Raw genomic sequence first — 144,179 nt, forward strand, 5'->3', positions numbered from 1 at the left:
CAGTTAAAAACAAACAAACACAAACAAAAACAAAAACTCATAGAGGTGGAGAACAGCATGGTGGTCACCAGAGGGGAGGGGCATGAGGCAGTGAAGGGTAAAGGGGCTCAAATGCATGGTGACAGAAGGAGAGTGACTGGGTGGTGGGCACATGATGCACTATACCAATCATGTATCATAGACATGTACACTTGAAACCTGTATGATCTTAACCAAGTTACCCCAATACATTTAATTAAAAAATAAAAAAATGTTTTGAAAATACAAGTTCTTAACAACGTCATTAATATTCTATTATAAATTTCTGATACTCAAGCCACAGAATTACGGGTTCATAGAACTGAACTGAATTGATCCCTTAGTAAGCTTTTTTGATTATATTGTTTTCATAAGAACATCTTAGAAACACATGACTTGACATTTGTCCCCACCTGCTCCCTCTGCCTTTCCCAGAACACTAGCACTCAGGAGTGACAGATCAGCTTATGATTTCACATTTATATGTGTCATCTAAGTGTTAGTGGATGATGGTTTGAATGATCTACTATATAGATAAGCCTTCAATATTTGAGAGTTAACATTACATTAATATGAATAGCAATTATCGTAAAACATTTTGATCTTGTGATACTTATGTAATCAAAGGAAACAGGTTGTAGTAACCCGAGTGTGAGGTTAAAGATTAGAAAATGAAGCTTAAATGACAGCACAAATTAAAATCCTAGTTCATTGACGATCATAGCTAGTATTAAAAAGTTTAAAGAGAATCCATTTCAACCTTCATGTTACACAGTCGAGAAAACTGAAGCCCAGAGATGTGGTTAAAGGAAACCTCATGATCAGTGCTCATGTCCCAGAATATCTCTGGTTCTCACTTGTGTGTGACATTTCCTGTCCAAAAGATGGTGAGCAGCTGACCATCAGACTGAGCACTGCACACAGCTGCATTAAAGGGCCTGTCTCTCTTCTTGCTGCGTGGGGAACTGTTCCTCAGATTCCCCACTCTTTTCCCAGGTAGAAATCCGACAGTGTGGGAATCCTGCCAGGTTCTGAGGATGTGTTTTCCAGATGTGTCTGTAAAATTCTAGTTACCACAGGGGCCTCAGGACCTGCAGGGGCCCTCACCACAGAGCTCTGCACAATGGCCAGCAGTCTCAAGAATGCCCAACTCATAGCCTCAGGGATGGATGTGTCTTGGGACATGCTTAGGGGCTAGGTAAACAGGTCCTACTGAACAAATCCACTCTGCACTCCCACCTGACTAAGACTGGATCACGTGCCTGGGACCTCAGGCGTTTCAGTGATGTTCAGTATCAGCCACATCAGGACCAGATCTCAGCCAACCTGATGGGCACCGTGAACACCCTACCAAAAAACTATTAGAAACAAACAAATACAGTAAAGTGGCAGGATACAAAATCAATATAAAAAAGTCCACTGCTATCTGTATGCCAACAGTAGGACTTCAGAAAATGAATTGAAAAAACAATTCTTTTTACAATTGTAACAACAACAACAAAAATATCTAGGAATAAACTTAACAAAGGTTGTGAAGGACTTGTATACTGAAAACTATAAGGCATTATTAAATTGAAAAAGATACAATGAAATGTAAAAATAGTCCATGTTCATAGATTGGAAGAATCAATGTAGTTAAAATGTCCAATTACCCAAAGTAATGTACAAATTTAATGCAATCCCCATCAAAATCCCAAAGTAATTTTTTTTTTCCTGAAGCTGGAAACGGGGAGAGACAGTCAGACAGACTCCCACATGCGCCCGACCGGGATCCACCCGGCATGCCCACCAGGGGGCAACGCTTTGCCCACCAGGGGCGATGCTCTGCCCACCAGGGGCAATCCTCTGCCCCTCCGGGGCATCACTCTGTTGCGACCAGAGCCACTCTAGCACCTGGGGCAGAGGCCAAGGAACCATCCCTAGCGCCCGGGCCATCTTTGCTCCAATGGAGCCTCGGCTGAGGGAGGGAAAGAGAGAGACAGAGAGGAAGGAGAGGGGGAGGGGTGGAGAAGCAGATGGGTGCTTCACCACTGAGCCAACCAGCCAGGACCTCAAAGTAATTTTTAAAATAAATATAACAAAAAAATATCACCAGATTTGTATGGAATCACAGAAGAACCCAAATAGCCAAAGCAACCCTGAGGGAAAAAAAATGAAGCCAGAGGTACCATACTACCTGACTTTAAATTATACTACAGAGCTATGATAATAAAAATTTCATGGTATTGACAGAAAAACAGACATACAGACCAATGGAACAGTATTGAGAGCCCAGAAACGAAACCATATATATATATATGGACAAATCATCTTTGACAATGGAGAAAAGAAAGCTTTTTCTATAAATGGAGCTGGGAAAATTGGAAAGTCATATGCAAAAGAATGAAACTTGATTATAGATTATCCCATGGACAAAAATTAATTCAAAATGGATAAAAGACCTAAACATAGGTACTAAACTTACGGATCTTGGCTGTAGGAAACATTTTATAAATTTGACCCCATAGGCAAGGGATATAAAGGCAAAAATAAATGAATGAGACTATATCAAACTAAAAAGGTTCTGAACAGCAAAAGAAACTGACAACAAAACCAAAAGGCAGCCAACCAAATGAGATGATATTTACAAACAGCTCCAATAAGGGGTTAATATCCAAAATATATAAAGAACACAAAACTCAACAATAAGCAAGCAAATAATCCAATTAAAAATGAGGAGAGGACCTGAACAGACAACAGATTTGTATGTCTCCCAAGAAGACATGCAAATGGCCAACATATACATAAAAAGATGCTCATCTTCACTAACTATTAGGGAAATGCAAATCAAAATTACAATGATGTACCACCTCACACCTGTTAAATCGGCTATTATGAAAAAGACAGTGAATAAATGTTGGAGAACCTGTGGAGGAAAAGGAGCCCTCATTCACTGATGGTGGGAATGTTAACTGGTACAATCATTATGGAAAATAGAATGGTGGTTCCTCAAAAAATTAAGGCTAGAACTACCATATGACCCAGCAATCCCTTTACTAGGAATCTACCTAAAAAACTTGAAAACACTGGCACACAAAGACACATGCACCCCCATGTTCACCACAGCATTATTCACAGTGGCCAAGACATGGAAACAACCAAAGTATCCCTCAGTAGAGGATAGGATAAAAAAGATGTGGTACATTTATACAATGGTATACTACTCAGTCATAAGAAATGATGACATATTGCCATTTATGCCAACCTGGATGGACCTTGAGAACATTATATGAAGTGAAATAAGTAAATCAGAAAAAGCTAAGAACTATATGATCTTACACATAGGTAGGATATAAAACTGAGACTCATGGCCATAGATAAAAGGGAGGTGGTTACCAGGGGGAGAAGGTTGGGGGAGTGGGGGCTGGAGGGGAGAGGAATAAAGAGGGACAAATATATGGTGAAGGAAAATGGTTTGACTCTGGGTGATGGGCACACAACACAACAGTTGTTACAGATCGGTTCACCTGAAACCTGTGTACTCTTACTGACCAATGTCACTCCATTAAATTTAATTTAAAAAAAAAAAGAACTTTCCTTCGTCTATTGCTACACTTTTTCTCTGTTTCAGCCCCTGAGACCCAGTCTTTGTTAGGCTAAATCTCATCATGCTTTTTGGTGTGTACTGGACTTCCTACACATTGTTCTCCACACTCCAATTTCTGGGGCTTCCGGCCCTGGAGTCCTTATGTAGGACAGAGGCAGAGGGAGCTGGTGGGCACTTAGCATTCCATCCAAGACAGCCGGGGGCCGATTGGCACACTGCAGGCATTTAGGATATCTGGTGCCCCTGGAGTCTGTCTGTAAGTCCCATGTCACTGAGCCTGCCTTCCAAGATCCTGTTGAAAAAGGGAACCCGCTTTCACCCTGCTGCCCACCTTGCATTACGCCTCTGGCCTTCTCCCACGCTGTGCAGTTACTGTTCTTTCTCTTATACCTGGAACGTTGGCTTCTCCAGGACTGGAGTTTATTCTCCCTCCTCCTCCAGTGTGCCTAGAGGAGGGCCCATGTGGAGCAGACTGTGGCGTGGTGGACTCGTTCCCTCATCTTTCCCTCCATTTATCCATCCCACATGTGTTTGTTGAGAACAGTGCTAGACAACAGCTGCAGGCCGTGGGAGAGAAAGGTGCCCCACTTGGTCAGGGGAGAAATGGATGTCTGAGAGCTTCCGAGATGGACAACCCCCCACTGTGTGGTGGGGGAGGACACCACACATTCTGTCTGTTATTCTAAGTGCTTGGGAAGCCCAGGGGTCTTGGAGGCCTGGTAGTGAGAAAAATTGCATTTTATTTTTCAAGTTCACCTTGGACTGTTGTGGAGAGGAGGCCTAGGAAGATGAGCTGGATGGAGGGAAGCTTATGTCAGAACCAGCGCCTTTGGGGAAGACACAGTGGGGCTGGTACCCGGAGTTGCTCTAGCTCAGCCTCTGCCTTCTCACCAGGCCCTGTCTACTTGCTGTGTTCCCGGGGCCTGGACCATGCCTGACCACTGTGGCAACATGGGGGGGGGGGAGGACAGGATGAGCTCTGGCCTTTTCCAGTGGAGCATTGGGGTGAGACTTGGGTGGTAGCCACACTGGTGCAGGGGACAGGACAGTAATAAACTTGGTCTCACCTGGGGCAGTGCATAAGGGTGACTTTTCTACCCTCTCACGATGTTCCACTCAGCCAACTTCTGCCTGCTACATAAGACATACAACTTTAGAAAAAAGTTGTAATTTGTAACATTTGAGATTTAATGTAAATAGGCATGCATGAAGTCTAAAAATAATTCTAAGTAAGTCATAACAGTTTTAGTTTGCAATCAATTTTTATAGTAGACTATATTAAACCATGCTCTATGAAAGCATAACCAGGAGCCAGTATATCAAGTCATATATGTAGATAGTATATATGTTTTACAAACTGAGGAACTTTTATTTTATTATATTTAATTGTGCCATTTCTTTTTGTTTTTATTTTTTATTCAAAGTACCAAGACACGAACATGCAGGGCATGATGTAGGAGCTGAGCAGCTACATAGAGCAGCAGCTGGACACGGGCGGCAACAACAACCTGCTCCTGTACAAGCTCAGCTGCATCATCCAAGTGGGTAAGGCCCTCACGGTCCCCCAGGATGGACACCGGAGCCTGGAGTCCTTGTCTCACTGCCGGAAAGGCCCAGACGGTGTCCTTGCCCAGTCACATGAGCATCATTCATGTACTGCTATTCTTGGGTTAAATGTAAGGTGAAAATATTTTATTGTGAAACTACCAGAATGCCAAAAAATGTATCTGCCTGATGCTTAAATGGAATATACTATGTCTTCTAATTAAAACCTGGTTTTCTTTATATAGTCATATTGAACTAAATCACATTGATACAATAAATTATTAATTTGTAAGGAAGAAGCATTTTAAATTGATTTGGCCTCTTTGTATATGATTATCACCATTTTACTGGCAAGAAGGCTTTGGCAAAGACAGGCCAGACCTCTTACGAAGGCCACACAGATCAGAAGGGGGTAAGACGCCTTCAGTTGGGGCAATTCTTCCAAGATTTAGTCTATTGACTGCCCTTGTCATTGCTGTCAGATGGCCCTGAATCCATTTCAGAAAAGCCAAACTATGTTGTCCTCAGTGATGACACACACAGGTACATAATTCTTCTTGGTTGGTGCTTATATTGGTCATTCAATATTATGAATATCAATTCCAGTGCTTTTAATACCTTAACAATTAAATACAATTACCAAACTTTAAAAATATTTTTAATACTGATTTTAATGTTTGACAAATATGTTATTAAACAGTACACTGAGGAGTATATTATGTGAGGATGTCACATCTTAAAATTTGCAATAGCTGATGAATGTGAATGAAAATACTCTAATTATGTAACTGAGCGAATCGGTAAGCCACTCTGTTCTGCGTGCTGCCACTCTGTTCTGTGTGCTGTGTGGCTCAAGTGACGTTTGTTCACAGACCACTGAGAAGGCTCCCACGGAGCTCACCCTGGAGAGACTGCCCTGTGCTGCTCTATTCACCGCGTTTCTTCCTCTGTTACCTGACAGCCACCAAAGCCAATGGATCCGCACTGTATTTCCTTGGTGAGTGCAACAACGTAATTATCAACAATAATTTTTTGTGCTCTACTTAGGAAAATATCATAAGCTTGTAATAAAAGATACTATGTTAACAACTTGATAACATTATAATTAATTACTTGAAACTCATCTTGTACTTGGTTTCTATATGAGGTTATTACCAGCCCATAATCTTACCAAAATGGAAACATTTAGGCATAAAATCTTGTAATTTATCAGTTGTTTTGGTTTTGGTTTGTGGTGTGCTATTTTGCAAATAGCATTTTTAGATTTACAGTTTTGCATAGAAGTTGTTTCATCATGGTGGACAGTCTGTGTCCCTTCTGTACATAATCTGCAGTAAAATAAAATGAGAACAAAAGTTAAGCACTTTCAAAATGTGATTGTTTTTTAGGTTTGTTGAAGATGATTCAAAGTTGTGGGATAGAGTTACTAAGGAGTCTAGCTCCCTGAGTGGCGATAGTCATGGTTCAGATGCTTTTGTGGTGGGGGCCCCTCAGGGATGCCTGTTCCCATCTGCTATGGGACAGACCTGACCCTGTGCTGCTGGTTACCTGACATAGAGCACAGCTCACTGCCACCTGCAGCCTGTGGAGACACATTTCCAGCTGTCTTAGGATGCAGTGCAGGCAGTTACTCAGCCTGGGTGCAGTGACTATCTTGAATAGGGTCCTGCACCTGCCTAGGCACATTGCACTGGCACAGCCCCTCAGGAGAGAGAATGCTTGTTTCAGAGAAACTCTGTTTCAGAGCTTGCAAAGAGAAGTAAAGCTTCCCAGGGAATAGCTTTTCAAAGGAGTTTGATTTTGAAGTTAGATTATGTGAGTGCAGTCTACTACTTTGTAACTTGGATGACTCTTAAACTTTAAAAGTTAATTTAACTTCCACTGCTGAAATATTATGTCATGAATATTCTTCATCCTGCAAACCATTTCAAACACCTGCTGTGTAGCAAAAATTGCTAAATTACTGAGCATACAATGATAAATAATGAGTCATTTCTGCCATCAAAGAATGTGCAAGCAGTAGGGGGGAGTCGAGGAATCCACACTAAGTCAGAGCTCCTGGTGTGAAGAGCAGTCGGAGAGGGGCCTGAGGTGGGGGTGTGGGGTGGGAGGGCTGAGGGAGGGGCCATGGTGCCCAGGAACCTACTTTGGATGGGTGCTGGGGAATCACATTAAAAGCAGCCTGTGCCCTGGCCGGTTTGCTCAGTGGTAGAGCGTCTGCCTGGCGTGCAGAAGTCCCGGGTTCGATTCCCAGCCAGGACACACAGGAGAAGCGCCCATCTGCTTCTCCACCCCTCCCCCTCTCCTTCCTCTCTGTCTCTCTCTTCCCCTCCCGCAGCCGAGGCTCCATTGGAGCAAAGATGGCCCGGGCACTGGGGATGGCTCTTTGGCCTCTGCCCCAGACGCTAGAGTGGCTCTGGTCGCAACAGAGCGACGCCCTGAAGGGGCAGAGCGTCGCCCCCTGGTGGGCGTGCCGGGTGGATCCCAGTTGGGTGCATGCGGGAGTCTGTCTGACTGATCTCCCTTTTTGAGCAGAGCCTGGAAGCCCACCCACTCAGTAGAAAAGCAGGGAAAATAAAGGACTTCTAGAAAGAAGCAGCAATCTGTGAGAAATGGTGAGCCCAGAAAGGAAGCAGTGGTCTGTGTCCTGACCCAAGCAGTGTCTGACCTGGCTGTCCAGGGTCCTCTGGAGATGATTGTTGGACAAAACTCTTTTTCTGTGGTAAAGATTTTGTTAATTCGACTTATGTTTTTAGTTTTTCTCTTTTCGTAGCTGGTCACATACTCCAGCTAATTGATATGTAACAAACTTCATAAAGTCATCATTGCAGTTTTCTTGTGTTATCTGTTTGTAAAAGCTTGTAGGCTCTAACAATATTTAAAAGAATTTAAAACATAAAGTAAGTCCATTTCATCTGTTGGTTTTGGAAGTCAGTTGGAGCCAGTGGTTTACAATAATTGTGTGACTTTTTCAGTTGTGCAGTAAACTTTAGTAGATTTACTCTCAAGAATTCTGCAGAGTTATTTTTCTAATTCAGGTTCTGGGTGGGAGTGTGGGCTGGTTGCTCATGCCATTTGCATGGATCTGCATTCACTTACCAGCTAGTGCCATCTGTTGTCTGTAGGAAAAATAATAGTACACCTCAATCCTTTTTTCATCTTAAAAAATATTTCTAAGATTTAACTGGTTATGAGGTAAAGCCTTTACATAAAAATGAAGCTTCATGAGTAAAGTGATCTTTGAACTGTGTGTGGAAAGGAAGATGAGAACCGGTGTTGACCAAGTGAGACATAAGTAACTGCTGTTCACGGGACCCATGTTCCCACTTCACTATAAAATTAGGTTTTTAAAATAAACTGTGAGTCTGTTCCGCTTTCCACCACATCATTCTTTTTTAATTTGCTCTTTACTAATTTCAGTGCTGTTTTATTTCCTTGTTGAGCCAGCTGACTGGCTGTGATGATGATTACCAATCTTCTCTCTATAAGATTACTTAACTTTAAAAATATGTAAGAAAGTTTGTTGTTATTATAAAATATTGGCTCATGCATTTAGTTTCTCTGAAAAATTGGAAAGCTAACTGTCACCCTGCTGCTGTTGGAGGTGTCGGACTGAGGTCTGTCACCACAGAGCTGCTTCCAGTGAGAGTGAGGGACTCAGCGTCACTTGTCAGGCTGCACGCCCGAGAGCAGAAACTTCCACATTGGAGAGGGCAGCGCTGGTAAGGATTGAAGCTTTGAAAGACTTCCTTGCATTCAGTTGTAGTTTTTTATCTCTAGTCTCTGAAAAGTGTTTGTGCTAGTAGAAGTTTCTTTTTTTTTAAGGATGCATACTTTATTTCTTTTTTTTCTGATTTTTTATTAATTTTAATTTATTGTGTTAACATGGCTTCAAGTGTCCCATTCAGTATAACTTTCACCCCCTCCACCCTTTTGTCCCCCATAACCCCCCCTTTACTCTTCTTTACCCCTCCCTCAAGCTCCCTCTCCCCTTCCCCCTGAGATTTTCTGTCTTGTTACATATATCTCTGTATTATGTATATACAGTTTCACGAATCCCTTTACCTTCTCTGATCCCATCCCTTCATCCCTCTTCCCTCTGACTGCTGTCTTTCTGGCCGCTGTGACCCTGCCTCTGTCTCTATTTTGTTCCTCAGTTCACTTTGTTCATTAGATTCCACGTATAAGTGAGGTCATATGATTCTTTTCTTTCTCTGCCTGGCTTATTTCACTTAGCATAATAATCTCCAGGTCCATCATGTAGTCACAAAAGGTAAGATTTCCTTCTTTTTCACAACTACGTAGTATTCCATTGTGTATATGTACCACTGCTTTTTCATCTGCTTGTCCACTGATGGACATTTGGCCTGTTTCCTGATCTTCACTATTGTGAACAATGCTGCCATAAACATGGGGGTGCATTTCTTTTTTTGAATCGGTGATTTGGTGTTCTTAGGATATATTCCTAAAAGTGGGATGGCTGGGTCAAAAGGCAGTTCGATTTTTAATTTTTTGAGGAATCTCCATACTGTTTTTCACAGTGGCTGCACCAGTCTGCATTCCCACCAGCAGTGCAGGAGGGTTCCCTTTTCTCCACACCCTCGCCAGTACTTATTATGTGTTGTTTTGTTAATGAGCGCCATTCTGACTGGTGTGAGGTGGTATCTCATTGTGCATTTCTGTAATGATTAGTGATGTTGACATTGATATTTGACAAAGGAGGTAAGAGCATACAATGGAGTCTAGACAGTGAGATAGTTTCTAACTCACTGTGTTTCATTTTTTAACTGCCTATTGGCCATCTGTATGTCCTCTTTGAAGAAGTGTCTATTCAGGTCCTTTGCCCATTTTTTTAATTGGGTTGTTTACCTTCCTGGTGTTGAGTTTCAGAAGTTCTTTATAAATTTTGGTTATTAACCCCTTATCAGATGTATTGGCGAATATATTCTCCCATTGTGTGGATTGTCTTTGTATTTTGTTAATGGTGTCTTTTGCTGTGCAAAAGCTTTTTAGTTTGATATAGTCCCATTTGTTCATCCTGTCCTTTATTTCACTTGCCTGTGGAGAAAAACATTTTTATGAGAGATGTTGGAGAGCTTATTGCTTATGTTTCATTCCAAGATGTTTATGGTTTCATAACTTAAATTTAAGTCTTTTATTCATTTTGAGTTTATTTTTGTGAATGGCATAAGTTGGTGGTCTAGTTTTATTTTTTTCTGTGTATCTGTCCAATTTTTCCAACACCATTTATTAAAGAGACCGTCTATACTCCATTGTATGCTTTTGCCTCCTTTGTCAAATATCAATTGACCATAAAGGTGTGGGTTTATTTCTGGGTTCTCTGTTCCATTGATCTATATGCCTGTTCTTATGCCAGTACCAAGCTGTTTTGAGTACAATAGCCTTGTAGTATAACTTGATATCAGGAAGTGTGATACCTCCTACTTTGTTCTTCCTTTTTGAGATTGCTGAAGCTATTCTTGTTCTTTTTGGTTCCATATAAATTTTTGGAATATTTTTTATGTACCTTTGAAGTATGCATTGGTATTTTAATAGGAATTGCCTTGAACTTATAGAATGCTCTGGGTAATATATACATTTTAATGATGTTTATTCTTCCTATCCATGAACACAGTATATGCTTCCACTTGTTTGTATCTTCCTTGATTTCTTTTTATAATGTCTTACAATTTTCCAAGTATAAGTCTTTTACCTCCTTGGTACTTTATTCTTTTTGTTGCAATAGTTAAGGGGATTGTGTCCTTAACTTCTCTTTCAGTTTATTGTTCTTTGTGCTAGCAGAAGTTTTTATAGCTGTCTGTATACTACATTAGAGCAGCGACCAGTTTTATAGACTCAGTACAACACTGGATTTCATGGGCAAATTAGATATTGTAAATGTTTGCCAAGAAGTCTTAACACACTTTAAAATATTGTGTGTTTTTTTTTATGAAGAGCAGTTTTCAACCATTCTTTATGAAAATAGTTAGTATATTTTTATCTTATTAATCTGAACACCTCAGTGAAATCCTATGTCAAAAATCACAATTGAGTTTGAGAAATAAGGCTCTTATTTTCTTTGAAAGCCTCTTTAGAACGTAATTTGCATCCATCGTTTGTTAACGCATTAGTGCAGTCCCCTCGCCAACCAAAAACACAGGATGTGTCTACTAAAATAAATCATGAACCAAAACAAGACTTGCCTTGCCAGAGGAAATACGTACTCTGAAGTTACAAGAATTAAAGCAGTGTGGCTGACAAGCCACCCAAGGGGACCGAACAGTGCTCAGAGGCAGGCGCAGGTGTTCTGGGGACTCAGTATGTGATGGCAGTGGAAGTTAGAGCAGCGGGAGAAAGAAGGCTTTTCAGGACATAGCTGTCTGTTTGGTTAGTACCAGGGAACAAAGGTAGCTTTAACAACTTTTCCCTCATCCTATAACACACACAAAAGTCAGAGGTTTGTTACTGACTTTTTCTGTTTGCAGGAATAGCTGCCTGTCATCCCATCAACCAGAGAGTGTAGTGAACACGAGTTAGAAACCTCACAGCTCAGACCAGTGGCTGACCTTCAGTCAGCAGTAGATGCTAAGGGGGGAGCTTTTACATAGGTGGATTTTATGAGTGAAAAAAAAAAGCCTGACCTGTGGTGGTGCAGGGGATAAAGCCTCGACCTGAAACACTGAGGTCGCAGGTTTGAATCTCTGGGCTTACCCAGTCAAGGCACATGTGGGAGTTGATGCTTCTTGCTCCTTCCCCACTTCTCTCTCTTTCCCTCTTTCTGTCTGTCTCTCTCTCCTTTCAAGTGAATAGATAAAGTCTTTAAAAAAAGAAAAAAACTCCAAAACTTAAAACCTTCCAATAGTATAGGAAACTGTTAGTGCAGATGACAGTATGTGAGGCTGTGGAATACAGAGACAGGTGCCTGTCTGACAGTGGTCCCCATTTTATGCTCCTGCCTGGGCTCTGGCCTGCTTGTGCCAGTGTGATATGGTCTAATGTTTTGTCAGCTCCTGCCCTCAGCTCTCATTTCATTTCTGTTTGGTAAATACTATAAAAAAAATTGCGAGCTAATGACTAAAACAAGTATAAAGTTCCCACTGTAAAGAGTTATTTAAGTTTTTGATAATTATTTATCCATAAAGAGAGGTTTTTCAGATTCAGTCAAGTAATTGAAAGGCTTGTAAACCATTTATTTCCAGCAAGTATAATAAAATAGTTTTCTATATACGCTAGTCCAGTGTTTGCTTATCTGTTTTTTTAATATAGAAACACTGTAGTGAGGCAATAAGTGTTTTATGATATTAAACCAATGATCTAATAGAGCAATATATAAGCTATATTATCATTATTGCATTATGGTGCGAAGTATATAACTTGAAGATGCTAAATCCAGCTGTAATGGGCATAGAGCAGAGTCATCCAGAAAAGGTGTGTGTCATATGCCTCAAACAACAAGGTCAGCAACTGTACTAACAGCAAGAGAGGAGCCGCGCTGGGGCGTGCTCTGGGGTTTCCTCCCCCCTCCCCCCCTGCCTAGGGACTCTCAGAGCTGCCTCACACTTAGTTCAGCCAGAGTTCGCTTCCTGCACGTCCTCTCCGGTGCAGAGAGGACCAGTGCTTGCGTGCCCAGCAGCATCCTTGCAGTGAACTGCTCGGAGTTTGGGAAGATCCTCACTTCTGTCTTGTCTTCAAGTTAAATACACCACATCCTTTACATCTGTCCTGGAATTATCACTCTTCCTGTTCTTGATTCATTTTTCTACTCTTCCCTCGGTCTTACTGCGCCCAGAGTTGTGTTGGGACAGTGAGTTCCTATGTCTAACAGAGGTCTCACCTCAGCCACTCCGTGTGGGAACTGGTGCAGAGTACATAGAATCACAGCAGCTTAGAAAAGGGTTCTAATTTCTGGTCTCTTTCAAACTAAATAAGGTGACATTGTCATTTATCACATATTTAGTTAAATGTTTAAAATCTTTTTAAAGTACATGACTTGTATTTGAACATTTTAAAAAATAAACATTTAGGCCTGACCTGTGGTGGCGCAGTGGATAAAGCATTGACCTGGAAATGCTGAGGTCGCTGGTTCGAAACCCTGGGCTTCCCTGGTCAAGGCACATATGGGAGTTGATGCTTCCAGCTCCTCCCCCCCTGTCTCTCTCTTCTCTCTTTCTCTGTCTCTCTCTCTCTCTCTCCTCTCTAAAATGAATAAATAAAATTAAAAAAAAAACCAGACATTGTAGAATATAAATATAAAAAAAAAATAAATTAAAAAAAAATAAACATTTAGAATATATTTTTACAGGCATGTACTTACCAACAAATACTACTTAATGACCATCTTGACATAGAGGCAATGTGGATAAACATATTTGGAGCGTAGCTGCTACCCTTAAAAGGGTGACTTATTTAAAGTGGCAGGGGTGGGATGTGGGCAACACCATTTTCCTGACCCCTGTTCCCAGTCGACTGACGGAGCTCTGGGTTATAAGGCACACTTTCTTGTGTTGAGTAAGACTTCATTTGAAAGAAAGGGTCTTTGATATTACAGAGCTTGAAAACTACTCAAGTGATAGGTTCATAAATACCCCCAACTCACTGTCTTCACTTAGAACTAGCTTACTAATGATGAGAGTTAATAGGGACATGTTTAGCTTAAGGGGATTGCCTAATGCTTAATTTCCTCTGAAGGTCTTCAGCCTTTAAGGTAAAGTAGTCCAGTGTGAGTTAAAAGTGCTGCTGGGAGAATTCACCTGAACCCTGGTCAGTTTCAAATTGAGTGGATAATTGTAATACAGTTTACATCAGAATGTTGCCCCCATCTCTAGATTATTTGTTTAGAGAAGCTGTTCTGATTTAATAGGTAGTTATTTAAAAATAGGATTTGATTTAGTCAAAATAACTGATCATATTTTTTAAATGTTTACTCTACCTCACCCCCAGGCATTTTGCAGGCGGTCCAGGTTAAGGGAGGGAATGACTGGGTTGCAAGATAAGAAAATGTTTTCAGAAAGAAAGATTCTGGATGAAAATTAAAAGTATAACCAAACCCCTTTAACTATAGCAACTGTCCTGTCTTCAGAGCTGTGGGCCAAGTCTGTGGGGAGCTTGGGCCTGATTCTTGTGTGTGGTTCTGGTGTGCCACTGTCTTCAGCCTAAGGACCACTTACATTTTTTAATTTAACTTTAGTATTTTGTACGGATCAGATAGGAGGCTATTTTCAGAACCCTCCTGTGCACAGACGTTCATTGATGTTCTGTGTCTTGTGAGCCCGGGGAATGTGTGAGTTTCTCCTCACTCAGTCTCCTCATCACAAAGCACCTGCCCCTCTCGTCCTGGGCTCTCCCCCAGCATCCAGACCTCGGGGGCCTGCCAGGCAATCCCCAGAAATCTCTGCTGTGCAGCACGCAAGGCAGCCCTCGACATGTGTCCCCTTCTTCTTGCCAGAGCCTGTGCATGTTCACCGCCCCCCCCCCCCCGGGTCAAGGAAGGGAAGCCACGACTGGTCCCCATGGGGCCCATTGCCCAGGGCACCACCACCTCGGCCTACGTGGCCAAGTCCAGGAAGACTCTGCTGGTGGAGGACATCCTTGAGGTACGTGGCTTTCCACTTGCTGTGCTATGTGTACCCTGAAGTGTTTCGTTAGAAAGACCACTTATTCTGATGTTGTAACATAGCCATTTTATTAAAGCAAGATACAGTTTGAGAAATGAATTTGTATGTAAACAAGCTCCTTTGTACTCAGAATACCATACTTTCTATACCCACCGAGAGCTAGATTGAATAGTTTTTAGTAGAACGTATGCCCGTATAGTTAAGCATAAAAATATATGTTCATCTTCCTGCAAACTAACTCCTATATTTCATAAATTCTAACAGGATGCAGATGAGTAAGTAGCCAGCCATTGTCATGTGACAGATACCCTGAATGTCAGTGTTACACGGCAGCCCCCCGCTGTGCCCAAGTATATGAGCCCTGCCCATCTGTGGTCTGGGCTGTGTTTGGCCAGGCGGCTTACACTAGTCTGATGTGCACAGGCCACCAGGTCGGAGCTGGCACAGTAGCAGGTGATAAATAATTATACTAGCCATCATAATTACTTTTATTATTGCATGAAATTAACATATATGAATTGATGAAACCTCGCCTTACAAAGGTAGCAGTCTGAGCAGGACCTGCCCACAGGTTCTGTGTCGCTCAAGATAAACATTTTCTTTTGTTTGTTTGTTTGTTTGTATTTTCACTTCAGTGAACAGGAGTGGATGTTTCAAACCACATCAGCTTAACAATGTTTGATACTTACACCAATGATTAAAAACTATTTTGGGGTGTTTGTTTTACAGTTTTTTAGAGAGAGAACTCATTACACTAGAAATAGACGCATTTTTTACTCTCCCTCTCCTTTCCTCCAGCCACATGGGACCCTGATCCAGGCTGCCCACCTATGTGCTGTGCTTGTCCTCATCCTCCCCACCTGCAACCACCACATGTAGGGGCCCTGGAAGGTGGCCCTGTCAGCAAGACCGTCCTGAGCAGCTCCTGTCCAGTGTCCTCTTTCCTCTCTGCTCCCCCTTTTCTCAAGAGCCGCCACCAGCCCACCCACGGCCTCCTCCCTTTCTCTCTCCCCTGTCTCTGTTCCCGCCCTCAGTGGTGATGCATGTCATGCCCAGAGTCACCTGGCACCTGGCAGGGACCCAGCTAATGTTTGCTCAGTGAACGGATAACAGAAAAGGAGAATAGTTAGCAGTTTGAGAAGTTGTCTGCAAAGTTTTAGAAATGGCTCATCATTTTAGAGTGGTCATTAGAGGCCTTTATTAAACTAAAAATAATTTATGTTAAAATCACTGGACTTGAAATTTTTTAATCCATTTATTTTCCTTGTATCCAAAATTAAGAGGAACAAGGAAGCATTCCAGTCCATTGTAAGGAAGGGGGAATGTAAAAGAGAAATCTTGTCCACATTTAATGCTTTTGTTTGGCAAAATATTCAAAAGTGCAGTGACCTCAGAAAGTTTTTTGTGCACGATTATGTGCAAGTCCTTGGTGGAATGTCTGCACATGGCTCATGAAAATGTGTCACCCTCTTTTTTTAGGTGGCAACAGCCAATCTGGCCTGGACTTCATTAGCAATCCATCAGGTGTAGGTGAGTGTGCCCCCCCCAGACAGGCCTGAGTGAGGCTCTGAATGTCCTTGTGCCTCACGTTGAAAAGCCAGACCCACACCTGCCACACTGCCTGGTGTGCCAGGCAGTGCATGGGAAGCGCTTTGCACATCGAAGCATGCAAGAAAAAATGGATTGTCACTGAGACTCTTATCACATTATAAACTAAGTGATTGTATTATACCTTTTAAAATAAAATAAGGTCAATAAGATTGTGAAAGTTTTAGTTTTAAATAAGCAAAACCCTGTTATAATCCATCACCATTATCTGTGTGGCAGGTGTGCCAGGGCCTTGCCAAGCAGATGGAATTGACCGACTTTCTCCTCGACGTGTCAAAGTAAGTGGTCACTTCAGGGCCGGGTAGCTGCTGTTGGAGAATGGTGTGCATTCAGGACGGGCCCTGATGGGTACAGAGGCCACTACTGCACTTGGTGACAACACCAGGCAAGCAGTCAGTGAGGACGGTGACGACATTTGTGCCCTGGAGTCCCATTATCCTCCATGTTCATGCTGCCGGTGAAGGTGTGAAGATGTTTGGGTGGTGACCGGAATTTGAAATTTGCTGTATTTTTTTCTAAATAATCTCACCGGAACCTGTAGACACCAGACACTTCTGTTTCTGTGGAATAAAAAGAAAACCAGCAGGGCGAGAGGAAGTGGTCTAGGTGATTTTTTCCTAAAAAGTCCTCCCTGGCATTTTCCACACAACTGTCAGTCAATTAAAACTGGTTGTTGATATTGTTATTTTTAACTTGTCTATGTTTAGTAGCTCAGATACAGTGTCTAGAGAAAACGTTCCATTGCCCTGAGGCTTGACCCAGAGTGCCTCCCTGGGCTGGCCCTGGACCAGCGGTCCCAGGTCTTTGGAGCAATTCTAGGTTCAGCTGGTTTCCCTTGGATGGGGAAGACTTCTGCTTTCTGACCCAGGTCCTTACCCTGGTCAGGGCTGACTCCCTGCGAGAAGCATGGCCACTCTCCACCTCCAGCTGCCGTAGCGCTCGGAGCCTCCATGACCAGCCAGTCTGAGCTCACTGCTCGTGTCACACTTACTTTCTTAAATACAGAATTAGAGAAACACGGAATCTAAATGAGATCTCTTTTCATCCCCTAATCCAACTATTTTTTTTGAGGTAAAATAAAACAGTAGCCTTGGGACACATGATGTTTTTCAGAACACATAGAAGGGAAGCGTTCACATTCTCTTGTTCATGTATTTGGTGATCTTGTAAGTTTTTCAAAGTTCAATTGAATTCCTTATGTGACACTTTCAGTTCATTCTGCAGTGGGAAATATCTGTACCTCTTTTTTTAGCTAATGAGAGAGAGAGAGAGAGAGAGATTGAGAGGGACAGACAGGAAAGGAGAGAGATGAGAAGCATCAATTCATAGTTGTGTCACTTTAGTTTTTCATTGATTGCTTCTCATGTGTGCCTTGACCGGGGGGCTCCAGCTGAGCCAGTGACCCCTTGCTCAAGCCAGCGACCTCGGGGTTTCAGACCTGGGACCTCAGCATTCCAGGTGGACACTTTGTCCACTGCACCACCACCTGTCTGGTGGTGCAAAACAAGAAATCTGTTTACTTGACTATCTTCCTTGCCCTGCATTCCTCAGTGTACAGGGCATGAATGTGTTCTAAGTCTTATCATAGACTTCAACTTATTTAAAATTATTGAACTTTCTTAATCCATTTATTTTTTTTTTGTAATTAAAAGCTGAATAATTTGGTTTTAAATGCTGAAAGGCACTGTTTATTACTATTTTATATTAATCATGAGTCCATGGCTAAATTTACACAGTCCTATAGCTCATGCCTATCGATTGGTCTACTTACCAGGTTTACATTCTTTTATATTTACCAGCTACCTCCTAAATATGTACTCACTGCTCATGATAATGAATACTTAGTTTACTGTGTGAGGTCATTAGGTCCTGATCAACATTTGTGCTCTGATATTTCTTCTCAAATCAATTACGGTGCTTTCTTAGCACCATTAGACTGCGCTTAAACTTTTAGTTTTTTGTGGCAATTTACATTTGAACCATATTAACGAGATTTTAAAAATTTTGAAATGTATGTTTTTATACTATATTAAATGTGGTGGACCCAGTTTTCATAGTTCATAGTTTTAGTTAAATGCTACAAACTTTCTTTCTGTGTCAGTATGCATCAATAAAATAGTTACTTCCAAAATTAGAGTCCTCATATTGAAATAAGTAATAAAGTTTCATTCATCTCTAAAATAATATTGATTGAGCTCTGGCTGGTTGGCTCAGTGATAGAGCATCAGCCCAGCATGTGGAAGTCCTGGGTTTGATTCCCGGCCAGGATACATAGGATAGGCACCCATCTGCTTCTCCACCCTTCCCCCTCTACTTTCTTTCTATCTCTTTCTTCCCTTCCCACAGCCACGACTCCATTGGAGCAAAGTTGGCCCGGGCACTGAGGACGGCTCCATGGCCTCCGCCTCAGGTGCTAGAATGGCTCTGGCCACAATGGAGCAATGCCCCAGATGGGCAGAGCATCGCCCCCTGGTGGGCATGCCGGGTGGATCCCAGTCAGGTACATGTGGGAGTCTGTCTGCCTCCTGGCTTCTAACTTCAGAAAAACACAAAATAACAATAATAATAATAATAATATTAATGATTGTTTTGCAAGATGACAAAAACCAGACCTACATACTTGTTTTTTATTTAAATATAGACAAAACTGGGAAATGTATTTAAAGTTTGATATGCTCTGTTCTCAATAGCATTACTTACAGGTTTTATGTCCTTTTTTCCAGTACAGATTTTGATAATATAGTCACAATAGATTCTCTACTTGAACACATAATGGTAGGTGGCCTTTTGTTTTGAAAATGCTTTTAGTTAAATTTAGATCTATGTCTAGTACATGCTGGGACCCTTATTAGACGTACAACCTGCTTTAAATGGATGAAAAGTGAACTGGAGGTGTTACCTTGGTTTGTTGTCACTCATGATAATTTTGGAGGGCTTTCAATGACGTTTTGAAAAATATCTCAGAGATTTTCATTACTTGGTGGCGAGCTTTGGAAACAGTTTCTTTTGATAGTCTTCAGAATACTTCTGCATATAGAGTGTATTGGGAATTCCCATCCAGTCTTCCTGATGGTGCGGCTCCTCTACTTGGTTTCAGTCTTCACAACTACCGAGTCCTGGGAGGCTCATAAGAACTGGGAGCCAGAAGCCACACAGAGCGAGACTCACCCACCTTTCCCTGTGTGGCTGCTCCGGGGCCTTGGTGGGACTTCACTGGAGAACTGGCTTCCAGCAGTCAAAGTGACGTCCCCTCTGCTCTACGAGCCATCAGGCTCGACTGGTGCTGTTGACACCTTGTTGTTTATGTATTATGTAATTGAACTGAATTTTAATGTATCTGTTGTATATTTTGATAAGTCGTTTTTCTCCTTCCCATTTCCCTGGCCTTTCTCTAAGTCCAGTAACCCTGTCCAATCAGGAGTCACCTTGTCTCCACATTTCAGGGTGTTCTCGGACCTGTTTCTCTTTGGTTTCATGGCAAGAGAATACGGTGGGGTGTGATATGGGCAGTGTGTCATGGGATGTAAAAGTTACCAGGGGTCATGAGAGGAACAATGGAGCTTCTGATTTTTAAATGTTTCTTTATGTAATTAGTATATACTGTTGGGGTTGTTTGGACAATAAAAAGAATACTTCATTAGACAGTAAAAAATAACTTTGTTGGTTATGACTAAATTTAAAGAATTTATACAAAAGTGAAAAGTACTAAGATGAATATAAAAATATAAAGATATAGACTGACAAAGCTTGTGTTAGGAGTACAAGAAACACTTATTGACTAAACCTTATATTATGAATGTTTTTAAAAACATTTTTATTGAGATGTAATTCACACATCATACTACTCATCTCTTTGAAGTGTTCAATTCAGTGGTTTTTAGCAAATTCACAGGTATGGGTAACCATCACCAGTCAATTTTTGAATATGACTCTTACCTCAAAAAGAAGCTCCATTTTCTCTTTTACCTCCATGTGCCCCATCCTCACCCAGCTCCCGGTCCTAACCACTAGTCTTCCTTTCCCTCTTCTAGACAGCACCCGTGAAAGGGGCTGTGTGACAGGAGGCTCCTTTCAATTAGCATGACATGCTCTGAGTTTACCCGTGTTGTTGCACGTGCCAGTGCCTCTTTCCATTTCCGCAGCCGAGCCATGGTCTCTTGTATGACACACACAACACCAGTGGACATTTGGGTTGTGTCCACATTTGACCAGTGTGCATGGTGCTGCTTTGAACATTTGTGTACTGTATTTTTGAACCTGTTTTCAATCTAAACCCAGGAGTGGAATTGCTGAGACATGTGGTAATTCTGTGTTTAAATTTTGGGGGAGCAGCTGAAGTGTTTTCCACCCCCAACCCTGCACAGGGGTTCCAGTTTTCCACATCCTCACCAGTGCTGGGTGTTATCTGACCACTGGATGCTGCCTTCAAAGTGGGTGTGAGACACTCTCTCTGTGTTGTTCTAATGGGCGTTTTCCTGGTGACAATGACATTACACATCTTTCCCTGTGCTTATTAGCCATGTCCTTCTCGCAGTCCCCACACTGCTGTGTCTACAGTGGTACCTTGAGATATGCAGACCCACATATGAATTTTTTAAGATATGAGCTGCAACTTGGTTCATATTTTTGTTTGAGATTCAAGTGAAATTTTGAGATACAAGTTGTGATTCAGGAAGCTGCCACTAGTTGGCGTGTTGGCGCACAGGTTCAGTATTAGCAGCACAACATCAGCATCTCGGTTCTTTCTCATGTGTTACCCGCAGAATCAATTTGAATCTCGTGTGCTGTACTCGTTCTTGCATAATTTTTGCATTTTTTACTAACATTTTTTGTGTTCTATCATGAGGCCGAAGAAAGTGAATGTAAAGGACAGTGGTGAGAAGAATAAGAGAATGATTTCAATAGAAGTAAAGCAAGAAATAATAGAAAAACATGAGCGTGGTGTACAAGTGATTGAACTGGCAAGGCTGTATGACTACAATACAGCTACAATTTGTACCATTCTTAAACAAAAGGATGCCATCAAAAGTGCAAATCCAGTGAAAGGAACTACAATTCTGTCCCAATTAAGGACAAATATCCATGAAGAAATGGAGAAGCTTCTGCTGGTGTGGGCGAAAGAGAAAGAGCTGGCAGGGAGATACAGTGATAGAAACTGTAATATGTGAAAAGGCACGTATTATTTATGGCGACTTGAAGAAGAAAGAATCATCAACCTCAAAAGAGGCAGCAGAAGACACATTTAAGGCAAGTCACAACTGGTTTGAAATTTTCAAGAAGAGATAGGCATCCACTTGGTGAAGCTGCGGGTGCTGACATTATGGCAGCTGAGGAGTACATCTCACATTTTGCTGTGCTTATCACAATGGAAGGCTATATCCCCCAACAAGTGTTCAACTGTGATGAAACAGGATTGTTTTGGAAAAAAATGCCCCAGAGGACTTTCATCACTGCAGAGGAGAAGAAGCTGCCAGGCCATAAACCCATGAAGGACCATCTGACCCTTGCATTGTGTGCAAATGCTAGTGGTGACTGCAAAGTAAAGTCACTGCTAGTGTATCATTCTGAAAGTCCTCGAGCCTTTAAGACTCACAAGATTCTTAAAGAAAAACTGCAAGTTATATGGCATGCCAATGCTAGGGCATGGGTTACGCGGCAGTTTTTTATTGAATGAGTAAATCTCGTCTTCGGTCCTGCAGTGAAGAAATATCTTCAAGAAAATAAACTCCCGATGAAAGCATTACTAATCCTTGAAAATGCTCCAGCCCACCCACCTGGTCTTGAAGATGACATTCTCGATGAGTTCAAATTCGTGAAAGTCCTCTACCTCCCACCCAACATGACTTTAATCTTGCAACCTATGGATCAGCAGGTCATTTCCAACTTTGAAAAGCTTTACACAAAGCACTTGTTCCACCGCTGCTTTGAGGTGACTGAGAATACAATTCTAACCCTTCGAGAGTTTTGGAAAGATCATTACAACATCATGATAGGTTTACGTATTAATGACTTGGCATGGCAAGAGCTTACAAGAAGAACCTTGAACTTGGCATGGAAAAAGTTATGGCCTGATGTTGTTGCAGACAGGGACTTTGAAGGATTCAAACCATAGACTGAAACCGAGGTAGAAGCGTTGGAGCAGATTGTGTTCCTTGGAAAGTCAATAGGTCTGGAGGTAAATGAGGGTGATGTAAATGAGCTTGTCGAGGAACAATATTTTGTATTTCTGTTGTGTCAGTTGTTATTTCTCCACTCTCGTTTCTAAGTTTATTTATTTGAGTACTCTCTCTTTTTTTCTTGGTGAGTCTTGTTAAAGGTTCATCGATCTTGTTTACCTTTTCAAAGAACTAGATCCTGGTTTCATTGATCCTCTGTATTGTTTCTTTAGTCTCTATGTCATTTATTTGTGCTCTGATCTTTATTATTTCCTTTCCTCTACTAGCTCTGGGCTTTACTTGCTGTTCTTTTTCTAGTTCTTTTAGATGCAGGGTTAAGTTGTTTATTTGAGCTTTTTCTAGCTTCTTGAGGTATGTAAAGCTATAAACTTCCCTCTCAGGACTGCTTTTGCTGTGTCCCATAAATTTTGAGTTGATATATGCTCATTATCATTTGTTTCTAGGAATTTTTTAATTTTTTCTTTGATCTCAATGTTAAACCATTTGTTATTTTATAAAATGCTATTTAGTTTCCAAGTGTTTGAGTGTTTTTCAATTTTTCTATTGTGGTTGATTTCTAGTTTAATGCCATTGTGATCAGAGAAAGTGCTCGATATGATTTCAATCTTCTTAAATTTGTTGAGACCGCTTTTGTGCCCTAACATGTGGTCTATTCTAGAGAATATACCATGAGCGCTTGAAAAGAATGTATATTCTGCTGTTTTAGGGTGAAAGGTTCTGAAGATATCTATTAAATTGAGTTGATCTAATGTGTCCTTTAAGTCTGCTATTTCTTTGTTAATTTTCTTTCTTGAGGATCTATCTAATGATGTTAATGGGGTATTGAAATCCCCTACTATTATAGTATTGCTGTTGATCTTGCCCTTTAAGTCCATCAAAGTCTGCTTTATATATTTAGGTGCTCCTATATTAGGTGCATAGATATTTATAATGGTTATATCTTCCTTTTGGATTGCTCCTTTTATCATTATGTAGTGACCTTCTTTATCTCTAACTATGGTCTTTGTTTTAAAGTCCATTTTGTCTGATATAAGTATTGCTACCCCAGCTTTTTTTTCATTTCCATTTGCGTGAAGTATTTTTTTCCATCCTTTTATCTTCCGTCTGTGTGCATCTTTTGATTTAAGATGTGTCTCTTGTAGACAGCATATATATGGGTCCTGTTTTCTTATCTATGCAGCTACCCTATGTCTCTTGATCGGATCATTTAATCCATTAACATTTAAGGTTATTACTGATATGTAATTGTTTATTGCCATTTTTTTCTTTAAAACTGTATTCCTCTTTTGCTATATTCTTTTTTTCCTTTGATCTGTTTACAACAGGTCCCTTAGCGTTTCTTGCAGCCTTGGTTTGGTTGCAGTAAATTCCTTAATTTTTTTTTTTTTTTTTTTGTCTATAAAGCTTTTTATTTCTCCTTCAATTTTAAATGATAGCTTTGCTTGTCGGGAGCCAATCAACAACTGCTGGCTGACAAGGTCACAGCAGGAGAAGACCCACAACTGCTGGCTGACAAGGTCACAGAAGAAGGAGATCAAAAACTGCTGATTGACAAAGTCACAGCAGAGAAGACCAACGGCTGCTGGTTGACAAAGTCACCGCAGTGAAGACCAATGGCTGCGGGTTGACAAAGTCACCGCAGAGGAAAGGCACAATGATACTTCCCCCTTTGACCTTTTGAATTAATCTGGCCTTATATCCCCCCTTTCCTGGGTGTGTGCTATTATTTATGGCACAGGGATAATAGTACCGTGCTTTCCCTGTAGATTCGTAGTAATTTCTTTGGAAATGAGACAGAAGGTGTAAGTTCCACAGAAAAGCCTGTAAGCCTCTTGAACTGGGCTCATAAACATAAGAGGCTGGTCATGATATCCCTCATAAAGGGTTAAGTTTGTAGGAGAATTTCTTCTTATTAATCATGTTAGAAAGAATAAAGTTAGAACTTAACTAGTGTATGAATATAGTAAATGAATAAAGTGTAACTAGACATTAGAATCTTAGGTAAGGTGTAGTGGAGTGGCCCGTTGCATGGCCTTGGATGGGAGCGCAGCTGGCAAGTAAAGAATGTTTTGTTAAAAGGCTTGTTTTGTGACTTAAGGCAGTTGCTAGGCTTTTCTCCATAAAACATTCTCATGAGATTTTTGTATTTTCCAAGAATAAGGAGAGGAATGTAGTGGGATCCATAGCAGCAATAGCAATTAATGCCTTCTGATATTATGTTGCTACTAAGCTATCTTGCAGGTGCACTCTATATATCTTTAAGCAAATGTTACTCTTGATGTTATGCCAATTTCTCAGTAAAACAAGCTTTTTGTAGTCTTGTGAAGAAAATTAGGACACTGCATGAACTCAAGGCCATTTGCCTGAGCAAGCCGTGGTCCTTTGCTAGTCCTTGATGATTTCATCTGCTAATCTCTCTCTGCGTCCTTGACTCACAACAACAGTAAAGTAGAGTTATTAATTAGTACTAATCTTTTAGAAGTTTGTACCAATATTGTTATTGCTATTCAAGTTATTGTATAACTGTACTTTGAATGACTTACCACCTGATTTGTAGCTTATAGATATGAATTAACTGTTATCTGGAAATATGTAACCATAGTAAAACAAAAACAATGATGTATTCAAAATACCATGTGATTGTAACTTAGTGTGTGTGCATAAAAAGAAAGCTAGACTAGCATTTGGCAGAGATGCCTAGCAGTAAATGCTAACTAGAGAATAAAGAGAAAGAAAAGAATTTGGCTCTCTCACTCAATTTCGCCGACACCGTCTCTTCCTGTGGGACCCCTGGATTCCACCCGGGGCTGGACCCCGGCACTTGCTGTATAAAGTAGTCTTGGTTGTAGGTTCTTGTTCTGCATTACTTTGAATATTTCTTGCCATTCCCTTCTGGCCTCAAGTGTTTCTGTTGAGAAGTCAGAAGTCATCCTTATGGGGGCTTCTTTGTAGGTGATAGTCTTTTTTTCTCTAGCAGCTTTTAATATTTTCTCTTTATCATTTAGCTTTGGTATTTTAATTATGATGTGTCTTGGTGTTGGTTTCTTTGGGTTTCTCCTTAATGGAGTTCTCTGTGCTTCCTGAACATGTGAAATGTTTTCCTGCCTTAATTGGGGGAAGTTTTTCGCTATGATATGTTTGAACAAAGTCTCTATCCCTTGTTCTTTCTCTTCTTCTTCAGGAACCCCTATAATGCGGATGTTATTTCTCTTCATGTTGTCACAGAGCTCTCTTAGAGTTTCCTCAAACTTTTTGAGACTCTTTTTTCTGCTCTGCTTCCATGCCTTTATTTATCGTGTCCTCTAACTCGCTGATTCGATTCTCTGCTTCATCCATTCTGCTTTTAATTCCTTCCATTGTATTCTTTATTTCAGATATTGTATTTGTCATTTCTGATTGATTCTTTTTTATTATTTCAATGTCCTTTTTTATATTTGTTATCTCTTTATTTAGGTTTTGGTAATGGCTATGTATGGTTGTTCTAATGTCTTTGAGCATCCTAACAATCATTTTAAACTGTGCATCTGGTAATTTGGTTATATCTGATTCACTTAGGTCCTTTTCTGGGGATTTCTCTTGGTTTATTTGTGTTGTATTTCTCTGCCTCCGCATTTTCTCTTCACGGGAGTGGCTGTGATCATGCACTTGGGTGCTCAAGCGTTGGTGGCCTTGGCCTTTTCCCCGCCCCCACATGTGATGTTATGCTTGGTCCTGAGGGCACTGGCAAGCACCTTTGCTCAGCTGTGGTTCTCTGCCTGTTTCTGGGCTTTCACCCTGCCCTTGCAGGAAGAACCCGCTGGAAGAATGGCTGCTAGCCTTGTCTCTACCACCAGGCAGGACTGCGTGCCCAAGCTCAGCTCAGTAGCAGAACTCCGCCTCTTCTGGGATTTTGGCTCCACCCCCACAAGCCTGGGTTGCACGGCCAGGGCAAGGCTGTGCTCCTGTGCCCTTGCTCAGGGGCTGGTCTCCACCCTTTCCGGGGTTCTTGCCCTTCTCCCGCAGGCTGGATTACAGACTGCTGGCAGCTGAGCTTGACCGCTTTTGCATGCCCCCTTCACTCCAGCCAGGCAAGATTGAGCTCACACCTGAGCCCAGTGGTGGCCAGCTGGCTTTCGCCCCTGCCAGCAGAACCCGCTTTTGTCTCCCGCTGCCTCCGGCGAATCCTCAGCTGAGTGGGTGGGGGCGTTGCAGCTCAGACCCTAAGACTCACTACTGTGGACCGAAAAGCTCCCTCCTATGTGACTCTGCTCTGAGTGTCGCGGCGGAGCTTGTTTGGCTGCTCTCTTGCTTCCCTTTGCTGATATTGCTGTTTCTGGGAGAAATATTCACTTCAACTTTGGGGAGTGACTCGTCCCAGGGGTCTCCCTCCTTCTATGCAACTCTGCTCTGAGTGTCGTGGGGGAGCTTGTTTGGCTGCTCTCCTGCTTCCCTTTGCTGGTATTGCTGTTTCTGGGAGAAATATTCACTTCAGCTTTGGGGAGTGACTCGTCCCAGGGGTTAGGGTGGCTATCTCCCAAAATGTTTCTCCCTGTGCCTCCTAGATTACACTCTCTTCCTTTTACTCTGGTCCTCTCCTCTCTCCCCGTCCCCAGGAGCCCCAGGTGAGTGGTTGTGAGAGAGATGTTCTGTGCGGTCCATTTAAGAAGGATCCTGGGACTGAGAAATCAGACTCTTTCTCACAAACAGTATCCTGACTTGTTTCCAGCTAAATACTGTCCTTACACCTCTTCTGGGCTCTGGGGCTGCAGGCTGGGGCTTTTTTCCTGGGACTCAGGACCCTTCCCCCTCTGCTAAACTCACTTCCTGCCACGCGAGTCTCTCCCTGCTGCCATTTGCTCCAGGGAGCTGGGCAGCCCTCTCCGTGTTTCCGCTTTTCCTACTAGTCTCGGTGTGGCTTCTTCAGTGTTCCTTGGTTGAAGAGTCCTCTTAGTTTAGTCCAAAGTTGGTTTTTCCAGATGATAGTTCTTAAAATTCTGTGTGTGTTTCTTAATTAAAGCATGTCTTTTTTCATAATTTAGGATGGTTTGGGGATGTTTCACAGGGCTGGAATGGATTAAATCTATTTCAGTTATTTTAAATGGGAGAAATTTGTTTGATGTACGAGTTGATTGACTTATGAGCTTGGTTACAGAATGAATTAAACTCATATCTCAAGGTACCACTGTACAAGTATTCTTTTTTTTTTTTTTTGCTAATCCCTTCACATTTTTAATCCAGCCCCCACCCCACCCCCTCTGACAGCTGTCAGTCTGTTCTCCATATCTATGGGTCTGTTTCTGTTTCATTCATTAGATTCCGTGTAAGTGAAATCATAGGGCGCTTGTTTTTCTCTGACTTGCCTTGTCTTATTTCATTAGTATAATGCTCTCACAATAGTTTCTTAGAGGATTCTTCAGGGTTTTCTATATGCAGAATCATGTCATCTGTAATTAATGATAGTTCTACCTTCTCCTTTTTGACCTAGATACCTTTCAGTTTTTACTTTCTTGAGTAACTGTCCTGCCTGGACCCTCCAGTGCGATGTTGAATTGAGGTGGAGAGTGTGAATGTCTTTGTCATGCTACTGATGTTAGGGGAGAAGCATTCAGCCTTTTAGTATTGAGCATGATGTTTGCTTTGGTTTCTTTAGATGGCCTTTATCCAATTGAGGAAATTCCCTTCTATTCTTATTAGCTCCTAGGAGGTTTTTTGTTTGTTTGTTTTTTGTTTTTTTGGTGTATTTTAATCATAATTGGATTTCAGATTTTATCGACTTCCACTTTCTCTACATTTATTAAGATTAACATGTAGTTTCTCAATTTTATTCTGTTGATATGGTATAGGTATACTATATAAAGTGACTTTCTGATGTTAAACTAACCTTGCATTCCTGTATTGAATCCCACTTTGCCCCTGGTATATGATTTATATTGGAATTCCCTTAAATTTAATAAAAACTCAAGTACAGATGGTATCTTCAGGATATGGAATCTTCTCATATAAAAACATTCTCTTTCTTCCAGTTTTTAAAAATCTCTCTCAATCGAATGTGTTGACTCTGACCCCCATATTTGTGAAGCTGCTCTATTATTCAGGTGATAGTCTTGTATTTTTAAGAATATTATGCTCATTTATAATTCAGATATCAATAGCAGTGGTTCTACGTTTCCAGTGTCTTTTCTCTTCCTTCCTTATTTAAATGTCTTTTATTAGGACCTTTGGGACACTGTTGAATGGGAGCAGTGAGGATGGATGTGTTTTTCCTAATTAATGCTTCTCTGTTTCTTTGCCATGTACATTTGTCTTAGGTCCCTAGTAGATACTGTTTACAACCTAAAGATATTTTCTTCTATTTCGGATTTGCTGTGAGTTTGCATCAGGTTGGCTGTTGAATATTAACAACATTTTAAAGTTGATTTTACAGAGAGAGGGTCAGGGAGAGAGAAAAACAATATGTTGTTTTACTTGTTGATGGATTTAGTGGTTGACTCTTATATGTGGTTTGATGGGAATTATCTGGTCAGGGGCCAATTTCTGTAAGTCCTTATTATGAATGTAATTTTTTTTCTTCCCTCTGATTAGTTAGAATAAGGAACAGTATTAATCCAGTACCTAATATTGTATCATGCTTGCATTCCTGGAATGAACCATATTTAGTTGTAACAAAACCTTTACTTCCAGATTGGTGGTCATCACGTGTTTCTCACTTGCATCTGCATTTGTAATTGCTACAGTCATAAGGTAGCTCAGTGGTTTTCTCTTTTTTGGTCTGTGTGTAGTATTGATTAGGGTCATGCTACGCTATAAGATGAATTGAGAAACGTTCTGCTATTGTCTATGGACTAAGATGGTTTGAGTAGTAAGTGAGTTATTTGTTGTAAGTCACCTGGTAAACCATATGGGTCTTATTGGGGAAAGATTTGTGATTCTCTTTTCAATTTCTTCTATGATGCTGGTCCCTTCGGATTTTTATTCATCCATTTTTGCTCTGTCATATTTGGGTATCTGTTATATTCTTGTGCTAATAGCTATGGGAGTTCTCATGTGGTGAGCAAGAAACCTCACAGTCTCTACCCTCACAAAGCTTATAGTCTGGTAGGGGACAGACATTAGTGAATTGTCATCATATTGAGGACTGAAGGGACAGGGCACAGGGGTGTGAAAGCTCCTGGTGCAGGGTGACTTGGCCAAGGAAGTGTACAGGGCCACCTGAGGTGTGACTGCGGACATGCAGGGGCCACGGAGAGATGCAGCTGCTTTCAGGGGAAGGGGCAGAATGCCTCTGAGAGAAATGCCCCCAGAGGGCCACCCAATGTGGGCCCACACAGGGTGGTGACTGACACCATGCGGGCCTGTGGGGAGTGGTAACTTACACCATGTGGGCCTGCGGAGAGTGGTGACTTGTACAATAGCGGGTGCAGCATCAGTTAGAGAAGACAGGAGAACTGCAGGAGGGCAGTGCAGGCAAGTGTGTAGCCGAGGGTGCAGCAGGCCTGACTGCGGTACCTGCCAGCCCTGCTTTCTGTCACTGAACCTGGACTCTGGCTTTCTGTGAGCGTATGTTTTTCTTTGCCACCAGGAAACACGTGTCTCACCGTCTCAGGCTTAGTGATGCCGTGATTGTCTGAGAATTTCTTCTTTTCTCTGAGAATTGAATGTCTGTCATCTACATGGTTGAGGTGGCCGGAGCTCTTGGTATAAGCAAATACAGCATTTTCAGCATTAACTGTGGCCACAACCCACTGGGGACAGTGGGGCCTTTTAGGCATTAAGGAAATATGTGTTGAATTTCTGCTTATACCTCTGTGTATGTGTAGTGTGTTTGTGTGTGTATTATATTTGCCTCCAACCTGAAACTGGCTTTATATATATAAAGAAAGAATATAGAAAAGCTAAATCATAAAAAGAAGGAAAAATCTGATTGCATTTGGTAAGCCTAAAGTAAACCTTATGTTCTAAATGTGAGATGTTTGCCATGCAACAAGCTAAAACTTTTCTTTCCACTTATTTTGACAACTAAAATTATTTTGCAAACTACTTTAACCTATGATCAAAATAATTTATATAATTCCTTAATTTTGTTCAAAAATACAAATAAAAGTACTGACTCTTCTTTCCTTCCATGTGTCTGCAGGTCAGGACTGAGAAAATCCAGTATTAGGGTTACAATTGTCACATAACATTGAACAAAGGGATAAAATAACTTTAGAAATAGTTAAATCAGGAGAGTCCTGTGACAGTAGAATATCAAGACAAACGCTGCTGTTAATGTTAATATTTGAATGATAATTTCTTATTGTAAATGTAACCTTGGGCAATTTGAAAGGTAGTCTGTAGGAAAATGAATTCTCATAAAGAACACACCAACTTGATAAAGACTCTTACTAGGTCCCATAACTGTGGCTTGCACAACTGAAAATAAAGCTAAAGGACAGAGCCATCCTGATAGTAACAATAAGACATTTGGAGGTTCTTCAGGTTCCATCATCTAAAATTCCATAAGATTAGTGTCCACCATGATGAAGTAACCCATTGAGCTAAAGCCAACCTATGTAATTTTATTAAACAATGTCACCCCAATAAATTTAATTTTAAAAATCAAATAAAAGTCCATAAAATGCTATGTCCTTTTATCAAGATTGATTTTGCTTTACTTAAGAATTCATTTAAAGTTAAGAATAATTTAAAAATTTTTACCAAAGTAACAATTTATTATTCTGATTTAAAGGAAAGAGTCATTAGTAAAGTTTTATATAAAAAGCTGGGCATGGTTATTGATATTGAGACAGGCCAAAAACAAAATATGGAAAAATAAACAGATGGAAGGAAATAATTAGGATCTGTCCTAGGAACACAACTACTAAATATATGGTACCTAAATGGGAAAAAAGTTTTTGAAATGACAGTTCTATGTAACTTTTGAAAATATATTGGCCTGACCTGTGGTGGCACAGTGGATAAAGCATCGACCTGGAAATGCTGAGGTCGCTGGTTCGAAACCCTGGGCTTGCCTGGTCAAGGCACATATGGGATTTGATGCTTCCAGCTCCTCCCCTTCTCTCTCTCTCTCTCTCTCTCTCTCTCTCTCCCTTTCCTCTAAAATGAATAAATAAATAAAATTTTTTTTTTAATTTATAAAAAAGAAAAAGAAAGAAAATATATTTTGGACCATGACTTAAGACTGTTTTTAAAAGTATCTACTTAAGGTTTCAACCCACCCACAGATATATCTTATTTACTAACATGTTGTTTTACCTAAATTCCTCTTAAGTTACTCTAGAAAATTCTGTTATCAAGAACCTGGCTCAGAACACCATGGTTCTCAATTGCTGTTATATAATGTATCATAATTATGTTTTAAAAAGAAAAAACTAACTGGTATCTTATAAAAATAAACCAATAAAATGAATGCTGAACATTTTATGGTGGATTATGTAAGGTTATTGGTGAATACTATCCTTGAAAAATATTAATTTATAATGCAAGCATATTGCTATAATACTATAGGCATTATGACTATGACCAAGCTATTAAAATTTAAATATAAAATTATCAAAGGCCATTTAGGACTTAGCAGTCCTTTCTTGGATTGGTGGCCAAAATAACAAACAAATGAACAACAACAAAAAAGAAAGATAAAAAGACCCCACAACTCATTTTTAAATTTTTTTCTTTTGATTTTCTTATTCTGGTAACTTGTTTTAGTTTGTTTAATGCAGTTTTTGGAGGCCAATCATTCTGCAAAGTGTAAATGAAAAGCCTGAATTAAATTCGAAGTAGCAAGTTTGTTCCGAAAGACTTAATTTAAACAAAAGCTGGAAAATGTAATAAGTGACTTTATTACTTCATAGTTTATATTTCTTTTAAAAAGAGACATATAAATAAGAGCCAGATTATAAAAAGCTAAACTATTTTGGGTGGCCAAGAAAAGAATTAAAATTTCTGTGCTAAGAGAAACAGAAGGAGGTAAGACAGACATAGTAAGATGATCCTTTCTAACCCAAGAAAAATGTTTGGTGACAATAAGATATATTTATCTATTTACTAAAAAATATAAATATTTTGAGTAAAAAGAAATATAAATAAGATTTTTATAAGTCTACATTTTAAATTAAAATAGTGTAGTTTTTACATTAAAACTAATGAAACTTACCCTTTAATAAAAATACTCTTAATTTGACCCAAAGATACTTAGTAGCAAAAGAATAATATAATTTGTTCTTAAGCAGTATTTTTATATTCAATGATGAATTTACAGATCTAGAAGGGATCTTAAAAAGTCAACCAGAGTGACATCAAAGAAATGGCACAGTGAGGAGTGCTCCCAATACTTCTCCCTGAAACTTCAACAAATTCAACAACTAGAGGCAGAAAAACAATCCCAGGAGCATCTGAAATACACATACATCAAACACAGCGACACAACAGCAAATTTCTCCCTAGGAGTGCCACAGGGGCAGAACCTAGGGTACAATGCCACCAGCCAAAAAGAGAGAGAAGAAAGAAAAAGGAAGAAGATAACTTCTCAAAACCAGGAAAAAGCCATAGTCTTTATAACTTTTTCCATTTTTTTCTTTTATTTTTTATTTTTTCTTTTCCCTTCCACTTTGGTCATTTTATCCTTTCTGTTTTATTATTTTCTTTTCATTTTGAACATTATTACCCATAGGTATTACATTTTCCCTTCTTTTTGTTTCTTCTATGAGTGTTAATTCCAAAAAACTTAACTCAATTTCTTTCTTTTGGTTTCTTCTTTTCTCTTTCACTTTTTCTCTCAATTGAATCTCACCCACAAACAAATTATTTTATTCTGGATGCAAATTTTTTCTTTGTGGCATTTTGTGTGCTTTTTACTTCACTTTTTAATCTCTTTAGCATTTCCCCCAACTCCGGCTCTCCATTCTATAGTTTTTGTGCCACTTAATACAATAGAATTTTTATTTTTCACTGTATTTTTTTCTTTTTTCTCTTTTTCTTTTCTCTTACACTATTTCTATTATTTGACCATCATTTACAAACAAATTATTTTATTCTTGATCCAAATTTTTTTCCTTGTGGCATTTTTTGGGTTCTTGCCTCATTTTTTTGCCTTTTTGTAACTTCTCCCAACACAGGCCCTCCATTCTATGTAATTTTGTTCCACTTAGCACAATAGAATTTTCAGTTTTTCACTGCATTTTCTCAAAAAAAAATTTTATCAACTCTTATTAGTGTTAACAATACCACTCTCAAATGCCATTAAAGAAAAAAAAAAAGAATATCATGGATACAAAAGACAGTGATGTAGCTCATATAGATGACTAAAAATCTATATAAAAAATTTCAATAGCTTAAAAACCTTGGAGTTAAATGACAAAGAATTTAAAATTAAAGTCCTAAAGGTACTCAGGGATATATGAGAAAGCACAGAAAGGCAATTTAGGGAGCTCAAAAAACAATTCAATGAACAGAAATACTTCACCAAGGAAATTGAAACTATGAAAAGGAATCAAACAGAGATAAAAAAAACCCCACCTCAATTCATGAACTGAAAAACAAGGTTACAAGCTTAGCCAATAGAATAGGCCAGACAGAGGAAAGAATTAGTAACATAGAAGACAGGCAACTAGAGATACTACAGAGAGAAGAGGAGAGAGACTCATGAATTTTCAAAAAATGAGATAGCCCTAGAGAAATTGTCTGACTTCATCAGAAAGAGCAATATAAAAATAATGGGTACATCAGAAGGAGAAGAGAGAGAAAATGGAATGGAGAGCATATTCAAACAAATAATAAACAAGAACTTCCTAAGCCTGTGGAAAGAACTAATGCCTCAAATTCAAGAAGCAAACAAAACACCCAGTTATCTCTACCCTAACACCTACCCCAGGGTACATCATAATGAAATTGGCACAAACTAATGACAAAGAAAAAATTTGCAGGGCAGCCAGGGAAAAGAAGAATACAACATATAGGAGCAGGCCCATTAGATAATCAACAGATTTCTCAGCAGAAACTCTATAACTAGAAGAGAGTGGACCTCAATATTTAAAGTTCTAAAAGAGAAAAACTTTGAGCCAAGAATACTAAACCTATCAAAGCTATCCTTCAAATACAAAGGAGAAATAAAAACATTTACAGATACAGAAAAGATGAGGGAATTTATCACCAGAAAACCCCCACTTCAGGAAATACTAAAGGGGGGTTTATGACCAGACACAAAGAACAAAAAAAAAACAACAAAACTACAAGTAAAAGCTCCACCAAGATCACAATAAAAACAAGATTAATCTGTGACAAAGAAACAAAAAAGGGAGAGGACAAAGATTAACAGTAGCAAAGGAGGATGGAGTACAGAAGCACTCATGAGATAATGTACTACAATGAACATGATATGTATGCTTTTCATTACTTAATGGTAACCACCCTTGAAAAAATCAACACAGAAGTACATGGCTTGAAAAAAGAAATAACAGAGAAAAGAAGTATGGATTACAACCAAACAAAAACAAATGATAGAAAAATAGAAGAACCAAACAAGATGAAAAACTATCAGAAAGCAATATATAAAGTGGCAATAGGAAACCCTCAAAATATCAATAATTACACTAAACATAAATGGATTGAACTCACCAATAAAAAGACACAGAGTAGCAGAATGGATTAAAAAAGAAAATCCAACTGTATGCTGCCTACAAGAAACACATCTAAGCTACAATGATAAAAACAAATTCAAAGTGAAAGATTGGAAAACAATACTCCAAGCAAATAACATCCAAAAAAAAAGCAGGTGTAGCAATACTCATATCTAACAATGCTGACAAGACAGTAAAGGTAATCAGAGACAAAAATGGTCATTTCATAATAATAAATGGGACATTGAATCAAGAAGACATAACACTTTTTAATATATATGCACCAAACCAAGGAGCACCAAAATATATAAGACAGCTACTGACTGACCTAAAAACACAATCATACTTGGAAACCTCAATACACCACTGATGGCTCTAGATTGTTTATCCAAACAGAAAAGTACTAAAGGAATATTGGCCTTAAATAAAACACTAGAAGAATCTGAAATGATAGAAATCTACAGGACATTTCATCCCAAAGTGCCAGAGTATACATTTTTGTCTAGTGTACATGAAACATTCTCAAAAATTGACCATATGTTGGGCCACAAAAATAATATCAACAAATTCAGAAAGACTGAAATTATACCAACCATATTTTCTGATCATAAAGCCTTGAAACTAGAATTCAACTGCAAAAAAGAGGTAAACAAACCCACAAAAATGTGGATACTAAAAAATATACTTTTTAAAAATGAGTGGGTCAAAGAAGGAATAAGTGCAGAAATCAAAAGATACAGGCAAATGAAAATAACAATACAACATATCAGAATCTCTTGGATGCAGAAAAAGCAGTAATAAGAGGGAAGTTCATATCACTACAGGCCTATATAAACAAACAAAAGAGAGCCCAAGTAAACCACTTAACTTCAGACCTTAAAAAACTAGAAAAAGAACAAAGACAACCCAAAACCAGCAGAAGAAAGGAAATAATAAAAATCAGAGCAGAAATAAATGAAATAGAGAATAGAAAAACTATAGAAAAAAATTATAAAACAAGGAGCTGGTTCTTTGAAAAGATTAACAAAATTGACAAACCCTTGGCAAGACTCACCAAGGAAAAAAGAGAAAAGACTCATAAACAAAATCCAAAATGAAAGATGAGAAATCACCACAGATATTATAGATATACAAAGAGTTATTATAGAATACTATGAAAAACTATATGCCACTAAATTTAACAACCTAGAAGAAATGGATAAATTCCTAGAACAATACAATCTTACTAGACTGAGTCATGAAGAAGCAGAAAGCCTAAATAGACCCATAAGCAGGGAGGAAATAGAAACAACTATTAAAAACCTCCCCAAAAATATGGCCCTGGCCATTTGGCTCAGTGGTAGAGCATTGGCCTGGTGTGCGGAAGTCTCAGGTTCGATTCCCAGCCAGGGCACACAGGAGAAGGGCCCATCTGCTTCTCCACCCCTCCCCCCTCTTTCCTCTCTGTCTCTCTCTTCCCCTCCCACAGCCAAGGCTCCATTGGAGCAAAAGATGGCCTGGGTGCTGAGGATGGTTCCATGGCCTCTGCCTCAGGTGCTAGACTGGCTCTGATCGCAACAGAGCGATGCCCCCTGGTGGGCATGCCGGGTGGTTCCCAGTCGGGCACATGCAGGAGTCTGTCTGACTGCCTCCCCGTTTCCAGCTTCAGGAAAAACAAACAAACAAAAATAACCTCCCCAAAAATAAAAGTCCAGGGCCAGAAGGCTATACTAGTGAATTCTATCAAACATTTAAAGAAGACTTGGTTCCTATTCTACTCAAAGTCTTCCAAAAAATTGAAAAAGCAATACTGCCAAACACATTTTAATTATTTATTTATTTATTTATTTATTTATTTTCTGAAGCTAGAAATGGGGAGAGACAGTCAGACAGACTCCCGCATGCACCCGACCAGGATCCACCTGGCATGCCCACCAGGGGGCGACACTCTGCCCACCTGGGGGCGATGCTCTGCCCCTCCGGGGCATCGCTCTGTTGCGACCAGAGCCACTCTAGCGCCTGGGGCAGAGGCCAAGGAGCCATCCCCAGCGCCTGGGCCATCTTTGCTCCAATGGAGCCTCGGCTGCGGGAGGGGAAGAGAGAGACAGAGAGGAAGGAGAGGGGGAGGGGTGGAGAAGCAGATGGGCGCTTCTCCTGTGTGCCCTGGCCGGGAATCGAACCCGGGACTTCTGCATGCCAGGTTGATGCTCTACCACTGAGCCAACCAGCCAGGGCCCCAAACACATTTTATGAGGCCAACATAACCCTCATACCAAATCCTGGCAAGGATGGCACAAAAAAAGAAAACTAGAGACCAATCTTTAATGAATACAGATGTTAAAATACTAAACAAAATACTAGCAAATCAAATACAACACATTAAAAAAATAATTCATCATGATCAAGTGGGATTCATCCCAGAATCTCAAGGATGGTTCAACATACATAAAACGGTTAACCTAATACACCATATCAACAAAACAAAGAACAAAAACTGTATCTTATTAACAGATTAAGAAAAACAATTCGATAAAATACAACATCATTTTATGTTTAAAACACTTAACAAAATGGGTATAGAAGAAAAATATCTCAACATAATAAAGGCGATCTATGATAAACCATCAGCTAACATCATATTAAATGACATAAAACTGAGGACTTTTCCCCTAAAATCAGGAACAAGACAAGGTTGTCCACTCTCTCCACTTTTATTCAACATAGTGTTAAAAGTTCTAGCCAGAGCAATCAAACAAGAGAAAATAAATAAAAGGCATTCATATTATGAAAGAAGAAATAAAGGTTTCACTTTTTGCTGATGATCAAAAACCTCAAAGATTCCACAGAAAGACTACTAGAAACAATAAACTAATAAAGTAAGGTCACAGGATACAAAATTAATATACAAAAGTCCATTGTCTTTCTATATGCCAACAATGAAACATCAGAAAATGAGCTAAAAAAAAAAAATCCCCTCCATGGTTGCAACAACAACAAAAAAACTAGGAATAAACATAACAAAGAATGTAAAGGACGTATAATGAAAACTACAAAGCATTAAGGGAAATCTAAAAAGATATAATGAAATGGAAAAATATTTCTTGTTCTTGGATAGGAAGAATAAAAATAGTCAAAATGACTATATTACCCAAAGCAATATACAAATTTAATGTAATTCCCATCAAAATTCCAATGTTATTTTTTAAAGAAATGGAACAAAAAACCATCAGGTTTAAATGGAACTATAAAAACCCCCAAATAGCCAGATCAATCCTAAGGAAAAGAACAAAGCTGGGGGCATTACAATACCTGACTTTATATTATAGAGCCACGATAATCAAAACAGCATGGTATTGGCAGAAAAATAGATACTTAGACCAATGGAACACAACAGAAGGCCCAAAAATAAAACCACATGTATACGGTCAAATAATTTTTGATAAAGGGTCCAACAACACACAATGGAGAAAAGAAAGCCTCTTCAACCAAGGGTGCTGGGAAAACTGGAAAACCACATGCAAAAGAATGAACTCGACTACAGTTTGTCCCCTTGTACTAAAATTAATTCAAAATGGATCAAAGATCTAAAAATAAGACCTGAAACAATAAAGTACATAGAAGAAAACATAGGTACTAAACTCATGGACCTTGGTTATAAAGAGCACTTTATGAATTTGACTCCAAAGGCAAGAGAAGTGAAGGCAAAGATAAACAAATGGGACCACATCAGAATGAGAAGTTTTTGCTCAGCAAGAGAAACTGACAACAAAACAGACAGCCAACTAAATGGGAGATGATATTTTCAAACAACAGCAATGATAAAGGGGCTAATATTCAAAATATACAAAGAATTCATAAAAACAACAAACAAGCAAACAATCCAATAAAAAATGGGAAGAGGACATGAACAGACACTTCTCCCAGGAAGAAATACAAATGGCCAACAGATATATGAAAAGATGCTTTCTTCATTAGCTATTAGAGAAATGCAAATCTAAACTACAATGAGATACCACCTCACACCTGTTAGATTAGCTAGTGTTGGAGAGGCTGTGGAGAAAAAGGAACCCTCATCCACTGTTGGTGGGAATGTAAACTAGTACAACCACTATGGAAGAAAGTATGGTGGTTCCTCAAAAATTTAAAAATAGAACTACCATATGACCCAGCAATCCCTCTACTGGGAATATAACCCCATAACTCAAAAACACTGGTACGTAAAGACACATGCAGCCCCATGTTTATTGCAGCATTGTTCACAGTGGCCAAGACATGGAAACCAAAAATCCCTTCAATAGATGACTGGATAAAGAAGATGTGGTACATATATACTATAGACTAATACTACTCAGCCATAAGAAATGATGACATTAGATCATTTACAACAAAATGGATGGATCTTGATAACATTATACTGAGTGAAATAAGCAAATCAGAAAGAACTAAGAACTATATGATTCCATACATTGGTGAGACATAAAAATGGGACTCAAGGACATGGACAAGAGTGTGGTGGTTACTGGGGGTTGGAAGGGAAACGGAGGAATTGGGGGGAGAGGAGGGGCACAAAGAAAACCATATAGAAGGTGACGGAAGACTATATGACTTTAGGTGAGGGGTATGCAACATAATCAAATGTCAAAATAACCTGAAAATGTTTTCTCTGAACCTATGTACCCTGACTGATTAATGTTACCCCATTAAAATTAATTAAAAATAAAAAAATTAAGCAATTAACCATTTACTAAATGCCAGGCCCTTTAGATAAATTATTACATTTAATTCCAACTACCCTATAGATATTATTTTCACTCCCATTTTATGGGGGAGGAATTAGAAACTCAAACTTGTTATGTGGCTTACTCAAAATTAGCTGAGAAAGGACAGAGCCTGGATTAGATCTAGGGTGCCTCCAATGTGAAAACCTGAGTGTTTTCTTTGGCCACATGTTGCTGAAAGGCCCGTAATACCAGAGGCATGTAATATGGGAAATGCCAAAAATTTCTCAACTTAAAACGCTCATCCCATTTTTCAGTTACAAATATATGGCATTCCTTCCCATTAATATGATAATTCTGCTCTTTCTAAGTGCATATACACCAGGGAGAGGATACCTACTCCAAGCCAGTGGCTCTCTAAGTGTGGTCCAGGGGCCAGTATCACCTGAGAACTTGTCAGAAATGCACATTCTAGGGCCCCACTCCAGACCTACTATCTGAGTTGAATTATGTCCCTTCAAATTTATGTTTTAAAATTTTAATTCCAGTACTCAGAATGTGACTTTCTTCAGAGATAGGTTTAGTGAGGTCACAAGATTGGGCCCTAATCTGGTATGATTTATGTCCTTAGAAGAAGAGGAAATTAGACACAGACATACCAGGGGAAAGACCATGTGAAATTACCATAGAAGGTGGTCATCTACAAGCCAAAGAGAATGGCCCTCAGAAAGAATCAACCCTGTCAACACCTTGATTTCAGACTTCTAGCCTTTAGAAATGTAAGGAAATAAATTATCTTGTTGACGCCATTCCAGTCTGTGGTAGTCTATTATGGCAGCCCTGAGAAACTAATACGCCTACTTAATCAGAAATTCTGGGGCTCACTAGTTGGCATTTTAACAAGCCTTTTAGGTGATTCTCAATTGTGAGAACCACTGCTCTAAGTCATAATCAAGTATTTGTATTTCTCTAGTGCCAGGACATGTGAATGCACACTGGACTGGCTTTAGCTAGGGTCCTAGCCTGGTGGGGACAGCCTAGTTGAAAGAATGAAGTCAAATGCAGAGTCAACTAAACCTTGTCTTTAGATCTGAAAGCAATTAAACCACATTTAATAGGACAAATGTATTATTTTAAGAAAGCAAACCTATAACCCAGTTGAATATTTAGAAGACCTACTGTAAGGAAGATTTCATCTTATATAACCTAATACTCTCATGCTGAAATTTGAACATATAGCTGCTTTTTCTATCCACAGTAAACAAGGAGACCGATTGCTTATTATTTTCTTTGTAGTAGGCAGACTTTATCCCCTGGATGGCTGTTACTGAATTACCCTTCAATCACTTAGGTAGAATATGAGCTTTTTCTTTGTTTTAGAACAGTTGTTCAAAGGCATTTACCTTTTTTTTTTTTTTTTTTTTTGTATTTTTCTGAAGTTGGAAACGAGGAGGCAGTCAGACAGACTCCTGCATGCGCCTGACCCGGATCCACCTGGCTTGTCCACCAGGGGGCGATGCTCTGCTCATCCGGGGCATTGTTCTGTTGCAACTAGAGCCATTCTAGCTCCTGAGGCAGAGGCCATGGAGCCATCCTTAGCGCCCGGGCAACTTTGCTCCAATGGAGCCTTGGCTGAGGGAGGGGAAGAGAGAGAGAGACAGAGAGGAAGGAGAGGGGGAGGGGTGGAGAAGCAGATGGGTGCTTCTCCTATGTGCCCTGGCTGGGAATTGAACCTGGGACTCCCTCATGCCAGGCTGACACTCTACCACTGAGCCAACCAGCCAGGGCTCATTTACCTTCTAATAATTCAACAAACCTTGTGGCTCTTTGTTAAACTGAATTTCTTATTAATTATATACCTTCAAGTTTTAAAAGTTTGATTTGTGTTGAAGCCTTGATGGCACAGATGGTATTCCTAAAATATAGGGGAAAGAAATGCTGTAGAACTATGCACTGTCCTGTGCTTTATTTTCATGGATATTTTCCATATATTTTATTTCAAGAATTTAAAATTAATGATAAATTATTTTTGGTCAAATAAGTTTGTAAATATGATATATAGGTTTGTTTGCTTATAGTTTGTGTTGGGTGTGGGGGACAGGCTGTAAAAGCAGGCAGGGTCATTATAGCCTAAGTCTTAGTTTTAAGACTAAGCCTTTCCCACCCTAAGTGACTTTGTATCAGAGACTTCCTTGTTTGCATATTGGATTAAAGGTTTTGATTTTTACACTATAAAATGGGGCAGAGGAGCCCATGCTGGAGGAGAGCAGAGAAAGGCCAGGTGGAGGAGAGGTGAAGCAGTCAAGATGGTGGAGTGCTGAAGGAGAAACCAGTTTGTGCAGAATTTGTGCAGGGAGAAGGAGATGAATAAGGAGGGTGAGGTAGAAAACTTTGATTCTAGGAAACTCAGATAAATCATTGGCTTTGGGAGCCCTGAATGGAAAGGGAAGTGTTTTTCCACTGTGTATATTTCTTGCCGGCCAGGTGCAAGCTAGGATAAAGATGATGGCCCACCAGTTCTTGGCTCCATTGTTTCATTACCGTCTGTCTGAATCAAATGTGAACCTGCATGGGCCAGGTGGCTGTGATGGTGGCCATGGCTACTGGCTTTACAATTATCAAGATAATTTAAACATCGACTTTTTTTGTGGGGTAAAACATATAGCTCAATTAAGATAAATTATATTTTAGAGATATCCCCCAAAAAAACACTTGATTTTTACTTTTGGGTAAAATCTTAAGCACAGAAAAGCTAACACTGGGAGCTGGTTAGTCATAAAACTTTTAAAAATATATTTGCTCATATATGTAGCTATCCACAGAACCCTTTTTTCTTGTCAGTACCATCAGCTGCACTTTAAATAGTCTGCTTGCATTCAAGAATTTGTGCAGCTCAAAGCACTTGAGGGTTAAAACGGCTTTGGAAAAATGCTTAAAGAGCAATTCTGCCCAGAAGTTATCTCAACTACTTGATCAAATTCCTGAAATGGAATTTCAATCCTCCTTCCTTAATCCCCTTATATGCAGAACATTAGATAGCATGGGGAAAATTTGTCATAAAACTCAAGGTGCACCATTGCTCTAGTGCCTCCAATTGAAAAGTCTCTTTGATCTTTCCTATCATTGATAAATAATAAATGTTTGTCTGTCTTTAGAACAAATAAAAATTGATTGCACTTTAATTTGTTATTTACATTTCAATGAAAATCCTCAATTGAACCCAACAAAAATGTGAAGAATGTGCTTTGCAATTTCAGCAGAAATCAGGCTAGAGCAGGAAAGACAGAAGGAAAGGGATAGGGACACAAGAAAGCAAAGAACAAGGACCATGCAAGTGAAGATAGAAGAACCTGATTGAAAAAGTGAGAGCAAGACAAGGCAACCACACTTCTGCTTTTTACCTTATTGCTGGGCTTTAGTTTCTTCCCTTTGAGACAGCGTTCCACCGGGATATCCTCATAAGAGAGCTCGAAGTCAAAAGTGGCTGTTTCCCCTGCAGTCACTATGACATCCTTCAGAGGCTCAGAAGACCATATGAGAAGGAAGCAGTAGCTTTGGATTACTCATTTTTAACTCCAAGAGAATAAACACAGGCTCAGTTAATCATCTTCGTGGTTGCTTTGTTCAAGAAGGAAGAGCGGCCCTGGCTGGTTGGCTCAGTGGTAGAGCGTCGGCCTGGCGTGAGGGAGTCCCGGGTTCAATTCCCGGACAGGGCACACAGGAGAAGCACCCATCTGCTTCTCCACCCCTCCCCATCTCCTTCCTCTCTGTCTCTCTCTTCCCTTCCCGCAGCCAAGGCTTCATTGGAGCAAAGTTGGCCCAGGCGCTGAGGATGGTTCTGTGGCCTCTGCCTCAGGTGCTAGAATGGCTCTGATTGTGGTAGACACCCCGAATGGGCAGAGCATCGCCCCCTGGTGGGCATGCTGGGTGGATCCCGGTCGGGCACATGTGGGAGTCTATCTGACTGCCTCCCCATTTCCAACTTCGGAAAAATAAAAAAAAATAAAAAAAAAAAAGGAAGGAAGAGCAAGAGATGTGGTTATCTTAGCTCCCATGTGAACATGGGCCTGTGGTGCTGGGAAGGAAAGAGCTCATGGCTGGCGAGTGGGTACTTGTAGGGTCTCTTTCATTCTGCTATACAAGGTCAGTGAGAAATCTCTTCTGCATCTGTCCCTCTGCCAGGCATCTAGTTCCTCTGGCTACATAAGGTATGTGTCTTCTAAAATAACTAAGACTCTGATTGGGAGAGTACAAGGACCCTTCAATCACATAGCCTTTGCATGTCCATGTCCACCAAACACTTTGCACCTTCCAAAAATGTTAGCCAAATGCTCTCCTCTCCTCCCTCTTGAGTCTGAAACACCCACACAGCCAAGTTTTTCTTCATAGTGCTACAGTTGCACAGGCACTTGAATATGTGGCCTTTAAGGGTTAAATTTCTGAGTTAAATTCTTATTGTAGGTTTGTCTACTTTGAATGGATTGCAAAATGGGAAAATCTGACTTGCTTAGTTTTCTTTCATTCAAATGGCAAGTTCAATAATATGTGTATATGAGGATGTCCATAAGTAAATACAAGAAATCCTGCTTCTGTACTTTAATCATTTTGAAAATTAATTAAATCATTCTAATTAATTTCACTCTCATATTCTGCAAAAGTGGACAGTAAATTTTTCAGCAGAAACACTTGGAGGTGGGCACTAGATTTAACATTGGCAGCTTGGAAGTCCACCCCACCAGTCTGGTCCAGGCAGCAGTTGTATAAAATAAGCATGTGCACTTTGCCTTCTTCCCTGATCTCACAATCCTGTACCAACAGAGAGGAAAGATTTTGTAGAAAATTATTTTAATTGGGATTTTTTTCCTGAAGATATAATATCTTAATTAAAGGAAGGCTACTAATAATGACTGAATGGGTGAAGAGACTATATATCTTTGGGCTCTTTTGTGTGTGGGTGTGAAATAAAGATTACAGATACCATCCTGAAAGCAATGTTAATTTTAGCTGTATAATTCTGAACAAACTGGCAGCCTCACAAAATATCTACGGCCTTATACTCATTATGCTGGAACAAACATAATGCAAGGGTACCTGTCTGAGCCCATCCAGAGACCCCAATATCTCTCTCTGGGACAAGGTCTGATAGAAAACATGATATCATGTTTTTAGCACCCTGCACACACTCTGAATTTTGGCCTGTCCTTTTTTTGTACCACACAGCTCCTCTAGGTGCTGACAAGTTCAGAAATAGACTTACAGGTGTTTAGAGTAGTGCCTCTCCCTTGAGTTTCCAGTTGGCAGTTTCAGAGATTTCAGTCTCAGTCTTTTCACTTCCACACTGTACAGAGGTCACACCAGTTTTATTTCTCAATCTAGAAAAGTGAAGGGTTACATGTGTCATTAGCCTCTGGCAGAAATAAGCCAACAACTTTAAGAGTGAAATTCATGGAAATTTCCTTACCTTCAATGTCAAGTCTTCCTGAAGTCTTATCTGTCCCCAGTCACAGGTGTACTGTCCAATGTCTGATTTCAAGGCTTGCTTTAGGATTACCATTCGTTTCTTGCCATCTGCCATAACAACAACGTTTTTAGATGGCTTTATTTTCTTTCCATCCTTAAACCATTTCACTGGGGCATTCTTTTTGCTAATTTCACACTGTAGAATCCCTTTTTCTTTCCCTACAGTGGTATCATCTTGAAGTTTTCCTGTAAAGTATAGATCTCCCTCTGCAAGTAGAATGTAAGTGAAAAGATTTCATTAAGCACCGAGGGGAATGACAATCTCTTGGAGAGTTTAAGAGGCAGCTCACAGAGTTCTGTGCATATGTTAAAATTGCAGTAAATTCTCACTCATTTATTACGTTAAAAAGTTCTCCAAATGTTAGAAAGGGAAGAAATGTGAGAGATCTCTATAAATCTAATCCATAGTATTTTAAATTAAAGTAGTTAATTTAATTATAATAGCTTGAAAGACACTATAAAATTTACCTTCAAATATAATTGTCTTTTTATTTAGCTCCATGTATAATGTCTTAGCAAATCTATTATATCTAGTATACTTTTATGCTTTCAGATTCACAGTGTTATTTTTTCTTAATATCAGTTGATAGTTTGCCTTTAATAGTTTCTATATGTCAGACTTCATATGTAATCTGCTTGATATTAAGGGGATAAAAACAATGACATTTATTAATGTAAGTACTGTATTTTCTCTCTTGTTAGAAAGTTAAAAAAGCATTTTTTATAAAATAATTTTGATAGAGTGATGAAATAGGAAATATACATATTCTTCTATTAAACATGATAGGGCTTAATTATTAATGGAGAGTTTTAATTCTGATTTTAACTGGCTATTTTGGAGGCCCAAGTCTTTATTGCTTTAAATCTTAATATTTTTAGAAAAAATATTTTAGAAACAATTCTGATTACATATATAATAATTTCTTGAGGACAGGGGCTGATTTCATGCAATATAATACTTGGGAGACTATTTTAAATACAAGGGGTCCTTAGGTTATGACACAGTTTCGTTCTTATGACAGTGACATAACCCGAATTTTGGTGCAAGTCAAAACACATCCTAGTCTAATACAAACAGAAATCCTGTACGTTTAAGAGTCCAAATTGGTGTAGGTAAGCTTCTTGGGGGACACCAACTCCCTCATTCATATTACACATTACTGCATATTTTTCTGTCGCATGCAACCAAACTAGTTTTCTCATGTAGTCCATAAGTACATATGACACTAACTGTGTAAGCCAAAACACTCAAGTCTCAATTTTTAAATTTTTTATGGGAATGAGCATTGTAAACTTGAAATGTCGTATATTGAGACTGTTGTAGCTGAGGACCCCCTGTCCTAGATACTTCTGCTAAACTTAATACAATAAAATTAAATTGAAAAGAGCACTTACAAGCACAGTGAGTTTAGCTTCTGAACTTATTCCCATAGCTTCGACTTTAATCTGAGAGGTATGGTCAAGAGTGAGGTCTTGGAATGTGATTGAATGAGTTTTCCCTTCATCGTGCATTGCGACCACCTTGCTGGTATACAGACACTGGTCATCCTTGAACCAGCTAACTGGGATGTTATTGTGGAACAGCTCCACAATCAACACAGCACCTTCTCTCTCTTTGGCTGTCACATCCTTGAGTGGAGTAAGGAATTTGAGCTGGATTTCTATTAAGAAAAAAGCCTGGCCCTGGCCGGTTCGCTCAGTGGTAGAGCGTCGGCCTGGCGTGCAGAAGTCCCGGGTTCAATTCCGGGCCAGGGCACACAGGAGAAGCGCCCATCTGCTTCTCCACCCCTCCCCCTCTCCTTCCTCTCTGTCTCTCTCTTCCCCTCCCGGAGCCGAGGCTCCATTGGAGCAAAGATGGCCCGGGCGCTGAGGATGGCTCCTTGGCCTCTGCCCCAGGCGCTAAAGTGGCTCTGGTCGCGGCAGAGCGATGCCCCGGAGGGGCAGAGCATCGCCCCCTGGTGGGCAGAGCATCGCCCCCTGGGGGGCGCACCGGGTGGATCCCGGTCGGGCGCATGCGGGTGTCTGTCTGACTGTCTCTCCCCATTTCTAGCTTCAGAAAAATACAAAAAAAAAAAAAAAAAGCCAAGTTTATTTATATTTAAGTATATTTTCCAAGGGGAAATATAAAAATGAAAGCAAAGAATTAAATTAAAAATGATCTAACTCAGTGGTCCCCAACCTTTTTTGGGCCATGGACTGGTTTAATGTCAGAAAATATTTTTACGGACTGCCCTTTAGGGTGGGATGGATAAATGTATCACGTGACTGAGACAAGCATCAAGAGTGAGTCTTAGATGGATGTAACAGAGGCGATCTGGTCATTTTTTAAAAAATAAAACATCATTCAGACTTAAATATAAATAAAACAGAAATAATGTAAATTATTTATTCTTTCTCTGTGGACCGGTATCAAATGGCCCATGGACTGGTACCGGTTTGCGGCCTGGGGTTGGGGACCACTGATCTAACTGATACAATATTTACCTTCAATGATTAGTTTGCCACTGGTGTGCTTATCTTAAGTTTCAAAGATGTATTTTGCTTCATCTTCAAAAGCAGCTGATCACCATTGAATGTTTAGTACCATCCTTTAAAAGCTCAAATCTGTCATCACCTGTGATTTCCTGAGTTCCTTTCAGCCAATGAAAGGTTTTGGTCTCCCTGAATACTTCACACTCAAACTTAACTTCATCTTTCTCAAAGACTTTAACATCAACAAGAGGTGTGATGAAGATGAGTGGTAGTTCTGAAAGAAAAGGTGGTGTGGATAAAGCCAGAATATGCTTCCATTCATGACTCACAGTCAACTTGGGATCTCATAGGCAGTCTTGCAACAAACAAACAAACAAACAAACAGGAATGGCTGACAGGCAGAGCATACCTTTCACTTTCAGATTGGCTACAGATTTAGCATTGGTAGCTTGGAAGGACACCTCTCCTGTCATATCCAGCTGGCAGTTATAAAGGACCAGAACATGCTTCTTCCCATCTTCAATGATCTCACAGTCCTTTGGAATGAGGGTTAAAAAGAAAGAAAAAAGATGATGGTTAGTCCTACAAATCAAGAAATTTCACATCATAAGTGTGTCTTTTTTCACCCTAGACAACCAAGCCAAGCCCCTCTCATGTGTGATCAGTTAATCTCGACTTACAGGGGATTCAGTTAAAGGCTCTCCTTTTAACATCCACTCACCATGGACATCTGGTTCAGAAAGTTCAATCTCTAAGTGAGCTGTTTCACGAACAAACAATTCTACTCCACACAGGGGTTTTTCCACTTTTATTAGTCAAGCTGAAATTATCCCAAGGTTTGTTAGATTGCTGGGAAAAATAAGCTGAATGTTCAAGGGGGGTAAATTTAGTTTTGAGCAACTCACCCTCAACAGTAGCATTTGCTTTTGTCTTGTCTGTGCCACAGTCACACATATATTCACCTTCATCACTAAGTTCTGCCTTTTTGATGTTTAAGATGTGGCCAGGCCATCTGACTTAATGGAGTGTTTGGGTGAAGGTACAATCTCTTCGCCATCTTTGAACCATTTCACTGGCACAACTTTGCTCACTTCACACTTCAGAATAACCTCATCCTTTCAACTCCAGTCTTGTCATGTAATTTCACAGTGAAATAGGGATCAGCCTCTGTTAAAGCCATTCAGCAGATAATCAGAGTGTGAAACAGATAATTTATTAAAGTGTTAACAGGTGTCAAAGTATTTAAGTACTACCCATTCCCACCATCTAAAAACTGGCTATTTCATTACACTTGGTCATATTTATCTAAGACTATTAGGTTTCCTGTGGACTTCAGGTCCTTTATTTGAGCTTGTATCTGGGATATATCATCCAATGTCACTTCTCTTATTTCCAATTTGTGAGTCTTGCCCTCAGATGAGATGAGTACAGCTCTGCTTGTGTGAAGTTTGGCATCATTTTTTTTTTTTTTGTATTTTTCTGAAGCTGGAAACGGGGAGAGACAGACTCCCGCATGTGCCCAACCCGGATCCACCCGGCACGCCCACCAGGGGGCGATGCTCTGCCCCTCTGGGGCGTCACTCTGTTGCAACCAGAGCCATTCTAGCACCTGAGGCAGAGGCCACAGAGCCATCCCCAGCACCCGGGCCATCTTTGCTCCAATGGAGCCTCGGCTGCAGGAAGGGAAGAGAGAGACAGAGAGGAAGGAGAGGGGGAGGGGTGGAGAAGCAGATGGGCGCTTCTCCTGTGTGCCCTGGCCAGGAATCGAACCCGGGACTTCTGCACGCCAGGCTGACGCTCTACCACTGAGTCAACCGGCCAGGGCCTGGCATCATTTTTGAACCAGGCCACATGCATTTTTTTCATGAGAAAGTTCACAAACAAAAGTTGCTGTTTGACCTTCTTTCACTGTTTGATCTTCAAGATGCGATATGAATTTCAATCTTATACCTGCAATGCAAGCAGAGATACTATACTGAGAAAAATACTTTACTTTTAGAAGTATTTTATTCTAATCTACCCAAGTTAAAAAGATTTCACATGACATTTATATATTCATATTTTCCAATGGTGCTACCCTTCATTTAAAACAAATTCAGAAAGTTGTTTTCAGTGGCAATACAGAAGTAAAGTAGGCATGCTAATTGTCACTTATAGCTAGTAGAACTTGGTGATCTATCTTTCAAGTTATATATTTATGTGCCTAAATATGGGATATTATAGTCTGATTTCATTCAACTCTTATCTGTAACAAATAATTGTGCTGAGATCTTCTTGCCTTCCACCTCAGCAGTATAGACCCCTTCCTCATCAAATTGAATTATTGATAACAAGAATGTGTTTCTTTCCATCAACAATGATGTCAAACTTGTCAGATGACTTGATTATATCAGGTCCTTTTGACCATATAACATTTGCCTCTTGAGTGAGGACACATTCAAACTGAGCCTGTTGTTTTTCTGGAACAGTGACATCCTTCAGGGGCATAGGAAAGTCAAGTTCAATTTCTGAAAACCAAACAATAAAAATGAGATTTTCCAGAATGCTGAGGGACAGGAAATGAAGTTGGACCCACTCCTTGAGTTCTAAAAACCTATATACCTTTTACTGTCAGAATGGCAGTTGTAACAGCATTAAGTGCCTGGTAAAGAACTTCCCCAGCTTGGTCCAGCTTGACTTTGTGCAAAGTTAAGAAACAGTTCCCACCTTCTGCTTTGATGTCACAGGTCTAAAAAAACAGGTTTTAGTTAGCATTCAAATGAGATAAATTCCCTAGGGGAGAAGTGTTTCAGATACAGATTTCTATAGAGTTTTTAAAATTACTAATAAATGTAAGTAAAAACCTATCATCATAAATATTTTTAAAATTGTCCTAGTGGTCTACAAAGAGTGCAATAAATTTCTTCCCCTTTCTGAGACTTAATAAGCCTGAAGTAACTCTATTATTATTGAGCCAAATCTGAACATCAAACCTGAAAAGAAAATGTAGTTATTTTACATGCCTAACAACATAAAATGCGAAATTACTCACAGGCAAGGGTCTTAGAAATTCTCCCTTCAGTTTCCATTGTCCAGAAATGTCTTCCTCTAAGATTTTTGCATCAAAGCTTCTACTTTCTTTCTCATAAACAGTAACATCCTCTATTGGTTTAAGCAATTCAACTTCACACTCTGTATTGGTCAAGGATGAAAAACCATAATGCTTTAAACCAGTGGTTTAGGTGACCCCTGTGTTTTGGTCATTCGACCCTTGCTGGGGTCGTGACCCACAGGTTGAGAACCGCTGCTTTAAACAGTCTAACAATACATACTTCACTTTCAGGTTTTTTTGAGGTGTGTTATTTTGCCTTATGCACACACAAAACTTATCTTTTAGAATAAAAGGTGAAATATTTTTATACCTCCAAGTGTTAGCTTTGCGGGGTATCTTTTTCCTTCAATTTCCACTGCATACTCATCAGTATCTTCTGACACAGCATTCTTAATTTTGAGGTGTACATAATTCCCCTCTTTCACTATCTCAGTCTTGTCAGCTGGTTCCCAGGGGATTTCATCATATCTTGAACCACTTAATGTTTGGAGTATCCCTTGCTATATGATGGGTGAAAACAACTGTCCCCTTGGGTTTCACATGCTGATCTCATATGGGTTTCACCAGCCAGTCTCGAATGATTTCTGTATGAAAAAGAGGTCAGAAAAATAATGATGATCTGAAAAGTAATATAAGTAACTTCCTTAGTCAATTTCAGAAATAGAAAAAAAATTCAAAACTGGACATAATTAATCTGCTGTGAGATATTGATATTCTTCCTCTTAGGGTATAAGACAGCTGACATTTTAATAATGGAAAATAAAATTCTCTCTCTTCCATTTTCTTAGTATAATAATAAGCAAAACAAAATTTCCCAGTGAAATACTAACCTACTACTTTTACACAGGACCAACACTCCAGATTGTTGACATTTTCCACAGTAACTGTGTATGTTCCAGCACCAATGTCATCTGCGTCATTGATGATTAGGGCCTGCATCAAGCCAATAATGCCTGGCACAATTTTACCAGGTTTCTCTAACCACAATCTTCCCGTCCTTCCTCTAGACTACATCACATTCTTTGTTTAAGTCACAGCTCAGGTACAATAGCTGCCCTTTAATCACTGTGACTTCCTCTTCAAGCATTCTCACAAATTCTGTGAAGAATTTTAGGAAAGACATTTTAATACATATGATATTTTCAATGAAATAAGACTTAGAAATAGTAGGTTTTGTTTAAAATTACAAGAAAAGGCCCTGGCCAGCTGGCTCAGCAGTAGAGCATCGGTGCAGTGTGTGGAAGTCCCAGGTTTGATTCCTGGTCAGGGCACACAGGAGAAGCACCCATCTGCTTCTCCACTCTTCCCCCTCTCTTTCCTCTCTATCCCTCTCTTCCCCTCCCACAGTCAAGAGGCTCCATTGGAGCAAAGTTGGACCAGGCACTGAAGATGGCTCTATGGCCTCTGCCTCAGGTGCTAAAATGGCTCTGGCCACAAAGGAGCGTCATTCTAGATGGACAGAGCATCGCCCCCTGGTGGGCATGCTGGGTAGATCCTGGTCGGGTGTGCATGTGGGAGTCTGACTGCCTCCCTGCTTCTAACTGAAAAATACAAAATAAATAAATAAATAAACAAACAAACTACAAAAAAAAATGGGTACTGAGATTTACTGTAGTAAAGTTGAATATGGGTCATATAAAGATGACTAAAATTACCTTCTACAATCAGTTTAGCTGTGGAGGTCTTTTTTTTTATTTCCCAAACGTCAAACACAGGTGTATTCACCAGCATCAGAAAGTTGAACATCAATGATACGCAGCTTTTAGTCTTTACCATCTGCAATGAATATGTGCTTTGGGCTCTCACGGATACTATTGCCATCTTTCATCCAGGTTGTAATTGCAGTGGAGGGGGAGACTAAACATTCAAAGATTACAAAAGAGCCAAATGACTCTGCTTCTACCAAGAGAATATCTTTGATTTCTTTGACAAACTTTTTTTTTTTTAAATAAATTTTTATTAATGGTAATGGGATGACATTAATAAATCAGGGTACATATATTCAAAGAAAACATGTCTAGGTTATTTTGTCATTAAATTATGTTGCATACCCCTCGCCCAAAGTCAGATTGTCCTTCGCCACCCTCTATCTAGTTCTCTGTGCCCTTCCCCCTCCCCCTAACTCTCCCCCTGTCCTCCCTCCCCCCACCCCTGGTAACCACCACACTCTTGTCCATGTCTCTTAGTCTCATTTTTATGTTCCACCAATGTATGGAATCATGTAGTTCTTGTTTTTTTCTGATTTACTTATTTCACTCCTTATAATGTTACCAAGAACCCACCATTTTGCTGTAAATGATCTGATGTCATCATTTCTTATGGCTGAGTAGTATTCCATAGTGTATATGTGCCACATCTTCTTTATCCAGTCTTCTATTGATGGGCTTTTTGGTTGTTTCCATGTCTTGGCCACTGTGAACAGTGCTGCAATGAACATGGGGCTACATGTGTCTTCCCGTATCAATGTTTCTGAGGTTTTGGGGTATATACCCAGTAGAGGGATTGCTGGGTCATAAGGTAGTTCTATTTGCAGTTTTTTGAGGAACCACCATACTTTTCTCCATAATGGTTGTACTACTTTACAGTCCCACCAACAGTGAATGAGGGTTCCTTTTTCTCCACAGCCTCTCCAACATTTGCTATTACCCGTCTTGTTGATAATAGCTAATCTAACAGGTGTGAGATGGTATCTCATTGTAGTTTTGATTTGCATTTCCCTAATAACTAATGAAACTGAGCATCTTTTCATATATCTGTTGGCCATTTGTATCTCTTCCTGGGAGAAGTGTCTATTCATGTCCTCTTCCCATTTTTTTATTGGATTGTTTGTTTGTTTGTTGTTGAGTTTTATGAGTTCTTTGTAAATTTTGGAAATTAGGCCCTTATCTGAGCTGTTGTTTGAAAATATCATTTCCCATTTAGTTGGCTGTCTGTTTATTTTGATATCCGTTTCTCTTGCTGAGCAAAAATTTTTTATTCTGATGTAGTCCCATTCATTTATCTTTGCCTTCACTTCTCTTGCCATTGGAGTCAAGTTCATAAAATGTTCTTTAAAACCCAGGTCCATCAGTTTAGTACCTATGTCTTCTTCTATGTACTTTATTGTTTCAGGTCTTATATTTAGGTCTTTGATCCATTTTGAATTAATTTTAGTACACGGGGACAGGCTGTAGTCGAGTTTCATTCTTTTGCATGTGGCTTTCCAGTTTTCCCAACACCATTTGTTGAAGAGGCTTTCTTTTCTCCATTGTGTGTTGTTGGCCCCTTTATCAAAGATTATTTGACCATATATATGTGGTTTTATTTCTGGGCTTTCTATTCTGTTCCATTGGTCTGAGTGTCTATTTTTCTGCCAATACCATGCTGTTTTGATTATTGTGGCCCTATAATATAGTTTAAAGTCAGGTATTGTAATGCCCCCAGCTTCATTCTTTTTCTTTAGGATTGTTTTGGCTATTCGGGGTTTTTTATAGTTCCATATAAATCTGATGATTTTTTGTTCCATTTCTTTAAAAAATCTCATAGGGATTTTGATGGGAATTGCATTAAATTTGTATATTGCTTTGGGTAATATGGCCATTTTGATTATATTTATTCTTCCTATCCAAGAACAAGGAATATTTTTCCATCTCATTGTATCTTTTTCGATTTCCCTTAACAATGCTTTGTAATTTTCATTATATAGGTCCTTTACATTCTTTGTTATGTTTATTCCTAGGTATTTTATTTTTTTTTTGTTGCAATCGTGAAGGGGATTATTTTTTTGAGTTCGTTTTCTAATATTTCATTGTTGGCATAGAGAAAGGCTATGGACTTCTGTATGTTAATTTTGTATCCTGCGACCTTACTGTATTGGTTTATTGTTTCTAATAATCTTTTTGTGGAGTCCTTCGGGTTTTTGATGTATAGGATCATATCATCAGGAAAAAGTGATACCTTTACTTCTTCTTTTCCGATATGGATGCCTCTTATTTCTTTGTCTTGTCTGATTGCTCTGGCCAGAACTTCTAGCACCACGTTAAATAAGAGTGGAGAGAGTGGACAACCCTGTCTTGTTCCTGATTTAAGGTAGAAAGTCCTCAGTTTTATGCCGTTTAAAATGATGTTGGCTGATGGTTTATCATATATGGCCTTTATCATGTTGAGATATTTTCCTTCTATACCCATTTTGTTGAGAGTCTTAAACATAAAATTGTGTTGTATTTTATCAAAAGCCTTTTCTGCATCTATTGATAAGATCATGTGGTTTTTGTTCTTTGTTTTGTTGATATGGTGTATTACGTTAACCGTTTTGCGTATGTTGAACCAACCTTGAGATTCTGGGATGAATCCCACTTGATCATGATGTATTATTTCTTTAATATGTTGTTGTATTCGGTTTGCCAGTATTTTGTTTAGAATTTTAGCATCTGTATTCATTAGAGATATTGGTCTGTAGTTTTCTTTCTTTGTGCCATCCTTGCCAGGTTTTGGTATGAGGGTTATGTTGGCCTCATAAAATGTGTTTGGAAGTATTGCTTCTTCTTCAATTTTTTGGAAGACTTTGAGTAGAATAGGAACCAAGTCTTCTTTGAATGTTTGATAGAATTCACTAGTATAACCGTCTGGGCCTGGACTTTTATTTTTGGGGAGGTTTTTAATAGTTTTTTCTATTTCCTCCCTGCTGATTGGTCTGTTTAGGCTTTCTGCTTCTTCATGACTCAGTCTAGGAAGGTTGTATTGTTCTAGGAATTTATCCATTTCTTCTAGATTGTTGTATTTGGTGGCATATAATTTTTCATAGTATTCTACAATAATTCTTTGTATATCTATGATGTCTGTGGTGATCTCTCCTCTTTCATTTTGGATTTTATTTATTTGAGTCCTGTGCCTTTTTTCCTTGGTGAGTCTTGCCAAGGGTTTGTCAATTTTGTTGATCTTTTCAAAGAACCAGCTCCTTGTTTTATTGATTTTTTCTATAGTTTTTCTGTTCTCTATTTCATTTATTTCTGCTCTGATTTTTATTATCTCCTTTCTTCGGCTGGTTTTGGGTTGTCTTTGTTCTTCTTTTTCTAGTTCCTTAAGGTGTGAAGTTAAGTGGTTTATTTCGGCTCTCTCTTGTTTGTTCATATAGGCCTGAAGTGATATGAACTTTCCTCTTATTACTGCTTTTGCTGCATCCCAGAGATTCTGATATGTCGTATTTTCATTTTCATTTGTCTGTATATATCTTTTGATCTCTGCGCTTATTTCTTCTTTGACCCATTCATTTTTTAGAAGTATGTTGTTTAGTTTCCACATTTTTGTGGGTTTTTCCCCCTCTTTTTTGCAGTTGAATTCTAGTTTCAAGGCTTTATGATCAGAAAATATGCTTGGTACAATTTCAATTTTTCTAAATTTGCTGATATTGTCTTTGTGGCCCAACATATGGTCAATTCTTGAGAATGTTCCATGTACACTAGAGAAAAATGTATACTCTGTCGCTTTGGGATGAAGTGTCCTGTAGATGTCTATCATATCCAGGTGTTCTAGTATTTCTTTTAAGGCCACTATATCTTTATTGATTCTCTGTTTGGATGACCGATCTAGAGCCGTCAGCGGAGTATTGAGGTCTCCAAGTATGATTGTATTTTTGTTAGTTTTTGTTTTAAGGTCAATAAGTAGCTGTCTTATATATTTTGGTGCTCCTTGGTTTGGTGCATATATTTAAGGATTGTTATGTCTTCTTGATTCAGTGTCCCCTTAATCATTATGAAGTGACCATTTTTGTCTCTGAGTACTTTTTCTGTCTTGTAGTCAGCATTATCAGATATGAGTATTGCTACACCTGCTTTTTTTTGGGTGTTGTTTGCTTGGAGTATTGTTTTCCAGCCTTTCACTTTGAATTTGTTTTTATCCTTGTTGCTTAGATGTGTTTCTTGTAGGCAGCATATAGTTGGATTTTCTTTTTTAATCCATTCTGCTACTCTGTGTCTTTTTATTGGTAAGTTTAATCCATTTACATTTAGTGTAATTATTGACACTTGTGGGTTCCCTACTGCCATTTTATAAATTGCTTTCTGTTAGTTTTGTATCTAGTTTGATTCTTCTCTTTTGTTTTTCTATCATTTATTTCTGTTTGTTTGTTTTCCATACTTCTTTCCTCTGTTGCTACCTTTTTTAAGTCATGTGTTTTTGTGGTGGTTTTTTCTAAGGTGGTTACCATTAAGTAATGAAAAGGGTACCTACCATATTAATTGTAGTACCCTATCTTATAAGTATTTCTGCACTTCATCGTCCTTTGCTACTGTTAATCTCCATTCTCTCCCCCCCCTTTTTTTTTCCTTTGTTGTCACAGTTTAAGTTTGGTTTTATTGTGTTCTTGATGGAGCTGTTACTTGTGGTGTTGTTTTCTTTTGTTCTTTGAATCTGGTTGGAAAATCCCCTTTAGTATTTCCTGGAGTGGGGGCTTTCTGGTGATAAATTCTCTCATCTTTTCTGTATTTGTGAATGTTTTTATATCTCCTTCATACTTGAAGGATAGCTTTGATGGGTATAGTATTCTTGGCTGAAAGTTCCTCTCTTTCAGGGCTTTAAATATTGGGGTCCACTCTCTTCTAGCTTGTAGAGTTTCTGCTGAGAAATCTGATGATAATCTAATAGGCCTTCCTTTATATGTTGTACTCTTCTTTTCCCTGGCTGCCTTGAGAATTTTTTCTTTGTCATTGGTTTGTGTCATCTTTATTATGATGTGCCTTGGAGTGGGTTTGTTGGGGTTAAGAAAACTCGGTGTTCTGTTTGCTTCTTGAATTTGAGGCTTTAGTTCTTTCCACAGGCTTGGGAAGTTCTCGTCTATTATTTGTTTGAGTATATTCTCCATTCCATTTTCTTTCTCTTCTCCCTCTGATATACCTATTATTCTTATGTTATTCTTTCTGATGGAGTCAGATAATTCCTGTAGGGCTTTCTCGTTTTTTTATTATTTTTGAGTCTCTTTCTTCTTCTCTCTGTTGTGCCTCAAGTTGTTTGTCTTCTATTTCACTAATCCTATCTTCAATCTGGGTTGTTCTGCTAGCTAAGCTTGTTACCTCGTTTTTCAGCTCGTGAATTGAGTTTTTCATTTCTGTTTGATTTGTTTTTATAGTTTCAATTTCCTTGGTAATATATTCTTTGTGTTCATTGAGTTGTTTTCTGATCTCCCTATATTGCCTTTCTCTGTTTTCTTGTATATCTCTGAGTATGTTTAAGATTTCTATTTTAAATTCTCTGTCATTTAGCTCCAAGGCTTCCAATATGTTAAGTCTTTTCTCCATAGATTTTTCCACATCTATTTGTGTTACCTCTCTTTCTTTGTATCCATAATATTCGATTTCCTCTTTCTTATTGGCATCTGAGGGTGGTCTTGTTGATAGCACTAATTAGAATTAATAAAGAGTAAAAAGTAAAAACAAACAAAAAAAAAAAGGGTAAAACATTCCACAAAAAAAAGCAGTAATAATTTATTATTTCCCCCTTTTTTTCTTTCTTCTCTTTCCCTCCTCTCCCCTCCTCAGGGAAATATCGTGCCTATAATGGAGGGCCTGGTTTGCGGTGAAGAGTTCAAGGGGCAAAAAAAAAAGGGGGAGTAGGGACCTACTAAATGCAAAAAAAAAAAAAAAAAAAAAAAAAAAGGAAGAAAATCTTAGACAAGCATAAGATGATCTGCCTGCGGGTGATGGTCAACTAAGAGATATAATGAGAGGGATAAGAGGGAACCAGAAAAAAGGACAAAAAAAGGAACAATAAAGAAGAAAAAAATAATAATAATAAGTAAAAATCTGTTGTATTAAGTGGAGCGAAGACCAAATACAATGGAGACCTTGGATTGGGAGGACCCAAAATGCCACAAAAATAAACAAACAAGAAAAAAACAAAAACAAAAGCGAAAAAGAAAAATAAAGCCAAAAAAATCCTTGAGTCCCAAATTAACTAATTTGTTCGTGATTGAGGATTAAATGGGAGGAAAGTAAAACGAGAAAAGAAAAAACGAATAGAAAGGAAAAAATAAGAAAAAGAGAAAAACGAAGGAAGAAATAAAAAAGGAAGAGAAAAAAACAAAATAAAGCAAAACAAAACAAAAAAAAAACAAAACAAAAGAGGAGAGAGTGAGAGTTAAGTGTCCTGGAGTATAACCCCAAAGAAGGGTGAGGATGAAGAAGAGAAATAAAATGTAACACTTATGGGTAGTGTAGTTCAAGAAAAGGGAAGCATAAGATGGGCAGAGAATAGAAGGACCGAGGTGGAGGAAATAAAGGCAATAAGATAGAAGAAACAAACAACAACAACAACAACAACAAAAAAATTAGTGGAACAAGTTGTAAAGTCTGTGGATTTTTCTTGATTTTGTGATGTTAACTTCTTCTTTTTTCTTTTCTCTCCCTCTTCCTGGTCGGTGACTCTGTACCCCAGGCTCTGCCCCTATGTCACACTTAGGTAGGGATTTGCAGTTGATGGGATTCTATGGCAATGTCATATAATTGGCTTTAGTCTTGCTGGTAGTCAAGGCTTGTTGGCGTTTGCAGGGTCCAACGATGAGAGAGTTTGCTTTCCTGGATTCTCTCTCCTAGTCCCCCCTTCCTGAATTAGCAGCCTGGTGATCCAGCTATAAGGCTGCCACTGCTTCTGCCTGGGGAGTAAGAGGCTCAAAGACCTGGGAAATCCCCACTCTATCCCCACTCAGTGCAAGGCTTTGGGAAAGGCTCTGGCAGTCAGGGCCTCCAGTGTAATCAGGCGGGGTGGGAGTCAGTTGTTGTCAAGGTGACTGTTCAGCGCCTAGCATTCAGTTGGACCTCTCAACCCAGGCTTTCCACACTTTGTAGCCTGTTTTGGCTGGGAAGAAGAGGCACTAGTCTCTACTTGCGACTAGTGTAGTATAGATCTTATTATCTGCCAAGTCCTTCTTTTTAGCGTTTATCCCTGAATATGGAGGCTCTATCAATCAGAAGTTGCCCCCGCCCCTTTAGCGAGAGGCACTAAAAAATATCACGCCTCTTGTCTTGGGTCGGTGAACTGAGAGAGATCTTATCAATTAGAACCGAGGGTGCGCAGATTTCACGGGTTAAGTTAATTTCAGTAATTGGGTCGCAGCTGTGCTCCCGAAGGTATTTCAGGCTGCCTGCGCATGCCCCTCCCCCAACCCTCCCCCAACGCTTGATTGTTAGCTTGAATGGCTGGGTGAGGTGCCCCGCCCGCGGAGAGAATCTCCCAAGTAGGGAATACCGCCCTGGGGCCTCTCCCGCTCCCCGTGCGCGGGCCGCTGGGAACGTTAGCAGTGCTCGGTCTGCAACCGGACCGGGCGCTGCTTGTGGCTGCTCGCGGTGGCGGCTCACGGCGGCGGCTCGCAGCGGCGGCTCGCGGCGGCGGCTCGCGGCTCCCGAGTGCGGGCTGACTCACCACAGGCGCACTTCCTCGCGGCTTGAATGAACGTCCCTGCGGTAGCTTCCTCCACACCCTCATCTCTCAGATTCAAGTGATAATAGTCCTTTCGCTTTCAGTTTGTGTGGAACTCCGGAATGCTCCGAAGATAAATTTTCCTGTTTCTAGTTGATAAATTTGTTGTGATTTTGGGGAGATCTGTCGGACGCGCTGCTCACGGCGCCATTTCCGTGACGTCACTCTCTTCTTTGACAAACTTGAGCAGCAAAGCCTTCAGCCGTAGGTGAATGGGGCTTCATCAGGCAGCTTCTCTCCACCACTTCCTGGTCTCAACTTTTTCTGTCAGCTTCTATGGTGTCTTTTTGGCTACACCTAAACAAAATAAAATTAAAAGCTGATTTGGGATTTCCAGAAGGGTTGGAAAGTGCATATTTGGCTTCCTGCTGGATGAAACCAGTGATAGAACAATTAGAAGACAAAACAGAAAATGAAAGACTGTGAGATTGAAAGATCAATTCAATATACTGCCTTCTTCCAGATGGGAATATGAGATAGCATGAAGAATCTGTGAATAACAAATGTTCTTCATTTTCTCAAGTTTTCAACCCAAATAATGTCCAGATTAATATGTAATTATTTTATTCATCATGTAGAACTACCATGTATATCAGGGGTCCCCAAACTTTTTACACGGGGGGCCAGTTCACTGTCCCTCAGACCGTTGGAGGGCTAGACTATAAAAAAAAACTATGAACAAATCCCTATGCACACTGCACATATCTTATTTTAAAGAAAAAAAACAAAACGGGAACAAATATATTATTTAAAATAAAAAAACAATAAATTTAAATCAAGAAACTGACCAGTATTTCAATGGGAACTATGGGCCTGCTTTTGGCTAATGAGATGGTCATTGTGCTCCTTTCATTGACCACCAATGAAAGAGGTGCCCCTTCTGGAAGTGCAGCAGGGGCCGGATAAATGGCCTCAGGGGGCTGCATGTGGCCCGCGGGCTGTAGTTTGGGGACCCCTGATGTATATGAAGAATGAAGCTAAAAATGTATAGGGTTCATTATACTAAAATATTGTTGGCTATACATGTAGTACCTACTTGGATAATATTAGAGGTGTATTGTTTGAAATATCAGAAGACATACATACTAGCTCAGTGGATAGAGAGTGTCGGACTGGTGTATGGACTTCCTGAGTTTGCTTCTTGATCAATCATACAGAACAAGTGACCATCTGCTTTTCTCCCCTTCCCTATCCTCCTTTTCTCTCTATCTCTTCCCCTTTGACAGCCAGTGGCTTAATTATTTCAAGCATTGGCCCCAGGTGCTGAGTATGGCTTGGCTGATTCAAGCATCGGCCCTAGATGGGTGTTGCAGGGTGCATGCGGGAGTCTATCTCCCCTCCTCTCACTTGAAAATAAAAGGAATAGCAAAGATCTTTATAGATTTTGAAAAACTTTTCCTGTTGAATGTAAAATTACCCTTGAACAAAAAGTTTCCCAGAGTGATAGCGTACAATTCAGGTTACAGGGAAATGAATTTTACCTTTGATAGGACCTTTTGGCTTGGCAGCTTCCTCTTTAGGTGTTTTGGCCTCTGAAATAAAAAAGAAAACTCAACATTTAAACAATTCTCAGACTCATTTTATACTTAGTAAGCCTATGAGGAGAATCATGTTCTTTATTATAAATATTAACACATAAAGAGAAATTGCTTTTATTTATATGACTTCTACAGAAATAGACATTTCTTTTCTTTCTTTTTAAAAATTTTTCTACTGATTTGAGAGAGAGACAGAGAAAGAGAGGGAGTAACTTTCTTAGTCAATTTCAGAAATAGAAAAAAGCAGAGAAAGGGGAAGAGGGAGAGAGAGGGAGAAGCATCAACTTATTTTTCCACTTAATTTTTCCATTTAGTTCTTCACTCACTGATTGCTTTTCATATGTACCCTGACCTGGCATTGAACCCACAACATTAGCATGCTGGGAAAATACTCTATCCACTGAGCAACCCAGCCAGGGCCAAGAATAGACATTTCAATAGATATTTTTGATATTTCCAAGAAACATATTCTGAAGACAATGTGACTCAGCTAAACTGCCAACATATTTAGGAGTAAAAAGTTATTTTCAGCAAGTGCCTTTATTCTTCTTTCATTTCTACAAGGCTTACTCTTACCTTGTGAGGAAGAGTTTACTCTTACCTAGTTATGCAAAGTATTTTATATGTTTACTTATGTGCTGGTTATGTGAACCAAGGATATGTTTTTGTCAACAAGGAGTCAATGTACGAGAAAGGGAAATAACCTAAAAGTCACCTAAAGCCTTTTTTTTTAAAACTGAGCAGACAAATGCAGGCAAGATTAAGGGGGAAAAAAGGTATATGAGCCACATATATATGGATTCCTTTGAAGATTTCCCCTATTTATACAACAAACTAAAGGAGAAGAAAGGAGGTTCCTATATTTACAATTTAATTCAATTATTAATGTATGGGGAGTATAAATTATAGAACCAGTTTTCTAAGCTTTGGCCTCTAGGAATGCAAAAAAAGCTTTATTTTTATACATAGTTAATTAACTCAATGACAGTTGCTGTTTTTTTCTAAACTAATAGAAGGTATCACATTGAAATTATAAATTTTAAAAATAAGAATGTCCAAATCATAAATATCAGTGATAAATTATATTAAAATAAATGTTAAAATTATGCTATAACCAAAGCATATAACATACTGTATCATTTTATTAAATACAATAAAACCCCAACATTTCTATAGGGCTTACTATGTGCCATGCACTGTGCTAAGTGCTTCATATATATTTATTTACTGCTCTCAGTAATCCAACAGGGCAAATATAATCATTATTCTTAATTTACATACTAAGAAATTAAAATGTAAAGAGAGTTAGTTACTAGTCAAAGACCAAATAATTAGGATGAGTATTTATCAATGATCAAAACACATTAAATCATTTCTGGTTTTGAGATTATCGCTTAAGTAAGGAACTACTAATAGCACTTTAAGTTTGTACCTGAGATAATTATGTCACTTAGTACATTTAAGAAAATTAGTCCTAGCTGGCTGACTCAGTGGATAGAACATTGTCCTGATGTATGAACATCCCAGGTTTTATTCCCGGTCAGGGCACACAGGAGAAGAAATGACCATCTGCTTCTCTACCTCTACCTGTCCCCCTTCTCTCCCTCTTCCTCTTTTATAGCCAGTGTCTTGATTAGTTCAAGTGTCAGCCCTAGGCGCTGAGGATAGCTTGGCTGGTCCAAGTGTCAGACTCAAGCACTAAGAATAGCTTGGTTGATTTGAGCATTGGCCCCAAACAGGGGTTGCTGGGTGGATCTTAGGGTGTATGCAAGAGTCTGTCTCACTAACTCCTTTCTCTCACTTAAAAAAAAGGAATTATTATTGATCTAAATTCTTATATAGATTTCAAGGCTGAAGTATGCAGTCTTTTTTTTATTGTAGTAAAATATATCTACCATAAAATTTACCATTTTAACCATTTTTAAATATGCAATTCAGTTGCATTAAGTATATTCAGAATGTTATACAGCCATCAAAACTATCCATCTCCAGAACATTTTCATTATCCTAATTTCTCATTTTAATGAGAAATGAACATGACCAGGTGGCACCGCAGTGGATAGAGTATTGGACTGGGATGCAGAGGACCCAGGTTCACAACCCTGAGGTCACCAGCTTGAGCGCGGGCTCATCTGGCTTGATGTGGGCTCACCAGCTTGAGCACGGGTTTCTGGCTTGAGCATGGGCTCACAGACATCACCCTATAGTCCCTGGCTTAAAGCCCAAGGTCACTGATTTGAGCCCAAGGTCACTGGCTTGAGCAAGGGGTCATTCACTCTGCTGGAGTCCCCAGGTCAAGGCACATATGAGAAAGCAATCAATGAACAGCTAAAGCACCACAATGAAGAACTGATGCTTCTCATCTCTCTCCCTTCCTGTCTGTTTGTCTCTCTCTGTCCCTCTCTCTCTCTGTCTCCTTCTCTCAGTCACTTTCTCACTAAAAAAAAAGAGAGAGGGAGAGAGAAACAGAGAGAAATGATTTCTACTGAGAACATGGAAAATCTAAGGCTCCATAGAATTTCTGTATGCATGTCTTTTCTTTTCTTTTTTTTAAAGACTTTATTCATATGAGAAAGGAGAGGCAGATTATAGATGGGGTAGGGGGAAGGAGCAGGAAACATCAACTCCCATATGTGCCTTGCCCAGGGTTTCAAACCTGTGACCTCAGTGTTCCAAGTTGATGCTTTATTCACTGTGCCACCACAGGTCAGCCTGTATGCATGTCTTCAGAAAATGTCTGTCTGTCTCTTCAGTTTTAATCAACCTTGAACATATTCATTATTTACTCTCAAAAGCATATAAGGAAGTGATGCATCACTGGGATATACATTCCAATCAAAACAATATGAACCATTAGGTGAGAAATTAGGTAGTAAAAGATATCAGATGAAGAAAGATTAATCAAAAATTTATATTGCCTTGCCAGTGGTGGTGCAGTGGATAGAGCATCAACCTGAAACACTGAGGTCACTGATTTGAAACCCCAGGTTTGTGCAGTCAAGGTACATGCAAGAAGCAATCAGTGAAAACTCAACTGAAACAATTACAAGTTGTTGCTTCTCTCTCTCTTTCCCCTTTCCTAAAATCAATAAATAAAATCTAAAAAAAAATTAATGAACCCCCACAGTTGAAATGATGCCTGTTTCAACATAATGAGGACTTAAATTCAAGTATGAATATTTTTATTAAGTCATCAAAACAATCAACAAGAAAAGTACAGAAAAATTACCTTTCTTTCCAACTACTGGTACTGTCCCAGGGGCAGTGATAGGGGTTGGAGCAGTCTCCATGGGAGGGTTTGATTGTTTTCACTTCTGTAAAAAGATCTCCATTGCATTATTGTATATGTTTGTCATTTCCTAAAACCTATTTTGGTGGCTTATTTCCTTCTTCTGATGTAACTTGAAAATGTTCAAATATCTAGTTCTTCAGAGAATATTTTCTAACTATAATATAATCCACATGTTATACAATAATATATTTTATATTTATTGTATTAAATAAAATGTAATGATATATTGCAACAGAAATCATTTGTTGTGTACTGACATTTTCTTATGAACTACACATTATTCATGTAAAACATGAAGAAATATGCTGTTGGCATTGAGAATAAGCTTACTCACCTGGTTCAGACTTTGGCTTGGGTTCAGATCCAGGGAAAGGTATTGCTGGCTTTATTTCAGGCACTAAAAATGTCCACAACAATAAGCAGGTTAACACAGTATTTTTAATGTGTTTTACAAAGTCAAACCAAAATTAGGCAGACAAGTCTTAGAAGATACTAAAATTGATATACATATTCACCTAATCAAAAATTTAATCTAAGTACATTTGTATTTTAAACAAAATATTTGGAAAATATTAGAAGGCAATTTTATTGGTCCTGGTGGTATTGTTCATCTCACTGATCATAAATATATTTTTTTCTAGTGTTTAAAACTTAGTAATTTATTTAAAATGGGATGGTCATTAGCCAATTGCACATAAGAGTGACATGGTAAAGACAGTTAAGCTGACTAGATTAAAGGTCACATTCAAATTGTAATGCCAGTGTAATGATATTTTAAATGACGTATATTTGCATTTTTAGAAACAATTAAGAAAGTGTCAGTAAGTTTGTACCTTATGCTGGTTCAAAATTTTCTTTTCTGTTTTTGTGACTGTGGCTGGAGGTGCTTCAGCCTCTTCAGCAGCTTTTGGAGGTGGTTCTGGTACTTGAAGATAATAAGGTTATTTTCTAGTGTTAGTGTAGTACTTAGAAATCAACCAATATGAAATAACTAGACCAAATTGTTTTACAAAAACTTAACTGATGGCTTTTTACAGCTCTAAATCAATCAATAAAAATAAAAAAGTTAAAAACCTATATTCTATCAAATAATTTCTATTTCTTTTTTACTCTGCCTTAATTTTTCTTATTTCATCCACTTCTTCCCTTACCAAGGGAAAGGAAAGAAGTTACCTCTCTCTCCCTTTCTAAGTCACTTTCATAATAGCCACCAATATTGAAACCTTTCATAATAAACTAATGATTAAAAAAACCCAGTGACGTCAGAGAAATGGAGTTGTGAGGAGCGCGACTGACAAATCTCCCAAAATTTCAACAAGTTCATCAACCAGAGGCAAAAAAAAATTTCTTGGAGCGTCCGGGAGTTCCACACACTGAAGGCAAAGGTAGGGTCAAGCGGAAAATTGACTAAATATATAATCAACTCTGAATGAAAGAAGTTGAACAAAAAAACACTTTGCCTTCCTCACTAACCTGAGTAAAGGCTGCTTTCACTTGGAACTGAGAGTCAGGGGGTGGGGGGGCTAAGGGTGTGGAGGAGCCTAGGCTGCCACACGGACATTCATTCAAGCTGAGGAAAAAGTGTGCCTGTGGTGAACCAGCCCACACTAGCAAATCCACACACCTCAAGCAAACACGTGCACCATGAGCAGCAGCTGCCAGCGGCGCACAGGGAGTGCACCAAAGTGAACTTCCCTACACCTGAGCTTCTCTGGGTGGGAGGGGCACCTCACCCAGCCATTCAAGCTAACAATCAAGCATAGGGGGAGAGGCGCCCGGGCAGCTTGCAGTCCTTTCTGTAGCAGATCAACGGATCCAATCACTGAAATTAGCTTAATCCAGTCTGCTCACCTCCCAACTGACCTAAGCAGCTCTAACTGACAAGATCTCTCTCAGTTCAGGGATCTAAGACAAGAGGCATGATATTTTTTAGTGCCTCTTGCTAAAGGGGTGGGAGCAACTTCTGATTGTCAGAGCTTTCATACTCAGGGATATATGCTAAAAAGAGGGACTTGGCAGATGTTAAGACCTCCTGTTCTGCAGGCAGTGATTATAGCATCTTCTTCCCAGCCAAAACAGGTTACAAAGTGTGGAAATCCTGGGGAGAGTGGTCCTACAGAATTCTAGGTGTGCTGAACAGGCCTGGAGGCTCATAGAAAGTCACCTTGAGAGCATCTGGCTCCCAGCCCTGCCTGATTATGCTGGCGGCTGTGACTGCCAGAGCCTTACCCAGAGCCCTGCATTGAGTGGGGATAGAGTGGGGATTTGACAGCTCTTTGAGCCTTTTACTCCTCACACAGAGGCAGCAGCAGCCTTGTAGCTGGATCATCAGGCTGCTAATTCAGGAAGGGGAGACTAGGAGAGAGGCTCCATGAAAACAGACTCTCTCATGTCGGAGCCTGCAAATGCTAACAAGCCTTCACTACCAACGAGACTGAAGCCTAATATATGGCATCACCGTAGAGTCTCATCAACTGCAAATCTCTACCAAAGCATGCCACAGGGGCAGAGCCAAGGTATAGAGTCACCGAACAGGAAGAGGGAGAAGAATGAAAAAGGAAGAAGTTAACCTCTTGAAATCAAGAAAAATCCATAGACTTTATAACTTGTTCCACTATTTTTTTTGTTTCTTTCATCCTCTTGCCTTCATTATTACTATTACTATTTTCCCCACCTTGGTCCTTTAATTCTCTGCCCGTCTTATTCTGTCCTCTTCTTGAACTACACTACCTGTAAGTGTAACATTTTATTTCTTTTCTTCTTTCTTACTCTTCATGAGGGTTACACTGCAAAACCCTTAACTCTCTCTCTCTCCTTCTTTTTGTTTTTTTCTTTTCTCTTCTTTTCCTTTTCTCCTTGTTCTTATTTCTCCCTCTCTATTAAGTTTTTCTTTTCTCCTTTTACTTTTCCTCTCATTCTATCCTCAATCATAAACAAATTATTTAATTTGGGATTCGTATTTTTTTTGTGGCATTTTGGGTGATTTTTACCTCACTTTTTAATTCATAAGCATTCCTCCCAACCCGGGATCTCCATTCTATTTAGTTTTTGCTCCACTTAATACAATAGTTATTTTTTTTCCTTTTTTCTGTTTCCCTCTTATCCTCATTGTTGACCATCACTTACAAGCAAATTATTTTATACTTGACCAAAACTTCTTCCTTTTTTGCATTTTGTGGGTCCCTACTTCCGTTTTTGCCCTTTGAACCATTCCCCCCAACAAAGGCCCTCCATTATAGACAGTTTTTGTTCCATTTAGCATAATATAATTCAGAGTTCATCATGATATTTTCCTAAGGAGGAGAGGAAAGGAGGGGAAGAGAAGAAAAAAAAGGGGGAGGGATAATAAATTATTGGTTTTTTTGTTTTTATTCTTTTTTCCAAATTTTTTTTCCATTTTTCATTACTTTTTTTTTTACTTTTTATTCTTTATTAATTTTCATTAGTGCTATTAACAAAAACCACCCTCAGATGCCATTAAGAAAAAGGAAATCAAATATCATGGATACAAAAGATAGAGAAGTAGCACAGATAGATGTAGAAAAATCTATGGAGAAAAAATTTAATATATTGGAAACCTTGGAGCTAAATGACAGAGAATTTAAAATAGAAATCCTAAAAATACTCAGAGATACACAAGAAAACACAGAAAGGCAATTTAGAGAGCTCAGAAAACAACTCAACAAACATAAAGAATATATTACCAAGAAAATTGAAACTATAAAAACAAATCACACAGAGATGAAAAACTCAATTCATGAACTGAAAAACGAGGTAACAAGCTTAGCTAATAGAACAGGCCAGATAGAAGGTAGGATTAGTGACATAGAAGACAAGAAACTTCAGGCACAACAGAGAGAAGAGAGAGACTCAAAAATTTAAAAAAAAATGAGAATACCCTACAGGAATTTTCTGACTCCATCAAAAAGAATAACATAAGAATAATAGGTATATCAGAGGGAGAAGGAGGAGAAAATGGAATGAAGAATATCTTCAAACAAATAATAGACAAGAACTTCCAAAGCCAGTGGAAAGAACTAAAGCCTCAAATTCAAGAAACAAACAAAACAACAAGTTTTCTTAACCACAACAAACCTACTCCAAGGAACATCATAATGAAAATGGCACAAACCAACGACAAAGAAAAAATTCTCAAGGCAGCCAGAGAAAAGAAGCATACTACATATAAAGGAATGCCTATTAAATTATCACCAGATTTCGCAGCAGAAACTTTACAAGCTAGAAGAAAGTGGACCCCAATATTTAAAGCCCTGAGAGGGAGAAACTTTCAGCCAAGAATAATATACCCATCAAAGCTATCCATCAAATACGAAGGAGAAATAAAAACATTCACAAATATAGAAAAGATGAGGGAATTTATCATCAGAAATTCCACACTCCAGGTAATACTAAAGGGGGTTTTCCAACCACATTTGAAGAACAAAACAAAACAAAACCAAAAATAAAAGCTCCACCAAGAACACACAATAAAACCAAATTTAAACTGTGACAACAAAAGCAAAATAAAAGGGGAGAGGACAAAGATTAACAGTAGCAAATAACAATGAACTGCAGAAACACTCATAAGATAGGGTACTACAATGAGTATGATATAGCATAATAATTATTTAATGGTAATCACCCTCAAGCAAACCGCCACAGAAGCAAATGACTTAAAAAACATAGCAACAGAGGAAAGAAGTATGGAATACAAAGAAACAAAAACAAACGATAGAAAAACAAAAGAGAAGAATCAAACAAGATACAAAACTAACAAAAAAGCAATTTATAAAATGTCAATAGGGAACCCACAAGTGTCAATAAATACACTAAATGTAAATGGATTAAACTCTCCAATAAAAAGACACAGAGTAGCAGAATGGATTAAAAAAGAAAATCCAACTGTATGCTGCCTATAAAAAACACATCTAAGCAACAAGGATAAAAACAAATTCAAAGTGAAAGGCTGGAAAACAATACTCTAAGCAACTAACATCCAAAAAAAAAATCAGGTGTAGCAATACTGATATCTAATAATGCTGACTACAAGACAGAAAAAGTACTCAGAGACAAAAATGGTCATTTCATAATGATTAAGGAGATACTGAATCAAGAAGACATAACAATCCTTAATATATATGCACCAAACCAAGGAGCAACAATATATATAAGACAGCTACTTATTGACCTAAAAACAAAAACTGACAAAAATACAATCATATTGGAGACCTCAATACACCGCTGATGGCTCTATATTGTTCATCCAAACAGAAAATCAATAAAGATATATTGGCCTTAAATGAAACACTAAAGCACCTGGATATGATAGACATCTACAGCACACTTTATCCCAAAGCTACAGAGTATACATATTTCTTTAGTGTACATGAAACATTCTAAAAAATTGACCATATGCCGGGCCACAAAAATAACATCAGCAAATTAAGAAAAATTGAAAGTGTACCAAGCCTATTTTCTGGTCCTAAAGCCTTGAAACTAGAATTCAACTGCAAAAAAGAGGGAAAAAACCCACAAAAGTGTGGAAACTAAACAACATACTTTTAAAAAATGAATGGGTCAAAGAACAAATAAGCGCAGAGATCAAAAGATATATACAGAGAAATGAAAATGACAATACGACATATCAGAATCTCTGGGATGCAGCAAAAGCAGCAATAAGAGGAAAGTTCATATCACTTCAGGCCTATATGAGCGAACAAGGGAGAGCCCAAGTGAACCACTTAACTTCACACCTTAAGGAATTAGAAGAACAAAACAAGGACAACCCAAAACCAGCAGAAGAAAGGAAATAATAAAAATCAGAGCAGAAATAAATGAAATAGAGAACAAAAAAACTACAGAAAAATTAACAAAACAAGGAGCTGGTTCTTTGAAAAGATCAACAAAATTGACAAACCCTTGGTAAGACTAACCAAGGAAAAAAGAGAAAAGACTCATATAAACAAAATCCAAAATGAAAGAGGAGAACTCGCCACAGACATCATAGATATACAAAGAATTATTGTAGACTACTATGAAAAACGTTATGCCACCAAATTCAACAATCTAGAAGAAATGAATAAATTCCTAGAACAATACAACCTTCCTAGACTGAGTCTTGAAGAAGCAGAAAGCCTAAACAGACCAATTATCAGGGAGGAAATAGAAAAAACTATTAAAAACCTCCCCAAAAATAAAAGTCCAGGCTGAGACGGTTATACTAGTAAATTCTTTCAAACATTCAAAGACTTGGCTCCTATTTTACTCAAAGTCTTCCAAAAAATTGAAGAAGCAATACATCCAAACACATTTTATGAGGCCAACATAACCTTCATACCAAAACCTGGCAAGGACGGCACAAAAAAAGAAAACTACAGACCAATATCACTAATGAATACAGATGCTAAAATAAAAAAAACAAAATATTGGAAAATGGATTATCACAACATATTAAAAAAATAATACATCATGATCAAGTGGGATTCATCCCAGAATCTCAAGGTTGGTTCAACATATGTAAAACGGTTAATGTAATACACCATATCACCAAAACAAAGAACAAAAACCACATGATCTTATCAATAGATGCAGAAAAGGCATTAGATAAAATACAACACAACTTTATGTTTAAGAAACTCAACAAAATGGGTATAGAAGGAAAATTTCTCAACATGATAAAGGGCATATATGATAAACCATCAGCCAACATCATATTAAGTGGCATAAAACTGAGGACTTTCCACCTTAAATCAGTAACAAGACAGAGTTGTCCTCTCTCTCCACTCTTATTTTACGTGGTGCTAGAAGTTCTGGGCAGAACAATCAGACAAGAGAAAGAAATAAAAGGCATCCATATTGAAAAAGAAGAAGTAAAGGTATAACTTTTTGCAGAGGATATGATCCTATACATCAAAAACCCCAAAGACTCCACCAAAAGATTACTAGAAACAATAAACCAATACAGTAAGGTAGCAGGATACAAAATTAACATACAAAAGTTCATACCCTTTCTATATGCCAACAGTAAAATATTAGAAAATGAACTGAAAAATATAATCCCCTTCACAATTGCAACAAAAAAAATAAAATACCTAGGAATAATCATAACAAAGAATGTAAAGGACCTATATAACAAAAACTACAAAGCATTGTTAAGGGAAATCAAAAAAGGTACAATGAGATGAAAAAATATTCCTTGTTCTAGGATAGGAAGAATAAATATAATCAAAATGGCCCAATTACCCAAAGCAATTTATACATTTAATGCAATTCCCATCAAAATTCCGATGACATTTTTTTAAAAAATGAAAAAAAAATCATCAAATTTATATGGAATTATAAAAAACCCCGAATAGCCAAAGCAGTCCTAAGGAAAAAGAATGAAGGTGGCGGCATTACAATACCTGACTTCAAACTATATTATAGGGCCACAACAATCAAAACAGCAAGGTATTTGCAGAAAAATAGACACTCAGACCAATGGAACAGAATGGAAAGTCCAGAAATAAAACCACATATATATGGTCAAATAATTTTTGATAAAGGAGTCAACAACACACAAAAAAGAAAAGAAAGCCTCTTCAACAAATAGTGCTGGGATAACTGGAAAGCTACATGCAAAAGAATTAAACTTGACTACAGCTTGTACCCTTGTACTAAAATTAATTCAAAATGGATCAAAGACCTAAACATAAGACCTGAAACAATAAAGTACATAGAAGAAGACATAGGTACTAAACTCATGGACCTGGTTTTAAAGAGCATTTTATGAATTTGACTCCACAGGCAAGAGAAGTGAAGGCAAAGACAAATGAATGGGACTACATCAGACTAAAATGTTATTGCTCAGTAAGAGAAACTGACAACAAAATAAACAGACAGCCAACTAAATGGGAAATGATATTATCAAACAACAGCTCAGATAAGGGCCTAATATCCAAAATATACAAAGAACTCATAAAACTCAACAACAAACAAACAAACAATCCAATAAAAAAATGGGAAGAGGACATAAACAGACACTTCTCCCAGGAAGAAATACAAATGGCCAACAGATATATGAAAAGATGCTCATCTTCATTAGTTATTACAAAAATGCAAATCAAAACTGCAATGAGATACCACCTCACACCTGTTAGATTAGCTATTATCAACAAGACAGGTAATAGCAAATGTTGGATAGACTGTGGAGAAAAAGGGACCCTCATTCACTGTTGGTGGGACTGTAAAGTAGTACAAGCATTATGAAAGAAAGTATGGTGATTCCTCAAAAAACTGAAAATAGAACTACCTTATGACCCAGCAATCCCTCTATTGGGTATATACCCCCAAAACTTAGAAACATTGATACGTAAAGACACATGTAGCCCTATGTTCATTGCAGCATTGTTCACAGTGGCCAAGACATGGAAACAACCAAAAAGCCTTTTAATAGAAGGCTGTATAAAGAAGATGTAGCACATATACACTATGGAATACTACTCAGCCATAAGAAATGATGACATTGGATCATTTACAACAAAGTGGTGGGATCTTGATTACATTATTCGGAGTGAAATGAGTAAATCAGAAAAAAACAAAAACTACATGATTCTATATATTTGTGGGACATAAAAACGAGACTAAGTGACATGGACAAGTGTGTGGTGGTTACGGGGGGGGCGTGGGAGGAAAGGAGGGAGAGGGGAAGGGAGAGGGGGAGGGCACAAAGAAATCTAGATAGTGGATGATGGAGGACAATCTGACTTTGGGTGATGAGTATGCAACATAATTGAATGACAAGATAACCTGGACATGTTTTCTTTGAATATATGTACCCTGATTTATTGATGTCACCCCAGTAACATTAATGAAAATTTATTTATAAAATAAATAAAATAAATAAAAACCACATAAAAGCCCCCAAATTTTTTTGTTTTATTTATTTATTTATTTATTTTTTATTTATTCATTTTAGAGAGGAGAGGGAGAGACAGAGAGAGAGAGAGAGAGAGGGGAGACAGAGTGAGAAGGGGGAGGAGCTGCAAGCATCAACTCCCATATGTGCCTTGACCAGGCAAGCCCAGGGTTTCAAACCAGCGACTTCAGTATTTCCAGGTAGACGCTTTATCTACTGCGCCACCACAAGTCAGGCAAAAGCCCCCAAATTTTAAGAAACTTTTGCTGACACCTTCCCATGAAGTTATTCTGCAGTGATCCTAATTATTTCACAGTCATTTCTATTAAAATAACTTAATTAGAAAAACAATCATAACAATAAAGTGCAGGGAAATATATGAACAGATTTGAGAATTACTACAAAAATGTTTCTAAAGAAAGCAGACAATGAAAAACAGAGATGGGATATGAAGCCATGTTTGTAGCTTACTCCACTTATGTTTACAAGATAAACCTTTTGTTAAATGTCCATTCTGTTAAAAGATAATATCACAGATTGTTACTGAGATTCCTACTTGTTGGTTTTTTAATTTTTTCTACTTTTTTAGGTTCTACTTTAGGTTCTTCTTCAGGTCTCTTTCTTAGAACTTAAAAGAGAAAAAGTTTATATGGAAACCAAGACAGACAAATGTAGACTTTGAATAAACATAACAAGCATAAATAACATACAAAGCACAGAAAATGAAAAGCATGCCACCTGACCTAGTGCCCTGGGAAATTATCATTCACACTAAAAGTGTGGTTTTTTTCAATCAAAGGTTGTGATGTTAATTTAGAATAGCACTCAGAGTTACTTTATATCAATAGTCTATTCAGAGACAAGTCTGTGGCAGTAATGACCCAAACACAAAATGAAAAATTTGAACAACAACAAACTCTGACCATAATTTATGTTGTAATTTTAATGAGAAATATTTAAGTAAGTATAAAGTGTACTGAAGGGTGGTAGCTAAAGAAATGTAGCCGAGAGATCAGTAATTCTATGTGAGGACAAAGTTAGAACTTGATTCTTTATTTGAATATTTTGCTTTTAATTCTGTATTATCTTATTAGTATAAAATACTAGAAAGGTTCAGTTTTTTAAAAAATATTTTTATTAGTTGTGGTGATGTGTCATACTTTAAAACTGAATACTGAATTTAGGTTTAAGTAGTTTGGTGTAATTTACAGTATTTAATAGATTTAGTATATTTTACTATATAATTTGATCATGAAAATGACAGCTATCATCACTGATATTAGAGTGTTATCAATTTAGATGTCTATTAAATAAGTTTTAAAATACTGTGAACACTTACAAAATGTCTGACTTCTTATAAAACAGATATGAAAATTATAATCTTAATTTTAATGGCATTACAAATAAATTTTGATAAATAGGGATCTAACTGAAAGAAAACCAAGGGACAGAAACATTTGTAAGACTTTAAGTCTACTTTTATATACCTAAAGCTGATATAACAGTTGAAAAATACTATACCGCTTTAGAGAACAACTTCTTCCTTTGGTTCAGGTTTATGTTCAGGAGGTAATTTACGAACTTTCCTTTCAACTGTGAGCACTTAAAAGAATAAAATTTCAAATTTTGAAATAAATTAATGCAAACACTAAGTTTCAACATTTAAAATGTCATTTTCGGCCCTGGCCGGTTGGCTCAGTGGTATAGCGTCGGCCTGGCGTGTGGAAGTCCTGGGTTTGATTCCTGGCCAGGGCACACAGGAGAGGCACCCATTTGCTTCTCCACCCTTCCCCCTCTTCTTCCTCTCTGTCTCTCTCTTCCCCTCCTGCAGCGAGGCTCCATTGGAGCGAGGATGGCCCGGGCACTAGAGATGGCTCCTTGGCCTCTGCCCTAGGTGCTAGAGTGGCTCTGGTCGCAACAGAGTGACGCCCCAGAGGGGCAGAGCATCACACCCTGGTGGGCAGAGTGTCGCCCCCTGGTGGGTGTGCCGAGTGGATCCCGGTCGGGCACATGCGGGAGTCTTTCTGACTGTCTCTCCCCGTTTCCAGCTTCAGAAAAAGAAAAAATAAAATAAAATAAAATGTCATTTTCAAAACTAGTTAACTATGGGAGACTCCAAGATGGCAGCAGAGTAGGCAGACGCACAGACTCTCAGCTCATACCACCAAACTGGATTACAAACTAATTTAGGAACAATTAGCATGAAAACCCAACTTTGCACTATAAGAAAAGGTCTCAAAAACCAAGGAGCAAAGGAGAAGCCACAAGGAGCCTGGTAGGGAGCACCGGGGCGTGGTGAAGAGTCCCCTACTTCCAGGAGCAAACAGGGGAAGGGGAGGTGAGGCTGAGAGCTCAGAAGGGCTCTCATTCCAAGGAAAAGAGCAGAAAATATCACTCACAGACACTTGCCTGAGGACCTGAAAATGAGATGTGCTGAGAGGGCTGGCTTGTCTTCCACAGTGATGGGCAGAGGAATGTGTGGGATGACCTGAAAAGGTGACTTATTCAGTGCAGAGACAGCCATAGCTGGGGGAGAGGTTGATCCCTCCACACAGCACAAGCCTAAAGTGGTTCAGTGTGACCTACCTTCAGAAAGCTCTCCAGCTCCAATCAGCGCAACAAGACACAGCTGAAAACAAAAAGTGGGAAGGAGGGGCAGTAACTCAGGTCTTCATGGAGATCTGAGATACACCTCCCCCTACTGAAGCAGAGAAAGCACCCCTGCCCAGAGAAGCTGGCAGATCATATACCTTCAGAGTCTCAGGTTACACCCACGCATTCCTGAATACAGTTTCAAATAAGGCCCCTGCTGAGACCAGTAAACAAGATTATCACCTAGTTAAGAAAACGGAGAGATGACGTCAGAGTAATGGCGCGGTAGGAAGCGATACCAATAAATCTCCCCCAAAACTCAACAAGATCTTCAACCAAAAACAGAAAAACCTATCCTTGGAGCCTCCAGATGTTTCACAATACACCCAAAGGTATGGTCGAGCGAAAAATTGGCTAAATATATAATCAAACCCCGAAGGAAATAGGGAGTAAGAAATACTCCGCCTTCCTCACTAACCTAAACAGGGCAGCTTTCACTGGGAACTGAGAATATAGAAACTAAGGTGGGCAAAGGGGGTGAATAGATCCAGGCCGCGGCACAAACAGCCGAACCAGGCTGTGGCATGGAGATCCAAGCAGAGGAAAAACTGTTCCTGCGGCAACCCGGGCAACACAAGCTAACACTCGCGCCAAACCCAGACAAAGAAAGACAAGTGGGGCAGCCATTTTCCCCAATCTCCTGGTCAGTGCATGCACATAGTGGGCGAGAGATTCCTTCCAAAGCCCCAGGAGTGGGCGCCCATGTTATCCCACAGAGAGGCAGAGTCAGGGGCCTTTGTGTGGGCCAAAAGCAGAATCTCCGGACCGCCCCAGCGCCCTGGGAAAGCCATGCACGGGGAGGGAGTGAGAGCCAATTTCAACATTGGAACTTTTCCGTTTGTGAGGGGTTTCACTCAGAGTGTGAGGCAGCCGGCCTGATATTCTGGTTGGCACGCACGGAGAGTGGGCAAGAGATTCCTCCCAGCACCTCAGGAGTGGGCGCCCGTGTTACCCCACAGAGAGTCAGAGTCAGAGGCCTTTGTGTGGGCCAAAAGCGGAATCTCCAGACCGCCCCAGCACCCTGGGAAAGCCACACACGGGGAGGGAGCGAGAACTAATTCCAAGGCTGGAACTTTTCTGTGCGCGTGGGGGTTTCACTCAGAGGGTAAGACTTCCGGCCTGATATCCTGGTCTGCGCGCGCAGATAGTGAGTGAGAGATTCCTCCGAGTGCCTCGGCAGTGTGCGCCTGTGTTATCCCACAGGCCTTTGTGTGGGCCAAAAGCGGAATCTCAGGCCGCCCCAGCAACTTGAAAAAGCCGCGCATGGGGACGGAGCGAGAGCCATTTCCAACGCTGGAACTTTTCTGTGCGGGAGAGGGTTTCACTCAGATTGTGAGACTGCCGGCCTGATATCCTGGTCTGCGCGCACAGATAGTGGGCGAGAGAATCCTCCAAGTGCCTCGGCAGTGCGCGCCTGTGTTATCCCACAGAGTGGTAGAGCCAGAGGTCTTTGAGTGGGTGGAAGCCTCGCCTGATTATGCTAGCAGCACTGACTGACTGAGCCTTATCCAGAGCCCTGTGCAGAGTGGGAATAGAGTGGAAAGTTGCCAGCTCTTTGAGCCTCTTACTATCCAGGCAGAGGCAGCCGCAACCCCATAGCTGGATTATCAGGCTACTAATTGAGGAAGGAAAGACTAGGAGAAAGGCTCCAGGAACAAGGACTCTTTCACTGGCGCAGCATATAAATGCTAATGAGCCTCAACTGCCAATGAGACTAAAGCACAATACATGACCTTGCCATAAAGACGTATCAACTGAAAACCTCTACCTGAGTGTAACAAAGGGGCAGAACCCGGGGTACAGAGTCACCAACCAGGAAGAGGGAGAGAAAAGAAAAAGCAAGAAGATAACCTCTCAAAATCAAGAATAATACGCAGACTTTATAACCTATCCCATTTTATTATATTTGTTTGTTTGTTTCTCTTATCTTCATTCTTGATATTTTTTTTTCCTCCTCCAATTTGGTCGTTTAACTCTCTGCCGGTCTTACTCTCTCCTCTCCTTGAACTACACTACCCATAAGTGTTAAATCTCCCATTATCTTTTCTTTCCGCTTCCTTTCTCTCTATGAGGTTTGCACTACAAAACCCTTAACTCTCTCTCTCCTCTTTTTTATTTTTCCTTCTTTTAGTGGTTCTCTCTTTTTCTCTCTCTCTCTCTCTCTTTCTTTTCTCCCTCTATATTAGTTTCTTCCTTTCTCCTTTATATCTCCTCTCATTCAAACCTCAATAATGAACAAATTATCTTATCTGGGACTCAAACTTAAGTTTGTAGCATTTTGGGGGGTTTTTACTTCACCTTTTTAACTCACTAGCAGTGCTACCATCCCTGGCTCTCAATTTTATCTAGTTCTTGTTCCACTAAATACAATAGTAATTTTTTAATTTGTCCCCCCATTTTCCTGTTTTTCTCTTATTCCTCTCATCATAACTCTTAGTCAACCAATACCTAAAAGCAAATAATTTTATTCTTGACACCAATTTTTCTCTTATTTGCTTTTTGTGGATCCATACCCCCTTTTTTTTCTTTTTGCCCCTTTATTACTTCTCCTCAATTCAGGCCCTCCATTACAGGCATTGTTTGTTCTATTTAGTCTCAAGAAAGAGGAGACAGGAGAGGAGAGGAAAAAAGGAGGGGGGAATAATTTCTTTTTTTTCTTTTCAATTTTTCATTTCTTTTATTTTTCTTTATTTCATTATTAATTAAAAAAAAACAACTCTTTTTGATTTTTTTAAACTTTTTATTCTTTATTAAATCTCATTAATACTGTCAACAAAACCACCCTCAGATGCCATTAAGGAAGAGAAAATCAAATATCATGGATACAAAAGAAAGAGAGGTAACACAGCTAGATGAGGAAAAATCTATGGAGAAAAAATTGAATATATTGGAAACCTTGGAGCTAAATGAATTTAAGATAGAACCTTGGAGAATTTAAGATAGAAATCCTAAAAATACTCAGAGATATACGAGAAAACACAGAAAGGCAATTTAGGGAGCTCAGAAAACAACTCAATGAACAGAAAGAATATATTTCCAAGGAAATTGAAACTATAAAAACAAATCAAACCGAGATGAAAAACTCAATTCACAAACTGAAAAACGAGGTAACAAGCTTAGCTAATAGAACAGGCCAGAGAGAAGAGAGGATTAGTGAAATAGAAGACAAACAACTTGAGGCACAACAGAGAGAAGAAGAAAGAGACTCAAAAATTTAAAAAAATGAGATAGCCCTACAAGAATTATCTCACTCCATCAAAAAGAATAACATAAAAATAATAGGTATATCAGAGGGAGAAGAGAGAGAAAATGGAATGGAGAACATACTCAAACAAATAATAGATGAGAACTTCCCAAGCCTGTGGAAAGAAGTAAAGCTTCAAATTCAAGAAGCAAACAGAACTCCGAGTTTTCTTAACCCCAACAAATCTACTCCAAGGCACATCATAATGAAATTGGCACAAACCAACGGCAAAGAAAAAATTCTCAAGGCAGCCAGGGAAAAGAAGAATACAGCATATAAAGGAAGGCCCATTAGATTATCATCAGATTTCTCAGCAGAAACTCTACAAGCTAGAAGAGAGTGGGCCACAATATTTAAAGTCCTGAAAGAGAGGAACTTTCAGCCATGAATACTATACCCATCAAAGCTATCCTTCAAATATGAAGGAGAAATAAAAACATTCACAGATACAGAAAAGATGAGGGAACTTATCATCAAAAACGCCCCCACTCCAGGAATTACGAAAGGGGATTCTCCAATCAGATACAAAGAACAAAAAAAAAATAAAGCCACAAGTAAAAGCTCCAAGAAAAAAATAAAAAAACCAAATTTAAACTGTGACAACAACAAAAAGAAAGGAGGGAGAAGATGGAGATTAACAGTAGCAAAGGACGATGGAGTACAAAAGTACTCACAAAATAGTGCACTACAATGAACAGGGTAGGAACACTTTTCATTACTTAAAGGTAACCACCATTGAAAAACCACCACAGAAACACATGACATAAAAAAAGATAGCAACAGAGGAGAGATGTATGGAATACAACCAAATAAAAATAAAAGATAGAAAAATGAAAGAGAAGGATCAAACAAGACACAAACCTAACAGAAAGCAATATATAATGGGAATAGGGAACTCACAAGTGTCAATAATTACACTAAATGTAAACGGATTAAACTCACCAATAAAAAGGCACAGAGTAGCAGGCTGGATTAAAAAAGAAAATCCAACTGTATGCTGCCTATAGGAAACTCATCTAAGTAACAAGGATAAAAACAAATTCAATGTGAAAGGCTGGAAAACAATACTCCAAGCAAATAACATACAAAAAAAAAGCAGGCATAGCAATAATCATATCTGATAATGCTGACTACAAGACAGCAAAAGTACTCAGAGACAAAAATGGCCATTTTATAATGGCTAAGGGGACACTGAATCAAGAAGACATAACAATTCTTAATATATATGCACCCAACCAAGGAGCACCAAAATATATAAGACAGCTACTTATTGACCTTAAAACAAAAACTGACAAAAATACAATCATACTTGGAGACCTTAATACACTACTGACGGCTCTAGATCAGTCATCCAAACAGAGAATCAACAAAGATATAGTGGCCTTAAACAAAATACTAGAGCACCTAGATATGATCGACATCTACAGGACATTTCATCCCAAAGTGAGTGAGTATACATTTTTCTCCAGTGTACATGGATCATTCTCAAGAATTGACCATATTTTGGGCCACAAAAACAACATCAGCAATTTCAGAAAAATTGAAGTTGTACCAAGCATATTTTATGATCATAAAGCCTTGAAACTAGAATTCAACTGCAATAAAAGAGGAAAAAAATTCCACAAAAATGTGGAAACTAAACAACACTCTTTTAAAAAATGAATGGGTCAAAGAAGAAATAAGCACAGAGATCAAAAGATATATACAGACTAATGAAAATGACAATATGACATATCAGAATCTATGGGATGAAGAAAAGCAGTGATAAAAGGGAAGTTCATAACACTTCAGGCATATATGAACAAACAAGAGAGAGCCCAAGTGAACCACTTCATACCTTAAGGAACTAGAAAAAGAAGAACAAAGACAACACAAAACCAGCCGAAGAAAATAAAATCAGAGCAGAAATAAATGAAATAGAGAACAGAAAAACTATAGAAAAAATTAATAGAACAATGAGCTGGTTTTTGAAAAGATCAACAAAATTGACAAACCCTTGGCAAGACTTACCAAGGAAAAAAGAGAAAGAACTCATATAAACAAAATCCAAAATGAAAGAGGAGAAATCACCACGGACACCGTAGCTATACAAAGAATTATTGTAGAATACTAAGAAAAACTTTATGCCCCTAAATTCAACAACCTAGTAGAAATGGATAAATTCCTAGAACAATACAACCTTCCTAAACTGAGTCAAGAAGAAGCAGAAAGCCTAAACAGACCTATTAGTAGAGAAGAAATAGAAAAAACCATTAAAAACCTCCCCAAAAATAAAAGTCCAGGCCCGGACGGCTATACCAGCGAATTTTATCAAACATTCAAAGGAGACTTGGTTCCTATTCTACTCAAAGTCTTCCAAAAAATTGAAGAAGAAACAATACTTCCAAACACATTTTATGAGGCCAACATAACCCTCATACCAGAACCAGGCAAGGATGGCACAAAAAAGAAAACTACAGACCAATATCTCTAATGAATACAGATGCTAAAGTACTAAACAAAATACAAGCAAATCGAATACAACAACATATTAAAAAAATAATACATCATGTTCAAGTGGGATTCATCCCAGAATCTCAAGGATGGTTCAACATACGTAAAACGGTTAACGTAATACACCATATCAACAAAACAAAGAATAAAAACCAGATGATCTTATCAATAGACACAGAAAAGACTTTCAATAAAATACAACACAATTTTATATTTAAGACTCTCAACAAAATGGGTATAGAAGGAAAATATCTCAACATGATAAAGGCCATATATGATAAACCATCAGCTAACATCATATTAAATGGCACTAAACTGAAGGCTTTCCCCCTTAAATCAGGAACAAGACAGGGTTGTCCACTCTCTCCACTCTTATTTAATGTAGTACTAGAGGTTCTAGCCAGAGCAATCAGACAAGACAAAGAAATAAAAGGCATCCATATCGGAAAAGAAGAAGTAAAGGTATCACATTTTGCAGATGATATGATCCTATACATCGAAAACCCCAAAGAATCCACAAAAAGACTACTAGAAACAATAAGCCAATACAGTAAGGTCACAGGATACAAAATTAACATACAGAAGTCAATAGCCTTTCTATATGCCAACAATGAAACATTGATAATGAACTCAAAAGAATAATCCCCTTCACGATTGCAACAAAAATAAATAAAATACTTAGGAATAAACATAACAAAGAATTTAAAGGACTTATATAATGAAAACTATAAACCATTGTTAAGGGATATCAAAAAAGATATAATGAGATGGAAGAATATTCCTTGTTCTTGGTTAGGAAGAATAATTATAATCAAGATGGCTATATTACCCAAAGCAATATACAAATTTAATGCAATTCCCATCAAAATTCCAATGACATTTTTTTTAAAAATGGAGCAAAAAATCATCAGATTTATATGAAACTATAAAAAACCCCAAATAGCCAATGCAATCCTAAAGAAAAAGAATGAAGCTGGGGGCATTACAATACCTGACTTCAAACTATATTATAGGGCCACAACAATCAAAACAGCATGATATTGTCAGAAAAATAGACACTCAGACCAATGGAACAGAATAGAAAACCCAGAAATAAAACCACAACATATATAGTCAAATAATTTTTGATATAGGGGCCAACAACACACAATGGAGAAAAGAAAGCCTCTTCAATAAATGGTGCTGGGAAAACTGGAAAGCCACATTGAAAAGAATGAAACTGGACTACAGTCTGTCCCCCTGTACTAAAATTAACTCAAAATGGATCAAAGATCTAAACATAAGACCTGAAACAATTAAGTATGTAGAAGAAAACATAGGTACTAAACTCATGGACCTGGGTTTTAAAGAGCATTTTATGAATTTGACTCCACAGGCAAGAGAAGTGAAGGGAAAAATTAATGAATGGGACTACATCAGACTAAGAAGTTTTTGCTCAGCAAGAGAAACTGATAACAAAATAAACAGACAGCCAACTAAATGGGAAATGATATTTTCAAACAACAGCTCAGATAAGGGCCTAATATCCAAAATATACAAAGAACTCATAAAACTCAACAATAAACAAACAATCCAATAAAAAAATGGGAAGAGGACATAAACAGACACTTCTCCCAGGAAGAAATACAAATATATGAAAAGATGCTCTTCTTCTTTAGTTATAAGAGAAATGCAAATCAAAACTGCAATGAGATACCACCTCACACCTGTTAGATTAGCTATTATTAACAAGACAGGTAATAGCAAATGTTGGAGAGGCTGTGGAGAAAAAGGAACCCTCATACACTGTTGGTGGGAATGTAATGTAGTACAACCATTATGGAAGAAAGTATGGTGGTTCCTCAAAAAACTGAAAATAGAACTACCTTATGACCCAGCAATCCCTCTACTGGGTATATGCCCCCAAAACTCAGAAACATTAATACGTAAAGACACATGCAGCCTCATGTTCATTGCAGCATTGTTCACAGTGGCCAGGACATGGAAACAACCAAAAAGCCCGTCAATAGACGACTGGATAAAGAAGATGTGGCACATATACACTATGGAATACTACTCAGCCATAAGAAATGATGACATTGGATCATTTACAGCAAAATGGTAGGATCTTGATAACATTATACGAAGTGAAATAAGTAAATCAGAGAAAACCAGGAACTGCATTATTCCATACGTAGGTGGGACATAAAAGTGAAACTAAGAGACATTGATAAGAGTGTGGTGGTTACGGGAGGAGGGGGGAGAGGGAGAGGGAAAGGGGGAGGGGCGCAAAGAAAACTAGATAGAAGGTGACAGAGGACAATCTGACTTTGGGTGATGGGTATGCAACATAAGTGAACGACAAGATAACCTGGACTTGTTATCTTTGAATATATGTATCCTGATTTATTGATGTCGCCCCACTAAAAATAAAATTATTTAAAAAAAAAAAAGAAAGAAAATGGAGAAAACATTTCATTCCCCGTTTTCTAAAAACATTTCAAGATATATAAAAATTCAGATAATTGAATTGATCCCTCTTCAAAAAAGTTTTCTTTTCCTGTAAATATTGACATTTCCTTAGATGAACCAGGAAGGATGCTGAATTGGGATAGAGCAACCAGCTGAAATTCACATCAGCCCTTGACCTTTTATTGGAGTCATTTGATCAAGACCAGCTGTTGGACTAGAGGGCAAGGCCTTCTTTATACAGTATAGCATTCAGAGATAACAAGAATTCTCTGGTGTTGCCATTGGGGTTTGTGGACAGACACAGGAGGATAGGGGAGAATTAAGAAAACTGAGAAAGAGAAAATGGGGACTGAGTCAAAAAAGAGGGTGAGAATAAGTGAAGGTGAAGCTACCATTTTGTGCATTAAAACTCCTACCTTCTTCCACCCTCCACTATTTGGGATAAATATTTAATCAAGGGAAAAGCAGTAAGGCCATATTTTTATCAATTAATTATAATACCTTTACATGGTGTGGTGCCTCTTCTTTGGGCTTTGCAACAACTTTTTTGGCATCTTTTTTTTACAGATTTTTTGATCACTAAAAAATAAGATTTCAGATGTAAATAACCAAAATGTTATTTTGGAAACTGTGAGGTTTATAAAGATACTTTTTTCATATGATTTGATGGTAACAAGAGACTCTGCCCATTACTGTAAGATTCCTGTTTCAGTAAGATCTTGGACAAGAATGTAGAAGACTTTTTTTTTTTTTTGGAGGGAGATAAAATATGTAGGGTGATCTTACATCTTAATTGATTTTATGCCTGCTTAGAGTTAAAGTTTTCAAAACATCAGGAATGAACTTCAGTGATACTAATAGAAAAGGCGCACATTTTAATCTTTGTTTCCCTTAGGGAGAAACATTTAAAATTTGTCGGGAAGAATAACAGGTGAATTTGTAAAATTAAAGTCCTAGCTCAGATATATGTTGAAAATTTTCTTTTGTTGTTGCTGATCATGGCCCTAATCATAACTTGATTATAGGTCCTAGTATTCATGAATAAATAAGCCTGTTTTCAACATTTAAAATATGATTTAATTTCTCAAGTTTCCCAGTGGGCACATAAACTTAGTCATGTTGACACTAATCCTCAAAGAATAAATTATTCATTAAGATGAATTATTATTTCTGACATAACTATAAAAGGAAGTCTAATTTATGATTTTTAACTTTTATTCCTCTTTGCTATCAGAAGTAGATGAAATATATTTGACTATGTTCATATACATTATAAAAATATTTTCTTTGTTATTGGGATTGTTTTAGTCACAAAACTGGAAGATATGTGTGTTTTAGACTAAATTTCTCCTGAGCCCAGCTGAAAAAGCTCAAGCTTTTAACACCAATTGTAGTAGATAGTATGGGACTAGTATGTCAAATGTTGAAACTGTTATAGTAGTAGTGGCTTGGCTTTGGAAAAAATGTGACTTGGACATGCAGAATTTTTTCTGATGATGCTGGGAAAATTCTGAACTCCCCCAAACTCTAGCAAGTCCCAGATAATCTATTGATTAATTTAACTCAACTATTGTGTGGTAGAACTAGTACTTATTGAAATACTTAAGAGGAGCAATTTCCTGGCACACTCAAAAGCTCCTTGTGAGCTTATTCCTTAGCTTTTAAAATAATTAAAATGTATTAAAAATATATTAATTCGTATTTTTTTAACAAAATAGTAAAATTTAAACAGTATTTAACACTGAAATTGAGAAAACAACATAAACTATAATTTGCAACTTGACTATAAAGTATTATGATTTATTTCCATAAGCTTCACTAGATATTGTTGCATTATCTTATTGATATATAGTAGAAAAACATAAAAATGTGAAATCAGCTTGCCATTAATGTTTAAGTAATTTTATTGAAATAAAATATTTTAATATAAAGCATAGTCATTGTTTTGTCTGGTGTTTTTAGACTTATAGGCCCATGTCTTGCACATTGAGCTAGTTAATACTTAGAGGAAATAATTCAGATTTTGAAAGGCAATCCAACCTGTTGATCACAGGAGGGCCAATGTGTTGCATTAAACAGTATTTTCAGGTCTGCAATAGTTAAATTCTATATTTTTACATGTAGGTAGAAAACATATAATACCTTCAACATGTTTTGCTGGCAGTTTCTTTTCTTCAGGTGATAGTAGCAAGAGAGGGATAGGAGGAACAACTGTAGGAGGGATTTCTGAAAAAATAAATGCCAACACCAGTTATATGGTTTGATTTCCCGTTTTGTGTGAAGCATAACAGTTTCATGATTTTCTTTCAGTACTTCAAAGGTGGTATAGTACCAATTCATCAGCCAGATAAAATAAAAAGAGCATGTATTTATAATTATCACTAACTACTCTTTTGCTTTGATTTTAATTACACAGTGATGAGCACAACAAGAAAGAATCTGTCCTGGCTTTCTGCTATGTTTGGGCACTGGTAATTTCTTAGTGGTAGAACATTGTTGCCCCAAAACCAGGTGTTTTGGTCCTAGATCTTACCTTCTGGTGGCACTGCTCTGATAAGCATGGTAGGGGTTGGAACTCTGGAGTCAGGAATACCTGAAAAGGGACATTTAATGATAAACATAGAGGGACTGAAAAGACACATATTTATTAGACAACTAATAAATAAGATGTGTTTGTTAGGTTTTTCCAACAGCAGAACCTAATGTATAGACACAAACCATATATAGGCGAGTTTTCTATGCAATGACACAGGCAAGTTTATTCTCTGTGAAAATATTTGTTCTGTGGCCATACCATTTATGATCCTAGGTATCAGTTGAATGAGACATTATCTCAGATTTTACATACTCTCAAAGTCTAACATTTATATTATTTCCCTAAAAAATATTTACTGAAAAAAAGATATTTCTATACATATTGGTTTGACTTATTTATTTATAAATTTATACTATATGTATTGTTAGCAAGGATTGGTTTTTTCAAAATAAAGTTACCAGAAGGCTTCAACTCAAATTTGATTTCTGCAAAAAAAAAAGAAATACCATTTTTATATTTATAATTGTCTCAGTAGGGTATTTTGTTCCAAGAGACTGCAATGTGCTTTTAATGGGGTGTGTTCTGACCTTTAGTTGTCAAGTGCAGCTCTGCTGTGCTTCTCGCTTCTCCTCTTGGCTCCAGTCGAGCGATTACTGAATAGACACCTAAGGAAAAGAATTAGCAAACTTTTTGTTTTCTGATATATTTTTCAACAACACTTCTTTATACAGACATAGTATACATTATTTATACTTCTCTTTCCTAAAAAACAATGATTCTATGTAGAATACAGAGTGTAGGTGTAAACAGGTAGAAATATATAAAACAGACAGGTTTTACATTATATATTCACAAGGACACTGTCAATTAAATTACTTTCATCATCTGGGGTCACTTTATGGATGGTCATACAGTGGCAGCGACCATCATTCCTAAAGTTGTATTTCTGGCTCTCAATTAGTTCTGTTGGTCCTTATATTATGTAACAATGGCATGATCAAAGGACACTTCACACTCAAAGGTGGCAGATTGATGCTCACTCACCACAGTGTTCTGTATACGCTTTGTAAACTGAATTGGTTCAGCTGTTTAAGTACAAGGAGAGCCACAGTTAGACTATATAAAAAATTTCTCTCACCATGCTTTCCCCATCTTTTGGGGAATTGGAAAAGAACTGAAAAAATAAAACAAGAAGATGATGCACTTCTTTACATCAGAAACGAAAAAATTAACCCAGTATTTAAATGCATTCCTATAGAATTAATGAAGCAAAATACAAAGAAGTCCTTGAAAGTCCTTAAAATATTTACAGAAAGGCAATTGTCAATGGTCCTTATAACCTAAAAGTAAAATGATACTTTAAAAATATTAGTAAAAATGGGAAGTTCAAAATAAAGAAAACATAAATGTAATTTTACTCTATATTCTTTTTTGAAATTCTTCTGTAAAATAATTTTGCTATTTAGGATCTAGAACTATTTACTATTTGACATGTATAACTTTCTTTGTGAAATAATTTCAAATTAAGTAAGAAATATGCACTTCTAAATTTCAGAAGATTCATTTTAAGAGTTTTGAAACATGCTACGTAAGCACCTGTGGGCATGTTGAAGGAGACTACCACTGAGCATGGCAGGGGTACTTAGTAGGAGAATGGCTGAATATTTATGTAAAGTTTCATCTGGAAGTCCAGACAATGTGAAACAGCATCATGAACACCTTATATGTCATATGCACTCTGGTGAGCTTTTATTTGGCAAGATCGTAGTGAAATATGCATTATTTTAAAAAAGATAAATGGTTTCTTTTTCTTTTTAAGTTTTGACCTTATGATTTTTTAAAAATTATTTTTATTTATTCATTTTAAAGAGGAGAGACAGAGAGAGAAATGGAGAGGGGCAGGAAGGATCAACTCCCTTATGTGCCTTGACCAGGCAAGCCCACGGTTTTGAACTGGTGACCTCAGAGATCCAGGTCAATGTTTTATCCACTGACCCACCACAGGTCACCAGTCAGGAGTGCAGTGGATAGAGGATTGGACTGGGACACAGAGAACCCAGGTTTGAAACCCCGAGGTTACCTGGCTTGAGTACGGGTTAACCAGCTTGAGCAAAGAGCTGGTTAACCGGCTTGAGCTTGGGATCATAAACATGACCCAGTGGTCACTGGCTTGAGCTCAGGGTTGCTGGCTTAATTAAGCAAGGGGTCACTCACTCTGCTGTAGCCACGCATCAAGGCACATATAAGAAAGCAATCAATGAACAGCTAAGGTGCCCCAACAAAGAATTTTATTACAATTACAGCTGTAGAAAAATAGGTAAACAGAAGAAAGGGGAGTCAAACAGAACTACCAGAAAATATAACCGAGGAGTCATTGTAAAGTATTATAATTTATTTGTTTATATTTTTTTCTGCTTTTCTAAACTTCCCATCTAATTTTAGCCATCTACTTTAACAATGAGGAAGACATTATCATTGATATACAAGATTAAAATATAACTTGATGCTGACAAAATTTGCAATTATTTCGGTTATGTGAGAGTTAAGTACCCTTTGATAGAATTGAGAACACTGCAAAAATTAAAAAGATAAACATCCTATGAATCTCTTCAAATAATTTAATTATGTTTTTTGTCTAAATCAGAAAGAAAAATTAGAGACTGTATTATTCAATAAATAATTTTAATATTTTGACAATATTTTGTGCACTTTAAAATATTTGCTGAAATGGTTAAAAGAAAATCTAGATAACTTTTGTATTTTGACATCTGATAACCTAAATTAGGCCAAAGAAAAATATTTGTAAGATGACTTTTAAAAGAAGCAAACATGTTCTCTCTCATCTTGAAAAACCTGCTAAACAGTATCTACATAAATATCACTGTTCATTAATATAGATAAATAATTTTTTTACACCAAACCTATGGGACTTGAATATAGTATAGTTACATCTTAGTACACTTAATGTTGTGTAAAGATACAAAAATTTAATATTCTTTAATGTCATAAAAGTAGCCTTTGCTACCTCATCCTTTATGCTTGTCTAAAACTAGAACATACACAAGAGTGAACTCTGTAGACAATAAAATTCCACGGGAATCACATGTGCACAATGCCCACAAAACAGATCCCAACTAACGTATTGTACTTAGGAAGGCAAAACTAATCCCTAATCCCTAGCATTTTCTTAAATCTCAAATTGTCTTCAAATTTTCTTTACTTTTTCTACTGAAAGGTAAATAATAGCTATCACTCTCCTAACATAAAATTTCAATTTCAGTAAACTCTGTAATTTAGTGCTATTGTTAAAAGTGAATTATTAAAAATAGCACTTAATATTCAAATCCTTTCTTTTTGAGGTATTATTTTCTAGATCTATTGGATACCAGACATCATACTACTTAAGTTGAAATACAAAAATGTTTGACATAGTCTTATATCCTAATTGCCATAAAGAAGCTTGATTCTTGTTTGGGAAGATGAACCTATACGCCTCAACATATCACAGGTAGACAGAAGCTCTCTCCTTGGCACTTCTGTTGCAGAACCTCTGAAGCAAAAATATATCAGAGATATCCCCTGAAGTTTTGCCAGTGGTCCTCTTTTACCCTGGGCACATTCTAGGAAAGATGTTTTTTTATTGTTTGTTTGTTTGCTATTATTGTGGTGGTTTCTAAATCATTAAACATCAAGAAACACTATAAAAAATATCAGGGCCACCTCTCCTAAATCTTCACAGCTAATCTATAGTAATTTCAATTAGTGATTCAAAGAGCATTTAGCATACCCCACTTAAATATAACTACAAAGGACACACTGGCTCAAATATGTGATTATAGGATTAGCCTCAACTTCCCTCTCCTTCATACATGTCATATCTTGAATTTTCTAGACAGCATAACTGGGACAACAGGACTATAGGTTCCTTGTGTGTGCCCTGCGCATGCCTTGAGACACTGTAAGTATGAGCCAGACACCTCTAGCAATCATTTTACTGTATTAAAGGGTAAATCCAGGCATGCTCACAAGTGAGAAAATAACCCACTACAAAAAGAACTTAGGTGATCTTTGATAGCTTCTTGGTTATGATAATCTATAACTCCACTTCTCTCCAGTAATATCAGTAATAAAAATTTGAACTTACTTCTTTGGGAGAAAATGTTATGCTGCATTCCATGGATGTCTGTTCTTCTAACTCTAAAAAATACACACCAGGTTGTTCAGGATCTGTGTTTTCCTATAAGACAGGAAAAAGTACATGTAAAAGAAGCCAGAAACACACAGATAACACCATTGTTAAATGTGGAAATAAAACACTGAGAAATCTCACCAATGTGTTCATAATGATCAAAAAGCAGTTGCTAAAATATCTGTGCAGGGCTGTGTAAGGTTGCTGGGTTAAAGGATCACTCCAAATACCAAAATTCTAATTTGCAAACCTGATATCCAAACATGGAGCTAGTATGCATGCAATTAGCAAAACAAACAGTAAACCCATTTTTTAAATCCTGCAAAGTTCGAGAAGCACGTCACAATCCTATTCAGATGAATGTAGAAAGGAATGAAGAGTAAGATCATGTAACTGACTGACTCTTAAGTCTGAGAACATTGCAAGACACCTTTTCCAGTGAAGATGGAGCAGGGTACACTCTGCTCTCTTCTTATGCTATGCCTTAAAGAGTTCACAAAGAAGAGAAACACAATTTTATACAAGAAAACTCTTGACAAAATGGTACAAAAGCACTGGGTGAAGATACAGAAACAGTTGTTCAACAATAATGAAAAATTCAGGTTCAAAACGTGTAACCATTTAAATTAACTTCTAACAATTTCCTGAAAGATCATGTTAGGGTAGAACCGCTGTCCTTATCTAAACAATTTTAAATTCTTTTTTCTCCCTAAAATTTTCAGATCACGCCAAGAAATAATAATTTCGATTATCCCTGTTTGGAAATGAACTTTAATAACTTATTTCACTTCATTCATCCTACTCAATTTTACTCACCCTGATAATGCAAAAATCATTAAAGACATGAACAAAAAACCCATTAAAGTTTATATTAATACAAATATTGTCAGCGATGTAGAAAAAGATGCACATATTACAGAGCAAAGAATATCCATCTAGAACAGATGTAGGTCTAGAACACAGAGAACATACAAAATGGATAAATAAATCAATATTCATAAATATATTTGGAATATATACTGCTCACAGAAATTAGGGGATATTTCATAGCTTCATATTCATTTTGAAATATCCCTTAATTTTTGTGAGCAATGTAGTTCATGACATGCAATAATCTAAGATAGCTTCAGTAAGTATTTGAGTGTTTATAATGTACACACACTATACTGCCTATAGTCCCACCATCAAAGTTGCTGCACTTGTAAACTCAGATAAGAGCCCTGTCCCCAGAGGGCCATTATTAAAAATGCACAAGACACCAAGTGAAGAAGGGAGAGAAGTTGGTGGTGGAGTTGGAGTTGTAGAAGAGGCACTAAACACTGTCTTCTAACTTTGCTCCTTTTGCATTTGTGTAGAACTATTCATTTCACTAGCTAGTCACCAATTTGGAAGATTCAGAGTATTTACCACCCAATAGTTAAAGGTAAATTGCTGGGACTAAAATGCCTATCTACATACATGGCATAAAACAGAAGCATAATTAATTTAATCACCCCCACTGCTTTGCCTCTGACCATGTACGTCTCCTTTAATCTTTTGACGTCTCCTTTAATCTGGATAATATCAGAGTTTGTATTGGGTGTTTTAGTGCTAGGTTTTCCCTAGAATCAACACATCCATATTAATTAGTCATCCTCTGCCCACATCTTAGGGCTACCTTAAGTCTGCCTAGAATGAAATGAGACCTCCCTCTTCATTCCAGTATAGTCATTATTTCTTTATCCATAATCATCCTTTAATAGGCATACTACATGGCCATAAAAAAGAAAAAATCTTACTTTTTGCGACAGTATGGATGCACCTGGAGAGTATTATGCTAAGTAAAATACGCCAGAGAAAGACAATTACCGTATGATTTCACTCATATGTGGAATCTAATAAAATAAACTAACAAGCAAAATAAAGACAGACTTACACGTAGAGATCAGGATGACAGCTGTCGAGGGGAGGCCAGGTGAGGAGGATGAGGAAATTGATCAAACAACAACAAAAAAAATCAATCAATCAATCATGCAAACAGACAACAGTGTGATAATTGCTGGGGAAGGGCAGGGAGGTGGAGAAGGGTGTACAAATGGTGTTGGATAAAGATTTGCCTTTGGGGGGGTTGAACACACAATACAGTGTACAGAGATATGTTGTAGAATGGGGCACCTGTCACTCAATAAATTCAATTTTAAAAAAGAAAGAAAATGGACTAGGGAGGGACACAGTATAATATCTCTGCAAGGTTAAAGGGGAGTTGTCACATGTTTCTTAACTCATGACTAAAGGTGTTGTCAAAATACATTGTTGGTATGGCTAACTAGGTGTAGTAATTTGGGATAATTTTTTGGCAGTTTCTTTAAAGTTAAACATAAATTTACCATACAATCAGCAATTCCACTCCTAGAAATCTAACCAAAAGAGATGAAAACGTGTTCATTCAAAGAATTATAGGTGAATGCTTATAGCAGTATAATTCGCAGTAACCTAAACCTGGAAACAGCTCATGTCCATCAACTGCTAAATAGATAAACAAAATGTACTATTTAGATATAAAAAAAGAACAAAAAATTTATACCCACTACCACATGGATGAACCTTAAACACATCAACTAAGTAAAAGAATCAATGTAAGAAAGTACACATATTGTTTGATTCTTTTTATACAAAATATTCAGAATGATGATTAATGGCTGGGGTGAGGGTGGGAATATGGAGTAACTGTCTACGGTTATGAGAGTGATGGCAGCATTTTAAAATTGAGTTGTGATGATTGTACAATTCTGTACATTTACTAAAATACATTGACTTGCATATTTGAAACTGGTAAATTTTATGGAATATAAATTACACTTAAATAAATCTGTTTAAAAAAACAAAAACATCAGTAGGTATTTGTAAATTCTTACCAATGATAACTTGATGAATTTGCCTTGGTGTCAACATTAAGCTGCAATCACATTTTTCCTGAGGTGTGGATGGGTATGGTTTAAGTCCTTCGAGAACCTGTGAAAAATCAAATTATTCCAAAATTGATTGTTCAATATTAGCAAAAGGTATTTTAAGAATTTTCATGGCATAAGCAAATGTAAAATATTGCACATGCCTCTTCCTAGAGCCTTTGCTTCCTTGGATTTTATATTACTGGTGCACAGCAGTTGGTAAGCTTTGAGCTGACATTCTGATGAACATGGTTCATCTTTTAATTCTACATGTGAGAGTGAAGGCAACTCTAGACCTGATGCTTGATGTAACTCTGTGTCTGCAAACTCAGTGTCATCCCTGTTGAAATCATAACAATAAAAAATTGAGGCCAAGCATTTTGAAAAATACATCTGTAATCTCAAATATTCCCCATATTGCATATGCTGTGGCTAGTCCACTCCAATCCACTTATGCAGAATGATGTACTAATCTGGATAAAATTACCTTCTTATGAGGAGACCCCACTCTCAAACACCTCCTCAAAGAAGTTATGCTTACCCCATCACACCCAACAACACCCCACAGTCAATGACTGATAAAAGGCACAAAAGACAAGCCCCTTTGGTCAAGACAGAAACAACTATGTATGACAATTTATGTCCAAGTGATCCTAGGCATCTAGATCTATATAATGGGGAGATTACTAGAATAATGTGGTCAAATAAAATTGAAACTACTATTTCTCCCCCATTTTCAAACAATTTGTCAGTGGTTACAATGAGACAGTTTTAACTTAAAGTCTTTAAGAGTGAGGCAATAAGAGAAACAAATGCTTTCTTATTCAATGATAGTTGATATTTACATTTCCTTTTAGGCTCTGTGAACCTTAACCATCTTTAGAACCTAGAAATAATTTCTATTTACAAAGTCTGTAACAAGAATAACAGGAGGGACTTGGATAAAAGTACAGTAGCCTTCCCCTTTATCCACAGAGGATATGGTATTATATAGTAAATGCCTTAACATATCTAAGTGCTTATCAGCTCCTTAAAACCTGAACTTGAACAAATATCTCTGAAGCTTTGAGTAATCGATGTTTCTAATATGCAAAGTACAGGGGACAAAATTTATTATGTAAATAAAACATTTTAACTCATTTATTAAAAAGTATTTACTAAGTGCCTACTATGTGTGCCTGACACTGTTCTAAGCACAGGACATACTTTAGTGAACAAGAACAAAATAAAAATGTCTATTTTCTTCTAAAAATTAGAAAAGGTAAAAATGAATTGCAAATAAAATAAAAATAATTATCAACAATTTAATATACTGCTAAATTTTATTAATAACATTTACTAATTGCTAGCCAGAAAATAACAGGACTTAATTTTATATTTATATCAGTATGGAAAACAGTGGCCATGGAATAAATAGAAAATACTCAGCCTTCTTCAAAAAAATTATAGCATTTTAGATCATCTGATTAACATTGATTTAGACAGAAATAAAATGTTTGTTAACATTAAATTAACATGTTATAGAGCTTTATATAGATATATTTACACATAGTAAAGAATTTAATAGGACACATTAAAAAATTGTTTCCTGCTACAATCTCTGCAGGGTGGGATGGAGTACAATGAGTCAGAGGGAGGAATAGGTTTTTCTTTTTTATTCTATTTTTATGCTTTTACTTGTCAAATAAAAAAGAGAAAGAAAGGGTGATACAGATGAAATTGTAAAATGAAATAAACAATAAGGGACACTATATAAAAACCTAGAATTTTCCAATTGTGAATAATAAAACAATTATGGCCTAAAAATCAAATGTTATTGCTATAAAATTAAGTGAACTTACTGCTTCCTCAAAGGTCAAGAGATAAGTAGAGAAAGCCCAGGGAGGCACATTACCAATTTAGATAGTCTACTAGTAGTAGCACATAAGCAGGCAGAAAAGAAACTCATTTCAGTCTCAAACATGTTAAAATCATTCCTAACTTAAAGACCCAGGTAAAGATGTCAGGATGCCTGTGTTGATTCTAACTGTTGGTAAGAAATTAATTTATTTAAGGTTTGGATAAATTTAAATTGAGGTTTAACATCAATTGTAATCCTTATTAGGAAAGTTTTAATTCAATTTTGAAAAGACTATTGGAAAACTGACTGAAGAAATAGAACTAAGGTGATTGAGATGAAGATGAAGAAGAAAACAACAATGATGATGATGACAATAACATGAGGAGGACAAGGACAACTGGTTTTTCACTATATTAAATTTATTTTTTTAAATCTTAGGTAAATTTAAGCTCTCAGACAAACTTAATGAACATAACTACAGTGAGGACTTGATATCCTTCCAAAAGTAATTATTTCCATTATTATTCTATAATTGTCAACAGCATATTTTAATAACAACCTGGTAAACTTTTCACTTCCTGGCAAGTGCAGAGTAGAGGTGATGAAAGGTTAGACAAAGCAAATAGAGTAGCATTCAACAATCTCTAATGTAAAAAAAGATATAAATGTTATTATAATCATTATCATCATTTTTATTACCATTATTAGTCTGTTACAGCAGAATATGGTAAGATCTTTGTATAGCATGTTGGTCACTGACTCATTCAAAATATTAGATTTTTAATATAGCATGTTACCTGAAATGTTTATCCTGGTCTGCAGACCTGACACTTGCAGCTCAGTCATTGGGAAAGGCTATCAGTGCATTGCTCACTGACCCTTTCCTTGAACAATGATTGTGAATAGTTGTCTTCTCTGATTGAAGCATTGCAACAGGTGCACATCTCTTGCATTTTACCAAATCCTTGACCATAAACTCTCAAAGGATTAGTGATAAAAGGGGATATGTCTTCTACAGAATGGGATATCTAAATATTTTTAACTTCATTTTTCCAAATACCTGTAACATCCATGAGTTAATTAATGCACTAGGCCAATGGTTCTAAATTAAAGCTGAATCTCTAAATAAACAAACATATTTAGAAACTCTAAATGGACCTACACAAAACAATGTAGCAAAATAATTAATGTAAAACAAATAAAGATAGAAACTTGAAGGATTGGTTTGGCATAAGTGAACAAATTTATATACAATAGGTTTAACAGTTGAATACCAGCAATTTCATATGGTTCAATTCATAAAATATAACTGAGAATTAGATGAAACAACAAGAAAATCCTTGAAATGGTAAATTATATTTTTATTATATACTCAAACAAAAAAGTAAAAGAATAAATAGAAAACTATTAAATATTCAATTAATTTTATAGATCATTAAGTCAGTGTATTCAAAGTACAACCCTCTACATATCAGTATCAGTATCTACTGGGAATATGCTAGCAAATGGCAGTCTCTGGCCTCCAACAATGACCAACATAATAACACTGGGGAACAAATGTTCTTTTCATTTTCTGTTGCATGAGGTTTTAGAACTGTTTCTATATATACATATTTTTGCATCTCTGATTCCAAATCTGAAATCCGTTTTTTGGTGCATGCTCTAGTTTTTATGCAATTTTAAATTTCTTTTTGTTACAGTTAATGGCATGCATTGGTTTTTAAGTTGGAGTTAATGGTCAACGACTTTGAGATTGAACATAACCACAAAGCAATTCATGTTTTACAAACATCACTTTTACATAATTGTAGTTGCTTTTACAGAGACAGAGTCAGAGTGAGGGATAGACAGGGACAGACAGAGAGAGGAACGGAGAGATGAGAAGCATCAATCATTAGTTTTTCATTGCGCATTGCGACACCTTAGTTGTTCATTGATTACTGTCTCATATGTACCTTGACCAGTCTGCCTTCAGCAGACTGAGTAACCCCTTGCTTGAGCCAGCAACCTTGGTTCCAAGCTGGTGAATTTCTGCTCAAACCAGATGAGCCCACGCTCAAGCTGGCAACCTCGGGGTCTCAAACCTGGGTCCTTCCGCATCCCAGTCTGACGCTCTATCTACTGCATCACTGCCTGGTTAGGCTGTAGTTGTTTTTAAAAGTAAAAAATTATTTTCTGATAAAAACACCCTCTTATTTTGTTTTAAGATTGAATCATGGCTTTTTCAAGTAGGCATAAATGTAAGAATAGTCCTGACACCTTCTGTTATATATGTGGCTGTTACACACTTCCACATCAAAGGTGAAATATTCCATCATTTGTGACACATGCATATATTGCCTATTTTAAAGTTCCCTTTAACAATCAAGACAAGAATTGGGCTCCTCATGTTGTGTGTCATAATTGTGAGGAAATGCTTTATGACTGGACAAAAGGAAAACACAAAGGAATGCTTTTTGGTATTCCTATGGTTTGGCGTGAACCTAATAGGTCCACAGCAGTGACTGTTATTTCTGTCTGGTCCATACAAAGAGCATCTGCAAGAAAAAATGGCGTATGATCGCATATCCTAATATTCCTGCAGCAATATGACCTATCCCACACTCTGAGACACTTCCAGTTCCAGTTTTCAGTGGTTTTATTTCTTCTAAGAATGAAGAAAGTGTACAAGTGTATTTTGTAAGATGCATGAGGAAATTATTGTAGAATCTGAAGGGTCTTCTTCTGAAGCCAAGCAGTCATTAACCCAGGTGTCCCCAAACTATGCCCCCGAGGGCCACATGTGGCCCCCTGAGACCATTTATCTGGCCTGCAGCACTTCCAGAAAGGGCACCTTTTCATTGGTGGTCAGTGAGTAAAGCACTGTATGTGGTGGCCCTCCAATGGTCTGAGGGACTGTGAACTGGACCCCTGTGTAAAAAGTTTGGGGACCCCTGCATTAACCCCTCAGTAGTTTAGCCAACCCAAATTGAATGACTTTGTAAGAGATTTGAGCCTATCAAAGAAAGCAGCTGAGTTATTAGCCTCCAGGCTTCAAGAAAAGAATGTACTTCACCAGTCAGCTAAAGTATCCCATTTCAGGAAGCGTGAACAAATTTTTGTGGACTTTTTTTCCTGAAGACAAATACTTTGTTTACTGTCATGATATCAGTAGTCTTCTCAGCCATCTAGGTGTTACCACTTACAGTCCAACAGAATGGCGGCTATTACTTGACAGCTCTAAACGGAGTCTGAAATGTGTTCTCCTACACAACTGTAATGTTTATGCAGTGGTTCCAATTGGTTATTCAACTTATCTGTGAGAAGATTATAATAACATAAAAATTATCCTCAACTTTCTGAAGTATAAGGAGCATAACTGGATCATTTGTGTGGATCTTAAAATGGTAAATTTCCTGCAAGGACAACAGAGAGGTTTCATGAAGTGTCCTTGCTTTCTGTGTTTGGGAAAAACACTGGACCCAGAAGGAGTAGCCAAAACATGAAGTTCTGCAAGTAGGGATGCAAAATATTGTGAATGAACCTGTAGTTAATCGAGACAGGATCATTTTTTCCCATTCACATCAAACTTGGCTTAATGAAGCAGTTTGTTCAGGCTTTGAATAGAGAAAGTGAATGATTTCAACATATTATTTCTGCTTTTCCTGTCTTGTCTTTTGAGAAGATAAAAGCAAGTGTATTTGATGGACCTCAAATTCAAACCCTCACACATGATGAAGAATTTGCCAGGAAGATGAATAAGGAGGAGAAAAGACTGCATGGCAGTCTTTTGTGGCAGTTACAAAGAACCTCCTTGGAAACAAAAAAGCAGAAAACTATGAACTTCTGGTTCAAAGGATGCTGTTGGCTTTCCATGACATTGGATGTAACATGAGCATTAAGATTCACTTCCTGAACAGTCACCCTGATAAGTTTCCTGAAAATCTTGGAGCTGTTAGTGATGAGCAGACTACTGCTAGAGCATCAAACGAGACTGTTCTTAACAAGTACACAAACACAAGAGCTACAAACACAAATTTTTGCCTAAATAGAATTTAAATAAGTTTTGCACAAATTTTATGATGAAAATAAGTGTTTTAATATGTTCTATTTCAAAATTATAGACAAATTCTGATGCAATCATATCTTTTAGTGTATGTACTGCATTATATAAATTATTGTATTTTCACAAAGATGGTGGTGCCCAAAAAGACATTCTACTTCATTATGTTAAACTAAATGTTTAAAATTTTACAATAAAGTAAAAACCTAAAATCTTGAATTGCAAAAAAACTGTAGCTTACAGAAAAAAAACTGTCAGATTTGAGATCAGCACACTTGAATTAGGTAAGAACAAAAGAACAACTGTTTTTGTTGATGCAACAAAAATTTTGTTCCCCAGTGTAATCAATACTTAATAACCAATGCTGGAATGTAGTCCAGCAATATCTATATTAACAGACCTTCTAGGTGATTTTGAAGCATTCAAAATGTAAGAATCACTAGATGATACCACATTTGATATATACAGCTGAGCAATAAGCACTGATAATCCTATATTAACCTTACAAAAAGGTAAGGGTCCATGATGACTTACCAAGATTAATTTTCATCACAACTTCCTTGAAGGAATCTATGCAGACAGTCTTGAAAAGTAAATATATTTGATGAAAAGGTTGCTGCGTTAAAGACTGCAAAGATTTTATCAGCCACTGGGCCAATAACCTCTATGTACTGCTTCACTTCAAAGACTCCAAATTGATGTAGAATGAATGAACATGTCACTCGCTTAAAAAAGAAGAAAAGTAACCAGTTGCTATAGGCTAAATGTTTGTGAAGACCTAAAACTCATATGCTTAAACTTAATGCCCGGGGTGATAGAATTAGAAGGTGAGGCCTTTGGGATATGATTAGGTCATGAGAACAGAGCCCTCCTGAATGAAATTAGCACTCTTATAAAAGAGGTCCCAAAGAACTCTCTCTCTCCTTCCACCATGTGAGAAGACACAGTCTGCAACTAGGAAGAGGGCCCTCACCTGACCACATTGGAACACTGTCTTAAAGACTTTCAGCCCCCACAATTGTAATAAATAAATTTCTGTTGTTTATAAACTATGCAGTCTAAGATATTTCTGTTATAGTAGCCCAAATAGATTAAGAAAACAATATTGTACTGTTAGAAAAAATAGACAAATCTGAAAATAAGTTTATAAAAACTTTGAGAACTAGTTCATCATGGTGATATTAAAATGCTTTAGAAATAGCATTAACAGTATAGACAAACCTTTAGATACAAATTATTGGGAAAATTATTTAAGAAAAAAGCAAGAACCATTGTACCTAAGCACTTCCAGAATGGCAGCTTAAGGACATTCATAATTCTACTCCTCTACAAACAGAAAGAGACCACTAGAGTAAATGTCAAAATCAACTTGTCAAATATTTTAAATTTTCCTATAAGCTTGCAAAAATCCAAGGAGTATATATTTAAGAAAAAAGTGGCTGAATATCTGAGAAAATAAAAGATTTTGTGGCATTTTTACTTACTAAAATCCCATTCTGCTATTCCCAGTTTTGTGCACTTTTGAAAAACAGCAGCTTTGCAACTACAAAAGCATCCCAAAAACCCCTCTCCAGTGAATTGTTCCTATTTGTCCTATCTGGAAGGTGGCTGAAAAGTCTATTATGAGTGCATGCCTTTAACTGACCTAACTTACAACTCGTTCAGTGTGAATAACTCTTTCCCCAAAGTTTTGCTCCCCACTACAAAAATTCAGTGGTAATTGTTTTAACATCCCAGCAACCTTAAATGGTAACATTATCATTTAAGGCTAATAAGGGACTAAACAACAACAACAACAGAAGGAGGGAGAAAGGGAGAGAGCGAGGGAGGGAGCGAGGAGGGAGAAAGGGAGGAAAAAAAAGAAAAGAAAAAAAGGGAGAAGCACAAAATAAATTATTCACAGGGTATTTGAAAAGTTCTGACATATTCTTGGGAATCTAGATTACTACACACATGTGCAGGACAGTGTATCTGCCCAAGAATGTTTGAGAAAGTTCTAATATTTCACCTCTAGCTGAATTTGTAACCCTGTACAAGGAATAACTAAATGCCAGCAGGAAGGGTAAACTACCTGACAAAACACTGAAAAGATTCCTCATCCAACACACTTGCTTATACAAAGGCTCTTAGCAAAGGCTATGAGACTTACAGACACAAAGAATTTAAGAGAATCTGTGCCCGATCATAAGCTAACCTTTAAATTAACTGAGAAAATACATGATTGGCTGCACACAAGGAATACCACCTTTATAGAATTGGACAAGAAAGTCACAAAACATACAAAACAACAAAAAACACCAAAGACAGTAAATCCTGGTGGCTATCTCATTTCCAGAGTTGCCAAATTATATAATATAAAATGTTTAGTTCTCCACACAAAAATCATAGAATACCTAGAGAAGTAAAAAAAAAAATATGTCCAGGCTTGACCTATGGTGGTGCAGTGGATAAAGCGTCAATCTAGAACACTAAAGTTGCTGGTTTGAAACCCTGGGCTTGCCTGGTCAAGGTACATACAAGAGGCAACTACTATGAGTTGATGCTTCCAGCTTCTCCCTTCTCTTTCTCTCTCTCCTCTCCTCTCTAAAAGTCAATAAATAAAATATGTATATGTGTGTTTGTGTGTGTGTGTGTGTGTGTGTGTATATATATATATATATATATATATATATATATATATATATGCACCCAATGCACACAAAAGATGCAATAAATGGGAACTGTGCCTAAGGAAACCCAAACGTTGGAGTTATTGACAAAGATGACAAGTTGTTTATTATTATGTTCAAAGGAGTAAAGAAAAACATGTAAAAAAATAAAAAGAAGTCACTGAAAAGTAAAAATGAAAAGTGAGACTACATCAAACTAAAATCTTCTATGGCCCCCTGGTCAAGTGGCTCAGTGGATACAGTGTCATCACAGCACACTGAGGTCACATGGATCAGGGCACAAATGAGAAGCAACCAGTGAGTACACAACTAAGTGGAATGACTAAGTGGAACAAAAACTTGATACTTCTCTCTCTCTCTACCTATTTCCCTCTTCTATCTCTTTCCTCCTTCCTCTCTCTCTCTTTCTCTCAAATCAATGAAAAACATTTTTAAGAAAATAAAGAGCCTGTACACAGCAAAGGAAATCATCAAAAAAATGAAAAGACAACTATTAAGTGGGAGAAAATAAGTGTAAATCATATATCTGATAAGAGGTTAAGAGCCAAAATAAACTACAAACTTCTACAACTCAATAGAAAAAAATACAATAAAAACTGGACAGAAAATCTGAATAGACACATTTCTAAAGCAGACATACAGATGGTCAATTGGTATATGAAAAGGTGCTCAACATCACTAATCATCAGAGAAATACAAATCAAAACCACAATTAAATATCATCTCACACCTGTTAGAATGGTTATTCTGAAAAAGACAAAAATTAACAAGTGTTGGTGAGTAGGTAGAGAAAAAGGAACACTTGTGCACTATTTGTGGGAATGTAAATTGGTGCATCCACTATGAAAAACAATTTGGACGTTTCTCAAAAAATTAAGTATAGAACTACCACATGACTCAGCAATTCCAATTCTGGGTATTTATCTGAAGAAAATAAACACAAAATTATTTGTAATTACCAATACAGAAAAACAATCAAAGTGTCCACCAACATGAATTTAAAAAACATGGAATATTATGCAGCCATACAAAGAAGGAAATCTTGTCATTTGCAATAACATGGATAGACTTTGAGGGCATTATTCTAAGTAAAATAAGTCAGAGAAAGATAAATAGCTTATGATATCACTTATACATGGAATCTTTTATAAAAAAATAAGATCACAGATACAGAAAACAGGTTTTGGTGGTTGCCAGAGACAAGAAGTAGAGAGTGAAGGATGTGAGCAAATGGGTGGAGAAGCTCAAAAGGTACAAATTTCTAGCTATAAAAAAATAAGTCATAGGGGTGTAATGTAAAGCATGGTGACTAAAGTTAATAATACTGTGTTATATATTTGAAAGTCACTAAAAAAGTAAATTTTTAAAATTCTCAACACTAGAAAATATTTTTTAACTATGTATGGTAACATTTAAGCTAGACTTATTGTGATGACCATTTGACAGTATATACAAATATTAATCATTATGTTGTACACCTGGAACTAATATGTTTTATATCAATTATACCTCAATAAAACAAAATAAAATATTAAAGCATCTCAAAATAGAGAATATCAATAAAGTATAGAAATTGTTAAAAATAATAAAGGGAAGAAAATCTAGGAAATTACAAATATGTAGAAATTAAACAGTAAACTCCTAAGTAACCAATGTGTGAAAAAAAATCTCAGAGGAAATTCAAGAGTACTTTAAGGTGAACAAAAACCAAAACACAACATACCAAAATTTATCAATGCAGCAAAAGTAATGGTTAGAAGTAAATTTATAGTTTGACCAAGTGGTACTGCACTTGACAGAGTGTTGACCTGGGATGCTGTGTACCCAGGTTCAAAACCCTGAGGTCGCTGCCTTGAGATTGGGCTCACCAGCTTGATCACGGGCTCACTGGCTTGACTGTGGGCTCATAGACATGACCCCATGGCCACTGGCTTGAGGCCAAAGGTCACTGGCTTGAAGTCCAAGGTCACTGGCTTGAGCCCAAGGTCACTGGCTTGACCAAGGGGTCACTGGATCGTCTGGAGCCCCATGGTCAAGGCACATATGAGAAGCAATCAATGAACAACTAAAGTGCTGCAACTACGAGTTGATATTTCTCATCTCTTTCTTTCTGTGTCTCTCTCTCTGTCTCTCTCTCTCTCCCTGAAAGATATATATATTTGTAAGCACTTATATTAAAAAGGGAAAATACCTATAATTAATAACCTAAACTTCCACCTTAGGAAGTAAGAAAGGTAGAGCAAAATAAACCAAAGCAAAAAGAAAAAAAGAATAAAGACAAAGGCAATAATACATGACATAGAGAATCAAAAAGAATAGAGAAAACTAACAAATCTGAAACTCTGTCTTTGAAATGAACAATGATTCAAAAATCTTTAGGTAGACTCACCAAGCAAAACAAACAAACAAAAAATAGGCTCAATATATTAAAATCATGAATGAAAGAAGACATCACTATCTATTTTACAAAAAAAAAGGGGTATGAAGGAATATGATGAACAATTGTATGCCAACAAATTAGATAACATAGTCAATAACAACATTCTTAGATGCAAAGTTCTAATAAGTCTAGAAGAAAAATCCGAATAGTTCTATGGAAACAAGAGATTGAATTAGGAATCAAAAAATTTATAACTTAGAAAAGCCCAGAACCAAATGGCTTTGATGCTGAATATAACAAACCTTTAAAGAATAAGCACCAATCCTTCGCAAACTGTCCTAAAAACTAAAGAGGAAAGATCACTTTCAAACTTTTTCTATAGTACCAGTTTTAGTCTAATGTCAAAACCAATGGCATTTAAGAAAACTACAGACTAAGGACCCTTGAATATATATAGAGAGAATTCCTCAACCAAATACTATCAGACATAACCTAATAATAATAGTCACAATGGATCATTCACTATGTGCAATCGTGCTTTATCCCAGGTTTAACATCTAAATGTCAATCTATATAATACACCTTCCTAATAAAAACAAAAACCACAGTATTGTCATAATAGACAAGAAAAAAGTACTTGAAGGAACAATACATTTTCACAATAAGACCCCCCAAAAATTCAAATAGAGAATAACTTCCTCAAGTTTATAAAGGCAATCTATTAAACACCCATGGCTAACAACATACTTAATGGTGAAAGAATAAAAGCTTTCCCCTTAGGTTTGGAACAAGAAAAACATCCTCTCTCATCACTTCTATTTAATACCATACTGGAAATTCTAACCAGGGCAATTAGGTAAGAAAAAATAAATAAAATCCATCCAAATTAATATTTTTACTAAACAACCAAAGTAGCTCAAAAATTGCCTTCCACCATCCAAAATGCAAAAAAAGAGGCAAACTATTCTACGAACAAACCCTAAATTCAAGCTCCCACCGCCGGTCTTGCCCACCCCACCTGAAAGTCCAATTCTCCCAGGTTTTCTCCCCCTTACACCTTAGATCTGAAACCTGAAATTTTCAACTCCAAGGTTAATGCAACCCTCAGTCCCCTGCATACCCGTCAAAATACATCCTATGGTGCGGAGTCCCAACGCCGCACTCCTCTGGCCCCCAAGTTCTCTCTCACCCATGATGCTGCTAACAATCCAGGGACCCCCAACACAACTGTCCCAGCAGCCCCCATCCTTCCCCTGCAACAAGTGGCCCCTAAGCCTAGTGGCTGCCCGTGTTCATGGTTTATATTCCCTTTTCTACTCTATAACTAAAAAATCAACCACTTCTTTCTCTGCCAACCCTCACAGGTTAATTACTTTTAAAATCTGCTTTCTACATGCAGCAACCCACTTAAAATGACTGCTAGCAGTTATTTCAAACTCTCTTTCCCTCTAAAAAAAAAAAAATCAAAGCACAAAATCAAAAACTAGCCCTAATCCCATCCCTTCAAGTTTATCTACCACCAATCCTGCCCGCCTTGAAGAGGTGTTTCCCCTTGCACATCCCGACTGAAATCCCAACAAAACTACAAATAAAAAAGCTCTCAGCCCTGGCCGGTTGGCTCAGTGGTAGAGCGTCGGCCTGGCGTGCAGGAGTCCCGGGTTCGATTCCCAGCCAGGGCACACAGGAGAAACGCCCATCTGCTTCTCCACCCCTCCCCCTCTCCTTCCTCTCTGTCTCTCTCTTCCCCTTCCGCAGCCGAGGCTCCATTGGAGCAGAGTTGGCCCGGGCACTGAGGATGGCTCTGTGGCCTCTGCCTCAGGCGCTAGAGTGGCCCTGGAGGCAACAGAGCACTCCCCGGATGGGCAGAGCATCACCCCCTGTGGGTGTGCCAGGTAGATCCCTGTTGGGAGCATGCGGGATTCTGTCTGACTGCCTCCCCATTTCTGGCTTCAAAAAATGCAAAAAAGAAAGCTCTTAATCAATATCGTCAAACTCTAATAAAAATTTTACACCAAGCCACTAACAAACTCACCAATATATCTAAAATATCTAAAATCACTCAAAAAAAAAAATCCCCAGCGACATTCTTAAAATGTCTCCAGGAGGCTTACCGCATTTATACACCCATAAATCTGGAAACCCAGAAAAACAGAAGGGCAATTAATATTGCTTTCATCTCCAATCAGTCCTAGACATTAAACAAAAATTACAAAAACTAAAAAACTTAAAAATAAAACTATTAACCGAATTAACAAAAATAACTCAAAAAATCTACAATCATAAAATCCTGCAAAATTGAACAAAAAATTATTAAAATCCTAAAAACTATACATAAGAAAAGCCACAAAAAATAAAACTGCCCGAAAACGGCCAGCCAGCCAAGCCATGTCGAAACCCCCACTAAAAAAAACCCAATACTTGCAAAAAAAAATTAAAAAAAAAAATTCCCCAAATGACAACAATCTAAAACAATCCTTCCAATTAAAAAAACACTAAAACAATCAAGGCTCAATAAACAGCCCCCCAAAACCCATAATAAAACTAAAAATCAACCTGACTAGGCAGTGAGCAGTGGATAGAGCATTGAACTAGGATGCAGAGGACCCAGATTCAAGACCCCAAGGTCGCCAGCTTGAGCGTGGGCTCATCAGGTTTAAACAAAAGCTCACCAGCTTGGACCCATCGCTGGCTCGAGCATGGGTTACTCGGTCTGCTGAAGGCCCGCGGTCAAGGCATATATGAGAAAGCAATCAATGAACAACTAAGGTGTCGCAACGAAAAACTGATGATTGATGCTTCTCATCTCTCCATTCATGTCTCTCTGTCCCTGTCTATCCTTCTCTCTGACTGTCTCTGTCTCTGTAAAAAAAAACAAAAACAAAAAACTAAAAAAACCTAAAAATCAAAAACAAAAACATAAATTTCTTAATTAATACCCAAGCCACATTTTCAGTCTTAAACAGAAAAAACCGCTCTAATCTTAACGGACATTAATCCAGGGGACCACTAAAAAAATTAAAGCCTACTCCTAAACCCAGGCCCGCATAAACAACCTCAAGGCAAAAACTATAACTCAATCATTCCTTATCATGCCAAACTATCCTTACCCTCTAATTCAGTGGTTCTCAACTTGTGGGTAGCGACCCCGCGGAAATCTGATGGCTTTTGGCGACCCTGTGTTTTGGTCGTTCGACCCCCCCCCCTGGGGGTCACAACCCACAGGTTGAGAACCGCTGCTCTAATTGGAAGGGATTTGCTCCACAAATTAAAAACCACATCTCATTTTTAAAAAATTCCTCAAATAAATTCCAAAACCCCCTTACCACTATCCTAATAACTTGCCCTTTAAATGAAAAATACTTCCTCATCTAAAACCACCAGACACTAGAACCCCAAAAACTACCTTCCTGCAGAAATAACAACAAGACACCCCCAAGGTGTGGACAGAATCAAACCTTCCTGGGCTAGCCGCCCACCAGCTGCCTGTCATAATCCAAATCATCAAAAACAGAACCCCGATTCACATCCGGCAATACCCAAGAAGTCAGCACGCCAAGCAAAACATAGCTGTTCATATCAGGCAGCTAAAAAAGACAAAATTCTTATACAGTGCAAATCCCCCTAAAACACACCGCTGCTGCCCATTCAAAACCCAAAAACAAAAGATTTCTGGCCAATTCAAAACTTACAGAAAATAAATAAAAACCATCCATCCTATGGTCCCAAAATCCCCTACTCACTACTAAATTTACTGCAACCCGACCGGAAAGTCTACACTGCCTCAACCTGAAAAATGCCACCTTCTTCATCCCACTGATGCCAATAAATCACCCCTCTTTACCTTTAAATAAATTAACCTAAAAAAAAAACAAAAAACCATACACTACTGCCACAAAAATTTTAAAAATCCCCAATTCTAATAAAATACTAAGTAAAGACTTACAAAACTTTCATAAAAAACAACCCCAAAATAACAACCCTTCAATATATTAATATCTTAATAGCAGCCCAGACATTTAAAAATTATAAAACTGCCACAAAAACTTTATTAACTGTCCTGTGCTGCCTAAAGTATCAAATATCAACTAAAAAAAACTCAACTATACATATAAAAACTACAACTTACCTAAAATATCAATTACAAAAAAATCTTATCAAAACAAAAAATACAAACTATTCTAAAATTCCTCTCACCCCAATCCAAACAACAAATCCAAATATACCTAAATACTATAAATTATAAATACTTAGCTTTACAAAAATTCCCAAGCTGCTATACACTTACACTAAAAAAAAAAAAAAAAAAAAAAAAAAAAAAAAAATTTAATAAAGCCCCCCAAGAAAACACATTTCAAAAACTTAAAAATACTCTAATCTGGGCTCCCGCCCTAACACTCCTTAACTTAACTAAGCCTTTCCAATTACATATCTATAATACTCAACACATTACAAAAAAAAGTCTTACCCAATACCTTCAAACCCTAAAAAAAAACAATTTCTTACCTGTCTAAAAACTTAAACCCAATGGCAGCAGGATGGCCAAAATGCCTTCGGGCCATCGCTGCCACTGCCCTCCTCACTAAAAACACTGAAAAACTCACCTTCAAACAAAAACTCCCAATCATCGCTCCCCACTCAATGGAAGGTTTGCTTCACAACCCGCCTAACTGGTAAATATCCAGCGCCTGCACCACCCAATACCAAATAACTTTGCTTAACTCTGCTCGCATTAATTCTTGTAGACCTCCGCCCTTAATCCAGCCACGCTGTTCCCGGATAACAACCCTAAAACACCTTCACACAACTGTGTAAATCTGCTGACCACGGTTCCCAGCAGCCATAAAAATCTGACTAATCAGCCCCTACTGACAACAAAAATTACCCTCTACACAAATAAAAATAACTTCATCCAAAAAAACCCCAAAACAAATACCGCCGTTATAACATAAAACAAAATACTCCAACAACTCTTAACCAAGACACATCTACACAAAAGGCTAAACTAACTACCTTAACCCAAGCCTTACATCAAACTAAAAAAAAACAACAAATCAACATCTACACAAACAACAAATATGCCTTTGCCACTACTCATATTCACAAAACTATTTATGAAATAAACTATTAACATAAAAAACTATTAAATATGCCCCCAAAATTCTTTCTCTCTTAAAAATAATATAATTACCCAAAAAATAGCCATAATCCATTGATTGCCCAAGGCATCAAAAAAGAACCACTCCAAACACTCTAAAAAATGCCTTTGCTGACATAACAGCAAAAAATACTGGCCCAAAACCAGTAAGACCCCTCAACATACTCCCAATACTACCAAGCCAAAAAATCTCCTCCAACTTACTCAAACACAAACAAAATTCTAAAATTTCTTTAAAAATCACTAAAAATGTCTGATTAAAAAGTATTACCAAATTCCCAAATACTCATCCCTGAAACACTAACCAAAAACAATCCAAAACTTACACACCAGAACCCACCTTGGCAAAACTAAACTTATAAAACTATTGAAACCTAATTTCTATATTCCCAAACTCCACCAAGTCACCCAAAAATAAATAAAAAATGCCTAACATATACCAAAATCAACCCAGGCCCAGAAACAACCCCAAAACTAAACACTAACTAAAAAAACAACAACCTAATAAACAACAAAAAAATAAATTTTACTAAAATGCCCCCGAGACACAAAAAACACAAATATGTACTAATAACTATAAATACTTTCTCCAAATAAATAAAAACCCACCCTACTCAATCAAAAACTACTTAATTACTAAAAACTTTCATCTAAAATTATCCCTAAATTTAACCTACCTATTACTATAAAATCTAACAATAACCCAACATTTATAACTACCAAAACTCAAAATTTAGCAAAAACAACAAAAATAAATTTTACACTACATATACAAGCCACAAAATTCAAAATAAATCACCTAAAATATTGTAACTAAACTTAAATTAAAAACTAACAAAAACTAAATAAATCTTCTTTCTTTTACTCTCCTACAAACACAATATACCCAATATATAAAAAATTTAACCCCATTTAAAATAATATTCGGAAAACCACCTCCACTCCTCCCCAAACTTGAAAATAAATACATGACCCAAATTTCTAATTCTAATCTCATTAATCCCTACAAATTTAAAATAAAAATAAAAAACCTATTGCCTAATACAAAAACCCACCCTGACCCCCCCAAAAAAACTCAATGCCAATTACAAACCCCCAAAATTTATATAACAAAAAATAAAAAATAAAACCCAAATACTCTCGAAACCAAATAAACCGGTCCTTTTCTAATCACCTTAAACACTCCAACAACTACTATCAACATTAAAAAAAAAAACATTAAATACATTGCTCCCAAATTATAAAAGCCAAGCCTTCCAAAAACAACCAGAAATAAACTCTTATAAAAACTACAATCCCTGCTCAATTACAATTCAAACAAATATAGTTATTTTACTTAATCTTATTACAAAAAAAACCTCTCAAACATCTTACCCTACTCAACTACACCTGACAACAAAAACCACCAATAATAAAATAATCAGCCAAATAACCACTCCAAAAACACCAATATTTAAATTTAATCTCTACAACTTATTTAACTAAACAAAAAAACAAAAAGCATAACTACACTCAATTCCATACTACAAAATAACAATACAACTATAACTCTATCCCCCCAAAAAACAAACTCTAATATACCCCTATTACGTATGCCCCTCATCAAAACCCCCAAATTATAACAAAAACTGTTTTTACAAAAAATTAAGTTATAAAACTATGAATCATTAAAAATCTACTAAAAACAAAAATCCCCTCCTTAACTTCAAAACAATTATTCACCCAAAAACCCCATTCAAAACTATACCATAAATAACTATAATCCAACTATAACACAACCAAAAACTTTCCAAATAACTTATAAAAAAACTTAAAATCTCAAATAATATATTCCTAATAAACATAACCCCAAAATCCTATTCACTATACAAAAAAAATTTATCTTACAAATTCATAACCCCATAAAACCCATTAAAAACATTAACTCTAAAAAACTACCCCCACGGCACCCCATTAGGGAAGTCACACCATGGCTGCTGCCCGAGGCCAAACCATCCAGTACAACCCCCAGCATTCCCGAAATATAGGACTCCTTCACTTCTATACTGCTGCACCCAGACCCCCTAAAACAGGGGTCTCAAACTTGCGGCCCACGGGCCGCATGCGGCCCGCCGAACAATTTTGTGCGGCCCACAGACTAATCCACGAAGTTCAAAATATTTTGGATAAAATTAAGTAAGCCTAGGGACCTACTTGTATTTTTCATTTCTCTAGCATCCTAGCTAGATATTAGCTTAGTTAACAGCAGTTGTGATGCGAACTACACATCACAGTGTCATTTTGTGACACTGAGTAAACTGCATGTACGATTGTGCTTGTACTGATTTTTTTTTTTTGTTTTCAACTGCAGTGAGAAAAGTGTTGCATAACAGTTGCCTTTTGTAGACCTAGTGTGGCCCGCTGAATGGCTGTGATCTTGCTCTGCGGCCCACATGCTGAGTTGAGTTTGAGACCCCTGCCCTAAAATAACACTACACCAGTGACAAAACTTCAATGCCCTACAAATTATTTTTAATTTCCTCAACCATACCTCCCCTAACAAAACTAAAAACTATTAACTTTATCTCAATCCTAAACCTCCCTATTATATAAATATAAAAGCCAACCAAAATATAAAAAATTTTAAAAAACATCAAACTTAATATCTCCAATATTTCCAATAAAAATTACACATAAAACCACAATCCAAAACTTACTTAAAAATTTTTCAAAAACAAAACATATATTTTTATCTAATAACTACTCTCTAAATAACTTTCCTTACCAAAATTCATACACCTCCAAAAATAAAATAAAAAATAATAAATTAAAAAACCCTAAAAAATACTATTTAATAACACCAAAAATACCTAATTCACATATACTATAAACATTTCCCCTTATATTTCCTCTTAATGTCTTAATACTAACCCCCCAATTATAGACCAAACCCCATTAAATCCGCTCCTGATTCTTTTTAAACCCTGCCTTTTCATGTTTGTCTTCCACTGCGTCACTACATTCAAAACATTCTCACCAGGTGGAGTGTTAGGAGAGAGGAAATGCTGCTGTTCTGGTCAGCCAGCTGCCCTCATTAGAGACACCAGGGCAGTGCAGGATGTCCGTCAGGAGATTTTGCCACCTCCATGAGGCCACAGCCTTCTGCTCACCACGAGCCAGGTTTGCTACTGGCTCTAGCTGGAGCAAGCACACAGTTTGCACAGCCACAGACGTGACACATTGTCCTCCCCCTGAAAAATGCCGCCTTCTCCATCCCACTGATGCCAATAAATCAACCCTTTTGCCTTTAAATACATTAACCCAAAAACAAAAAAAACAAACAAACATAAACACGACTGCCACAAAAATTTAAAAATTCCCCAACTCTACTTAATAAAACACTACCAAGACTTACCAAACTTTCACAAAAAACACCCTATAATCACAATCCTTCAATATATTAATAATATCTTAATAGCAGCCCAGACATTTAAAAATTATAAAACTGCCACAAAAAATTTATTAACTGTCCTGTGCTGCCTAAACTATCAAATATCAACTAAAAAACTCAACTATATATAAAAACTACAACTTATCTAAAATATCAACTACAATAAAAGTCATCAAAACAAAAAATACAAACTATTCTAAAATCCCCTCTCCCCAATCCAAACAACAAATTCAAAAATTTCTAAATACTATAAAATGTTGCATCCACCGGGTACGAGAACAAACATCGGAGACTTTCAGGAGTTTAGATGTTACTTTATTGGCCAGTTTAACCTGCGCAGGGGCAAACTCCCAAGATGTCCGAAGACACCGTGCTCACAAGGAGCTGCAAACGGGAGCCGCGCCTGGAGCTTACAGCCAGATCCTTATATATCCTAAGTGAGCAAGCATTCTACAGAAGCAGATAGCTATTCGCTAGGGAGGTCGCATGCAGCATAGCAACAGGGGCCGGCATAGCAACAGGGGCTGGTTTTAGCTTAGTGGTGAATTTCAAACATAAACTTCTGATAAGTGTCTCTGACCTTCTTTGTTCTCAGCCTCACAGGGGCCCTATCAGCACTCCCTGTTCCTTCAATAGTTACACTCTTGGCAGCCGCAGCACGCCTCCCTGAATCTAACATTCCCCCATCTCTTTTGGGCATAAATCAAACCCTTGATTCTTCATCAGTGGGGAGACTGGTGTAAGGTTGGGACAGAACCATTAACTTTACTACATCTACCCTCTCCTTCATGAATGCAAGGAGCTTATTAAGAATTATTGATCCAAAGGTAAGAGCCAATAATAATAATAGGAGGGGTTCAGCAATTGTGGATATGAGGGTAGTTAACCAAGGAGAAGTCTTGAACATAGAGGCATACTAGCTAGGGGTGTCTTCTTCTAGGTTCCTATTCTTTAATCTGTTTGCAAGTATCTTGATATTCTCTCTAATTACTCTAGAGTGATTAGCATAAAAACAACATTCTTCTCTTAAAGTAGCACACAGTCCTCCTTGCTCAAGGAGGAGGAGGTCTAGCCCTCTTCCTTTTCTGAAGGGCTACCTTGGCTAGGGAGTCTATTTGCTTCTCGAGGTATATTACCTGATTTAGGTGGACTCTATTGAAATTCACTGACTAGGGTCGCACAACTCTACTTTTTACAAAAATAATCTGAGTGAGACCCGTATATGCGACGCCATCTGGAAGGGGGTTTGGGGCAAGCATAGTGTGGAGTATACTATAAAGCTCTATTTTTCACATTGGAGTTACACCTATTACCTAAGGTGTTATTCTGTGATATAACTGTGCCATTTGCTGTCCTGATTAAAACCTATTCTTGCAACTCTAGTCCCTTACTGGGTAAACAATAAAAAGTAATTACTCCTAAGTGGAGGAGAAGGTGAGCTTTAGAGGCTCTCCAGGGGTCTGCTTGACTTGCTATCTCCAAGATCCTTTGTTGGGTGGTTGGGCTGGCTTCACGTGGAGAGGTGGATCTAGTAGGGCTTTTTAGCTACATTAATAGCTGCGGGTGTATTCAGGATCACCTGGAATGGTCTATTCCACCACGGCTCAAGGTTGCCCCATCTGTGGTTGAGAATCCACATCCACTGTCCAGGCTCTGGTGGCTCTGGTAGTCGGGAGCTGTGTTTTGCATTCAATTGGGCTGATCTCTGGAGGGCCTGCACCTTGCTTCTGATGTGTTCCAGGGCCTGTAAGGACTTGAGGAAATTATAATTAGAAATATCTAGTTCCCCTCTGGTCAATCGAGGTACAAGGGGCACAGGTTGCCCAAATAAGATTTTATAAGGGGTCTATTTATTGAGATAGGAGGTACATCTGGTTCTAAAAAGGATGAAAGGGAGGAGCTCAACCCAGTTTTTGCCGGTCTCCCCTCTCAGCTTAATTATAGTTTCCTTTAGAGTCCAGTTCATTCTTTCTTTCTACCTGTCCTGAACTTTGGGGCCTATAAATGCAATGCAATTTCTAATTAATACCTAACTTAGTGGCTAATTCTTGAGATATCCTGGATATGAATGCAGGTCCATTGTCTGATCCTAGGGCTAGGGGGATGCCATATCTAGGTATGATTTCCCTTAATAACACTGCAAATTGTGGAAGCAGCCTCTCCTCACATGGGGAATGCTTCCACCCATCCTGATAAGGTGTCTAATAATACTAATAGATACTTATAACCTGACTTCCCAGGGGTCATCTCTGTGAAATCTATTTCCTACAGTTCTCCCAGAGCTTTCCCCCAATACCTCACAAAGGGGGGTAGCTTCTTATTCTGTGCATTTACTCTGGGACAGATGCTGCACTTCGAGACAATGGAGTGGACAATATCCCTGATGTTGGGCCCTACATAATACTTTCTGATAAGTTGTTCTAGCTTGTTTTGTCCTAGATGGGTACTAGTATGAATATCTCCTACTATTTCTCTTACTATTCCCTGGGATAAATAGAGCCAGGAGTCAGGAAGCTCTAATTATTCCTGCTGATTTTTCTTCCCTTTCAACTGCATCTCTTCCTGCTCTTCTTCTGGGGAATATCTAGGATCTGGAGGTAGCGTTGGCTTAGGCAGCAATGGCAGAAGGCTTTCTCGTGGCCCAGTGGCTGCCTCTCTTGCATCTGAGTCTGCTAGGTTGTTACCCTTTACAATAGGCAAGTCCCCTCTCTGGTGTCCTTTGCAGTGGATGATGGCAACTTTGGTAGGTAGCCAAATGGCATTTAGGAGAGCAAGAATTTCATTGTGATTTTTAATGTCTTTCCCCCCTGCTGTCAGTATAGATGTTGGCAACTTTTCCCTCTGCTATCTGTAAGTCTAGGGTTAGTCCTATTAGCTCTGCCCTTTGTGCAGATGTTCCTGCAGGCAGTGCTTTCTTCCACAGGGCCTTATTTTTCATGGCCACTGCTGCCCCTGCATGTCGCTGTCCATCCTTAATAAAACTGCTCCCATCTGTAAAGAGGGTCAGGTCTGCCTTCCCATATGCTTGATCCCTTAAGTCCGGGCAGGAGCCAGTTACTGTGTCAAGGATTTGTTTGTAACTGTGGACCAAAGTGGAGTCTGGTATTGCCAACAGGGTTGCTGGGTTCAGGGCCGCAGTTTTGAGGAACTGAACAGATGTAGGGTTCAGCAGCTGAGCCTGATACTGCGTTAGCCACACATTAGATAGCCACCTGTCAGGAGGTGCTCGCAGTTCTTGCTCTACATAGTGTTCCCTAATGACTTTGATGTCCTGCCCTAAAGTCAATTTACTAGCCTCCTTGACTAGAATGGAGGTGGCAGCAAGTGCCCTCAGACATGTTGGCCATCCCGAGGCTACAGGATCAAGTTTCTTGGACCGATAGGCAACAGGCCTCTTCTAAGGCCCAAGTTCCTGGCTCAGTACCCCTAAAGCTACCCTTCCCTTTTCTGCTATACATAGCTAAAAGGGTTGGGCCAGATCTGGCAGGGCCAAAGCTGGGGCAGCCACCAGGGCCTCTTTAAGTGCTTGGAATGCTTGCTTCTCCTTATCTGTCCATGTGAACTGCTCTTCCTTACCTCTGGTTAGTTCATGCAGGGGTTTAGCTAGTTCCGCAAAGCCTAATATCTACAGTCGGCAGTATCCTACTGCACCCAGGAATTCTCATACCTGTCTCTTGTTAGTAGGCTCGGGGATCTGCAAGACCATCTGAATTCACTGGCTGGACAATGTCCTTTGCCCTCCCTGTAGGTTATATCCTAAATAACTTGCAGTTTGCATCACAATCTGGGCCTTCTTGGTGGAGACTTGATACCCTATTCACCCGAGATCTTGTAGCAGGTCCAAGGTAGCTTCCTCACACTCTCCTTCATCCTTGGCAGCTATGAGGATGTCATCTACATACTGGAACAGTACGATCGATGGATGGGAGGAGCAGAAAGCCTGCAGATCTTTGCTGAGGGCTTCATTAAAAATGGTGGGGGAATTCTTAAACCATTGTGGTAGTCTGGTCCAAGTGAACTGCCCCACCAGTCCATTATCTGGGTCATTCCATTCAAAAGCAAAGATCCCTTGGCTCTGAGGTGCCAGGGGAATACAAAAAAAGGCATCCTTCAAATCCAGGACAGAATAGTAAGTATGGGTTGGGGGCAATGAGCTCAATAAGGTATATGGGTTGGGCACCGTGGGATGAATAGTCTCTACCTGTGCGTTCACCTCCCGCAAGTCCTGGACTGGATGATAGTCTTGGCTCCCTGGTTTCTGGACAGGAAGTAGCGGGGTGTTCCAGGCTGATTGGCACCTTCAAAGGATGCCTGCCTCCAGCAGGCGTTGCAAGTGCCGGGCAATTCCCTGTCTAGCTCGGGCTGGGACCGGGAACTGCCTGATCCTAACTGGTCTAGCAGTGCTAAGCAGTTGCACCAAGACAGGCGGTTGGTGAGTAGCCAAACCTGGGGGGTTGGTTTCCACCTAAACCTCAGGTACCCGAGCCCACAGGGCATCTGGAACCCCTTCCTCAGCCTTCTTACCTTCTAGGACGGTGGTAAGTAAGTGTTCTTCAGACAGTGGGACAGTTACTTCTATGCTGATCTCTGCCTCTTTGTTCCCCATAGGGCTTTCCTCCTGTTGGAAGGTTATGATGGCCTGAAGTTTCTGCAATAAGTTCCTTCCAAGCAGTGAGTAAGGGCAGTCTGAAATGACTAGGAAAAAGTGGGTGATGGTGCCTTGACCTAAGTCAGTAATTCTTGCTGTGGCCCATGGGTAGACTTCTGCTTTGCCCATTCCCCTATTATCTTAGTAGTTGCCTTCTGCATCTGGCCCTGTGGTTTCTTTAGGACTGAGTAGGTGGCTCCCGTGTCGACTAGGAAGTCTATTGGTTTTCCTTCAACTGTTAAGGTCACCATGGGCTACTGGGAGCTGATGGGAATGAAGCCCTGGCCCCATCAGTCTAAGGTTTGGAGCAAGACCTCTGGGCCCTGTCTTGGCCCTTGGCTGTTGGCCTTCAACCTTGGACACTCTCTTTTCCAGTGCCCTTTCTCCTTACAATAGGCACATTGATTTTTGGCTATTTGGCGTCCTTGGCCCTTTTGCTATCCCCCTTTCCCTTTGGGAGGAGGTTTCTGGGCAGCAATCAGAATTTTGGCAACTTCCTTCACCCTGCCAACTTCTGGATTATCCCTATTGACATACAGCTTCTGGGCTATCTCTAATAGCTTGCTTCTATTTTCTCCCTCGAACCCCTCAATCTTCTAAAGCTTTTTCCTAATATCTGAAGCAGCCTGAGTCACAAAGGCTATATTTACTAGTCTCCTGTTCTCTTCTGCCTCAGGATCTAGAGGAGTATATACTCTATAAGCCTCCATGAGTTTTTCTAGAAAGGCTGCTGGGGATTCCTCTCTTCCCTGAATATCTTCACTAACCTTACTAAAGTTGGTTGGCTTTCTAGCTGATGCCTTGGGCCCCCTTAACAGAGCCTGGTGATACTGGAGGAGCATGTCCCTTCTTCCAGCGGTATTAGGGTCCTAGGTAGGAGGTTGAGATGGGAGAACATCTTCTATTTCCCTTCTTCCTTCCCAAGTTTCCCTTTCATCTCCTAATACCATCTTAGCAGCTTCTCTTATTATTCTGTCTCTTTCTTCAGAAGTGAAGAGGGTTTGTAAAATCTGGTGACAATCATCCCATGTGGGCTGATGGGTCCTAAAAATGATCTCAGGGAGAGATATTAGTCCCTGAGGTTTCTCAGAAAATGGGGGATTATGATGTTTCCGATTGTATAAATCACTAGTGGAAAAAGGCACATAGATGAGGTGAGGAGGTGCCCATGGGCCAGCATCTGGTGCCAGCAGCGCTCCTCTCAGAGGAGGAGGCAAAATGGTTGTACCTTCCAGAGAAGGAGACAAAATGGCTGTATCTACCCACACATCCATATACAGGTATTGGTCTGGGTGGGGAGTCCTATAGACCATGACTCTGACAGCAAACAAAATTGGAAGATCAAAAGTGCCCTCTGTGGGCTGTCCTATATTAAATGTAGGCCATTCCAGCTGGCTCAAGGTCTGGAGGAAACCTGGACTTGGCTGCAAACCTCCGTACCCCTGAGCCCTCTTCTGGAAATCAGAAAAATTCTTAAACAGGCACTCGAGCTGGGATCCCGGCACAGACTCCTGTTGTCCCATCCTAGATGACTCAGGAATAATAAGAAAGGGTAGGATACAGGCAACACACACTATTAACACAAGAAACACACTTGTCTCTCTCACACTCAACTCAGTCATTCGAGCTCAGACAAAACGCAGCTTGGCACAAAAAGGATTCCTAATGTGACCAGTCACTCCTAAAGTTAACAAATCCAAATATCCAAATTTCAGAGAGTGGCATCCTGCTTCTGAAAGCCCTGGGTAGGTTACTGGCAGCGTCCCACCTACTACCTCAGGATTGTGTGCTCCGGAGCCCAAAAGCCAAACCAAATGAGGATCCTCAATGAATACTTACTCAGCTTGAGCTGTCCTTCCAGTCTCCGACCCAAAACTCCACCGAGGGAGAATCCCGGGCAAGCCCCCAAAATGTTGCATCCACCGGGTACGAGAACAAATGTCAGAGACTTTCAGGAGTTTAGATGTTACTTTATTGGCCAGTTTAACCTGCGCAGGGGGAAACTCCCAAGATGTCCGGATACACCATGCTTACAAGGAGCTGCAAACAGGAGCCGTTCCTGGTGCTTACAGCCAGGTCTTTATATATCCTAGGTGAGCAAGCATTCTACAGAAGCAGATGTGGCAGTTAGCTATTCTCTAGGGAGGTCGCACACAGCATAGCAACAGGGGCCGGCATAGCAACAGGGGCCGGTTTTAGCTTAGTGGTGAATTTCAAACATAAACTTCTGATAAGTGTCTCTGACCTTCTTTGTTCTCAGCCTCACAGGGGCCCTATCAGCACTCCCTGTTCCTTCAATAGTTACATTCTTGACAGCCCCAGCATGCCTCCCTGAATCTAACATAAAATACTATAAATTATAAATACTTAGCTTTACAAAAATTGCCAAGCTGCTATACACTTACACTAAAAACAAACAAAAACAAACAAACAACAACAAAAAAACCACTTCAATAACCCCTTTCCCCCAAAATAACATTGCAAAAATTAAAAAAACTCTAATCCGGGCCCCTGTCACAACATTCCCTAACTTAACTAAGCCTTTCCAATTACATATCTATAAAACTCAATACATTACAGAAAAAAAGTCTTACCCAATATCCTCACACCGTAAAAAAAACCAATTGCTTACCTTTCTAAAAAATTAAACCCAATAGCAGCAGGATGGCTAAAATGCCTTCAGGCCATGGCTACCACTTTTCTCCTCACTAAAAACCCCCAAAAAACTGGCCCTGGCCTGTTGGCTCAGTGGTAGAGCATCAGCCTGGTGTGCGGGAGTCCCGGGTTCAATTCCCAGCCAGGGCACACAGGAGAAGTGCCCATCTGCTTCTCCACCCCTCCCCCTTTCCCCCTCTCCTTCCTCTCTGTCTCTCTCTTTCCCTCCCACAGCCAAAGCTCCATTGGAGCAAAGTTTGCCTGGGCGCTGAGGATGGCTCTGTGGCCTCTGCCTCAGGCACTAGAATGGCTCTGGTTGCGTCAGAGCAACGCCCCAGATAGGCAGAGCATTGCCCCCTGGTGGGCATGCCAAGTGGATCCCGGTCGGGCTCATGTGGGAGTCTGACTGCCTCCCCATTTCCAACCTCAGAAAAATACAAAACAAACAAACAAACAAACAAACAAACAAAAAAAACTCACCTTCAAACAAAATCTCCAAATCATCATGCCCCACTCAATGGAAGATTTACTTCAGTGATTTCTATTAACACTGGGATTTAAAACAATTTTATATATAAGAATAAAAATGAATATAAGAAAAAAATCTAACCTTCCTCTCTATAAGAAGAATAAAAGGTAACAATTATTTTAATCCACCCCCTCTCTTCAAACTTAAATCCTTTTCTCACGGTAATTACTGTTAAGTTTTCCCATATGTATGTGCATGCAAATATACTCAGGTGCACATAAAGACATGCATGTTCTCTTTCCAATGTAAATATCATAGTGGCACCTGGGCTTACATAACATTGTGTTAAAAGGCAACAAGCAAGGCTACAATTATGTAGTTAATATTCTCTTTGAAAATCTCTCAAATCACCCATGTGGTACAGCTAGGTTGACTGATAATTTTATTAGTTTTTCTAACTCTTCTTTAGTCAGTGTTTATCCATAACCTATAATTAATTTTTAACTTTTACTCAAGGATATCATTAAGGCCTCACTTCCCACTTAATATCATGCAGGCACTCCTTCCATAGGTCTCACCAACACGCTCAGCTGTTTAGGCTTTTGTGTGTCTACTGCTTGGGATACACTCACTGAACAGGAAGGTAAGGGGATCCTTAATACTTAAAGTCTTATTTTTTTTTCTTGTCTTTCCTCAGTGTGTTATTGAATTTATGTTACAAGCATTTTGTTCTATTAACAGCTTTTGTTCTTTTGTATTAATCTTATATTTTGACATCTAGAAAGTATTTGCATCTAATAGTAAACACATTGTTGTATTTGTTCCACTCAGTTTAATACCTCAATGGTGTTGTACTTAATATAGTAGTGGCTGGCTGTTCTACCCAAATTGGTAGAGAAAAAATATCCAGTTGCTCTTCAAAACGAATCATCTTAGCTTTGTCTAGTTTTTGTCCAACCTCAATGACCAAGTGTTCTCGATACTCTCTATAGTTTCTTATAGAATGGGTCAATCTATAAGAAAAAAATAAACACTTTAATATTTCTTTAAATATTCATCATTTTTCTTTACACTGTTACATACACCTACTGATGAAAGTTAAAATTTTTGTTTATATTTTAGTTAGAATAAATTTTTATTGCAATTTTTAAAGAGATACATATTTATAAATTTAGGACATAACTATAAAATATTTTATTCCATTAAATTAATCAAATAAAGCAAAATTTATTTGGTTTGAATAAAATGAAGCTATATTCATTAAAAATATATTTCTGCATATTATCTTCAGATAGTAATATTATATAATCTAAAATTTTTACATGGTCTCATAATATTTAAGATTATAAAGATTAAAAATCAGCTATAAGAAAAATATCATTGTCTTCTCCCTCCCGCACTAAAATAAACAGGGATTTTAAAATATGATACCACATTTTTACTTTATCAGTATTTGGAGAAATGATAGCAAGAATGTTATCCTCTGTCAGAATGAAAGTATACAAAAATAAATACACGTTATATTTTCAAAAGTGTGATTTTAGTGTTCTAGCACTTTTCACAACAGCTGATGAAAAAAATAATTTTTTCTTATAATAATAATAGAAACAAAGAGTAAAATAAAGTTGAATAGGTTTGAAACTATTATATCAGATATTTTCTAAGAAGAAAGAACATTTAGTAACAAATATTCTTGCTATGTGATGTGTGTGTGTGAATGAATGTATGTACACACACATGCATGTGCCAGGTCCTAGAGATCACTCTCTGGTCATGAGCAATAAAGTAGAATATAATCTTTAAATTTCTAAAAATTCAGAAAAATGAGGCAAATGAAAATGAACTCTATAGGATAAGAAAAGATAGAGTCAAGAATCTTATTAGCAAATACAAATATTTGCTACAGGTGATACAAAGTATGTATCAGGTTCATCTTATGAAAAAATGTTATTAATCACATATTACTAAGCCATTATAAATATTTTAAACTGTATTATCTGTATTAGTTCACAAGAGTATAGTGGTTACAAATTCATATTGAGTAAGAAAATGAAAACATAAGTTAAAAAAATAGAAAGGGGCCCTGGCCGGTTGGCTCAGTGGTAGAACATCGGCCTGGCATGCGGAAGTCCCGGGTTTGATTCCCGGCCAGGGCACACAGGAGAGGCGCCCATCTGCTTCTCCACACCTCTCCCTCTCCTTCCTCTCTGTCTCTCTCTTCCCCTCCCGCAGCCGAGGCTCCCTTGGAGCAAAAGATGGCCTGGGCACTGGGGATGGCTCCTTGACCTCTGCCCCAGGTGCTAGAGTGGCTCTGGTCATGACAGAGTGATGCCCTAGATGGCCAGAGCATCGCCCCCTGGTGGGCGTGCCAGGTGGATCGCGGTCGGGCGCATGCGGGAGTCTGTCTGACTGCCTCCCCGTTTCCAGCTTCAGAAAAATACAAAAAAAAAAAAATAGAAAGGTAAGATTCTCTAAACTTTGAAGGTAGTAAAACAATGTATCTCAGAAGAAAAAGATTCACTTCCTTATACTAGAAAATTATACAAAAATGATTTCTGATATTGACCTCATACTTAAAAATCAACTGATGTTTTATCATGTGCACAGAATTTGGAAGGCATAACCCATGAAAATACATGTGTTGTGTTTGTTTTCTTTTACCCCTTCAGTATATTTTTATAGTGCCATCGACTATGGTATTTTCACAAAGCCCATATTTGTAAAGAAAATAGCTAGTCGTATTTTTTAAAAAATTTAAGGTTTACAGGTTACAGGGCACCTACATTTTATAACTGAAGAAATCTGTCTGTAAAAGAAGATATGCATTTGAAAAATAGCATATATTTTAACTGAGAAGAAAGGTAGTTAAATCCCAATTACAGTATTTCTAACTATAAAAACTTAAATGACTTCAGATTAGCAGCTTCAGAATTAGTGGTTACTGCTATTTTTCTTATTTATTTTTCCTCCTAAGTCTTAGGTTTCAATTTCTCCATGATCACACTTACTCCATGATCACACTTGCTGTAGAGTAAAAGGAAAAACAATATAAGCAAAAATAAGATTGGCAACTTCTTTGATAACACAACAGAATATATAAATAAAATAAAGTTATTAGCTAATATATGAAAACTATAATTCTAAGTTAAATTTAGCTTCTTTGCTAATTTTGAACACTAGTAAATACCCATATGACAATGGTAAAATAATGTTTTCATTAGACAACAACTTGATTCTATCTGCAATTAGAAAGCATTTACAGTGTATAAAGCAGAGTTCAGAAGAAAAGACAAAGTTTCACAGAATCTGTAAGCCATGTGGACCACACAACTCATAGAATAGCTGCTACCACATGCATCTCATTCTCAGTCTATGTGCACAGATCTGGTCCCAGCCTCCAAACTATTGAGATGTTCATCAATGCTTTCTTTAAATTTAGGAATAAGGGCTTTGAAGGACTTGATATGAGAACAGATTGCATATAACATAAGCCTATTTTTTTAAGTGGTCCATAAATTGCCTCATGTCTGGAGTATTCCAAAAACTAAATTTATGTTACTTTTTTAAAAAATCACAAAAAATATATAAACCAGTCATAGAAAGACAAGTACCACATGATTTGACTCATATGTGGAATCTACAATAATAAACAAAATGAATTAAAGCAAAATTGAGACAGACTCATAGATAGAAAGCATGATGACCGCTGTTGGGGGATTAGGATGCTGGGTGGGGGAGAGTGAAGGGATTGAGCAAAGAAGAAAAAACTCATAAACACTGACAACAGCAGAGTGACTGAAGGGAGGGATGAGAGGATGTGGAAGAGAGTACAGTGGGGATAAATGGTGAAAGACAGAGACTTGACTTGGAGTGGGGAATATACATTACAGTGTACAGAGATGTGTTGTGGAATTGTGCACCTGAAACCTGTATAATTTTGTTAACCAGTCTTACTCCAACAAGTGCAATAAAAAGGAAAAAAATCAGAGCAAAATATTCATATTAAGTGGAAATATATCTGAATAATAAACTAATGATAATGTAGAGATTAGCTTATTGGTGTCAGTGGGAAAAGAGACAGTATAAATCAAGTAAAATAATTGCAGGGGGCAGATATAATTTTCCTTAGGATTTTCTAAAAACGATTAAAGCTCTTTGTTTTTCTTCCAGCTATGTAACTCTTTTCAGATGAGGCAGAAGTAGCAAATATTTATCCTAATACTATGAAAGGATTACAGAACTAAAAAGAAGGTTTGATTTTGTTTGTTTTCAAAATCAGTTTTCTACCTGATAAGCTTTGTGACTGATGTCATATAATAATGGATTTGTTCTCATCCATACATAAAGATAAGCATAACTTATCCACTTCACTGCTTCTTCCACATTAGTAACTGTTCCCAGAGCAATCTGCAAATCAGAAATATGACAAAAATTAAACTAATCCACCAAAGTTGAATATAAACACTACATCTAAGACGATTTAGTCAAAAGTTAAGTTTTGAAAACACATCATTATGCTATAATTAAAAGGTATAGCATGATTACTGGGCATAACACTTCTTCAATTAATTAAAAATCAGTCCTGCCTCATTTAATTGGGAATACATTAAAAATGCTATTTTCAAAAACTAAACTTACTCAATAGTATGGCATTTGATTATTTTTCTGTAAGTGGAGAATAATTTTTTATATCATTAAAAATATTTTTGTTACTCATTTTTCTTCTTAAATCCTTTTTCTTTTGGTTTCATTTTATATAATCACACCATTGAAATTTTAAATGCAAACATATTACAATCAAAACAATACAATATTGCTAATTTTATCCTTCATTATTGTGATTTTGTGTTGTCATTACCAAAACAAGAGGGCACATTAGCTTTTACCTCTAAACATATCCATTTGTAGGATGCCTAGTATAAGTATACAACATAAATACAATAGAAAATACAATCACTTCTACTAAAACCATGAAGATTTTATTGGGATTTGTATATATTAATATATATACACTTAAAAAAATCATACAAGAATAAAGAGTGGTTTAAAATTTTTATTGATAAACTTAAAACAATCTAAGAAAAAAGTAGATATTTATACATTTGAATTATACTCATTTGCTAATTCTTTAGATTTATTAAAAAAATATAAAATTAATATAGCACTTTATTATAGTCATACTATAGTAATTTAATAAAACCAAAAGTTAATTTAAAAACACAATAGCACATAGGATCTGTATAATAAAGAGAACAAAATTATTAGAAAATGATCTTTACACAAAATGACAAAGTTTTGTTAAAAAATTTTTCCTTAACTATCTGTAGTTAGTTGAAAGAAGTCTAAAGCAATATATAAATAGCATTATAAAATTATACTATGGCATTGAATAGAGGAACAGCCAAAAGTATATAATAATAATAAGGCAGATTCTGACTATTTACTTTTAAATTTACACTAACTTAAAATAAGTCAGACAGAGAAATAGTGTATGATTTCACTTATATGTAGAATTTAAAAACATAAAATTCATGGAAATAGAGAATGGAATGGTGGTTGCCAGGAGTTAGGGGATGGGAAAAATGGGAAGATGGTCAAAGTGTACAAACTTTCAGTTTTAAAAGAATAAGTTCTGTGGATCTAATGTGCAGCATGATGCTATGGTTAGTTCTATATTGTATATTTGAAAGTTGCTATGAAAGCAGAGCTTTAATGTTCTCATAATAACAACAAAATGGTTATTAAGTGAGGTGAAGGATGTGTTTGTTTGCTAACTGCTGTGGTAAAACTTTCAAAATATATACATGTATCAATTCATCAAACTGAACATTTTAAACTTACACAATGTCATATGTCAATTACATCTTCATAAAGCTGGAAAAAATAAATTTTCAGTAGCATATTTATAAATAATCCAACCAATCAAAATAGAAGCAAATATATACATTTTTCTAAAACATAAACTGTACAATTTCCCACAAAATGAAGAATAACAAAAACTAAAATTTTGCCAATGAAGGAGTTGTACACTTCCTAAATATATACTTTTAAGTAAGACAGTTAAATATTTTCTAGTCTGCTTAGGTAAAGGAAACTAGTTTAGTAGTGTCCCTCATTTGAGATTCTATTATTGGACAGCCAAAATTTTGTTAATTCCCTCATAACCTATCGCTATTTTAAAATAATATCATGCAACTCCTAAGAGTAGAAAATTTTGTAAAAATTTTCAAAATCAGACTCAATAAATTAACATTTAACAACTATCTATTGCCCCTAATGATAAGATTAAAAAGAGAGGAGGAAGCAGGTATCCAAGATTGGTTCAATTACCACAAGTCTTCCACATGATTATCAAAAAGAAAAAGACTATTCAGAAAAAGGAATGAAAATTTATGATAGTGCATTATATTTTGAGATTAATCCTAGAGTGCCACCTAGTACAAAATTTTAAATTTACCTGTAAATATTTGCTGTCACCTAGTGGCTACTTAGTATAGGAGCCTTTTAGTATATAAATGAGTATTTTATACAGTATTTCTTTGAAATTTAACCATTCACCTCAATAATTATATAGTAAGCCATTACAAGACTGTATCACATAAAGCACAATAGATATGGTAATAAATAGACATTGGTCCAAGGTCTCAAAAAGTTCCTTAATCTTGTAGATAAGACACATGTAACTAATTAAGATGACATATTTGAAACCATCACTATCGTGTCTAGCACATAATATGCATTTAAAAATTCTTTAAAAGAAGTAAAAAAAAAATCTACCCCAAATTTGAGGATTTAGAAGACTCAAAGTATCACTTTATATCAACTTACCTATTAAAACTTGTCTTTAAAGTTATTTTAATTGTTTATTTTTATATTTAATTGGTTGAAATAATATAAAAACTAAATAAGCAAATATAATCATCATGAGTATATGTATATATAAAAACTCCTACTGGAGAAAAACAATTTATGCTACCATTCATTTATATTATTTATTCAACTAACATGTAAGTGCTGGCAGTAAGTATTAACAGAGCTGAATATTCAGGGACTAACAGCTAATGATGCTAAAATCTTTTACTGAATATCAACTTGGCACAAGCATTTGTTAAATTTTTACAATGATCCATTATCCCTATTTTAGAAACAGTAAAATTAGGACTTTGTAGCTGAAGTGAGTAGAATAAGGGCCTCTCTAGGGAAGATCTGTGTTGAAGAGTAACCAGAGCCAGACTGGGACAGTTTCAGACTGTGGAGGCGGCCTTAAATCCAAGGACAAGGTGTTTATACCATGTCCTGCAGAGACAGATGGGACTCAATATAAAGAATGTATGAATAGATATATAGAAAGAGTAATATATTTTAAAGTGGGTTGGCATAGATCAGGTACACAGTAATATCTGCTGAATAAATTTTAAGCCCCAAACTGACTTTAGTTTTTCTCTCAGCACAAAATTAAGTAGCCTTATAGAGGGCTGCGATTAATGACCTTTAGTATTAGCATTAGAGAGTCAGCCCTATTAGGCATCAGTCAACAAAGATGCCTCATAAAATATTTGCATTAAAATTAATACTTTCGGCCCTGGCCGGTTGGCTCAGCGGTAGAGCGTCGGCCTGGTGTGCGGGGGACCCAGGTTCGATTCCCGGCCAGGGCACATAGGAGAAGCGCCCATTTGCTTCTCCACCCCCAGCCCCTCCTTCCTCTCTGTCTCTCTCTTCCCCTCCCGCAGCCAGGGCTCTATTGGAGCAAAAATGATGGCCCGAGCACTGGGGATGGCTCCTTGGCCTCTGCCCCAGGCGCTAGAGTGGCTCTGGTCACAAAAGAGCGACGCCCCGGAGGGGCAGAGCATCGCCCCCTGGTGGGCAGAGCATCGCCCCTGGTGGGCGTGCTGGGTGGATCCCGGTCGGGTGCATGAGGGAGTCTGTCTGACTGTCTCTTCCCGTTTCCAGCTTCAGAAAAAATACAAAAAAAATAAATAAATAAAAATAAAATTAATACTTTCTCTAGTTCTTTTAAACTAGTGGTTAGAATTGATATTCATGTTATCAAAGATATTAGTAGAAAAACCTGACTAATTCTACATGACCTTTATGCTGATCACTGCCACTGTATAGTCTTGCAAAGATTGTAGGACTCTAAAGACTTAAAAATCCATTACCTTGCCTGACCAGGTGGTGGCGCAGTGGATAGAGCGTCGGACTGGGATGCGGAAGGACCCAGGTTCGAGACCCCGAGGTCGCCAGCTTGAGTGTGGGCTCATCTGGTTTGAGCGAGGCCTACCAGCTTGGACCAAAGGTCGCTGGCTCCAGCAAGTGGTTGCTCAGTCTGCTAAGGCCCGTGGTCAAGGCACATGTGAGAAAGCAATCAATGAACAACTAAGGTGTTGCAACCCGCAATGAAAAACTAATGATTGATGCTTCTCATCTCTCTCTGTTCCTGTCTGTCTGTCCCTGTCTATCCCTCTCTCTGACTCACTCTCTGTCTCTGTAAAAAATAAATAAATAAATAAAATTTTAAAAAATTCATTACCTTCAGGACACAGCACACATTCCTTTGATAAACTAATTTTACACTTGATTTCCACAAATTACCAAATTTAATTTCACACTCAAAATACATTTTATGTGAGTTTGATTCCTTAAGGAGAAATTTTACTTTAATTGGGAGCCAGTCTAGTAGACCAAAATATGAAAAAGAAATTTTACACATAGAAAAATATAGCTATGCTTCACTATATTAGCCAAAAATTTAAAGGTATATGTTTTATTATTTGGATGTCATTTATGACATTACATGGAATTAATGGTTGCAGGTGACATTTCTGAAAATGAGATACTTAACAAGTACTTTATGAGTATAAGGTGATTCTATGAACTACCATTTTTAATTTCTCAGGACTTGACTAAATAGTTTCACTAATGGCATTTAATAGTTCCTAAGAAAAAGAGTTTCTTGAAGACCCAAGCAGTATTTTACTCACCTTGTGTCTTCTGCATAACATTACCACCTTGTGCTTACTTTTATCACTTACAAAAAGCTATTGAGAACAGTATTTTAACTTTATGAAGATATAGTCTTCCTTGATATGCTTTTCTAGAAAATTTTCAAAAAAGAACCTTGATTTTTAATGTCAGTCAGAGAAATTATGACCATCAATTTGGAAAATGTTTATTCATGGTCTCAGAAGATGGCAAATGGTAAGTATTAATATAGAGAAATGTATTCACCTTTACCTTACTATATTTAATATAGCAGACATTTAGGCTATAATGAAAAGACTATGTTTGGAGTTACACATTTCTGAGTTTAAATACCACTATCAAAAACTAGTAACTGAATGACCTCTGGGTCAGTTATATCTCTCTCTGAGGACAACCTTATCTACTTGGCAGGAATATTGAAAGGGTAATAGAATATATTATACAAAAAACACACAATGGAGTCTCTGGCACTTAGCAGGTCCTCAGTCAACTGCCTCGATTACTATCTTTAGACTTTTTCACCATAGATAATGATGACCCAGACCAAAGACCTTCTTATTTGACCCATGATATAATCATAGTAGGTAATGAGGATTGAAATTGAGCTATATTTTTTTCTTTGGAGGAAAAATTTATTTCCTAATATTTTCCCTTTTCTTCTAATTATACTACTAGAAACTAGCATCTTGCATGACTTTTTCTAACTTGCAACCAGATCTTCCAACCAAGATATTCCAAACCTTATCTATCTTTCTGGTCCCAGATCAAGTTTTACCATCCTCATGAGCAAAGCCTTTCCTGATGCCTGAAGCCCAAAAAACTTAGTTTTTCTACTAAATCCTTCTACAGAACTTATTACTTCCCAACATACTACGCTGTGGGTATTGGGGGAGGGGTTGTATCTTTTTCTCCCCTTTGCACTATATGCTTCTAACAGAGGGGACTGCAGAGTGAGTATGTTTTTCATCCTCTAAAAAGACTTACAAATAACATCAATAGAATGTAAGTGAAATTTCTATGGTGTTTAAGAAGTAACTGGTATAGGACCTGTATACTATAAGTAATATTTGATAGTAAATATTTCATTTATTCATCTCTTTAATATTTATATTCCTCTTACTTTAAAAAATTATTTGAGTCACCTTTAAAAGTAAAAAAAAAAAAAAAAAAGTAGGAAAAGGTTGAATGCTAGAGCAAAAATTTAAAATGTCATGAAAACAGTAAACTGCATTTGAATGGCTGACACCTAAGCTCTTAAATTAAGAATGCTTATCCACTTTACCAGGTAAGATATTTACTAGGATTCCAGGGTCTGCTATTTAAACCTTAACACAGAACAAACGTAAACACATAAAATAAGTTCTAATAGCTGAGCAATCATATTTTAAATAACCAAGTTAATCAAATGATCTGAGATAAAAGAGCTTTATAAATCTAGTAACACCTTAAAAAAACTTCATAAAAGCCCTGGCTGGATGGCTTGATTGGTTAGATTATACATCTTTAGTAACCAAGTGCATATGTCTCTTTATTATATTAGCTAACTGTCCTTTAAAAATATATTTTCCGCCCTGGCTGGTTGGCTCAGCGGTAGAGCGTCGGCCTGGCATGCGGGGGACCTGGGTTCAATTCCCGCCAGGGCACATAGGAGAAGCTCCCATTTGCTTCTCCACCCCCACCCCCCTCCTTCCTCTCTGTCTCTCTCTTCCCCTCCCACAGCCAAGGCTCCATTGGAACAAAGATGGCCTGGGCGCTGGGGATGGCTCCTTGGCCTCTGCCCCAGGCGCTAGAGTGGCTCTGGTCGCGGCAGAGCAACACCCCGGAGGGGCAGAGCATTGCCCCCTGGTGGGCAGAGCATCGCCCCTGGTGGGCGTGCCGGGTGGATCCCGGTCGGGCGCATGCGGGAGTCTGTCTGACTGTCTCTCCCCGTTTCCAGCTTCAGAAAAATACAAAAAAACAAAAAACAAAAACAAAAAACAAAAAATATATATATTTTCCAATACAAATCCATATATAAACATACCAAGCAGCAAAAAATGATCATCTCACCTCATCTAAATCTTGGATATAAACTGGTTTTTCTTCAAAGCCGACTGGCATTGGTTCACTGTAGGGAATCTTTACTTCTCCATACATCTTGTTATTCTCTCTTTGGATTCCTTCTGGTAAAATCATCTATAGACATCAAAAGTTAAAATCTAATAATTATAATAAAAAAACAACAAATGCACTTTGATAAATATTCTTCAGTTAGAGAAAGAAAGAGAGAGAACACTACTGGTTTTATTACACAGCACTAAAAAGTAAATTCAGCTTAAAGGAAACTTAAACAAACAAACAAAAACCATACATACACAATGCATTTATGTATCAGGTATTTCATATAACATAGAATATACAAAAAACACACAATGGAGTCTCTGGCACTTAGCAGGTCCTCAGTCAACTGCCTTGATTACTATCTTTGTACATTAGACTTTTCCACCATAGATAATGTTGACCCAAGACCAAAAACCAAAGATTCATCAATATGTTGATGAATCTTAAAGTATACATTAATTAGATGGCATTCTGGAAGACAAGTAAATGTACTCACACAGCTAGAAAAATACATAATATAATATAAAGTTTAGTTAAAAAGCAATGCATCTGCTAACTCAAAGATACAAGTTACATATATTATAAAAGAGAGGAGAACCAATATGTTTTGAATATGTAATGTGTTATTAGTACATTTTTTCCAGTATTTTTAAATACAACTTAGCATAGCATAGTCAACTAGTACTAGAGTAATAAAGGAAACAAGGAAAAAATCTATGTGTCGTTTCTTCACAATAAACATACTATCAAAAAGTGGTCATACATCAATGACATACCTTTGCACCAGCAATAAATGCTGATGTTCTCATGGCTTCAGCATGGGAATCATAAACATGGGGATAACATATTTTTTCAAAGTTCATGTCCCTCTGCCTGCTCAGAATTGGAACGTTTCTAGCATCCAGAAATGCCTGCTCTGTGTAAATACAAAAAGAATGGGCTGAATCTGAAATTTTTACCTTGCAACAAAAAGCATATACTAAACAAAGGTCACTATAATAACCATTTCAGGTAGCCTTTCATTATAGAACAGAATAAAACTATACAAAGGAAGATGTTAGTAATCCTGAAGTTGTCTGTAAAATCACACAGGAGTCAACACATTTTTAATTAACATTATATTTATAATTTTGTTTGTCACCATACAAAGATGTTTATAAATTCCTTTTTAAATATACTTTGCAATATTTAAAGATCAAGTATAGTAGTACCTTCATTTAATTTTTCTCCTTTCTACTTTTAAATAATAACATGGGAAAAGATATTTATTAAGCTGGGAAAAAAGAACAATAAATGTGTGTAGCCTTCATAAATATCAACTTAGTAGTGTGTGCACAGCACAAAAAATAACTTACCTCTATAATCTAAACTGCTCACCAACATGGATGTAACCAAGAATATTCTAATTAAGCAGATCACTGCTTTCTTATCACAGAAAATTAGGTTTTCATACCACAAAATTCTATTATTATAAGAAAACATGACTAGAAGAATAATGTAAATTATTAAAACTAAGCTAAAAATGATAATGATAACTAAAAGTAGCAATTACAACACAAGCATTTTTTCAGCTGCTGGTTTTAATTACTTTTGTATCTGCAGATCCTTAGGATCAAAGCATGTAAGTCCTTCTAAAATTTCACCATCTTCTCCAGCCTTTTTCTCTTGTCTAGCAATTCTTTTTTCTTCTGGGCGACATTGTCTCATTCATTGCTTTTCTTGTTCAAACTGAATAGTGACTTCACAACCATAACTGGGTTTAGCATTTTCTCCTAAAATATTTTTAAATTTATTTTTTTTAATAAATAAATTTTTATTAATGTTAATGGAGTGACATCAATAAATCAGGGTACATATATTTAAAGAAAACATGTCCAGGTTATCTTGTCATTCAATTATGTTGCATACCCATCACCAAAAGTCAGATTGTTCTGTCACCTTCTATCTAGTTTTCTTTGTGCCCCTCCCCCTCCCCCTTCCTCTCGCCCTCCTTTCCCCCCCATAACCATCACACTCTTGACCATGTCCCTTAGTCTCATTTTTATGTCCCACCAATGTATGAAATCATATAGTTCTTGTTTTTTTCTGATTTACTTATTCCACTCCGTATAATGTTATCAAGATCCCACCATTTTGTTGTAAATGATCCGATGTCATCATTTCTTATGGCTGAGAAGTATTCCATAGTGTGTATGTGCTACATCTTCTTTATCCAATCTTCTGTTAAAGGGCTTTTTGGTTGTTTCCATGTCTTGGCCACTGTGAACAATGCTGCAATGAACATGGGGCTACATGTGTCTTTACTTATCAATGCTTCTGAGTTTTTGGGGTATATACTCAGTAGAGGAATTGCTGGGTCATAAGGTAGTTCTATTTTCAGTTTTTTTAGGAACCACCATACTTTCTTTCATAATGCTTGTACTACTTTACAGTCCCATCAACAGTGAATGAGGGTCCCTTTTTCTCCACAGCCTCTCCAACATTTGCTATTACCTGTCTTGTTGATAATAGCTAATCTAACAGGTGTGAGGTGGTATCTCATTGTAGTTTTGATTTGCATTTCTCTAATAGCTAAAGAAGATGAGCATCTTTTCATATATCTGTTGGCCATTTGTATTTCTTCCTGGGAGAAGTGTCTGTTCATGTCCTCTTCCCATTTTTTTATTGGATTGTTTGTTTGTTTGTTGTTGAGTTTTATGAGATCTTTGTATATTTTGGATATTAGACCCTTATCTGAGCTGTTGTTTGAAAGTATCATTTCCCATTTAGTTGGCTGTCTGTTTATTTTGTTGTCAGTTTCTCTTACTGAGCAATAACATTTTAGTCTGATGTAGTCCCATTCATTTATCTTTGCCTTCACTTCTCTTGACTTTGGAGTCAAACTCATAAATGCTCTTTAAAACCAAGGTCCATGAGTTTAGTATCTATGTCTTCTTCTATGTACTTTATTATTTCACGTCCTATATTTAGGTTTTTGGTCCATTTTGAATTAATTTTAGTACAAGGGGACAAGCTGTAGTCAAGTTTAATTCTTTTGCATGTGGCTTTCCAGTTATCCCAGCACCATTTGTTGAAGAAGCTTTCTTTTCTCCATTGTGTGTTGTTGGCTCCTTTATCAAAAATTATTTGACCATATATGTTTGTTTTTATTTCTGGATTTTCTATTCTGTTCTATTGTTCTGAGTGTCTATTTTTCTGCCAATACCATGCTGTTTTGATTGTTGTGGGCCTATAATATAGTTTGAAGTCAGGTATTGTAATGCTCCCAGCTTCATTCTTTTTCCTTAGGACTGCTCTGGCTATTCAGGGTTTTTTATAGTTCCATATAAATCTGATGATTTTTTTGTTCCATTTCTTTTAAAAATGATGGGAATTGCATTAAATTTATAAATTGCTTTGGGTAATATGGCCATTTTGATTATATTTATTCTTCCTATACAAGAACAAAGAATATTTTTCCATCTCATTGTATCTTTTTCGATTTCCCTTAACAATGCTTTGTAGTTTTCATTATATAGGTCCTTTACATTTTTTGTTATGTTTATTCATAGGTATTTTATTTTTTTTGTTGTTGCAATTGTGAAGGGGCTTATTTTTTTGAGTTCATTTTCTAATATTTCATTGTTGGTATATAGAAAGGCTATGGACTTTTGTATATTAATTTTGTATCCTGCAACCTTATTGTATTGATTTATTGTTTCTAGTAATTTTTTTGTGGAGTCTTTGGGGGTTTTGATGTATAGGATCATACATTCTGCAAAAAGTGATACCTTTACTTCTTGTTTTCTGATATGGATGCCTTTTATTTCTTTCCCTTGTCTGATTGCTATGGCCAGAACTTCTAGCACCACGTTAAATAAGAGCAGAGAGAGTGGAAAACCCTGTCCTGTTCCTGATTTAAGGGGAAAAGTCCTCAGTTTTTTGCCATTTAATATGATGTTGGCTGATGGTTTATTATATATGGCCTTTATCATGGTGACATATTTTCCTTCTATACTCATTTTGTTGAGTGTCTTAAACATAAAGTTGTGTTGTATTTTATCAAATGCTTTTTCTGTATCTATTGAAAAAATCATGTGGTTTTTGTTCTTTGTTTTGTTGATATGGTGTATTACGTTAACCATTTTACGTATGTTGAACTATCCTTGAAATTCTGGGATGGATTACACTTGATCATGATGTGTTATTTTTTTAACATGTTGTTGTATTCTATTTGCCAGTATTTTGTTTAGTATTTTAGCATCTGTATTCATTAGAGATATTGGCCTGTAGTTTTCTTTTTTTGTGCCATCCTTGCCAGGTTTGGTATGAGGGTTATGTTGGCCTCATAAAATGTGTTTGGATGTATTTATTGCTTCTTCTTCAATTTTTTGGAAGACTTTGAGTAGAATAGGAACGAAGTCTTCTTTGAATGTTTGATAGAATTCACTAGTATAACCGTCTGGGCACTCCTTGTTTTATTAATTTTTTCTATAGTTTTTCTGTTCTCTATTTCATTTATTTCTGCTCCAATTTTTATTATTTTCTTTCTTTGACTGGTTTTGGGTTGTCTTTGTTCTTCTTTTTTGAGTTCCTTAACTCGTGAAGTTAAGTGGTTCACTTGGGCTCTCTCTTGTTTGTTTATATATATATCATTGCTTTTTCTGCATCCCATAGATTCTGATATGTCGCATTGTCATTTTCATTTATCTGTATATATCTTTTGATCTTTGCACTTATTTCTTCTTTGACACCTTCATTTTTTAAAAGTATGTTGTTTAGTTTCCACATTTTTGTGGTTTTTTTTCCTCTTTTTTGCAGTTGAATTCTAGTTTCAAGGCTTTATGATCAGAAAATAGGCTTGGTATGTTTTCAATTTTTCTGAATTTGCTGATGTTATTTTTGTGGCCCAACATATGGTCAATTCTTGAGAATGTTCCATGTACACTAGACAAAAATGTATACTCTCTCACTTTGGGATAAAGTATCCTGTAGATGTCTGTCATATCCAGGTGTTCTAGTGTTTCATTTAAGGCCAATATATCTTTATTGATTTTCTGTTTGGATGAATGATCTAGAGCCATCAGTCGTGTATTGAATATCCAATATGATTGTATTTTTGTCAGTTTTTGTTTTTAGGTCAATAAGTAGCTGTCTTATATATTTTGGTGCTCCTTGGTTTGGTGCATATATATTAAGGATTGTTATATATTCTTGATTCAGTATCCCCTTAATCATTATGAAATGACCATTTTTGTCTCTGAGTACTTTTTCTGTCTTATAATCAGCATTATTAGATATGAGTATTGCTACACCTGCTTTTTTTTTGGATGTTAGTTGCTTAAAGTATTGTTTTCCAGCCTTTCACTTTGAATTTGTTTTTATCCTTGTTGCTTAGATGTGTTTCTTGTAGGCAGCATACAGTTGGATTTTCTTTTTTAATCCATTCTGTTACTCTGTGTCTTTTCATTGGTGAGTTTAATCCATTTACATTAAGTGTAATTATTGATACTAGTGGGTTTCCGATTGCCATTTTATAAATTGCTTTCTGTAAGTTTTGTATCTTATTTGATTCTTCTCTTTTGTTTTTCTATCATTTGTTTTTGTTTGTTTGTATTCCATACTTCTTTCCTCTGTTGCTATGTTTTTTAAGTCATGTGCTTTTGTGTTTTTTTTTTCCGAGGGTGGTTATCATTAAGTAATGAAAAGGGTATCTACCATATTCATTGTAGTACCCTATCTTATGAGTGTTTCTGCACTTCATCATCCTTTGCTACTGTTAATCTCCATCCTCTCCCCCTTTTTTTTTTTTGCTTTTGTTGTCCCAGTTTAAATTTGGTTTTATTGTGTTCTTGGTGGAGCTTTTACTTGTGGTTTTGTTTTATTTTGTTCTTTGAATCTGGTTTGAAAACTCCCTTTCATATTTCCTGGAGTGGGGGTTTTCTGATGATAAATTCCCTCATCTTTTCTGTATTTGTGAATGTTTTTATTTCTCCTTCGTATTTGTAGGATAGCTTTGATAGGTACAGTATTCTTGGCTGAAAGTTCCTCTCTTTCAGGGCTTTAAATATTGGGGTCCACTCTCTTCTAGCTTGTAAAGTATCTGTTGAGAAATCTGATGATAATCTAATAGGCTTTCCTTTATATGTTGTATTCTTCTTTTTCCTGCCTGCCTTGAGAATTTTTTCTTTGTCGTTGGTTTGTGCCATTTTCATTATGATGTTCCTTGGAGTAGGTTTGTTGTGGTTAAGAAAACTCAGTGTTCTGTTTGTTTCTTGAATTTGAGGCTTCAGTTCTTTCCACAGGCTTGGGAAGTTCTCATTTATTATTTGTTTGAATATATTCTCCTTTCCATTTTCTCTCTCTTATCCCTCTGATATACCTATTATTTTTATGTTATTCTTTTTGATGGAGTCAGAAAATTCCTGTAGGGCTTTCTCATTTTTAAAAATTTTTAGCCTCTCTTTTCTTCTCTCTGTTGTGCCTGAAGTTGCTTGTATTCTATGTCACTAATCCTACCTTCTATCTGACCTGTTCTATTAGCTAAGCTTATTACCTCATTTTTCAGTTCATGAATTGAGTTTTTCATCTCTGTTTGATTTGTTTTTATAGTTTCAGTTTCCTTGGTAATATATTCTTTGTGTTCATTGAGTTGTTTTCTGAGCTCCCTATATTGCCTTTCTGTGTTTTCTTGTATATCTCTGAGTATTTTTAGGATTTCTATTTTATATTCTCTGTCATTTAGCTCCAAGGTTTCCAATATATTAAATTTTTCTCTATAGATTTTTCCACATCTATCTGCGCTACTTTTTTATCTTTTGTATCCATGATATTTGATTTCCATTTTCTTAATGGCATCTAAGGGTGGTCTTGTTGATAGCACTAATGAGAATTAATAAAGAATAAAAAGTAAAAATAATAAAAAGTAAAAAATTGGAAAAAAAACCGGAAAGTAAACAATAATAATTTATTATTTTCCCCCTTTTTTTCCTTCTCTTCCCCTCCTCTCTCCTCCTCCTTCGGAAAGTATAGTGATGAACTGTGAATTATATCATGCTAAGTGGAACAAAAACTGTCTATAACGGAGGGCCTGAGTTGTGGGGAAGTGTTCAAGGGGCATAAAAGGGAAGTACTGACCCACAAAATGCAAAAAAGGATAAAATTGGGATCAAGTATAAAATGATTTGCTTGTGATAGTCAACTAAGAGAAATAATGAGAGGTATAAGAAGGAAACAGGAAAAAGGAAAAAAAAACTATTGTATTAAGTGGAGCAAACACTAAATAGAATTGAGATCCTGGGTTGGGAGGAATGCTAATGAGTTAAAAAGTGATGTAAAAAGCACCAAAAATGCCACACACAAGAAAATACTTGAGTCCCAAATTAAATAATTTGTTCGCAATTGAGGATTGAATGAGAGAAAAAATAAAAGGAGAAAAGAAGAAACTAATAAAGAGGGAGAAATAAGAACAAGGGGAAAAGGAAAAGAAGAAAAAAAAACAAAAAGAGAGAGAGAGTTAAGGGTTTTGGAGTGTAACCCTCATGGAGAGTAAGGAAGAAGAAAAGAAATAAAATGTAACACTTATTGGTAGTGTAGTTCAAGAAGAAGAAAGAATAAGACAGGCAGAGAATAAAAGGATCAAGGTGGAGGAAATAAAAATAATAATAATAAAGGCAAGAAGATGAAAGAAACAAAAAAATATTGGAACAAGTTATAGAGTCTGTGGGTTTTTCTTGATTTTGAGAGGTTAACTTCTTTATTTTTCTTTCCTCACCCTCTTCCTGGTCAGTGACTCTGTACCCCAGGCTCTGCTTCTGTGGCATGCTTAGGTAGAGATTTGCAGTTGATGAAACTCTATGGCGATGTCATATATTAGGCTTCAGTCTCATTGGTAGTAAAGGCTTGTTAGCATTTGCAGGCTCTGACAATGAGAGAGTCTGTTTTCATGGAGCCTCTCTCCTAGTCTCTCCTTCCTGAATTAGCAGCCTGATGATCCAGCTATGAGGCTGCCGCTGCCTCTGCCTGGTGAGTAAGAGGCTCAAAGAGCTGGCAAATCCCCACTCTGTCCCCTCTCAATGCAGGGCTCTGGGTAAGGCTCTGGCAGTCAGAGCCGCCTGCATAATAAGGTGGGGCTGGGAGCCAATGGCTCTCAAGGTGACTTTCTATGAGCCTCCAGGCCTGTTCAGCACGTCTAGCATTCTGTGGGACCACTCTCCCTAGTCTTTCCGCACTTTGTAACCTGTTTTGGCTTTGAAGAAGATGCCCTAATTGCTGCCTGCAGTACAGGAGGTCTTAACATCTGCCAAGTCCCTCTTTTTAGCATATATCCCTGAGTATGAAAGCTCTGCCAATCAGAAGTTGCCCCCACCCCTTTAGCAAGAGGCACTAAAAAATACCATACCTCTTGTCTTAGATTGCTGAACTGAGAGAGATCTTGTCAGTTAGAGCCACGTAGGTCAGTTGGGAGGTGAGCAGACTGTTAGTTAATCTAATTTCAGTGATTGGATCCACCGATCTGCTTCAGAAGGGACTGCAAGCTGCCCGTGATCCCCTCCCATGATGCTTTATTGTTAGCTTGAATGGCTGGGTGAGGCACCCCGCCTGCCCAGAGAAGCTCGGGTGTAGGGAAGTTCGCTTTGTTGCACTTCCTGCGCACTGCTGGCAGCTGCTGTTTGCGGTGCGAGCGTTAGCTCACATAAGCTGATTCACCACAGACACACTCTTTCCTCAGCTTGAATGAATGTCTGTGCCACAGCCTAGCTTCCTCCATGCCCTTAGCTTTCCCCCCTCCCACTCTCAGTTTCAAGTGAAAGTAGCCTTTGCTCAGGTTAGTGAGGAAGGCAAAGTGTTTCTTTGTCTGACTTATTTCCTTCAGGGTTGATTATATATTTAGTCAATTTTTCGCTTGATTCTACCTTTGTTTTCAGTGTGTTGAACTCCCATCCGCTCCAAGGATAAATTTTTCTGTCTCTGGTTGATGAACTTGTTAAAATTTGGGGGAGATTTGTTGGTCACACTCCTCATGGTGCCATTTATCTGACGTTACTCTAGTTCTGGTTTTTTAAATGAAAAACAATGAGATCACTATCTCTGTCAAAAGAAATAGTATATTTCTATTAGTTTAGGCCAAATTATCATTAGTGCTTTGAGTAATCTTATTTTACTGTTGATTTACATTAAGCATCTAGTGAAGCAAAAGCTTTACAAATACATTCTAATGTCACTTTTACCAGTAGTGGATTAAAATTTATTCCAGACCGTCATAAATCACTTAAATATGTTACTGTTTAGCCATATCTATTTATGCAATTGTTTTCTCCTTTTTAGTTAGGTACTAATACTACATTTTATCATATAAATTTGGTTAATTGTTCCAAGTTTTTAATATAATTTGATATTCAGTGTTTTTAATATTCTTCTTTACTCTCTGTCCTCTAGGAATTTTATTTTTTATTATTATTATTTTTTTTGTATTTTTTCTGAAGCTGGAAATGGGGAGAGACAGTCAGACAGACTCCCGCATGCGCCCGACCGGGATCCACCCATCACGCCCACCAGGGGCAATGCTCTGCCCACCAGGGGGCGATGCTCTGCCCCTCTGGGGCGTCACTCTGCCGTGACCAGAGCCACTCTAGCACCTGGGGCAGAGGCCAAGGAGCCATCCCCAGCGCCCAGGCCATCTTTGCTCCAATGGAGTCTTCGCTGCGGGAGGGGAAGAGAGAGACAGAGAGGAAGGAGGGGTGTGGGGGTGGAGAAGCAAATGGATGCTTCTCTTATGTGCCCTGGCTGGGAATCAAACCCCCGCACGCCAGGCCGACACTCTACTGCTGAGCCAACCGGCCAGGGCCGCTCCAGGAATTTTATATGTGTGCTATTTTACATTGAAATCCAAAATACAAAAATAAATACTGATTGGGTCATGGCCTAATTAATACAAGCTAGGTAAGTGCACAGTGGTAGACACTAAAAAGTGAACTGATAGTTATGGAATAGTATCATAAGTACTCTGATAAAGGCCGTGTAAGATATTGGGTGAGGGAGAGTTTCTGGGATGTATAGGAGAACCCCTAACCCAGATTAGAGGGGATTCGGGAAGCTTTCTGGGAGAAGTGAGGTATAAGCAGTGGTCAGAAAGAGGAGCAAGTTATGCATGTAGAAAGTGGTGTGGGAAAGAATGTTTCAGGGAGAGAAGAGAGTGAGTGAAGACTGAAGCAAGAGCATACCCAGTGTACTTAAAAAATTAAAAGCTAATTGATTGTGAAGTGTAGTGGTGGGATCACAATGGCAGAGTAGGCAGAAGCTGTTCATGCATGGCTTGCAGGCTATGTTAGGGAGCTTGGACTTGACTTGTATTGGGGATTCATTGAGGAAACTGACATCACACACACACACACACACACACACACACACAAACACACAACACTTAAACCACTTCTGGTGACAGAGTGGAAAATGGATTTAATGCTGGCTGTTGGAGGCAGCTAGCAGGCTGTTGCAGCATTCTGAGCACGGGATGGGGTAAGTCTAGTCTGCCTATAGGGAGGGAATGAATGCCCTTGTCTGGAGTACTGTCAGGATATGTCTCACCCTCCTAAACCTACACCCGCAGTGACATGTCCTGATAATGAGTAGGTTAGCTTAATAACTTGGCCTATCAAGTAACTCTGCCTACAGAAAAAAATAAAGCTGGAGAGAGAAATTCAAATATATCCTTGAAACCTACTTCCCTTTGGTTCTAGTTCTCATTGCAGACACAATCCCTGGTTTTCAAGTTTTATCCCCCAGTCTAGTGAACCTGCTTAACAACTAATGACCTTGTCCATCCCTGAGGTCATGTAGTGCAGTTCTAGTTCTGTGGGATATTGATAGGTGTTAGAATATTTAGAGTTCCATGGCTAAAAACATTTGGGAAGTTCTGGTTTAAGGAAGATTAATAAAGGATTCTTGCAGGATTTATGGGAGATTTTAATATGCTAATGTACATTCCCAATTTAAATGACTGTGGAAACTATTTCTTTTTGTAGAGTATTTTAGAGAATATGTTTTGGAGATGCTTCACTATTTGCTAATTGTGCAAACTCAAGAAAGTTTTTAAATCTCTCTGAGCCTACTATTTTTGTTTTTAAAAAGGCAACAAAATATCTCACAAGATTGGTGTAAGCATTAAATTTTTTAAAAATATATGTAAAGTGCTTTAACACCCAGTGCAACAACAAGGAAATAGTTGGCATTTTTACTAAATAAT

General features: G+C 37.7%; 1 pseudogene; it reads right to left on the minus strand.

Annotated features, from left to right (window-relative positions):
* Nucleotides 1–16,896: 16,896 nt before the first annotated feature.
* On the minus strand, nt 16,897–110,075 carry LOC136391771 (titin-like; annotated as a pseudogene).
* Nucleotides 110,076–144,179: the final 34,104 nt, after the last annotated feature.

Source organism: Saccopteryx leptura, chromosome 2 (genome assembly GCF_036850995.1).
Source record: "Saccopteryx leptura isolate mSacLep1 chromosome 2, mSacLep1_pri_phased_curated, whole genome shotgun sequence".
In the NCBI taxonomy this organism is placed as follows: domain Eukaryota; kingdom Metazoa; phylum Chordata; class Mammalia; order Chiroptera; family Emballonuridae; genus Saccopteryx; species Saccopteryx leptura.